Here is a 125,411-nt window from a genome sequence, read left to right on the forward strand (position 1 = left end):
ATGTTTTCCTCTAAGAGTTTTATAGTGTCCGGTCTTACATTTAGGTCTCTAATCCATTTTGAGTTTATTTTTGTGTATGGTGTTATGGAGTGTTCTAATTTCATTCTTTTACATGTAGCTGTCCAGTTTTCCCAACACCACTTATTGAAGAGACTGTCTTTTCTCCATTGTATATCCTTGCCTCCTTTGTCATAGATTACTTGACTATAGGTGCGTGGGTTTATCTCTGGGCTTTCTAACTTGTTCCATTGATCTATGTTTCTGTTTTTGTGCCAGTACCATATTTTCTTGATTACTGTAGCTTCGTAGTATAGTCTGAAGTCAGGGAGTCTGATTCCTCCAGCTCCGTTTTTTTCCCTCAAGACTGCTTTGGCTATTCGGGCTGTTTTGTGTCTCCATACAAATATTAAGATTTTTTGTTCTAGCTCCGTAAAAAATGCCATTGGTAATTTGATAGGGATTGCACTGAATCTGTAGATTGCTTTGGGTAGTATAGTCATTTTCACAATATTGATTCTTCCAATCCAAGAACATGGTATATCTCTCCATCTGTTGGTATCATCTTTAATTTCTTTCATCAGTGTCTTATAGTTTTCTGCATACAGGTCTTTTGTCTCCTTAGGTAGGTTTATTCCTAGGTATTTTATTCTTTTTGTTGCAGTGGTAAATGGGAGTGTTTCCTTAATTTCTCTTTCAGAATTTTCATCATTAGTGTATAGGAATGCAAGAGATTTCTGTGCATTAATTTTGTATCCTGCAACTTTACCAAATTAATTCATTAGCTCTACTAGTTTTCTGGTGGCATCTTTAGGATTCTCTATGTACAGTATCATGTCATCTGCAAACACTGACAGTTTTACTTCTTCTTTTCCACTGTGTATTCCTTTTATTTCTTTTTCTTCTCTGATTGCCATGGCTAGGACTTCCAAAACTATGTTGAATAATAGTGCTGAGAGTGGACATGCTTGTCTTGTTCCTGATCTTAGAGGAAATGCTTTCAGTTTTTCACCATTGAGAATGATGTTTGCTGTGGGTTTGTCATATATGGCCTTTATTATGTTGAGGTAGATACCCTCTATGCCCACTTTCTGGAGAGTTTTTATCATAAATGGGTGTTGAATTTTGTCAAAAGCTTTTTTCTGCATCTATTGAGATGATCATATGGTTTTTATTCTTCAATTTGTTAATATGGTGTATCACATTGATTGATTTGTGTATATTGAAGAATCCTTGCATCCCTGGGATAAATCCCACTTGATCATGGTGTATGATCCTTTTAATGTGTTGTTGGAACCTGTTTGCTATTATTTTGTTGAGGACTTTTGCATCTATATTCATCAGTGATATTGGTCCGTAGTTTTCTTTTTTTGTGATATCTTTGTCTGGTTTTGGTATCGGGGTGATGGTGGCCTCATAGAATAAGTTTGGGTGTGTTCCTTCCTCTGCAATGTTTTGGAGGAGTTTGAGAAGGATGGATGTTAGCTCTTCTCTAAATGTTTGATAGAATTCACCTGTGAAGCCATCTGGACCAGGACTTTTGTTTGTTGGAAGGTTTTTAATCACAGTTTCAATTTCATTACTTGTGACTTGTCTGTTCATATTTTCTATTTCTTCCTGGTTCAGTCTTGGAAGGTTATACCATTCTAAGAATTTATCCATTTCTTCCAGGTTGTCCATTTTATTGGCATAGAGTTGCTTATAGTAGTCTCTCAGGATGCTTTGTATTTCTGCAGTGTCTGTTGTAACTTCTCCTTTTTCATTTCTAATTTTATTGATTTGAGTCGTCTCCGTCTTTTTCTTGATGAGTCTGGCTAATGGTTTATCAATTTTGTTTATCTTCCCAAAGAAGCAGCTTTTAGTTTTTTTGATCTTTGCTATTGTTTTCTTTATTTCTATTTCATTTATTTCCGCTCTAATCTTGTTGATTCCTTTCCTTCTGCAAACTTTGGGTTTTGTTTGTTCTTCTTTCTCTAGTTCCTTTCGGTGTAAGGTCAGGTTGTTTATTTGAGATTTTTCTTGTTTCTTGAGGTAGGCTTGTATAGCTATAAACTTCCCTCTTAGAACTGCTTTTGCTGCATCCCATAGGTTTTGAATCATCGTGTTTTCATAGTCATTTGTCTCTAGGTATTTTTTGATTTCCTCTTTGATTTCTTCAGTGATCTCTTGGTAATCTAGTAACGTATTGTTTAGCCTCCATGTATTTGTGTTGTTTACGGTTTTTTCCCTGTAATTGATTTCTAATCTCATAGCGATGAGGTCAGAAAAGATGCTTGATATGATTTCAATCTTCTTAAATTTACTGAGGCTTGATTTGTGACCCAAGATGTGATCTGTCCTGGAGAATGTTTCGTGCGCACTTGAGAAGACAGTGTAATCTGCAGTTTTCAGATGGAATGTCCTATAAATATCAATTAATTCTATCTGGTCTATTGTGTCGTTTAAAGCTTCTGTTTCCTTATTTATTTCCATTTTGGATGATCTGTCCATTGGTGTAAGTGAGGTGTTAAAGTCCCCCACTATTATTGTGTTACTGTCGATTTCCTCTTTTGTAGCTGTTAGCAGTTGCCTTATGTATTGAGGTGCTCCTATGTTGGGTGCATATATATTTATAATTGTTATATCTTCTTCTTGGATTGATCCCTTGATCATTATGTATTATCCTTCCTTGTCTCTTGTATCATTCTTTATTTTAAAGTCTATTTTATCTGATATGGGTATTGCTATTCCAGCTTTCTTTGATTTCCATTTGCATGGAATATCTTTTTCCATGCCCTCACTTTCAGTCTGTATGTGTCCCTAGGTCTGAAGTGGGTCTCTTGTAGACAGCATATATATGGGTCTTGTTTCTGTATCCATTCAGCGAGCCTGTGTCTTTTGGTTGGAGCAATTAGTCCATTCACGTTTAAGGTAATTATTGATATGTATGTTCCTATTACCATTTTCTTAATTGTTTTGGGTTTGTTTTTGAAGGTCCTTTTCTTCTCTTGTGTTTCCCACTTAGAGAAGTTCCTTTAGCATTTGTTGTAGATCTGGTTTGGTGGTGCTGAATTCTCTTAGCTTTTGCTTGTCTGCAAAGCTTTTGATTTCTCCATCGAATCTGAATGAGATCCTTGCTGGATAGAGTAATCTTGGTTGTAGGGTTTTCCCTTTCATTACTTTAAATATGTCCTGCCACTCCCTTCTGGCTTGTAGAGTTTCTGCTGCGAAATCAGCTGTTAACCTTATGGGAGTTCCCTTGTATATTATTTGTCATTTTTCCCTTGCTGCTTTCAATAATTTGTCTTTAATTTTTGCCAATTTGATTACTATGTGTCTTGGCATGTTTCATGTTGGGTTTATCCTGTATGGGACTCTCTGTGCTTCCTGGACTTAGGTTGCTATATCCTTTCCCATGTTAGGGAAGTTTTTGACTATAATCTCTTAAAATATTTTCTCATGTCCTTTCTCTCTCTCTTCTCCTTCTGGGACCCCTATAATGCGAATGTTGTTGCGTTTCATGTTGTCCCAGAGGTCTATTATGCTGTCTCCTTTCTTTTCATTGTTTTTTCTTTATTCTGTTCTGCAGCAGTGAATTCCACTATTCTGTCTTCCAGGTCACTTATCCGTTGTTCTGCCTCAGTCATTCTGCTATTGATTCCTTCTAGTGTAGTTTTCATTTCAGTTATTGTATTGTTCATCTCTGTTTGTTCTTTAATTCTTCTAGGTCTTTGTTAAACATTTCTTGCATCTTCTCGATCTTTGCCTCCATTCTTTTTCCGAGGTCCTGGATCATCTTCACTATCATTACTCTGATTTATTTTTCTGGAAGGTTGCCTATCTCTACTTCATTTAGTTGTTTTTCTGGGGTTTTATCATGTTCCTTCATCTGGTACATAGCCCTCTGCCTTTTTATCTTGTCTATCTTGTTGTGAATGTGGTTTTTGTTCCATAGGCTGCAGTATTGTAGTTCTTGCTCCTGCTGTCTGCCCTCTGGTGAATGAGGCTATCAAATGGATGCATTTTTAAACAATTCCATATTCCTCAAAGTGAAGGGGTTCCCCAGGGCAGAGAACATGAAGAGGAATGCAAAGTAGGTGTTAAGCTTTTAGGAGCTTAAAACAATATTGCAGATCCTTCTCTCTGACCCCACCTTTTCCATCCCTGTAGAAACCATACCCACTTCTACTTATCACGGTGTTCAAAACTCACCTCTTCTTTGGCTCTTGAGAGTTTTCAGTGAAGTGTCTACTCCTAACATAATTAGAACAATAAAATGACTCCTTTTAATTTATTTGCTTCATAAACAGAACAAGTCATAATTATCTTAAGTCTTTTTCTCACACACAGTGTTATTGGTTCATCTCAGCATAGAGGGGCAGGTGCAAATAGTATAATAGTCCCTCTCACTTTGTATTAGTGTTATGTTCTTCAAAGTGATTTCACATCTGATCCTCAGAAAAGAGCCCAGAAAGGTAGTCAGGAAAGATAACATCATCCTTAGTTTATAAGTAAGAAAGTCTGACATAGAAATGTTTTATTTATTCATACTCCATGTTGTTCCAAACTTGCCATGTTTACAGAACAACAGTGAGTAAGGGCCAGATTTCAAAACCAAATCTGGGGGCTTCCCTGGTGGCACAGTGGTTAAGAATCTGCCTGCCAATGCAGGGGACATGGGTTTAAGCCCTGATCCGGGAAGATCCCACATGCCATGGAGCAACTAAGCCCGTGCGCCACAACTACTGAACCTGTGCTCTAGAGCCCACAAGCCACAACTACTGAGCCTGTGTGCCACAACTACTGAAGCCCACATGCCTATAGCCTGTACTCCACCAAGAGACGTCACTGCAATGAGAAGCTTGTGCACCGCAATGAAGAGTAGTCCCCACTCACTGCAACCAGAGGAAAGCCTGCGAGCAGCAACGAAGACCCAATGCAGCCAAAAATAAGATAAATAAAATAAAATAAATTTATTTTTAAAAATCTACTAAGTCTTTTAGATACAGAAAATTATTTCTGGTAATAGTTCTCTTCCTGATATATACCCCCTTTCTAAATTCTTTTAGGCAGTTAAGGAGGAGGTAGAACGCTTTTCCTGATTCTGCTTGGTTTTGAATGCCTTTAGCTCAAAATAATCCACAGGACAAAGTGGCACATTTTGGCACATTTCTGCTCCCTTTTAACTTCTAAAAAGTAAAACATTTAAACTAGATTCCTTACTTCCCTAACATCTTTTATCTTTAAACAGTGCTAAAATTCTATCATTAACATTCCTTCCCAATGTCACATATGAAGAATAAAATACCCATGAAAGACATAGTCCTTCTCTAGATGGTGTCTGAGATGTTAAGGGAGAGTGATGTTATTTATGGGGATAACCTTGACCAGACTGTAATTCATAAAAAGTGAATCATTCCCAAACTGTGGTATCTTAAATATTGTTTGTAACAAGTTACCTATAACACAGCCTTATGAGTGATTACAACACAACCAATTTGTCACTGCTCTGTAGCTGAAAATCACTGGATTACAAAATGTTGACCTTTTCAATGGATTTTCTAAACGGTTTGTGCAAATTTTACATTTTAAAGGAAGCTTCCTCTCTGTGTTATAAAACGTCATCATAATTTGTCTTCAAAAAAACAAAAAAATATCTGCATGATCTCAATCTGAGCTGTTTCCACCACACTATGAATATTAGCCAAAACGGTTCTTTCAAGACCAAAATCAAACCTCTGTCCTATAGAAGCCCATTTCCTATCAGCTGTTGCTCTTCACACCTCTGTTTAAAAGCCCCTGAAGAAAATAGATAAAAGCCCTTGAAATCAACTGGGTAGTCTTAATAGTGCCTTTTGGAGAGCAAAAGTCTTTAATTGTGATAAAATCCAATTTATCAATGCTTTTGCTCTGGTTTTTTTTTTTTTTTTTAAAGAGCACCAGATTCTTTTTTTTTTTTTTTTTTAATTTATTTATTTTTGGCTGTGTTGGGTCTTCGTTTCTGTGCGAGGGCTTTCTCTAGTTGTGGCAAGCGGGGGCCACTCTTCATCGCGGTTTGCGGGCCTCTCACTATCGCGGCCTCTCCTGTTGCGGAGCACAGGTTCCAGACGTGCAGGCTCAGTAGTTGTGGCTCACAGGCCCAGTTGCTCTGCGGCATGTGGGATCTTCCCAGACCAGGGCTCAAACCCGTGTCCCCTGCATTGGCAGGCAGATTCTCAACCATTGCGCCACCAGGGAAGCCCTTTGCTCTGGTTTTTATCAAAGTTTTTTTTTTATGATTTATAGGAGAGATTTATTTGAAGAAATATTACCACATATAAAAACTACATCGTCTTAATTTCCACTCATACAGCGGTAAATTTGATATAATGCATAATTAAGAGATTTTAAAATCCAGAATGGACAAAGTACTGCACAGTTTGACCACAAAGTCAAATTAGTTGATAAGCAAACCTCCCAGAACAGCTTCATGTCAGCCAAGGCCACAAACATCGTGTACAACACACCTGAATTGACAGATTGTATGTTAAAAAGGTAGCAACATCAGTGCACGTTGGGGATCCCTGGTGCCAGAAACAAAAGAAGAAAAATAAAATCGTACTAACATTGTAGACACTTTTTTTTGAGGGAGGGGGATAAATATTAACTAAATATATTAAATACAGCTAAATCTATTAGCTATATATGTTGAGGAAATAAATTCAAGTATGTTGTTACAATTTAAGAGTAGGGAAGTTCTGGCTTCCAATAATGGTGGATTTGTTTGGTTGAACTAACCTTCCTTCAGATAACAATGATAAACTCTGGATAAAAAATTAAAAAACTATTGGAAAGTTCCTCAAAAGGAACTGGAGAGAAGTCACCTCTAAAAAGACCAGAACAGGGTGAGATTGACGGTTCCGTGGCTTTATGCCTCAGGGGACTTCTCAATTCACATATCATAGGGTGGCAAAAATCCACAGTTTACTGGTTCGAGGGTTCAAAGAACATAGGTTGGGGCTAGCAGAGCAGCTGTAAAATTAGGGGGAAATCCTGGAAAGAAGGGAACCACAGGGGATAAACTCCAAACCTTGAGCATAAACTGTGACCAAATTCTTGGCTGACACTGACTCCAGAAGCTCAACAGCAATAGCACATGGAAGTAGAAAGAACTGAGCAGAGATTTTAGCTATTGTCTACTTTAAAGAAGACAGAGTTTGGAGTTCGAGTCAACCCAAGTTAACTACCTACTAGAACAAAAGTCAATATTCTTCAGAGGAACATACAGAGTCCAGAATCTCTGAATTGCATCATTCACTATATCCACTATATAATAAAAATTATTAGGCATAGAAAATAACAGGAAAATGTAACCCACAGCCAATAAAATTAAAAAAAAAAAAAGATATTGGCCCCAAGATGAACCAGACATTGAAATTAGTGAACAAAAGCAATAAACAACTATTTGAGATATGTTCAAGAACCTAAAGGAGAGAATTAAGAGGTACAAACTTCCACTGACAAAGAAGTCATGGGGATGTAATGTACAGCATAGGAAGTATAGTAAACAATACTGTAATAACTTTGTATGGTGATGGATGTTAACTAGACTTATTGTGGTGACCATTCTGTAATGTATAAAAATATCAAATCATTATGTTGTACACCTGAAACTAATAGAATACAGCAAGTCAATTATACTTAAAGATAAATTAATTAAAATTTTTTAAATAAATTAATTAATTAATTAAAGGGGGGAAAAGAACCTAAAGGAAAGTAGAGTCATATGAATAAACAGATAGGGAATCTCAACATAGAAACTGAAACTATTCAAAAGAACCAAATGGAAATTTTAGAACTGAAAAGTTCAATAACTGAAAAAAAAATCACTGCATGTTTTTAACAGCATATTGGAGACCACATAAAGCCAGCATATTTGAAGAGAGATCAATAGAAATTATCCAATTCCAAACAGAGAAAAAAATACTAAGAAAATTAACAAAACCTCAATGACATATGAGACAATATCAATCAATATAAGACATAAGTAACTGGAGTCCCAGAATGGGAGACAAATAATGAGACAGAAAAAGCATTTAAAGAAATAATGGCCAAAATTTTCCCAAACTGGGTGAAAAACATAAACTTACACATCTAAGAAGCTCAGTGAACTGAAGGTAGAATAAATATAAAGAAGAACAGGCATAACATAGTCAAATTACTAAAATTCAAAGATAAATAAGAAAAACTCAAAATTGGTCCAAACAAAAGAAACATTGTAATAGGTAAATAGGAGAACACTGATACAAATGTTGTCTGACTTCTCCTCAGAAATAATGGAGAGCAGAAAACAAGAGAATTATATGTTCAAAGCAATTTTTAAATTTTTTAATTAAAAAATACCTGTCATGGGACTTCCCTGGTGGTGCAGTGGTTAAGAATCCACCTGCCAATGCAGGGGACACAGGTTCAAGCACTGGTCCGGGAAAATCTCACAGGCCGCAGAGCAACTAAGCCCATATGTCACAACTACTGAGCCTGCACTCTAGAGCCCACGAGCCACAACTGCTGAAGCCCACACACCTAGAGCCCGTGCTCCGCAACAAGAGAAGCCACCTCAATGAGAAGGCTGTGCACTGCAATGAAGAGTAGCCCCTGCTCGTCACAACTGGAGAAAGCCCATGCACAGCAACGAAGACCAAACGCAGCCAAAAATAAATAATATATTAAAAAAAAAAAAATTTTCAGGCAGAATGTAATAAATAAGACAATTTTCCTTGAAAAATGAAGGTAAGAAAGAAACTTCCATATAACCAAAAACTAAGAGAATTTACAACAAACAGACCTGCACAAGAAAAGTTAAAGGAATTTCCTCAGTCTAAAGGATAATGATACCAGATGAAACTTTGATCTACAAGAAGAAATGTAAAGAACTAGACATAGTAAATATGTAGGAATATTTAAGACATACATACTATTTCTTTTCCCAATTTTAAAAGCCATGCCTGAATAAAGCTAAAATTATTTTTAATGTAAATAGATCTAATATATCTGACAGTAGCAGCACAAAGAACAGAGGAAGTAACTGGAACAATGCTTTTCAAAAGTTCTTATTTTTAAGTGAAGTAGTTCAATATTAATGTTAATTCAACTGTGATAAAATATAGTAATCCTTAGAGAAAAATCATTTTAAAAATATAGAAAGGTACAGCTAAAAAGCCGATAGAAAATTAAAATGGAATATTTAAGATATTTGATTAACTTAGATAAAGGCAGAAAAGGAAGAACAAAAGAACAACAACTGGTTGGGTCAAATTGAAAAATGGTAGACAAACAAAGAAGTATCAAATTGTAAATAAAAATCCAAACATCAATAATCGAGAAGGACACATCATCACTACAGTGGTCTTCCTATCAAAAGGAAATTAGGTATGTATAACTGGATCACTGTGCTGTACACCTAAAACGTACACAATATTGTAAAGCAACTATACTTCAATAAAAAATTTTAGACTCCCTCTTTCAAGAACACTGGAATCACAGCTAACTGCTGAACAATCATCGACAGAAAGACACTGAAACTCACCAAAAAAGATACCCCACATGCAAAGACAAACAAGAAGCTACAGTGAGATGGTAGGAGGGGCACTATCACAATAAAATCAAATCCTATAACTGCTGGGTGCGTGACTCACACACTGGAGAACACTTATACCACAGAGGTCCACCAACTGGAGTGAAGGTTCTGAGCCACATGCCAGGCTTCCCAACCTGGGGGTCTGGCAATGGGAGGAGGAATTCCTAGAGAATCAGACTTTGAAGGCTAGAGGGATTTGATTGCAGAACTTTGGCAGGACTGGGGGAAACAGAGACTCCACTCTTGGAGGACTCACACAAAGTAGTATGTACATTGGGACCCAGGGGAAGGAGCAGTGACCCCATAGGAGACTGAGCCAGACTTATCTGCTAGTGTTGGAGGGTCTCCTGCAGAGGCGGGGGGCAGCTGTGGCTCACCAACGGACAAGGACACTGGCAGCAGAAGTTCTGGGAAGTACTCCTTGGCGTGAGTCCTCCCAGAGTCCGCCATTAGCCTCAAGAAAGAGCCCAGGTAGGCTCCAGTGTTGGGTCACCCCAGGCCAAACAACCAACAAGGGGGGAACCCAGTCCCACCCATCAGCAGACAAGCGGATTAAAGTTTTACTGAGCTCTGCCCACCAGAGCAACAGTCAACTCTACCCACCACCAGTCCCTCCTATCAGGAAACTTACACAGTCCTCTTAGATAGCCTCATCCACCAGAGGGCAGACAGCAGAAGCAAGAAGAACTACAATCCTGCCGCCTGTGGTACAAGAACCACATTCACAGAAAAACAGACAAGATGAAAAGGCCGAGGGCTATGTACCAGATGAAGGAACAAGATAAAATCCCAGAAAAACAACTAAATGAAATGGAGATAGGCAAACTACCAGAAAAAGAATTCAGAATAATGATAGTGAAGATGATCCAGGACCTTGAAAAAAGAACAGAGGCAAAGATCGAGAAGATGCAAGAAATGTTTAACAAAGACCTAGAAGAATTAAAGAACAAACAAACAGAGATGAACAATACAATAACTGAAATGAAAACTACAGTAAAAGGAATCAATAGCAGAATAACTGAGGCAGAAGAACAGATAAGTGACCTGGAAGACAGAATAGTGGAATTCACTGCTGTGGAACAGAATAAAGAAAAAAGAATGAAAGAAATGAAGACAGCCTAAGAGACCTCTGGGACAACATTAAACGCAACAATGTTCACATTATAGGGGTCTCAGAAGGAGAAGAGAGAGAGCAAGGACACGAGAAAATATTTGAAGAGATTATAATTGAAAACTTCCCTAAAATGGGAAAGGAAATAGCCACCCAAGTCCAGGAAAGGAAGAGAGTCCCATAAAGGATAAACCCAACATGAAACATGCCAAGACACATAGTAATCAAATTGGTAAAAATTAGACAAAGAAAAATTATTGAAAGCAGCAAGGGAAAAACGACAAATAACATACAAAGGAACTCCCATAAGGTTAACAGCTGATTTCGCAGCAGAATCTCTACAAGCCAAAAGGGAGTGGCATGATATACTTAAAGTGATGAAAGGGAAGAACCTACAACCAAGATTACTCTACCCAGCAAGGACCTCATTCAGATTCGATGGAGAAATCAAAAGCTTTGCAGACAAGCAAAAGCTAAGAGAATTCAGCACCACCAAATCAGCTCTACAACAAATGCTAATCGAATTCTCTAAGTGGGAAACACAAGAGAAGAAAAGGACCTTCAAAAACAAACCCAAAACAATTAAGAAAATGGTAATAGGAACATACATATCAATAATTACCTTAAACGTGAATGGACTAATTGCTCCAACCAAAAGACACAGGCTCGCTGAATGGATACAAAAGCAAGACCCATATATATGCTGTCTACAAGAGACCCACTTCAGACCTAGGGACAAATACAGACTGAAAGTGAGGGGATGGAAAAAGATATTCCATGCAAATGGAAATCAAAAGAAAGCTGGAGTAGCTATACTCATATCAGATAAAATAGACTTTAAAATAAAGAATGTTACAAGAGACAAGGAAGGACAATACATAATGATCAAGGGATCAATCCAAGAAGAAGATATAACAATTATAAATATATATGCACCCAACATAGGAGCACCTCAATACATAAGGCAACTGCTAACAGCTCTAAAAGAGGAAATCGACAGTAACACAATAATAGTGGGGGACTTTAACACCTCAATTACACCAATGGACAGATCATCAAAACAGAAAATAAATAAGGAAACAGAAGCTTTAAATGACACAATAGACCAGATAGATTTCACTGATACTGATAAGACATTTCATCCAAAAACAGCAGATTGCACTTTCTTCTCAAGTGCGCACGAAACATTCTCCATGATAGATCACGTCTTGGGTCACAAATCAAGCCTCAGTAAATTTAAGAGGATTGAAATCATATCAAGCATCTTTTCTGACCACAACGCTATGAGATTAGAAATCAATTACAGGGAAAAAATTGTAAAAAACACAAACACATGGATGCTAAACAATACGTTACTAAATTACCAAGAGATCACTGAAGAAATCAAAGAGGAAATCAAAAAATACCTAGAGACAATGACAATGAAAACATGACGATTCAAAACCTATGGGATGCAGAAAAAGCAGCTCTAAGAGGGAAGTTTATAGCTATACAAGCCTACCTCAAGAAACAAGAAAAATCTCAAATAAACAATTTAACCTTACACCTAAAGGAACTAGAGAAACAAGAACAAAGAAAACCCAATGTTAGCAGAAGGAAAGAAATCATAAAGATCAGAGCAGAAATAAATGAAATAGAATCAAAGAAAACAATAGCAAAGATTAATAAAACTAAAAGCCAGTTCTTTGAAAAGATAAACAAAATTGATAAACCATTAGCCAGACTCATCAAGAAAAAGAGGGAGAGGACTCAAATCAATAAAATTAGAAATGAAAAAGGAGAAGGTACAACAGACACCGCAGAAATACAAAGCATCCTAAGAGAATACTACAAGCAAATCTATGCCAATAAAATGGACAACCTGGAAGAAATGGATAAGTTCTTAGAAAGGTATAACCTTCCAAGACTGAACCAGGAAGAAGTAGAAAATATGAACAGACCAATCACAAGTAATGACATTGAAACTGTGATTAAAAATCTTCCAACAAACAAAAGTCCAGAACCAGATGGCTTCACAGGTGAATTCTATCAAACATTTAGAGAGGAGCTAACACCCATCCTTCTTACTCTTCCAAACAATTGCAGAGGAAGGAACACTCCCACACTCATTCTATGAGGCCACCATCACCCTGATATAAAAACCAGACAAAGATACTACAAAAAAAGAAAATTACAGACAAATATCACTGATGAATATAAATGCAAATATCCTCAACAAAATACTAGCAAACAGAATCCAACAGCACATTGAGAGGATCATACACCATTATCAAGTGGGATTTATCCCAGGGATGCAAGGATTCTTCAATATACGCAAATCAATCAATGTGATACACCATATTAACAAATTGAAGAATAAAAACCATATGATCATCTCAGTAGGTGCAGAAAAAGCTTTTGACAAAATTCAACACCCATTTATGATAAAAACTCTCCAGAAAGTGGGCATAGAGGGAACCTATCTCAACATAATAAAGGCCATATATGACAAACCCACAGCAAACATCATTCTCAATGGTGAAAAACTGAAAGCATTTCGTCTAAGATCAGGAACAAGACAATGATATCCACTCTCACCACTATTATTCAACATAGTTTTGGAAGTCCCAGCCATGGCAATCAGGGAAGAAAAAGAAATAAAAGGAATACAAATTGGAAAAGAAGAAGTAAAACTCTCAGGGTTTGCAGATGACGTGATGCTATACATAGAGAATCCTAAAGATGCCACCAGAAAACTACTAGAGTTAATCAATGAATTTGGTAAAGTTGCAGGATACAAAATTAATGCACTGAAATCTCTTGCATTCCTATACCCTAATGATGAAAAATCTGAAAGAGAAATTAAGGAATAAAAAATTTTTTTAATAAAATAAAATGCCTAAAAAAGGAAATTAGGCAAATTATATGAGATAACTGGCCTATAATCTTTTAAAATCTCAAGGTCAAGAAACATAAAAACAGAGAATTGTTCCAAATTAAAGTAGAATAAGGAGATATAAAAACCATAGATGATCCTGACTTAAACATAACTTAAGGGGAAAAATTTTTATAAAGAATATTATTGGGACAATTGACAATATCTGAATATACTCCATAAAGTGTATACTAGTATTAGAACAATGTTAAATTTCCTGATTTATGTAAACTAAACTAGGTTTTCTATGAGAAAATCCTTATCTTTAGGAAATACATATTAAATTATTCAAAGGAAAAAATAACACTAACTGAGACTTAATGGTGGAAAAGATTATTTGGACTAATACTCACACTGAAAAAAATAACTAAAAAACTGGAAAATATTTTAAATATCCTAAAAGACCCAAAGGGCTAACAAGATAGTATGGAATTGACACACCAGAGTTTATTTGTTTTGTTTTGGTTTGGTTTGGTTGGGGTTTTATTGGGGGGTGGGCGTGGGGGGGCATGATGAATGGCCTGTAGGATCTTAGTTCCCTGAAGAGGGATTGAACCCAGGCCCTTGTGAGTGAGAGCACAGAGTCCTAACCACTGGACCACTAGGGAATTCCCAGCACAGCAGAGTTAAATAGAAAACAGAATCCAGAGAGTAAGTGAATAACTGAAGCCACTTTTTTCCTGTGAGCATTTGACAATTCTAGAACTAGAACTTTTATTTTGATGGTCAAAGGGAAGGAAATTTAAACCCACAGCACACATAGAAGGTAGAGACACTCTACTGCCTATACCCCAGTGTGGAGGTGAACCAGAAGTAAACCAGCCCTCTCAGAACTGAAGCTCAAATTCCCATTTCCTGGAGAGTACAATAAACCTCAAGTATTGAACTTTATTTAAAGTGGTTCCGAAGTGTTAGTGCCCAAAAGTGCCCAATAGAAGCAAATACACATCTTCTCTGGATGAAGTTTTCTTCATTTCATGCTCAATTTACTCCTAGGAATAATTATTTAAGGATAATGAGCAGCACATTTTAAAAGATAACCTAGCAGACAAAGAAATAATCACAAGTAACAGTAGAAACAACACACAGAAACAGATCCACAAAGACTTCATATTGGAATTTCAAACACACAAAACTGTGTGCAAGAACCAGAAAAGAAGAAGAAATTAACTAGAATGTAGCATAGAAACAAAAATAAGTGAGAGATCAAGAGACATGAAAGACAGAAGATCTAAACAAGTTTAACTGGATTTTAAGGAAAAGAAGAGACCAAAAATGGGCCAAAGGCAATATCTGATAAAATAATGACTGAGAGTTTTCCAGAATAAATTAAAGGCAAAAATTCACAGACTGAATATGCCCAATGAATCCAAGCAAGATAAATAAAAATAAATCTACATCTATATATAGCACAGTGAAATTGTAGTCACCTCAGACAAAAAGGAAATCTAACACATCAACAAGTGAGAAAAGACAGAGTCCCTAGAAAGGAACAATGGTTAAACTTACAGCTGACTTCTCAACAATGATGGAATGGTAGTATCACTGAAATAACTATCAGCATAGAACTCTCTATGAGACAAAGCATATTCTTTAAGAATTAAGGTCAGAACTTCCCTGGTGGTGCAGTGGTTAAGAATCCACCTACCAATGCAGGGGACATGGGTTCGATCCTTGGTCCAGGAAGATCCCACATGCCGCGGAGCAACTAAGCCCATGCACCACAACTACTGAGCCTGTGCTCTAAGAGCCCACGAGCCACAACTACTGAGCCCACGTGCCACAACTACCGAAGCCCCCGTGCCTAGAGCCCATGCTCCGCAACAAGAGAAGCCACCGCAATGAGAAGCCTGCACACTGCAACAAAGAGTAGTCCCCACTCGCTGCAACTAGAGAAAGCTGGCACACAGCAACAAAGACCCAACACAGCCAAAAATAAATAAATAAATAAAACTAATTTTTTAAAAAAGAATTAAGGTCAAATAGGGCATTTTCAGACAAGCAAAATCTAAGCACCTGCAGATCCTCACTAAAAGGAAATTTAAAAAGATAAAGGATAGGAAAATGATCCCAGGTAGAAGACCCTAAGAAGGAATGAACAGGAAAAAATAATTAAAAGAAAAATATATGGCTGAATCTACACTATATGGATAAAATAACAATAATGACTTAAAGGATTAAAAAAATCACACATTTACATTTAAAACTTATTTACACCTAAGGGCTTCCCTGGTGGCGCAGTTGTTAAGAATCCACCTGCCAGTGCAGGGAACACGGGTTTGATCCCTGGCCCGGGAAGACCCCACATGCCACGGAGCAGCTAAGCCCATGCAACACAACTACTGAGCCTGCACTCTAGAGCCCATGAGCCACAACTACTGAGCCTGCGTGCCACAACTACTGAAGCCCGCGTGCCTAGAGCCTGTGCTCCTCAACAAAAGAAGCCACCACAATGAGAAGCCCATGCACCGCTAGGAAGAGTAGCCCCCACTCACAACTAGAGAAAGCCCGTGTGCAGCAACGAAGACCCAACACAGCCAAAAATAAACAAACAAAAATTTTTTTTAAATGAATAAAATCTATCTTTCCAAAAACTTATGTACATCTAAACTGCTTCTGGGAGGTGGAGTAAGCATACTTTTCCCTATTCCTCCCTCTGAATACAACCCCTGGACGTTATATATAAAACATAAGAAGAATCCTTTGAAAAGGAAAGACAAAAATGTAGAGACCTCAGGACCGAAGGAACAACACAGGGTTGAGTTCTCTGGGATTTTTTTAACTTCTTATATACCAGATAGAGAGCTGAAGAATCCAGCAACCCAGAAATGCCAATGGGCAAAGACAAAAATGCCAAGGAAAGCCTATCTCTAAACAATGAATCAATTAAGAGGCAATTTGTCAGAACAGGAAACTTTTAGATGATAACCACTCCATTAGAGCTAAACGCCATAGAAAAAGCTATGGCCCCACCCCCACCTGTGCAAGCAAAGCCAAGTGAGGAGGCTGCACTTCCACCCTAATGAGGCTACAGTTAGGTGCCCAGCACCCCTCCTGGGGTTGTGTCAGAGAAGGTCAAGTAGGGAGCCAGCAATTTCATCCCACGGGTCAGTAACAGGGCCCTTGCCAAAGAGTGTCAGTGGAGGCCATGGAAGAAGCCAGGACTTGTGCCTCCAGTCAGCAATAAAGGGGAGTAGCTTCCCACACTCACTGGAGCCAGATCAGAGGAAGTCTAGTGGGAGTCAGGACATGCACCACCTCCCGGCACTAACAAGGCAATCCTCATTGCAGTACCAGTAAAGACCACATGTGGAGCTGAAACTCACACCCCTGCACAGCAGTAATGAAGAGCACCCCAACCTGGGTGTCAACAGAGGTCAAATGGTGAACCTGACATCTACCTCTACCTGATAATAACAAGTTAATATCCCTTCTCATTGCTGGAGCAGTATCACAAAAGGCCAACGAAAGCAAAAGTTCAAAATAAGATTCAGAGTACAGAACATAATTTTTGAAAATCCAAATTTCAGTTGAAAAATCATTCATCATATCAAGAACCAGGAAAATCCCAAACTAAATGAAAAAAGACAATCAAGCAATGTCAAAGCTTAGATGACAGAGATGTTATAATTAGCTGAAAAATATTTTAGCAGCCATGATAAACATGCTTCCATGAGGAATTACGAACATCCTTAAAACAAGTGAATAGAAAGCCTCAGTTGATGAAATACCAAATGGAAATTTTATAACTGAAAAATATAATAACCATCATAAAAAGTTCAGTGGATTGGACTCACGAGCAGGATGGATGGGTGAGAGGAAAGAACAAGAGAACCAGAAGATAGAACAATAGAAATTACTGAATCAGAAAAAAAGAATAGAGATAAACAAACAAACAACAACAAAAAAAATGCAAACACAAAGAACAGAGACTGAGGTATCCATTAAATTTTAACGAAAGATCTAACATTCATGTCATTGGTGTCCCAAAAGACAAGAAAGAAAGGAGGACTGAAAAAGCATTCAAAGAAATCATGGCTGAAAACTACCCAAATTTGGGAAGAGACCTAAACTACATTCAAGAAGCTGAGAAAACACCAAACAGTAAAAATCCAAGGAAATCTACACCAAGAACCATTATAATTAGACTTCTAAAAACTAAAGACAAAGAAAAAAAATCTTTAAAACAGCCAGAAAAAAAATGACACCTTATGTATAAGAAAACAATTAGAATTATAGTAGATTTCTCATCAGAAGCAAGTGGCACAACATTTTCCATGTGCTGGAAGAAAAGAAATGTCAAAAAAGAGACCTATACCCAGCAAAATATCCTTCAGGATAAGGAGAAATCAAGAGTCTCATATTAAGGAAAACTAAGGGAATTTGTCACCAGTGGAATTACCCTAAAAGAATGCCTGAAGGAGGTGTTCTAAACAGAAAGGAAATGATAAAAGAATGAATCTTGGAACTTTACTGTGGTAAGCAGGAAAAAGGTGCATATCCTACCCTCAAAACAAGCAAATATGTCACCTTACATGGAATAGGAAAATTAAGCTTGTGATGGAATTTAGGTTGCTAACTAGCTGACTTTAAGATGGGGAGATTATTCTGAATTATTCTGTATGGGCCCAGGGTAAACACCAGGGTCTGTACAAGTGGAAGAGGGAGACAGAAGAAAAGGTCAGAGTGATGCCATATAAGGACTAGATCCTCTGTTGGCTTTTTTTTAAAAATTCATTTATTTGTTTTTGGCTGCGTTGGGTCTTCAATGCTGTGTGCGGGCTTTCTCTAGTTGTGGCGAGCAGGGGCTACTCTTCGTTGTGGTGCGTGGGCTTCTCACTGTGGTGGCTTCTCTTGTTGTGAAGCATGGGCTCTAGGCGCTCAGGCTTCAGTAGTTGTGGCACGCAGGCTCAGTAGTTGTGGCTCGTGGGCTCTAGAGTGCAGGATCAGTAGTTGTGGTGCACTGGCTTCATTGCTCCATGGCATGTGGTATCTTCCCGAACCTGTGTCCCCTGCATTGGCAGGCAGATTCTTAACCACTGCACCACCAGGGAAGCCCAGTGTTGCTGGCTTTGAAGTTAGAGAAAGGGGATAATGAGCCAAGGAATGTGGGTGATGCATAGAAGCTGGAAAAGGCAAGGAAATGCCTCCAGAAAGGACCACAGGCTGGCCAACACTTGGATCTCAACCCACTGAGACATGTCAGACTTCTGACCTATGGAAGTGTAGCAAAATAATTTTGTGTTGTTTTAAGCCATTTGGTTTGTGGTAATTTGTTACACCAGCAACAAACAGCAAATACAAATAGCCAGACAGAAAATCAGTGATGATATAAAACTCAAAAGATTATAAACCAAAGGGATCTAATCAACATTTATACACACCCACACAGCAACAACAGTTAACATCCTTTGCAAGCTCCCATGAAAAATACAGCAAGATGGACCATATCATGGGCTACAAAACACACTTCAACTACAAAAGAATTGAAATCATGTAGACTGTGTTCACCAAACAAATGGAATCAAACTAGAAATCAGTAACAGAAAGATAAGAGCAGACAACTAGGGCACCTACCAGGCACCGGTGGGGGACCACGGACACCTAAGGGGATGGGAGGAACCCCCAGCAACTGGCTTGAAGGATCTTTGTTCCCAGGCCGGAGGTCAGGCCCAAGCTCCTTTGGTGGGAACTCCAAGTCCAAACTGCTGGACTAACAGAGAACCTCAGACCTCCGGGAGTATAAATTGGAGTGAGGCCTCCCAGAGGACCTCATCTCAGCACCAAGACCCAGCTCTATCCAACTGCCTGCAAACTCCAGTGCTGGACGCCTCAGGCCAAACAACCAGTAAGACAGGAATACAGCCCCACCCATCAAAAAAAAAAAAAAAAAAAAAGAAACAACAAAAAAATATGTTACAGACGAAGAAGCAAGGTAAAAAACCTACAAGAGGGCTTCCCTGGTGGCGCAGTGGTTAAGAATCCGCCTGCCAATGCAGGGAACACGGGTTCGAGCCCTGGTCTGGGAATATCCCACATGCTGCGGAGCAACTGGGCCCGTGAGCCACAATTACTGAGCCTGCGCGTCTAAAGCCTGTGCTCCGCAACAAGAGAGGCCGCGATAGTGAGAGGCCCGTGCACCGTGATGAAGAGTGGTCCCCGCTTGCCACAACTAGAGAAAGCCCTCGCACAGAAACAAAGACACAACACAACCATAAATAAATTAATTAATTAATTTAAAATATATATATATTAAAAAAAAAAAAACCTACAAGACCAAATAAATTAAGACGAAATAGGCAACCTACCTGAAAAAGAATTCAGAGTAAGGACAGTAAAGGTGATCCAAAATCTGGGAAACAGAATGGAGAAAATACAAGAAACATTTAACAAGGATCCAGAAGAACTAAAGAGCAAATAAACAGTGATGAACAACACAATAACTGAAATTAAAAATACTCTAGAAGGAATCAATAGCAGAATAACTGAGGCAGAAGAACAGATAAGTGAGCTGGAAGATAAAATGGTGGAAATAACTGCCAGGGAGAAGAATAAAGAAAAAATGAAAAGAATTGAGGACACTCTCAGAGACCTCTGGGAAAACATTAAATGCACTAACATTCGAATTATAGGGGTCCCAGAAGAAGAAGAGAAAAAGAAAGGGTTTGAGAAAATATTTGAAGAGATTATAGTTGAAAACTTCCCTAACCTGGGAAAGGAAATATTCCATCAAGTCCAGGAAGTGCAGAGAGTCCCATACAGGATAAACCCAAAGAGAAACAGGTCAGGACACATATTAATCAAACTATCAAAAATTAAATACAAAGAAAAAATATTAAAAGCAGCAAGGGAAAAGCAACAAATAACATACAAGGGAATCCCCATAAGGTTAACAGCTGATCTTTCAGCAGAAACTCTGCAAGCCAGAAGGGAGTGGCAGGACATATTTAAAGTAATGAAAGGGAAAACCCTACAACCAAGATTACTCTACCCAGCAAGGATCTCATTCAGATTCGATGGAGAAATTAAGACCTTTACAGACAAGCAAAAGCTAACAGAATTCAGCACCACCAAATCAGCTTTACAACAAATGCTAAAAGAACTTCTCTAGGCAGGAAACACAAGAGAAAGAAAAGACCTACAAAACCAAACCCAAAACAATTAAGAAAATGGTAATAGGAACATACATATTGATAATTACCTTAAATGTAAATGGATTAAGTGCTCCAACCAAAAGACATAGACTGGCTGAATGGATACAAAAACAAGACCCGTATATATGCTGCCTATAAGAGACCCACTTCAGACCTAGGGACACGTACAGACTGAAAGTGAGGGGTTGGAAAAAGATATTCCATGCAAATGGAAATTGAAAGAAAGCTGGAGTAGCAATACTCATATCACATAAAATAGACTTTAAAATAATGTTACAAGAGACAGAAAGGACACTACATAATGATCAAGGGATCAATCCAAGAAGAAAATATAACAATTATAAATATATATGCATCCAACATAGGAGCACCTCAATACATAAGGCAAATGCTAACAGCTCTAAAAGAGGAAATCGACAGTAACACAATAATAGTGGGGGACTTTAACACCTCACTTACACCAATGGACAGATCATCCAAACAGAAAATTAATAAGGAAACAGAAGCTTTAAATGACACAATAGACCAGATAGATTTAATTGATATTTATAGGACATTCCATCTGAAAACAGCAGATTACACTTTCTTCTCAAGTGCACATGGAACATTCTCCAGGATAGATCACATCTTGGGTCACAAATCAAGCCTCAGTAAATTTAAGAAAACTGAAATCATATCAAGCATCTTTTCCAACCACAACACCATGAGATTAGAAATCAATTACAGGGGAAAAAAACATAAAAAACACAAACACATGGAGGCTAAACAATACGTTACTAAATAACCAAGAGATCACTGAAGAAATCAAAATGGAAATCAAAAAATACCTAGAGAAAATGACAATGAAAACACAATGATCCAAAAACCATGGGATGCAGCAAAAGCAGTTCTAAGAGGGAAGATTATAGCAATACAAGCCTACCTCAAGAAACAAGAAAAATCTCAAGTAAACCATCTAACCTTATACCTAAAGGAACTAGAGAAAGAACAAACAAAACCCAAAGTTAGAAGAAGGAAAGAAATCAAAAAGATCAGAGCAGAAATAAGTGAAATAGAAACAAAGGGAACAGATGAACCGGTTTGCAAGGCAGAAATAGAGACACAGATGTAGAGAACAAACGTATGGACAGCAAGGGGGGAAAGCAGGGGTGGGGGGGGAGGGGGCTGGTGGGAGTGGGAAGAATTGGGAGATTGAGACTGACATATATACACTAATATGTATAAAATAGATAACTAATAAGAACCTGTTGTATAAAAAATTAAATAATATAAAATTTTTTAAAAAAAGAAAGAAAACAATAGCATAGATCAATAAAACTAAAAGCTGGTTCTTTGAGATGATAAACGAAATTGCTATACCTTTAGTCAGAGTCATCAAGAAAAAGAGGGAGATGACTCAAATCAATACAATTAGAAATGAAAAAGGAGAAGGTACAATGGACACCACAGAAATATAAAGCATCATAAGAGACTACTATAAGCGACTCTATGCCAATAAAATGGACAATCTGGAAAAAATGGACAAGTTCTTAGAAAGATATAACCTTCCAAGACTGAACCAGGAATAAATAGAAAATATGAACAGACCAATCACAAGTAATGACATTGAAACTGTGATTAAATATCTCTCAACAAACAAAAGTCCAGGACCAGATGGCTTCACAGATGGACTCTATCAAACATTTAGAGAAGAGCTAACACCCATTCTTCTCAAACTCTTCCAAAAAATTGTAGAGGAAGGAACACTCCCAAACTCATTCTACAAGGCCACCAACACCCTGATACCAAAACCAGACAAAGATACTATAAAAAAAGAAAATTACAGACCAATATCACTTATGAATATAGATGCAAAAATCCTCAATAAAATACTAGCAAACAGAATCCAACAACACATTAAAAGGATCATAAACCATGATCAAGTGGGATTTATTCCAGGGATGCAAGGATTCTTCAATATACACAAATCAATCAATGTGATACACCATATTAACAAATTGAAGAATAAAAACCATATGATCATCTCAATAGATGCAGAAAAAGCTTTTGACAAAATTCAATACCCATTTATGATAAAAACTCTCCAGAAAGTGGGCATAGAGGGAACCTATCTCAACATAATAAAGGCCATATATTACAAACCCACAGCAAACATCATTCTCAATGGTGAAAAACTGAAAGCATTTCCTCTAAGATCAGGAACAAAACAAGGATGTCCACTCTTGCCACTATTATTCAACATAGTTTTGGAAGTCCTAGCCACAGCAATCAGAGAAGAAAAAGAAATAAAAGGAATACAAATTGGAAAAGAAGAAGTAAAACTGTCACTGTTTGCAGATGACAAGATACTATACATAGAGAAATCTAAAGATGACACCAGAAAACTACGAGAGCTAATCAATGAATTTAGTAAAGTTGCAGGATACAAAATTAAAGCACAGAAATCTCTTGCATTCCTATACACTAACAATCAAAGATCAGAAAGAGAAATTAAGGAAATAATCCCATTCACCATTGCAACAAAAAGAATAAAATACCTAGGAATAAACCTACCTAAGGAGGTAAAAGACCTGAATTCAGAAAACTATAAGACTGATGAAAGGAATCAAAGATGACACAAACAGATGGAGAGATATACCATGTTCTTGGATTGGAAGAATCAATATTGTGAAAATGACTACCATACCATGTGAAAATGACTACTATACTACCCAAAGCATCTACAGATTCAATGCAATCCCTATCAAATTACCAATGGCATTTTTTACAGAATTAGAACAAAAAATCTTAAAATTTGTATGGAGATACAAAAGACCCTGAATAGCCAAAGCAATCTTGAGGGGAAAAAAAGGAGCTGGAGGAATCAGACTCCCTGACTTCAGACTATACTACAAAGCTACAGTAATCAAGACTATATGGTACTGGCACAAAAACAGAAATATAGAGCAATGAAACAGGATAGAAAGCCCAGAGATAAACCCACACACCTATGGTCAACTAATCTATGACAAAGGAGGCAAGGATAGACAATGGAGAAAAGACAGTCTCTTCAATAAGTGGTGCTGGGAAAACTGGACAGCTACATGTAAAAGAATGAAATTAGAACACTCCCTAACACCATAGAGAAAAATAAACTCAAAACGGATTAAAGACGTAAATGTAAGGCCAGACACTATAAAACTCTTAGAGGAACACATAGGCAGAATACACTATGACATAAATCACAGCAAGATCATATTTTACCCACCTCCTAGAGAAATGGAAATAAACAAAAATAAACAAATGGAACCTAATGAAACAAGAGCTTTTGCACAGCATGGGAAACCATAAACAAGACGAAAAGACAACCCTCAGGATGGTAGAAAATACTTGCAAATGAATCAACGGACAAAGGATTAATCTCCAAAATATATAAACAGCTCATGCAGCTCAATATTTTAAAAAACAAACAACCCAATCAAAAAATGGGCAGAAGACCTAAATAGACATTTCTCCAAAGGAGACATACAGATGGCCAAGAGGCACATGAAAAGCTGCTCAACATCACTAATTATTAGAGAAATGCAAATCAAAACTACAATGAGGTATCATCTCTCACCAATTCAAATGGGCATCATCAGAAAATCTACAAACAGCAAATACTGGAGAGGGTGTGGAGAAAAGGGAACCCTCTTACACTGTTGGTGGGAATGTAAATTGATACAGCCACTATGGAGAACAGTATGGAAGTTCCTTAAAAAACTAAAAATAGAATTACCATATGACCCAGCAATCCCACTACTGGGCATATACCCAGAGAAAACCGTAATTCAAAAAGACACATGCACCCCAATGTTCATTGCAGCACTATTTACAATAGCCAGGTCATGGAAGCAACCTAAATGCCCATCGACAGACAAATGGATAAAGAAAATGTGGTACATATATACAATGGAATATTACTCAGCCATAAAAAGGAATGAAATTGGGTCATTTGTAGAGACGTGGATGGACCTAGAGACTGTCATACAGAATGAAGTAAGTCAGAAAGAGAAAAACAAATATTGTATATTAACGCATATATGTGGAATCTAGAAAAATGGTACAGATGAACTGGTTTGCAAGGCAGAAATAGAGACACAGATATAGAGAACAAACGTATGAATACCAAGGGAGGAAAGCCGGGGGGAGGGTGGTGGTGGGATGAATTGGGAGATTGGGTTGACATATATACACTAATATGTATAAAATAGATAAGTAATAAAAAAATAAATAAAAACGGGGAGTGACTATTAATGCATATAAGGTTTCTTTCTGGAGTGATGAAAATGTTCTGGAATTAGATAGTGGTGATAGTTGCACAACTTTGTAAATACACTTAAAGCTACTTAAAGCTTTCAAAGGTGAATTTCATGGTATATAAATTGTATCTCAATAAATGTTTTTAAATAAAAACAATTCCCAAAGCTTTCGAAACTCAGAAACATAATTCTAAATAATCTATGAATCAAAAAGTAAATCATAAAGAAATTAGAAAAAAATTCGAGCCAGATGACAAAAATACAACACATGAAAATTTGTGGCATGAAATAAAGTGATACTTAGAAGGAAATTTATGAATTTAAATACTTATATGCAACACATATAATTGACACAGGACTAGTATCCTGAATGTCTGTATTTATAGAAAACACACAAGACAGATGAAAACATGTAGAAACTGAACCACAGTGATGCAATCAGCAAGTTCAGACTAAAGAAAATTATACAGTAAACCAGTTGGATTCTTCTACCAATAAACTGCAAGGGGAAAAAAAAATCAGAGAGAGGGAGGATGAAAGGGGGACTTACAGACCAAAAGCAACTTAGACACCAGTCAATTGCTAGTATGGACTTTATTTGGATCCTGTTACAAAACATACTGTAAAAACTAAGAATTGGAAATCTGAACACTAGATGTGTATCAATGAAGAGCAATGAGAAAAGGATAATCTTTTCAATAACCAGTGCTAAGTTAGATAGGCATACGGGGGAAAAAATGAAAATTGACCTCTATCTAATATTATACACAAAAATCATTTTCAGGTAGATTGTAGATCTAAAGGTGAAAGCCAAAACTATAAAGCTTTTGGAAGATAACATACAAGAAAATCTTCATGATCTTGAAGTAGGGAATGAGTGTTTAAATAGGAAACAAAAGCTGCTAGCCAGAGGAAAGTCTTAATTGGACTACATTAAGACTACAAATTAAATGAAGTGTGAAACAATAAGCCATAGAATGGGAGAGTATACATGCAACACAGAACAAAGAACTAGAATGCTAAACATACAAAGAACTGAAATCATTAAGAAAAAGAAAAAGCAGTAGAAAAACAAGCAAAAGACTGGAACAGGCACATAATAAGTTACTCAACCTCATTTAAACTTAAGAACAAGCAAATCAAAAACACACTGAGATATTATACACCAACTACTTTGTGAAAATTCCACTGACAACATCAAATGTAGGTGAAAATTTGGAATGCTAGAAACATGTTCTGCTGCTATGAAAATTCCTATGCCTTAGTACATCATTCCAAACTGTTTTTCTAGCAATGGCAAATTCTTTTCCTATGGCAATATAAGTTGGTACTATCACTTCAGAAAACAGTTTGCATTATTCTACTGAAGCGGAAAATATGCATATCCTAAAACCCAGCAATTCCACTCCTAGGTATGCACCCTAGTCTCCAGGGACTAGAGAAACTCATGGACATGTACAAGACTGCTCTTAGCAGAGCTGTTAATGATAGTATCAACCTGTAAATAATCCAAATATCTATTAGCAGTAGAACAAATAAACAATTAACGGTATGTTCATAAATGGCATCCTATACAATAATTAAAATCAATAAATTTGATACATACAATAGCATGAATATAAAGTAAAAGCAACAGACAAAAAATACATACAGCCCAATTTTACTTATATAAAGTTGAAAAGAGGGAAAACTAAACTGCATCATTTAAAAATGCATAAATAGCTGAGAAAACTAAAGTAAGTCAAAAGGATTACTATAAAAATAAATTTTGTGATTACTTTCAGGGGGAAGGAGTAGGTTATGACTGGGAAGAGGTACATGGGGAGGCTGCTGAGGGTCTCGAAATGATCTTTCTTCAACTGAATTGTGGTTAAGCAGACGCTGACTTTACAAATGCTTGTTAAACTGTACATATTTTATGTATTTATATTTATCTCCACAATCACACACACTGCACACACCAAACTACACACACACACACACACACAGCATAATGGATCTTTTCATCAAAGTTTTAGCTGCTATAAATTCTTCTCCCCACATTTCCACACTCTGCAAATTTTCATTCATAAGCAATTACTTTTCATAATGGGAGTAAATACCTTCTCCCAATAGCATAATGAACACTGCTGAAAAATTATGGCAGCTAATGTTTATTGATTACCTTTTTATGCAACACAGTATACTACACTCTTCATATAAATTAACACATTTAAGATAAAAAACAACTCTAAAAGGTAGCTATGATCAGCCTCTTTACAGAGGTAATTGCCAGTGTTCACATAATTATAAATGTCAGAGCTAGTCAGTCTGAACTGAACTTTTCCCACCATTCTACACAAAGTCCAATAGTTGATAAAGTTTATTTACTAACCTTTTATTCACCTTCCCCTTACAATATTCTGTGGCATTTTCCTCCTCTGATATTTAACTACTTCATTCATTTATTCAACATTCATTCATTTATTCAACACATTTATTTAGTACCTACTATATTCCAGGTACTACTCTATATACAGGATATACAGGGGTGAAAAGGAATGACAAAGTCCAAGCTTATATTTTAGTGGGGGAGGCAGACAATAAACAAATAATTTCAGATAGTGATCAGTTCTATGAAGAAAATAGAATAATGTGATAGTGATTGGGGGTAGCAGAAACACTTGGGCTGAGATTTGAGTGCTAAATCAGCTATGCAAACTACTGGAAGGGGTTCCAGGTTGGGGATGCTGTAAATATCAAACCCCTGAAAGGGAAATGAGCCTTGGCATATTCAGTGAACAGAAAGAAGGCTGTTCTGCCTGCAGTACAGTAAGCAAAGAACACAGAGGGTGAACCATGGAGGGCCAGGTCAGCCAGAGCAAGGAACTTAGATTCCATCTTGATGCAATGGGAAGACATTGGAAGCTTTTAAGGGAGTGTCACAGAACAAGTTACCTCTGAAAGAAAAACAAATAACTTAGGACCTATGTAAAGCAAAGACTGTTGGGGTAGGGGGTGAGGGAGTACAGGTAGGAAATGACAAGAGTGGAAGTGGGAAGACAGTTTTTATTAAGAAACCCAGGGAGGGAAGGAGCTTGAACTAGAGGGGTAGCAATAAAAATGGAAAGAAGTGTTCAGCTTCCAGATATATTTTGAGGGTAGAGCAAATAAACTGAATGTCTATTTTTTTGTTAACTATTTATTGCATGCTATAATGTACCAGGCACTGTTCTAGGTGCTGGGGATGCAGAACTGAATAAGACAAGTAGGGTCCCTGACCTCAAGGAGCTTATATAGTACATATTCCAATGGGAGAAACAGACATTTAATAGATAAACAAATAAAAATACCCCATAATGTCAGATAATAAATGTTATGATGAAAAATAAAGGAGAGAGCGTGGCAGAGGTGGGGTAATATATTAGGTAAGTCAGGAAAAAGACTTTGCATAGGAGGTGACACTTAAGCAAAGACTTAAAGTGAAGCACAGGCCACACAAATACTTTGGTAAGTACTCCTGGCAGAGGGAAGAGCAAACAAAACGATCACCTCAACGATCTTGAGGTGAGAATGTACCTATGTTGTGAGCAGAAGAGCAAAGCCAAGGTGGCTAGAGTGGGATGAGCCAGTAGAAGTGGCAGATGAGGCCAAAGAGAACAGATCCCATAAAGCCACGTAGGTCGTAGAGAATATTCTGAATTTTATTTGAAGTGTGACAAAAAGCTATGAGAGTTGAGAGCAGGAAGGGATACTTGATTCACATTTTAGAAGGACCATTCTGACTGCATTTCTGAACTACTGAAGGACAAGCAATATGAAAAGAGAGATAACGATGGCTTTGATTAGAGTGGTACTAGTAGAGGTATTACATTTGCTGAATTAAATAGGAGTTGCTGAATTGAATACAAAATATGAAAACCGTGTCAAGGATGATTTCTAGAGTTTTGGCTTAAGAAAACTAGGGAGTGAATGTAACATTTACTGAGATGGAGGAAGCTAGGGAGGAATAGGTTGGAGGATAGGGATCAAAAGTTGTTTTTGTTCATGAGATGACTATTAGTCAGGGGGAAATTTCAGGTAGGCTGTGGCTATAAAAGTCTGGAGCTCAGGGGATAGGTCAAAGCCAGAGACAACTTTGTTTTAGAGAGTTACTAATGGCTGGCTGACAATTCTCAGGAACAAAATTTCTTTCATATTTGAGAATGTACTGGCTCAATTCTTAGGAGCCGCCTATAAGTTCAATCTTATTCCTCCTATGGGTATGCGGCAGTAATACCATTTACCAGGATATACTATATATGATAAACTCTATAAAATTTCATGTCCTTGGCTTCCTTTTTTTTTTTTGCCACATCACACGGCATGTGGGATCCTAGTTCCCTGACCAGGGATCAAACCCATGCCCCCTGCAGTGGAAGTGTGCAGTCCTAACCACTGGACCACCAGGGAATTCCCTGTTCTTGGCTTCAGACTAAGATAATTGACTAATTTTTATAAATTACCAAGAAAAGAGAATACTGGGTCCCAATCTAACATATTCAAAAATTAATATAAATTTTATTGAAAGAACAAGGTCTTATTGAAACTAATAGGTAAAAAAAAGCCAGGAATCAGATCTATGTCCATTATAGCTTCCTTACATCTCCCCTCCTTCTTTCATGCCCTATCACCTAGAAGCTTAGTCACCAATAAGTTCACAGAGTTAGCTATTCATTTTCAAAATAGAATTTATTTCTGTAATAAAGAATTAAAATATAGCTGTGAAAGTAGAAAATAATATAGAAAAATATTTAAAATGTGCAACAGTAATTTTGAGTAAAGGTAGTTAAGCACTAGAGGTTATGCTCAACTTCTACTTGAAAGACCAATCATATATATTATTACCTACACCAGAAAAAACATACCTACTTGCAGTTTTAATTAATAATTATAATTCAAAAACAGGTTTATACACCTGGTCAGGCTTTAAAATATAAGTACAAATCTTGGGGATATATTTTTTGAAGCTGGCTTCACTTCACAGACTGATAAATCTACTGTCCCAAAATCACAAGGTTGTTTTTACTAATTTATCCATGTAATTAAGTCAAAGTGGAGGAAATATGTACTTTTTGGATGAAACCTAATGTTTTGGTAAAAATGGGACAAGAGTATCATTTTTCATTATGTTGGTATAAAAGCTGGTAAGCTCACGTATCCCCAGAGCTTGGTTTCCACCAGGTGGGTCTCAAATTCAGACACTAAATGCAGATGAAGAAATATCTAGTGAATTCTATCTATCCCTTCCCCAAAGTTTTACGTACAATTAAGATATAGGTATTATTTGTATGAAGAACATACAAAAAGAATTGGAAATTGTTTGGCTAGAGGGAAGACAACTCTTCAGGGGCTACTGTTTGCAGTTTGCAGAACATGATAATCTTCTCTAGGAAGAATAATGTCCACATAGCAGCACTATATTCATCAGGAATCCCAGAGACAGTGGATCTATCATGTAGCAGGAAGCCAAACCTTCTGGCTGCTCACAACATCACTCAGCTTCCCTTTAATCTTCAGGAAGTGTCTCTTGAATTCCAATCCATCACCCTATATTAGGAATAATATCCAAAACTAATGTCAAAAAAACAAGAAAAAGAGACTATGCCATAAAATCAAACTTTCTTTAGGGGTAAGTAGAGACAAACATCCATGGATATGTCCAGCTACAGTTATCTTCCGGTCCTCTTATGAATACAAAATATCTTGGTAGAAGAAATGACTACATAAATAATTCTGACTTGACTTTGGGCCCATCACTGCTCCCACCACCCTGGGCCCAGAGAGCAGAAACAATGGCATCCTGTCCATTTCAAGGGTTGGTATCTCTGGACCTATGTCATTGTTTTTCATAGGCACTAGGCGTTTATAAACTAAAAATAAGCTACACAACTACGCTTTAAGTCTTGCCACAACAGAGCCAGTGATTCAGTTATGAGAAGGGTTTCTCTACACTAGGATCTTAATTTAATTCCATACCAAGCATCTGGACAATAGCACTGCAGCAAATCTCCAACATAAAGAATGTGACCAACTCCTCCAACCTCATTTAGAGCCACACACAATCTTTCGGTAAACAGAGAAAATGCTATTTTGGTCTTATATGTCAAAGGCTTTAAAACTGTAACCTCAGAACCACTAATTTCTAAAGAAAGAATCAGAAATGTGAACAAAACTCCATGTATATGAGTATTAATCATAGAGTAGCTTGTAACAAACAGATAAAGTTTCATTAATTATAATGTGCAAACATTTGGACAAATCGTAATTATTATGAAAAAATATTAAATACAAATTCAATAAGAAAAAGCTTAGAATGCTACAAAATATTAAGGGTAATTATTTTAAGGACAAAATAATTTAGGACTATTTTAATTTTTTTATTTGTTATTTATTTACACATTCTACAAAAAACAAAAACTTTTATAATAAGGAAAATGTCATTTGAAAAAACTGTTTTAGAATAGCTAATGACAAGAACAAATGTTCATAATATTAAATTTAAAAAACCAGTTACCATATGTTTATAAATATAATGCCATTAAAAAAAAATCTACACATAAGAGTAATTCCATAGAGCATATATTATAAGTAATAGTAAGGTTATTGTAATACAATATCAAAAATAAATCTGTGTTCTCTTTGGATGATAAAATTAAAGTTGATTCTTATCTTCTTTATACTTTCTTGTGTTTCTAAAATTTCCAAAATGAACATGTAATACTTCTTTAAAAATAGCAAAACAAAATTTTTTCTTTTAAAAAGTGTTCTATTCTACATACCTTAGAAAGCCGGAAGTCGACCAAGATCTTCTCATCCATTTCTACCAAATTCACTTTGAAAATGAGTTTATTGTTTCTTCTATCAGTTGTTGATACAGTGACCTAAGACAATAAAAATAAGGTCAAACCAGATGTGTGGGCAGAAAATACTCTAAATAAAAACTATAATCTTAGTTCAGTGATACTACTGGGATAAAAATTTGAGAGGCGCTTCTATAACAGGAACTATGCCAGCTGAAAATCCCACTCCTTCTAGGACTTTCCTCTCCCAATGGGTATGTGTGTGTCCAACCAGACCAACCTGTAAACAGGACGCAGCCCTGTTATCGGGGATTGAGTCTATGTGAACTCTTAGCAACAAAATAAATTTAGTATTTTACCAAGATACAACTGAAAGAAGAAACAATTGAAGAGAATAAAAATGAGGGACTTCCCTGGTGGTCCAGCAGTTAAAACTCCACGCTTCCAATGCAGGGGGTGTGGGTTTGTTCCCTGGTTGGGGAACTAAGATCCCATGTGCCATGCAGCATGGCCAAAAAATGGAAAAAAAAAAAAAAAAAAAAAGAGAGAGAGAGAGAATAAAAATGGACTGAGAGGAAAAACAAGATTATTAAAACATAAGAAAGAAAAAGAGAGGCCAGATTTGTGGGTAAAAAGCTACAGCGGCAATCAGAAGACGGTGAAGGTCTTGAGAGGCCTTTCAACTTCCACTTTCAGTGTTTTAGAAGCTCAGGCTAGAAGAGTGACATGGAAAGAAAGGCGTAGCCAACAGCCAGCAACAAGACCCCAAACGTGGATGAGGCTGTCCTGGACCACAGAAAAGCCATCACCTCCAGCTGGATGAATGAGCCCAAGCAAGATCTGCAGATTTGCCTAGCTGAGCCCAGCCCAAATTACAACAACATTTTTAATAATTCTCGCTTCAAGAAATGACTATTAAAGAAACACAGGTGTACCACAACGGTGCAACACTGGAACAACATTATGTTCTGGGAAAACACAAGACGCTCAGCACATCTTAAGTAGGTTATTAAACTTCAAAGACAAAGAAAATTCTCCAAAGATTCAGGCAGAAAGAATTAATTGAGGAGTAATGTCGGTAAAAATGGCAGATTAGGAAACTTCAAAAGCCCATTAACTCCACAAAAGCAATGAAAAATCTGGCAAAAACTGTCAGAATCAACTTTTTCAGAACACTGAAAACTAACGAAAAGCTTGCAGCAACACAGGGGCACTCATACAAAACAGATGAGCTTTCTCACATTGTAACTACCTTATTCCCAACTCCCACTCCTTAGCTCAGTAGTAGGCTTGAAAATAACCATCCACATTCCAGGTCCAGGTACAAATGCAAGAATAAGCGTCATTCATAAACTGTCTTAAGCTGTTCTACCTTCCTGGAAGACCTGCTCAACACACTTGTCTTTATTTTGCCTGCCTAACTACACAGGACTTGTGTTAAAGTTGCCACCTGGGGAGCATCTGTCAAAAGTACCTACAGGCAAACGCTTTAACCCTTGCTTACTGGGGTAATGCAGAACAGTTGGGACAAACAGATTACCTAAAAAGGCTGGAAGGAAAGGTTTAGGAGTGAGATGTTTTTGAGGGATAAGAGTTCTGAAAATCTCTCACATATTCCTGGGACTGTAAAGGCTATACTTATGCCCAGGGCACTGTACATGCTCAAGAAATGTCTGAGAAGTCTCTAAGCTCTACCTCTGGCTGACCATGAGGCACCACACAAGCAGGAAGTGAAGGCTAACGCAGAGCTGTAAACTGCCTGGCTGCGTATCGACGGTATGCCCCAATACGCACACAGAACCCATCTGCAAAAACTAGCTTTTGGTTCCAGGAATTTAATGTTTAATCATTAGCTGACCATTGAGCTAACAGAACAAAGATTTCAGAGACCACACACAACAAAGAAGACAGACACTACAATATTTGATCAGAAACGTCACTAAACAATCAAAAACTACATCAATTGTCAATGATAACAAACCCTGGGAAGAGGGGAAAATCTACTTCCAGGGTTGTCACATTATAATATTCCAAATGTCCAGTTTTCAATAAAAAAGGATAAAGCATACAGAAAAATGAGAAAATATGGCCCCCACACAGGAAAAAAGAAGTCAGTAGAGACTGTTCCTAAAGAACAGAAAGAAGAATGAAGAAAAATGAACAGAGTCTAAGAGACCCGTGAGACATCATCAAGTGTATCAGAATATGCACAATGTGAGTCCCAGAGAGAGAGGAGAGAATGGGGCAGAATGAACATTTGAAAAAATAATGGCCAAAAACTTCCCAAATTTGATGAAAAACAATCCTATCCAGGAAGCTGAATGAACTTCATCTAGGATAAAATGAAAGAGATCCACACCAAGATACATCATATTCAAACTGTTGAAAGACAGTGACAACAAGAGAATCTTGAAAGCAGCAAGAGAAAGTGACACATCATGTACAAGAGATCCTCAATAATATTAACAGCTGATTTCTCATTAGAAACCACGGAAGCCAGAAGGCAGTGGAATGACACAAAGAGCTAAAAGGAAAAAACTGTCAAGTCCATATCTGGCAAAACTATCCATCATAAATGAAGAAATTAAGACATTCATAATTAAAATTTGATAGACTTTGAAACTACCAGACCTGCCCAAAAAAGAAATAGTAGGGCTTCCCTGGTGGCGCAGTGGTTGAGAATCTGCCTGCCAATGCAGGGGATACGGGTTCAAGCCCTGGTCTGGGAAGATCCCACATGCCGCAGAGCAACTAAGCCCGTGAGCCACAACTACTGAGCCTGCGCGTCTGGAGCCTGTGCTCCGCAACGGGAGAGGCCACGACAGTGAGAGGGCCGTGCACCGCGATGAAGAGTGGCCCCCGCTTGCTGCAACTGGAGAAAGCCCTCGCACAGAAACGAAGACCCAACACAGCCAAAAATAAATAAATAAATAAATAAATAAATTTATTTAAAAAAAAAAAAAGAAATAGTAAAGGAAGTCCTTCAGGCTGAAATGAAAGAACGCTAGATAGCAACTCAAATCCACATGGAGAAATAAAAAATATTGGTAAAGGTAATTTACATAGGTAAATACAAATGACAATAATAATCAATTTTGTTGTTTGTAACATCTATTTTTTCCCTACCTGATTTAAAAAGACAGCCACATAAAGTAATAATTATAAATCCATGTTGTTGGGTATACAATGCAAACTATAATCAAAACAGAACTAAAGTGACTATACTAATATCAAACAAAAGACTGTAACAAAAATTTTTGCAAGAGACAAATAAGGACATTATATAATGTTAAGATGATCAAGAAGATATAGCAATTATAATCATATATTTATCTAGAATCCAAACTCCAAAATTTATGAGGCAAAAACTAACAGGGTTAAAGTAAGAAATAGAATTCAGCAATAACAGCTGGAGAGTACAACATTCCACTCTCAATAATGGATATAAAAATTAGACAAAGATAAACAAAGAAATAGGGTTTTCCTGGTGGTGCAGTGGTTAAGAATCTGCCTGCCAAGGCACGGGACATGGGTTCAAGCCCTGGTCTGGGAAGATCCCACATGCCGCGGAACAACTAAGCCCATGCGCCACAACTCCTAAGCCTGCGCTCTAGAGCCTGTGAGCCACAACTACTGAACCTGCATGCCACAACTACTGAAGCCCACGTGCCTAGAGCCCGTGCTCCACAAAAGAGAAGCCACCACAACGAGAATCCTGCACACCTCAACAAAGAGTAGCCCCCACTCACCACAGCTGGGGAAAGCCTGCATGCAGCAACAAAGATCCAACACAGCCAAAAATAAATAAATTTAAAAAATAAATTAAAAAAAAGAAAAACAAAGAAATAAAAGACATGAACAACACTATAATGCAACTAGACCTAACAAATATGCCCAGAACACCTCACCCAACAACAACAGAATCTACATTCTTCTCAATCACACCTGGAACATTCTCCAGTATAGACCATATGTTAGGCAACAAAACAAGTCTCAATAAATTTTAGATAATTAAAATAATACTAAATATCTTCTCTGACCACAATGGAATGCAATTAGAAACCAACAACAGAAAGGATTTTGAAAAATTCACAAATATGTGGAAATGAAACAGTATACCTAAATAACCAAAAAGGAAATCACAAGGGAAATTAGAAAATACTTTGATATGAAAAAAACTGAAAACTCAAAATATCGAAACTTATGGGAAGCAGCAAAAGCAGTGACCAGACATACATTTATACCTATAAGCACTTACACTAAAAAAGAATGATATCCAATCAACAACTTAGCCTTCCACCTTAAAAAACTAGGAAAAATAGAGCAAGGTAAATCCAAAAGAAGGAAATGATAAACATAGTAAGGAGAAGAGATAAATTGGCAAACCTTTAGCAGACTGACCAAAAAAAAAAAAGAAAAAAAAGATTCCAATTACTAAAATCAGGAATAAAAGTAGGATGTTACTACCAACTTTACAGAATCTAAAAGGACTATAATACTACAAAAAATGGTATGCCAACAAATTGGATAACCAAGATGAAATGGACAAACTCCTAGAAACACACAAACTCCCACAAATGACTCAAGAGGAAATAGATCTATAACAAGTGAAGACATTGAGTCAGCAATCAAAAAATTTCCAACAAAGGAAAGCCCAGGACCAGATAGCTTCACTGGGAATTCTACCAAACCTTTGAAGAATTAATATCAATCCTTCTTAAACTCTTCAAAAAATAGAAGAGAAGGGAATACTTCCTAACTTGTGCTGCGAGGTCAGTATTACCCTGATACCAAAGCCAGACATCACAAGAAAACTACAGATCAAATCCCTTATGAACACAAAAAAATTTTCAACAAATACTAGTAAACTGAATCTATCGAACACACTACAAGAATTATGCACCATGATCAAGTGGGATTTATCCCAGGAATGCAAGATGGTTCAAAATACAAAAATCAATTAATGTAATATACCTTATTAACAAAGGAGAAAAGTTTAGCCAAAAAGTAGATACATCCCAGATGTCCATCAATGGATAAATGGATAAACAAAATGTAGTCTATCCACACGATGGACTATCATTCACCCACTGAAAGGAATAAAGTATTAATAAATTCTACAACATGAATTAACCTTGAAAATATTATGTTAAGTAAAAGAAGACAAACGCAAAGGGTCACATACTATACAATTCCATTTATATGAAATGTCCAGAATAGGTAGTTCACAGAAAGTATATTAGTGGTTGCCAGGGAGGAAAGTATGAGGAATGACTGCCAATTGGTATGGAGTTTATTTGGGGGGCAGTGGAAGGTTCTAGATTTAAATGGTGATAGTTGCATAATCTTGTGAATATACTTAAAACTACTAAATTGTACACTTTAAAATGGTTAAAGTGATAATTTTTATAGCATATGAGTTTTATCTCAATAAATCTACCTAAAAAAAAAAAAAGAGTGAATTATCTACACAAGTGAGAGGAAAATCAGGCTGGCCTCAGATTTCTGCACAATAATATTTTCCCCTAACTTTTAATATTGAAAGCTTACAAATCTACAGAAAAACTGGAAGAACTGTGCAATAAATAACCACAAACCCTTTATTGGCCTTATCAACCTAGATAGCATGTTTACTTTTCTTTTTTTATGTGATTGTCTTTTTTTTTTTTAGCTTTTAAACTAAGTTATCAACGGCACACACTTCACCATGTGCCTCCTGCAAAGACATTCTCCTACAAACCACAATATTATCATCACACCAAAAATCTGACACTGATTCAAAAACGTTATCTCATGTAAAACCCATATTCAAATTTCCCCAACTGTTCCAATAACATCCTTTATAGCTTTTTTTCTTTAAATCCACAATCTAGTGAAAGATCATGCATTGCATTATTTATCAGGCCTCTTTGGTCCCCTTTAATACAAAATATTCCTCTCTGTGATTTTCATGATATTAAGATTTGTGAAAAGCCTGAAGACAGATTAGAATGTCAATGTTAAAAAAATGCTATAATAACATAAACAACAAAAATTGGTAGATGGGAGCAGGGAGATGGAGGAAATGTGGAATTGTTCATGGATCCATCTTTCACAGAAGGGAGTTGATTGTTAACTGTTACAATTTAAGTATTGTACATAGTTCTAAAGAATGACTTGAGTCTCTTAGTGTCTTTAATAACCTTAGAGAAGTCTTTTAAGAAATATTATTTCTTATGATAAAGAACATTTTACTTAAATTTCTTCAGTTTCAACTGTTTCTTTTTCAAATTAAACTAATTACTTTATATTTTTAAAATATACTGACAATGATAGTTTTTTATTCAAATATTTAAATTTTTCTTCAGGAAACAAATATAACGAAAATCAATGAAACATACCTGATTCATACAACTTTTCTTCCACTGATAGCCCAATTTCTCACAAGTCTCTTTCAGGCATTGATAAGATTTGTCAGCATCCAATTTGGTAAAAAATCGTGTCATTCTTTTGACCAAGCGCTGCCAGGGGTTCTACATGTCAAATAGAGGAAAGCTGAATAAATCATCAGATTTATCACCAAAAGCAGTCATATCATAGCTATTTGGTCTGAAAATTTTTTTCTCTGACTTAAGATTCTTATACATCAGAGTCTCCCCTAGGAATTCCCTGTTGCTCCAGTGGTTAGGACCCTGTGCTTCCACTGCAGGGGGCATGGGTTCTATCCCTGGTTGGGGAATTAAGATCCCATGGGCCATGATGTGGTCAAAAAAACAAACAAAAAACAAAAAAAATCTGTTGCAAGTTTTAATATTATATTTCTTAGATTTATATATTAAAAGAAAAAAAAAAGACTTTAAGACAATAAAAAACAAAGGGCTGCCATTATTTATTTGAAAAACCTTACCTGTGAGGATCCCGGGGTGCCAAGCAACTGACTATTCAGAAGCATATGATCAGGACATGTGGGCTGGGAAAAACTGATCCCTTGTACCAGTTTATCAATGTATGAAGGGCTGGTGTCCCATAAGGAAAGACCTGTCCGTGGTTCTGGCTGAGAACTGGAGTACTTCACATTTTCTTCACTGCAGCATTAAGATATGGAGAAAAGTATATCTTTAAATAAAATTCATCAGGCCTTTCTTATATCATATTACCATTCTCACACTGAAAAACATTATATTCATCCTAAGAAAACAATATATACATGTATTATTTTTCATGAGGACTATTATATCCAATAACTACTTGATCTTTTATTAATCAGTCTTACCTAGAAGCACTGTTTACTGGAGAGAAGTCCAAATTCGATTGAATATGCTTAGAGAATCCGCCAGGAGACTCTGATACACCACCTGAAGTGACTCGGGGCCTCTTTGCCCCTAAAAAAGAAAACATAAATACAGACGCTTTCAAGTTTTCTATGTAGATATTTTTTAATTAACCCAGCTGACAACTTGAAGAAGTAAAACCATATCTAAATTCATTTACTTAACACAAAATACTTATACGACAAATAGTGGCTCTTCCTACATGATTTTATGAGAAACGTGGTCGTTAGGAACTTAGTAGGACTCACTTGCCAAATTGTACAAACTACACATTTCATAAATCCTGACCTGTAAGTATGTTCCAAGTGCAGGCCATAATTTTAATGGTACCATTTATAGTAACAGAACAATGTTCGATGAAGACTGAGAGACCCAGCTAAGGCATCAAAACTTTTTAAAATAAAAAATAATTTGTGATGATGACAATGAACGTTATGAGTCTGCTCTACCCAATCTTCTTTGCTCCTCTAGAAAAGCTCTACCTAAAATAACCGTTATATAGGATGTGATGCTACTATACATTCATGGCTACTACCCTCAGCTGGATCCTCGACCCGGACAGTTAGTCCTACGTTTCTCTAGTCAGTTTCCTCTCCCTTTCCACAATGATTCTTTCAAAACTTCTATACTCCTGTCAGATTAACCAAGACCACCCTCCAGGACCTCATTACTTAGCATATGATACCATCTCCCATTTCACAAAGAAAATAAAGTCACTGGAAACTCCCTCAACTTGCCACTACCAAATCTGCTAACTTACTTGCATTCCTACCCATCCTCTCCCCTTCCATCCTCCCATCAAATGTCCATCCCTCTACCTGTAGTTGAGCCCATACCCTCCTTTCTCCTCAGGGACCTTGATGCTCTTTTATTCCCTCTCTCTTAGACTTTGAGCCTCTTCCTCTCAACTGGATCTACCCCCAAACCATTTAAACATGCTTAAGTTTAACCAACCTTTTTATTTATTAATCCATTCATTCAAATATTTTATTAAGCCTACTACGTTATCAGGCAGTAAGATGGGAGAAACGGCATGTTGTTATGCTGATAAGAAAGATCCAGTAAAGAGGGAAGAGTTAATAATGAAGCAGAAACAGAGAAGAATTGCTAGACTGAGTAAGCAAAAGAGAACTGCGTCTAGTGCACAAGAGAAAGGGCTGGTTTATATCTGGAGCAATTTACCCAGAGCAACGGGAGAAAGCAGAGTATATGAGCACAGAGGCAGTTAATCAGGTGGGTGGAGATGGTGGTAGGAGTTTGTGGAAATTCCTTTGTTATTGCTTCTATTTCCCAGTGAAATAGGAAGTACTGCCACCAACTGAGAGTGAGGATGGAGAAGGAGGTATTAGAAGTTGAAGAGAAAATGAAAGGTATAAAAATGTGATTTAGGAGAGTAGGTCTGTGAAAGAAGTGGGGAAATGCATTATGATTGCCTGGAAGGAGTAAGGGCCCACTTGAGATCAGTGATCTTGACTTTAAAGCAGACAGTGCTGCATATTTTTCTCCAGCTGCAATCAGCTGTGGAGGTATAAGTGTAGAGTGGGTACAAAACAGGATTAAACAGGATTATAAGTGTAGAGTGGGTACAAAACAGGACAAGTGTAGAGTGGGTACAAAACAGGACTTGCTCAGTAAGTATGATGAAGAGAGAATGGGCAATGGACTTCCCTGGTGGCGCAGTGGTTAAGAATCGATCTGCCAATGCAGGGGACACGGGTTCAAGCCCTGGTCTGGGAAGATCCCACATGCCGCAAAGCAACTAAGCCCGTGTGCCACAACTACTGAGCCTGCACTCTAGAGCCTGCGAGCCACAACTGCTGAGCCCATGTGTCACAACTACTGAAGCCCACGTGCCTAGAGCCCATGCTCCGCAACAAGAGAAGACACTGCAATGAGAAGTCCGCGCACCTCAACAGAGAGCAGCCTCCACTCGCTGCAACTAGAGAAAGCCTGTGCGCAGCAACAAAGACCCAACACAGCCAAAAATAAATCAATAAAATAAATAAATTTTTTTAAAAAAGAGAGAATTGGCAAGGAAGTTGAAGATAAATGTGAAGAAGTCATTACAGTGACTAACCTTGGGATTAAAATAGTGAGGATGGAACTCGGGACCGAGAAGGGGGCAGATAAAAGATAGTGAAAAGGTAGTAGAATTGATGGACTGCAAGTCCAGGTGCGGTCAAAGGGTTGCTGGAGTCAGGGTACTGGAGGGAGGAAACCAGAAAAAAATATACTGGTGGTCCAAGCAGGATGCTTGAAGACAAGATCGCTAGAGGAGAGAAAGTCAAGGAAATGTGAGGTGACGACAGTGGAAGGACCATCTAAATGAATATTTAAATTACCAAGAACCATGACAAAAATTACGTCAAGAGCTGTGTTGGACAGAGTGACAATGTGGCAGGAATTTTAATTTGAGGTTCAGAAGGTGATTATTACGAGGGAATAGTGGGTGGTAGAGTCTGATAATAGGATTCAAAATGAAGGGTGGAGGAATGTGAAGAAAGAACAAGGAGGATGCCTGCTCCACTCCCAGATCAAGGGTATGAGGGTGCAGGAAAGAAAACACCTACCACCTGAGAAGAAGCAATGTCCTGAGAAGAAGCAATGTCCTCAGGGGAGAGCTGGATTTCAATTAGAATAAGGTGAAAGGTGAAAGAAACATTCAGGGAAGAGTTAAAAATTCCTCATTCATCTCTAGCTATCGTTCTCTCTCAGCCGAACTTCTTTACTGAGCTGTCTACACTCTGCTTAACTCTCTTTTACACTAGAATCCCTATACAATAGAGTTTATTCTTAACTCTCCACCAAAACTGTTCCTGCCAAGATCATGAATAACTGCCATATCATGGAATCCACAGGACAAATTTACTCCACATTCTTCTGATGTCCCACCTCTCTGGCTACTTTTCTGTTTCTCTGGCCTCCGCCCATCACTTAAACACTGGCATTCCTTAAGATTTCATATACTCAATTTAATCTACTACCACAGCTTAAATCACCATCTATTTACAGAAAACACCTAAATTGACATCTCCAGCTTAGCCCTGTTTCCTGAGTTACACACATGCATGCACACAAGCACACACACACACACACACACACACACACACACACACACACACTCTCCTATGAGACAGTTTTACTTAACTTCTCAAATTCAAATAAAATATCCAAAATCAAATAAAATTTCCCTGCAAATCTGTTTTTCCTTTTGAGTTACATCCAAGCAAATGGTTTCACCATTTACACAGTTGTTCAAACCAGAAAGGAGACATCCTTTGACTCCTCATTCTCCTTCATTTTCCACATATAAACAATCACCAATATTATCAACTCTAGTTCTTAAATTTCTCTGGAATCAACTTCTTCTTTCCAATCCCGCTATCACTAACCTAGTCCAGCCTGCCATCTTCTCATATCTAGGATCAAAAACAGTGAAAAAAAGTAGCTAGAAAGATCTTTCAAAACCAAACACATAAGCATGTCATTTCCTTGCTTAAAATCTCTCAAAAGGTTTTCCCAGCAGCCTTCGGTTAAAGCCCAAGATCCTTAACGTGGCTTACAAGGTCTTCCATGGTTTGGTTGCTATCTACCTCTCCAACCTCATCTCAAACCTCTCTCCCTCTCTCCCTTCTCCATTCACTTACTTTCTCAGCAAACATTTACTGAATGCCTATGATGGACCACTATGCTAAGCACAGGTGATGCAATGATGAACAAGCCAGACATGGTCCATGCCATACTGGCCTTCCCTCCAGTTCCTCAAATGCACCACTTTCTAACCTCCAAGACATCCCAGATGCCGCTTCCATGTTCAGAATCTGCCACTCATCTTGCTACTACTCTTCTGGCTAGCTCCCCTTTAATCTTCAAATCTTAGATTTAATGTGATTTCCTCAGCAAGATAAGTGTTCTTTGTCACTTAAGACTTGGTCAAATTCTTAGCTGTAGTACCCTGACTTTCCACTTTATAATTATTAATGAGCTTAAAATTATTTTTTCTATTTCTGGTTTTTGTACTAGACATTATAATCTTCATGAGGACAGAGACCACAGCTCTTTTGTGTTGTTGACTTATACTGACTTTACAAGTACCTTTTTTTCACAGAAAAAAAAAATACTTGTATTTTAAGGATATTACCTTTCTTGAGTGGTTTGTTGTACCATCTATCTTTTTTGATGTCTGGGATGGTAATCCTTACTGATGGATTCTCAACTAGGATTTTATGCAGCAGAGCTGAAAACAAAACATTAAGACATCATTTATAAAAGACTCAAGTAGATTAGAAAAGCCTACAGCTTGTGGTGTAGAACACACATCCTCTATTGCTTTCCTTATGTCCAAATATTATTTCTGGGGAAGAGAAAGAATAAAGCTACTGAATTTTTGCTTTAATTTCATGCAGTCATTCTTTGCTACTGTCTATATCTTTGAATATTCTTCCCAGAGCTGACTCTCAGTTGTTTGCAAATAAATAGAACAAGAGCTAGGTGGAAATGTTTCTCTTCACTTGATGATATTTATACGAAGATACCAAAAAAACCCCCTCTTATCCATTTTCAATACCAAACTTCACTGTTCCAATAAGTCATATTAAGTCTTCATTTTATAAGGGAAATTTACTTTCCAATAACTTTTTAAAAAAATATTTATTTATTTGGCTGCGCTGGGTCTTAGTTGCAGCACATGGGATCTTTGCTGCTGCACACGGGATCTTCACTGCCACATGCGGGATCTTTAGCTGTGGCATGTGAACTCTTAGTTGCAGCATGCATGTGGGATCTAGTTCCCTGACCAGGGATCGAACCCAAGCCCCCTACATTGGGAGCACAGAGTCTTAGCCACTGGGCCACCAGGGAAGTCCCTCCAATAACTTTTTAAGAGACAGTAATAAAAGCAACCATCATCCTAAGTTACCTTAATTATACTGATAAAGAATTCATTCATCTCCCAACACCAAAATAATTTCCTAATGGACCGAAGATTTAAATGAAAAAAATAAAGTCTTAAAAACATAAATGAAAACATCGGTAATTGTTTTCTAATGCTGAGGGTAGGAAAGACCTTTCCAAACATGATGATATAGTCAGAAACCACAAAGGACACGTACTAGATTTAAATAAATAAAAATATAAAACTTCTGGGGACTTCCCTCGTGGTCCAGTGGGTGAGACTCCATGCTCCCAATGCAGGGAACCCAGGTTTGATCCCCGGTCAGGGAACGAGATCCCGCATGCATGCCACAACTAAGAGTTCACATGCCACAACTAAGAAGCCCGCATGCTGCAACTAAGACCCAGTGCAGCCTAAATAAGTAAGTAAATAAATAAATACTTAAAAAAAAAGTTAAGTTTAAAAAATATATATAAAACTTCTGCATGTCAAAATAGCATAAACAAAATAAAAATACGTGACAAATTGTCAAAAATATTTGTAATGAATGCAAAGATCTAATGACATTAATATTTTTTCAAAAACCTCATATAAAGTAAAAAGAAAACTTCCTACCAAAAATGAGCAAAACAAACATGTTCACAAAAATAGACTAAAAGCTAGTAAATATACAATGAATATACAACTTCATTGGTACTAAATTTAAAATAAAAATAAAAAACATAATATATTTCTTATATGTAGGCCTATTAGATTAGTCAAAAAAAAAAGTTTAAGGGACTTCCTTGGCGGTCCAGTGGTTAAGACTCCGCACTTCCACTGCAGGGGGCACGGGTTCCATCCCTGGTCAGGGAACTAAGATCCTTCATCCCGCACAGCATGGCCAAAAAAAAAAAGTTTAAATGTAAACTAATTAGACTGTGATGTAATGGTACAAACTTTCTGGAAAACAATTTGGCAAAGTAAACAATAATAATTAAAAACTGCATACATCTTTGACCCTGCAATTCCACTTCCGGCGTTTTACTTTAATTAAATAATTTAAAGGTATGTGCAAAGATTAAGTTATATGGATGATAATCATATCTCTTTCACAGCAGTGAAAAATTAGAAAAAATCCTGAATCTCTAAAAAGGTGAACTGGATAAGTATAGTAAGCCATGTCCATATAGCAGAATACCATCACAGTCTTTAAAAACAGTGATGTAGACCTACAATTAGTCATGAAAAAATGTTCACAAAGCATTAACACACAAAAAAAAACTGGTTACAAAATAACATGTATAGTGGGATGCCATTTTTTGTGAAAACACACATACTTATAAATAATATACATATATAACAAACACATAGTTTTTACTACAAAATATAGAAGCACATATCAAAACATTAAAAGAAGCTATTCCGTGGGAGGGAGGGAGACACAAGAGGGAAGAGATATGGGAACATATGTACATGTATAACTGATTCACTTTATTATAAAGCAGAAACTAACACACCATTTGTAAAGCAATTATACTCCAATAAAGATGTTAAAAAAAAAAAAAAAAAAGAAGCTATTCCTGAGTGCTGGGATGATAAGGGTTGGATTTTACAATTTTTAAATTTATTCTTCTTCTACTTCATCTATAAAGATCATGGATTATTTACGTAACGATTTAAAAGTTAAAAAGAAAAAAAATGTAAGAAAAAAATTCAAACAGCACTAGGCTTCATTATCCAAGAAATCAGTACTTTACATCAAAATAACCCAGTTACCTAGAGGAGCAGAATCGATTTTTTTCCAAGGGTTGAGGTATGTTTTTTTTTCTTTCCAATCACAATATTCCTGACAACTATCACTAGGTTGGTCCCATGGCAATTCTGAAAAAGAAACAAGTCCCAGTTTTCTAAGTGTTCAAATCATTATACAATTTTAAGGGAAAATAATCAATGACACAAATCCAGTAAGTTTCCTCCAAATTAATTCAATATGGTTTCCAAACTAAGAATGCCAACTCTAAGAAATTTTAGAGGCACTTCTAAGATAGATAGTCCACTTCCTGCCTTACTCTTTTCCGAAAGTATTCACATGAATTTTAAAAGAGAGCTACTGTGGGGCTTCCCTGGTGGCGCAGTGGTTAGGAGTCTGCCTGCCAGTGCAGGGGACACGGGTTCGAGCCCTGGTCCGGGAGGGTCCCACATGCCGCGGAGCAGCTGGGCCCGTGCGCCACAACTGCTGAGCCTGCGCTCCAGAGTCCGTGCTCCGCAACAAGAGAAGCCACGGCAATGAAGAGTAGCCCCCGCTCTCTGCAACTAGAGAAGGCCCGCCTGCAGCAATAAAGACCCAACGCAGCCAAAAATAAATAAAAATAAAATAAATAAATTTAAAAAAAAGAGAGCTACTGTGATATTTCATTTAATAGCTATACATACTTCATTTTTAAAAACGTTAGGGATTAAAAGTTCCAACTTAGTTATAAATAAGTTAATATTAAAATACTATCACATAAATATGGATCCCCTTGATTCATTTCATTTATTTTGGTATAAGAAACCTGGCTTTCCTAAGGACAGGAATTTTATCATGATTAAAAAACTCAAAGCTGCTGCATAGCACAGGGAGATCAGCTTTGTGACGACCTAGAGCGGTGGGATAGGGAGGGTGGGAGGAAGGCTCAAGAGGGAGGGGATATGGGGATATATGTATACATATAGCTGATTCACTTTGTTGTACAGCAGAAACATACACAACATTGTAAAGCAATTATAATGCTCCAATAAAGATGAAAAAAAAATACGCAGAAAAATAAATAAATAAATAAAAAGCTCTTACCTCCAGCCAACATTGCAGTAAGTACTATTCCACAGGACCAAACATCAACTGGTTCTGCATGAAATTCTTTTCTCTTTAGAAGTTCTGGAGCAACATATGGTAAAGTACCACACATCTTGTTCAATAAACGCTCACGATTATTATGCCGAAACACTGTTGCCAAGCCAAAGTCAGAGATTTTGAGGTTATCTAAACCAAAGGAAAAGAGGATGGCACTGGATAAAAATGTTTTGTAAATAGATATACTTAAAGGAGTTGAGTTGTATTGGGAAACCACTGGTGTTATGACCAAAAAGAAATTTTAAAAAAGAAGAAATAAAAGACATCATCATATGGTTAAAACTAGAAAAAGGCCTCATGGCTTCCATTAACTTAAGACAAATATTGTCAATACACAAACAGTATGGACCAGATTAAAGAAAGATCCTGGAGTCAAAAGGGCCTTCTAGAAAAGAGCACTCCAGACTTGAACACTGAAAAGAGAGCCATACCCTCATCGGGTTGTGCAGAGGGCAGGAGGGAGACATCAATAACATACTAGGCACAACTTTTCCAGCAGCGGACAAACCCAGCTGGCTGGACCGAAACTAAAGACCCACAAACCACCAGAACTTCTTGTCAAGGTCGCTAAGTTTAGAAAAGGAGGATGAACTCTGTACAGAAAACAAACCAGAAGAGCAAATTTCCACTCTAACTTCCCATCTTCAGCACACACAAGCTATAGGTAGAACTTTCACCTTAACTACACTTAGTGAATATCTACCGTAACTGAGTGACACTGTGCTAGCCACGTAGGTAGATAAATTACTGAAGACTAACAATAACAACTGCTGTCGAGGTTATGAAAATACAGAACATTACAAGATCTTACAGAAAGGGAATCTAACCTAGTCTTCAGAGATAGGGGAGACTCCCCTATTATCAGGTATCAACTGGTACAACCTTTTTAGAAAGCAATCTGGCAAAAGATGCCAAAATTTGAAATACTCATGCTCTTTGAACTAGGAATTCCCACTTCTAGGACCATACCCACAAAAATACTTCCACAAATCCACAAACATAAGGATATCCACACCATAACCATACTGTTTGTAAATAACTTAAATGTCCATCAATAAAGAAATTATTAAATCTTATAGTACCCATGTACAATGAGATTATGTAGGTAACAAAAAACAAACAAAAAAACACAAGGTATATCTATATGTACTGACATGGCATCAGGTATAAATGGAAAAAACGGCAAGTGCCATAACAAATATTCATTATAACACGACCTAATTTTTATATTGGCCTGTGTTAATTTATAGAATAGTCATCACTACCTTATATTTTTTTAAAGCTAGAAACAACTTAAATGTCCCAAAACAGGGGACTGATTCTTTAAAAATCAATTACATCCACCCAATATAATATGTAAGCCACTGATGTTTACTTCTATGACTTGGGAGGTAGCTACTGTAATTATCCTTTTAACAGCTATATATGACACAATCTTGACAAATCACTGAGATTAAGAGTTCCAAGTTACCTATAAGCAGTAATCACTGAAAATACTAATGGATGACCACAGTATTCCTTAGAGTCTGTTGTTTCACTATGTCTGTGATGTAATACTTAGAGAACTGTATATAATAAATTTTAAATTGAGGAGTGTGGTTACTTCTGAGAAAAAGAAAGGGGCACACATTTGGAAGGAATACAGAGGAGGACTTCAACTATATTGATAATGTTCTATTTCTTTTTTAAAAAATATTATTATTGAATAGAAACAAAAGATTATTTATATAATATGCAAGAAATGAAAAATCATTATAATCAACATCCACTCACCTAACACCTAGTTTAAGTACACTCTATTTCATTTGAAACCTCCTATAAATCCTTCCCTTTCCTAACCGCAATCCTTCCTTTCTAGAAGATTTTACGTAGCTTGAAACCTATATTTAATAAAAAAAGGACTTAATTTGTATATGAGGAATGGGAAGAATTGATTATAATACCATCAAAGCTATTAGTATTCAAAAAGTAATGGACATAGAATGAAAAATAGAAGCAAAAGGAAGTCTCCCAGCTTGTGCTCTCGTTTCTTGGGATTCATCAACAGATCATTCTACAGTTCCTTTTCCCAATACACCAAATTTTTTGAATATCTAAAATTTTGCTACATACTTTATGGAACAACTTGCAGAAGGCTAAATAACCAAAGAAGGATCTTAAGTAGCTAGGTTAGTAGATGGTTTAATAAAAAGATACCTAAAAGATATTAACCAAAATATTAACACTGGTTATAACTGATTGGTGAATTTCTGGTGATTTTTTACTTTCTTTTTTATACTTTTGATCTTATTTCATGATTACTTTTATCTTTATAAAGAGAAAAAAAAACAGTATTTTTAGTTTGGGAACAAAGTTTTCACATTTCAGATATTACATACTCACATCTCCATTATTTATATAAGCTGGCTTAATTTATCCCCTTGTATGAAGGTCAATTATAGAGTTCAGAAAGAGGTAGAAGAAGGCTGATAAGAACATACACTGGTACTTATGATGGGGCACGATAATGCCAGAAACACTAAACCTCAGGGTTGGACAAGACGTGAAAAGTACTTTGGTCCAACCAGCCAAGCAATGTTTAAATTCCCTTTACAATATTCCTGATAATTAATAATCCAGTGTTTGAATCTCCCGTTAAAAACCTACTACAGGGACTTCCCTGGTGGCGCAGTGATCAAGAATCCGCCTGCCAATGCAGGGGATGTGGGTTTGATCCCTGGTCCAGGAAGATCCCACATGCTGCAGAGCAACTAAGCCCGTGTGCCACAATTACTGAACCTGAGCTCTAGAGCCCATGAGCCACAACTGCTGAGCCCACGTGCCACAACTACTGAAGCCCCCGTGCCTAGAGCCCATGCTCCGCAACAAGAGAAGCCACCGCAATGAGAAGCCCGTGCACCACAACGAAGAGTAGCCCCCGCTCGCCGCAACCAGAGAAAGCCCGTGCGCAGCAATGGAGACCCAACGCAGCCAAAAATAAATTAATTAAATTTTTTAAAAAAACCTACAACAGGGCTTCCCTGGTGGCGCAGTGGTTGAGAATCTGCCTGCCAATGCAGGGGACACGGGTTCGAGCCCTGGTCTGGGAAGATCCCACATGCCGCGGAGCAACTAGGCCCGTGAGCCACAACTACTGAGCCTGCGCGTCTGAAGCCTGTGCTCTGCAACAAGAGAGGCCGCGATAGTGAGAGGCCCGCGCACCGCGATGAAAAGTGGCCCCCGCTTGCCGCAACTAGAGAAAGCCCTCGCACAGAAACGAAGACCCAACACAGCCATAAATAAATTAAAAAAAAAAAAAAAAAAAAAAAAAAAAACCTACAACAAAGCAACCTATTAAGTTTTTGGGCAGATCCATTAATGAGGGTCATCCTTGTACTAATCCAAATTGCCTCCATATAGTTTTCACCCACATACTGTGAAGAACTGTATTTAACAATTAGCAAGTTTCCCTTGAGTTCCTCAATTATGCCTTATTGTACATAGTTTCTAGCCCTTTCATCATTCTGGTCACTCACCTATAAAAGTACTTCAGTAGTCTACATGCCTTTCACAGTACTGTCCCAAACACCTATTATTCCCGCCGTGGCCTTCCAGAGAAGTGATGGACTGCTGCCTTCCTCATTCTCACCTTATCACCTTAATTTTCCAATGATCAAATTACACGGGTGACTAATATGAAGTCTGCTGCCTAGTAAGTCTTTTTAAACCTTCTTTGCTGCCAAAGACATGACATTAAACTGTACTGATTTCGTTAGTTTTTTCAATCTAAATACTGAATTGAGTAACAATCCAGTATGTGTTAAATCTGACCCACCTCTCTGGTCTGCTAAATTCATTCATCTAATAAACATTTTTGAAAACCTACTATTTGCCAGGCACTATTCTAACACATTAAACAAAACAGACAAAAATCACTGCCTCATATGCAGTGGATATTTGTCACCTTTTTTGATCCTGATTCTATAAGCTAACACTAACACTATCCATCCCTCTCAGTTTTTATGACATCCATAAAATGTAAGTAAAAGCCCTGCATCTTTATCCAAGTCATAAATTAAAAAGAACAAATACGTCAAGGCTAAGGTCCAGGGTATTTCAATTTCATATTTTTTGCCCTGAAATTTCGGTAATGGAAGGCCTTGATCCTGCCTTTGTATGGCTGTACTAAAATGATTAGGTAGCAGCGACAAAATGCTAAACTTACCCCTTTCATCCAATAGTAGATTTTCTGGCTTAATATCCCTGTGAGTTATTCCAATACCATGCAGATAAACCTAAAAGAGAAGCAGAGGAAAGCATACCAGAATAGGGTAACTTACTTCACTAAGACTAATTTTAAGTAAAGTTAGAGACAACTGTACCTACCACCCCTGCCATGAGTTGATGGAAGAACCTCTGAGCATCTTGTTCAGGCATGCCTATGTCTGGCTCTATAAGAATTAATTATGAAAGTTAGTTCACCAGGTAAATATAATCAGTCATCGACCACACAGTCTCCTAATTCTAAAGTTAAACATTTGTGATCGTACTTTAGCAAAGAGAATCTAATGCTAACAATTAAAGATTCTGGAGTCCACTAGTACATATAGTACTTAATAACTCACATTTCCCCATGTGCTAAGTGGCAAAAATAAATTAACATCACAGGAAAAGTACAGAGAAATAACAAACTATCACCCAAATCAAGAATGCAAGCCATACCTTGAAAGCCCCTACTTATACTAACCATGATTTATTTGATATCTTTCAAATTCTCCCCTAATTTCTTCTAAATGCTATGCCAATATTTTTTCCACTCCTGAAATGTAATTGTCAAAGTGGAACCCTACACAAATCTAAGTTGATTTCACTAAATACTTAACAACAAATTTAAACTTCATATAATTTCTCGCACTACTACAAAACCATGAATTCCTGTGAAGTTCCTTCAGGAAATAGTTTTATTAAGAAAGGTTCTATTGTCAGTTATCTTTTTATATTTTTATCTCCCTCATTAACTTTTGATTTCTTTTATTCTCAACTCTTTTCTGAGATAGATATTGAAGATTCTAATAATCACTTTTTAACTGCTAATACAGTAGCTCTAAATAATAAATTTAGATCCACAGAATATATTTTATGTACTTCTTAATGTTCTTTAATATCAAGACTTTGAATCTACACAGAACATTTAAGTAGCAAGCACAGAATTTACTTAATATATATAAACCAATCGTAGAAAATTCTCAATTTCACTTATGTAACAACTTGCTATTATTTTGGATCTGTAAATGTATGCAATGATTTCATGAGACTAGAATGTCTACAAAGAAAAAAAACTTTTTCTGCATATGCATACATCACACTTATGATACTTCACCATGAGACCACAGTTTATCATTCTTAAACTCTACAAAATAGCAATCCCAACCGAAATCACTTATACAACTTGGGAAAAAAGTTTCTTTGATGACTCTACATGTGTATTCAGTGTTTACGTAAGTTGCAAAAACAAGAAAATTTACTCCAATTTCACTATTGCATAAGCAAGTCTGAATGGACAATGAACAAGCAGCAGTCCCAAGATTAAAAAACAAATTTAAAAACTTATTTAGCATAAGAATTATCTTCAATCTTTTCCATACCTATTCTATCAAAAAGTTCTCCCCCACTACAGTACTCCAGAAATAGATACTGGATATTGCCTTCTCTCCTGTGACCATAGAATTTCACTACATTCTCATGATTTAACATTTTATTGATACAAATCTCTTTCTTAATATTTTCTGGACAGTCTATGGCACGCTTCATGTCCACAATCTTCACTGCAACTGCTTCTTCAGTTCTTCTATTCACAGCAAGTTGAACTCTAAAAAGAAAAAGGAAGAGTTATAATATTCCAGACATTTGAATTATATTTCTTTTAAAACTTCAAAAGGTTAAACATAACTCATCCAAAACTATTTTACCTTTATTAGTTTCTCACCTGGGAGAAACCATGGGAATGGTTTCTGCCATGTTCTCAACACTACTACTCCTTTCTGAAATGTGAAGTATGATAGCTAGTGTTCCAAAGAAGTCATTATGCTATACATCCAAGTCATTTAATAAATTCTTAATAAACTAAAATAGGATAATAGCAATTCTAGGCCACATCACATATACACATGCTCTATTCATTTAATTTGTTTTCCTTCCACTTTTACTGAGCTATAGTTGACATAAAGCACTGAAACGATTATCACAAGTTTAGTGAACAACCATCATTTCATATAGATACAAAATTTTAAAAATCGAAAAGATACATATTTTCCCTTGTGATGAGAACTCTTAGTATTTACTCTTTTAACTTTCATATGTAACATACAGCAGTGATAATTATATTTATCATGTTGTACATTACAACCCTAGTACTTATTTATCTTATAACTGGAAGTTTGTACCTTTGGACCGCCTTCATCCAACTTCCCCTCTCCCACACCCTGCTTCTGGTAACCACAAATCTGATCTCTTTTTCTATGAGTTTGTTTGTTTGTTTGTTTTTGAAGCATAATTGACCTACAACACTATGTTAGTTCCTGTTACAAAACAGTGACTCGATATTTCTATACATTTCAAAATGACCACGGTAAGTCTAGTTAGGATATGTCGCCTTACAAAGATATTACATAGTTCTTGACTATTCTCCCCACACTGTACATTTCATACCGGAGACTCATTTATTTTGCAACTGGAAGTTTGTACCACAGGTATTTCTCTCCTCCCCAGCACCATCCTCCCCTCTGGCAACTACTTGTTTGTTCTCTGTATCTAACTCTGTTTCTCTTTGTTGTTTGTTCATCTGTTTAGTTTTTTAGATTCAACCTATTAAGTGAAATCATACAGTGTTTGTCTTTCTCTGTCTGACTTATTTAAACTTAGCATAATACCCTCTAGGTCCATCCATGATGGCCCAAACGGCAAGATTTCATTCTTGCTCTATTCATTTAATTGTAGTAACATTACCTAGCATTTATTAATCCGATACTATATGTGTCTACAGTAACTGTTCTAAGTACGTGTGGGATATGCCATTTTACAGAGGCACACAAGGACATTAAGAAGCCTGCCTAAGAACACAGAACAATGACCGGTAACGTGACTCCAGAGTCTGTTCATTTGCTCATTTAACCACTATGTTTGAACCCCAGGAAGGAGTATGTGGGAGGAGAAACTGACTTCAGAAGTCTCCTCTAGCTCTTTAGGAAGAGAATGTTTTTGTTTTGTTTTGTTTTTAAAAGGAAGACAAAAATTAACCCTTACAAAAGATTGTGTAGCTTCAGTTCCCCAAAGTTTTAGATTTCAAATGCAAAGATCTGTTTTCCAAAACAACCAACTTGTACTCAAAGGAGACAATAGAAAACTAAAGCAAGTGTGAAGTCAGGGTAAAAGGACTCAAACTCACTCTCCATAGGCACCTTCTCCCAGGGTTTGCACCAAGTCCCAGTCTTCCACAAAGGGCACTGCCATGACTCCACTAAGTCCCGCGGCTGTAAAAGCAGGAACCCAGAAAAGACGGTGGATGAGGACACGCTTCAATCATCTGTAAAGCCGCTGAGCTCCGCCTCTTGCCGTGATTCTTCAAGGTGAATCACAGCTCCTGGTTTCCCCTTACACCTCATCCGTATTTTACCCAAGTCTTTAAAGCACAAGCAAGTATTCTAAACTCTGGCATTTCGTTGGTAACTCACAAGCCTCATTCCCACGCAAACGGCAGGCTGAAACCCCGCCTTCCAGGCGGCCGAGGAAACGTACCAGTGGCGCGGAGGAGTTGGGGGACCAGTGCTTTACGGTGGGGGACCGGGGAGGGTGGTGAGAGGTGAAGCGTCGGGCTAGAGTAAGGGGATGCGGGCTAGTGGAGGAGGAAATAATCGCTACGAGGACCGCAGCCGCTCCTCCCGACCCGCTCACTCCCAGTTCCCACCCCCGCCCCGTCCCCAAGGCCAGGAGGAGCCCGGGGCGGAGCCAAACTGCCCCAAGAAGCGGAAGGGCTGGGTGACACGCGGACGGCTGGGGCCCAAATCTCGGGTGCTCTCGGCCAGCAGAGGAAGTCTCCTCTCCAGTCCCCGTACAACGGGGACCGCCTGGCACCCCACTCCTCCACCCTCCGAAACCGCCCCTCCGCAGGAGTCTCTCCGATCCTCTAGGCTCGGCGCTGAGAACTTTCTCTCGCTGTGCCCCTCCTAAATCATATAGCCCCCGAACTCCGGCTCCAGGCGCTTTTCCCCCCTCTACCGGCCGCCCTTCCTCACCAGGCCGTCCTTTGCCCGCCACCACAGGAATCCAAATGTAGGGCTATTCCCGCCAAAACTTGCTGGCGTCACATTGTCGCAAACGCGCGCTCCCTTGCCGTAAAGCAAGGAGGCGCGCGTTCCTGGGCCGGCTGCTCTGCAGATTGGGCCGGCCAGAGCCTGGTGCCTGCATTCCCCGCAGGCTCACGCTGGCCGGGGCTGGGTTACTTTCAAACCAGGAGGAGATCCTGGCTGAAGAGGTTTAAGAACTGCCGAGTGCATCGGTGTGAATGACCTCCAGGCCCAAACGCGAAGTGGGACCCGGCGTGTGACCTCGGCCGGCCGGCCGTCCGTCCTCGCGCTCCCGGGGCTCGCAGCACCGCTGGGCTCGCTGCCGCCGCCCCGGACCCCCGAGCACCTCGCCCCGCTGCCTGGCAGGGTAGCGAGGATCACACTCCGTAAATGCTGTAACTTTAAAGCGCGGCCCAGATAAAACTGGAGCTGAGAAGCCAGGGACAGCTGTTGAGCATTGATCCTGTTTAGAATGAAAGGAACTTTGTGATGGGAGCGAGAAGCATCAAATACCGGCCGCACTGTAATGGGGGGTGGGACGGCATCGGGATGAAGAAAGCTACTCTTTTGTAGCTGGAGGTAATGTCAGGATAACCAGTTTTACCATGTCTTGTCCGAACAGGCACCAAAACAATACCTCCACTCAACCTTTTTGAAGGAAGTGCAACTGCATAGCTTAGTTCTACCTGCTCTCTCTTTAATGTTTAAGAAACGGGCAGGTAGAAGCAAAAACGCTGCATTTTACAATGCAAATTTTAAAAGCAGACTAACCATTAGGTGCGAAAGTAAATTCTGAAAAAGGGACTGGCTAGAGAACAAAACAATGTGGAAAAACTGAAATAGATACTCCCTCTCAACAGTAAACTAGACTGGGAACTCAAGGCACAGGCAAGATCATCTATTCTCCAATTCTTAAAACTGGGCCACATACAATAAGCATAACTAGCTCTTGATTGTGATACTGGTAAAATAAGTGTAAAATATGTTACACAAAAATGCATACACTTGTTTAAAGGACAAAAAACAAGACCAGAACACTTCGAAATGCTTATGTGAGAAGTTTTTAACCGTGACATCACTGTTTAGGTTTCGTATAATAAAGTAAGTTTTCCAGATCGTTTACTCCATTTTCTCTAGTTTCTGCACTGCATGCTGCAAACAAAGAATATGAAGAAATGAAGAGGAGGACCGGACCGGCACAGTTCCTTTATGTCTGGTTAGAATTAAGGTATCTTAGCCTGAAAAAAATAAGGCATACACATCTCAGGCAGAGTATCAGTTAAAGAATAGATGCTCACAAAAACCTGTTCCCTTCTGAAACCTTACTAAAATAGTAAATTTTAAGAGTAAATTTTAAAATAAATTAATAATGAAATATTAAATTTACTATTTTAAAATAGTAAATGTTTAAAAGGCAATAACCCACAAACACAGAACATGAAAAAAGTTTTGCAAAGTGGAAAGTCTTTAGATGAATGGTAATTTAGAGGAAAGAAAGATGAATCCTAAAGCCAGCAATGGGAAAGCAGAAAAGCAATTTGGTTTACATCATAGAACTCCCCAAAGGCTCAAGTTGAATTAGTGACAACAGGTACTGAATGAGGTGAAGGTGGGGCTAAAAGAGGGTGAAAGACTATGTATGAAGCGAATAGACCCTTGGGTCCCCTCCCTCCTCTGTGTATACAAGGAACTGCCCCTCCCCGAAGCTGGTACTAGACTTGAGAGGGTAAATACATGGTTATCTGAACTGGAGAGCATCAGGCACAGTTAAGGCTTGGGTACCTAACTGAAACCAAAAGGATTAAGTTTATGCACTGAAGGTTGAACCTGTGAGCCTTCTTTCCTCACTTTACTCCCAGAAATCTGGCAGCCTGGCTTGTATCCTTCAGAGGACATAAAAGCCTTCTCGAGGGAATCTTACCTACACAGAAGAAAAGATCTAAAGATACCAATATCAGGGATTTCATAATGTAACAACTCAGCCAGATCACAGGAGAATGAAGCCCACATTCAGTAAGCCCCACCCCACCCCAAACAGAGCTTCCAGTCAGCTTTTTAGGGTCCCACTCTTTAATAAGAGCAAACAAGCAAGACTTTGAAAAGGCCTTTAATATGAAAGATGTCCAAACAAAGGAATATTCAAACAAAAAGCTCTTGGATATTAAAAAAAACACATGATAGTAGAAAAAAAGTAAACAAAATAGATAGGTTAGAAACAAAAAGTTTAGGAAATCTCCAGAAGGAATAATAAAGATGGGAAACAGAGGATTAAATATAAGAATATTGGGAGACTAATCTAGGAAGTCCAAAATCCAAGTAACTTATTTTTCACAACAAGAAAGGGAGTCGGGGGAATCCACAAATAACTCAAGAAAATTTCCCAGACAAAAGAACTTGACCTTCCATACTTTTTCCATACTTTCCATACTTTTCCAAACTTGACTTTTCCAAGTTTAAAGTACCCAGCTTCTGAACACATCATTGGGAAAATTTCAAAATAGTACATACAAAGAGAAGATACTAAGAGGTCTGGGGAGGGAGGGAGAGGGAATGGACACATACAAAAAAAATAAGAATCAGAATATCATTGCATTTCTCAGCATTTAGAAGACAGAAGACAATGGGCCAATGCCTTCAAAAATAATTCTAAGGAAAAGTTAATCCCAACCTGGAACTCTATACCTAGCCAACCTATGAATCGTGTGATGACAGACACTCAAGATCTCAAGAAATGTATCTCCCACACACTTTCTCAGGAAGGTAGTGGTGATAAATCAAGAAAGAAGTCAGGGGATTAACACACAATATGACGGTGAAAGGATACACCAACCCAAGAGGTGTGTAGCAAACCTAGAGAGTAAACCAATCCAAACTGGAATATACCAAAACAGAAGACATCTCTAAGAATGAATACCTAATGAGTTGAACATACTAAAAGGAAGCTGGCACAAATGAAGGTGAGTCTGGGGAGAAATCAGTGACAACTACAAAACACAAGTGAAAAAACTCCCTCCAAAAAAAAGTTATGCAGAAAAAAAAATTAGTAACTGTATATATACCACATGGCCTAGTTGTGAAAAACCTTAAGGTAAAAACTACAGAGTTGGGCTTCCCTGGTGGCGCAGTGGTTGGGAATCTGCCTGCTAATGCAGGGGACACGGGTTCGAGCCCTGGTCTGGGGAGATCCCACATGCCGCGGAGCGGCTGGGCCCGTGAGCCACAACTACTGAGCCTGCACGTCTGGAGCCTGTGCTCCGCAACGGGAGAGGCCGCGATAGTGAGAGGCCCACGCACCGCGATGAAGAGTGGCCCCCGCTCGCCGCAACTACAGAAAGCCCTCGCACAGAAACGAAGACCCAACACAGCCAAAAATAATTAATTAATTAATTAATTAATTAATTAAAAAAAAATGTATTTTCAAAACTACAGAGTTAACCTAAACCATAACTATAATAGAGCCTTGAGATGGTAAGAATATGTGTGTCCATGGGAATAGCAGGATGGTGAAAAAGAACCAAATCCTCAATTTCCACACCAGAAAGTCAACAGATTAGATACGTAAAATTGAAAAACCAACACATAGCAAAATAAAGCAAGTCATTTAATGATATGGAGGTAAGTAATATGAGAATCAGCTGAGTTGAAAGTGGGTACCTTGTGGGGGGTGGGGGGTGGAAAACAGTGTTGTTGCTTTTTAGAATTATTTGATTTTCTTTTACACTAAGTTCAGTGTAACAATGGAAATTAGAAGTAAATTTTTTAAAAAATATAGCTTCATGTAGCCTAGAAAGTAACAAAATTAAAATCATAAGAGTAACAACTACAGTGATAAAGGGTTATCCCATTCCTACAGAGGCAAATCACTAATGATCTCTAACTGGTATTACCCATATTTGTTAAAAAAACAAACAAACAAAAAACCCACCTCTGAATAACCTCTTCCACTAGGGAGGAATTCTGTATATAAATCAAGTCATGTATTTACATATAGTAAATCAAATCTTACATCAGATCTAAATCTCACCCACAGTTGAAGCACCTGGTACATAAACTGGTTTGGAAGGCTGCTTCCTGGGTACAGAGGTAGACCTGAGCATACCTTTAGGAGCACCATTTTGACTTATCTGAAAGTCATGTCATTGCTCCTGTTTCTTAAACAGGTAACAGTAAAGAGTTACCTTGTATTTTTTTTTTTAGTAACTAAGGGTTTATACACATCACTGACATATGTCTTAAAATACATAAAATCCCCTATTGTAACTGAACATAAGGCTGTTTGTCCTGACATTAAATATAGATGGAACTCCTGTGCTTTTTGTAGCTAATTTGGCAAGGGCTTCAGAACCAGATCATGGAGCTTGTTAGTGATATATAATAACAAAGAGACTGAGACTAAGGGAGAGAGAAGCTCACCTTTAAATAATCACAACAGTTTTAGTGCATGAGCCAAAGGAAATCGCTAAAGGATAAGTGAGAGTACTGAAAAGCTAGATTTCAGATAGATAAGTATGGTTACAAATCAGCTAATTCAGAAACACCTACTGACCATCAAGTTCTATACACAATGTTGGAGGAGTTTCTTCCTCTCCATTGAGAATAATTTCACTGTTTGCCTTAAGTCTTCAAAACTACTGATTTAGTTATCACTGGATTTACTCCTGCTCAAAAAAACACCTAGCTAGTCCCAAAGAATACTGGTGAGATCAGGTCTGGCTAGCCACCTTCTGTCCCTTGTAGTCAAAGAGCCTCTAAGGACAAGAGATGTTGAGAACAGCGACATGACGGCAATGCAGCTGCTTTTCCTGCCCAGAAATGGCACTCCTCTGGTCCCACAAACTTTTATTCATTCAGTAAAAGCCTACTGAGCACCCACTATGTGCAAGGCATTGTGCTAGGTACTGCAGTTTTTGAAATGACAAAATTGTTTGTATATGTAGGATCTGAGCTAGTCCTTGATAGTTCTCCTGATTTGAGAGAGAAAGACAGAATGCCCCTATGTGGCTCATTTAGGGAGCTAAGAGCACAGATGAGGTCTGTTTTCTGTCCTTCTATCAGCCCAGCGTAAACTTTAGGCTTCCTCAAATCAGTCATAAGTCAAAACAAATAAGGCACATTTTTAAAAAAATTCCCCCCTTTAATTGACCAAAGTAAAGCCATGACATTTCATTTGGTAACCTGCTCAGAATTATAAAGATCATTCCATGTGGCTCAGCCCATACTGCCCAGGACAAAACCTCCAAACAATTCCAATCTCATCACGCTCTGTTCTTATAAACTGCATATTTTTAAACCATCTTCTGCGCAGTAAATGTGACACACTCAGTGCGAGGCAGATCAGAGCCGAACGGACGTAACATTTATGTCCTTGACAAGCCTCGATTATCCAGGTCCTTCACCTGCAACAGAAAGGTATCAGTTTCATATTTACAATCATCAGGTTAACATGGGAGAGCTTCTCTACTGAGCTGGGTTCACCCAGATGGGGACAGATTATGTTGGATTATGCTGCCTGGTTTGGCTCTGGTGTGAGACTAGCTACTCTTCTAAATACAGCAAGAGTTCTCAACCTTTTCTTACGTAAGAGATATAACACACTTCTGTGTGACTCTCTATGCCGTAAGTTCTTCAGTGGGAGAGAAGAAAATGTAGTTCGAAAACACACACACACACTCTCCTTCTCTCCCTCTCTCCCTCTGTCCCTCTCTCCCTCTCTCTCCCCCCACCTCCCCAAGACTGACAGTCACTAAAACAGATCAAGTCTAGCACCAACTGGAAAAATATCACTGTAACCACTTCTAGAATGACAGAAGGCTGGAGCGTCTACTTTCTAAGAACAATCTAAAATAAAAATAGAAAGATTCTAAGTGAGTCACAAGCTACTTTTTAGACATTAGAAATATCCCTATTTTATAAACATGTGGCCCCGTTTTTAAGCACTAGAGCTGCTTTCTCAGCGTAACATCTGCTCACCTTGTATATCCTGACCAGCCAATGTTCTGTGGTATATGCTTCCTCCAGGACATCAAGCTCAAAGTCTTTATTCCCAATCTCAGCATTGCGAACACGGTCATAGCCTAGTGGACGCTCTAGAAAATGACAAAAAAGGAGACACACATCTTTCTACAGTGCTGATTTCCTACAGAAATACTAAGTCAACTTGATTAATCATCCCACTGGAATGTTATTCCCTAGCATGCAGTTTGTTTAGAGAGTAGGGCCTGCAGAAAAGGACATCAGTTAGTAAGGGCAAATCAAGTGTTACCCTAACTCACGTCCCCTCCGAGATGATGCTTGGCAGAGCGCATGGAGGTTATCTCTTCTAAGAGACAGAGGGCTGACTTCCAAGCACCTCTGTTCCTGAGAATTGCCACCCATGGCCTCTGTGATACACTAGCAACCCTTCTGAACCTATCAGATGTCACAGGCCTGCATCTAATTAAAAAATAGTCCCAACTGCAGAACTAAGAAAGGAAAGAAGTCAGAAAGAAAGACTTAATCAAATTACTTTCAATTTATCTGAAGAAATATAAAGTCCTTTATCTCACTCTATCCCCTTTCACATTCCTTTCTCCACTACAATACCTTTTACTGAGAGGCAATAAAAAGTAATGGGCAAAAGCACAAAAGCTAGAGCCAGACTGCCTGAGTTTAACCTGACTCTGCACTAGTTATGCGACTTTGGGCAGTTAAGGAACCTACTTGTACCTCAATTTCCTCATATATAAAATGGGAATAATATTAGTATCCACCTTTTGGATTGTTGTAAGGATTAAATGAATTAGTAGATATAGAGCACTTAAAGCAGTGCCTGGCATATAAAAAACACTGTATGTGTTAGCTATTACTGTTCTTACTGTTGTTATTAACATTATCAGGAATCACTCACTGGCTTCTGTGTAGACCTGTCCAAAGCGGTAGTAACACATCTTGTACATGAGGCAATTGAGCAGCACTGGAGAACCCTCACGGTCCACACGGAATTCCCCAGTTGGAGTATAATAATCGTGTTCCTTGATATGCCTGCCTGTATCTGTGCTCCCTCCAATCCGGACCATCCACAGAAATTTGTTGATGTCTAGACAAAAAAGAAAAAGAAAAAGAAAAAACTGCTGTTATCACAAAGGTTGCTGGACCTAAATCACCTAATGAAAGGTCACTATGTCTAAGGAAATTCCCCCAAATACTTTTCTAATGGGGTATAGTACCATTTAACTCTAAGTTATAAAAATAACAAAGCTAATGTATGGTCAAAACTTTTTTCCTCAAAATATACAGCTTTTCCTATAGATTTTCCTGTAGACTCCTAAAATCCTATGCTATTGGCCCAGACTTGAGTCATAACTGAAGTTAGTCCCAGGTATTAGCTAGGGCTAAGCTGTCCAATATTACTAGCTATTAGCCACATGTAGCTACTGACACTTGATATGTGGCTAGTCCAAATTAAGATGTGCCGTAAGTATAAAATACATGCTGGATTTCTAAGACTTAGTCCAAAATAAAACAAAAAAAAAAGTGGGTAAAATATTTTGGTTACACATTAATGTTTTAGATATATTCAGTTTAATAAAATTATTAAATTCACTTTCCCTGTTTCTCTTTACTTATTTTGATATGGCTAATAGAAAAAAAAATTTTTTTTAATAAATTTATTTATTTTATTTATTTATCTTTGGCTGTGTTGGGTCTTCGTTGCTGCGTGTGGGCTTTTCTCTAGTTGCGAAGACCGGGGGCTACTCTTCCTTGCGACGCGTGGGCTTCTCGTTGCGGTGGCTTCTCTTGTTGCGGAGCACGGGCTCTAGGCATGTGGGCTTCAGTAGTTGTGGCACACGGGCTCTGAAGTTGTGGCTTGCGGGCCCTAGAGCACAGGCTCAGTAGTTGTGGCACACGAGCTTAGTTGCTCCACGGGATGTGGGATCTTCCCGGACTACGGCTCGAACCCCTGTCCCCTGCATTGGCAGGTGGATTCTTACACTGCGCCACCACGGAAGCCCCATTAATAGAAAATTTTAAATGACGTATGTAGATCCCACATGTCACTGGATAGCACTGACCTAGGGAGTAGCAGCTTTACCAAAAAGGTAGAGAAGAGAGAATGTGCTCCCTCTTGACCTACACTTGCAAAGTTACAAACTTCTAAAGCACATGTGTGAGAAGTCAACATTTCTATGTCAAACACACTACCAGGCTCCATAAATACTGATAGCACCATCAACTCAGGTTATCTCTTAGAATATGTCACTCCCTGTATCTCCCCCAAAGGCTTTAGGGAAATAGACGATTAGTATATGATGAATCATTGATCCATAAGAAAAGATTCCTACTGCCCTACTAAAAAGGGTTCCAGGGAATATCACAGTGGTGAAGAACACAGACTCTGGATCTAAGCTGCCTGGGTGTGAATTCCCACACTGCCAATTCTAGGTGGTGACCCTGAACAAGTTACTGAACCTCTCTGTGCTTCAGTTTCCTCACATGTCGAATTAGAAAAACGAGCGTATCTGCAACGACAGGGCTGCTACAGTATTGTGAGTAAGAGCATGTTACCTTACATATTGTTTGTCACACAGTAAGTATTCAAGAAATAATATTATTATCCTCATGGAATGTCTGCAATCGTACCTCCATCTTTCAAATGGAAAACCTGAAGCACAGAGACTTGCCTAGACCACACAGCCAGAAATAGGACCAAAAATAAAACCCCAGAGCATCAACCCAACTATCTTAGAGTACTGATATTATAGCTCCCTGGCAGGTATGTCTGAAGCAAAAAGCTGACAAGCTTTGAGAATGGAAGAGTGCACAGCAAAAGAAATGATCAACAAAATGAAAAGGCAACCTATGGAATGGGAGAAAATATCCATAAACCATATATCAAATAAGGGGTTAATATCCAAAATATATAAGGAACTCATACAACTCAATAGCAAAAAAACCCCAAATAATCCAATTAAAAATGGGCAAAAGACCTGAAAAGACATTTTTCCAAAGAAGAGATTCAAATGGCCAAGAGGTACATGAATGAAAAGGTGCTCAGCATCACTAATCATTAAGGAAACACAAATCAAAACTACAATGAGGCATCACCTCACACCTGCTAGAATGGCTCTCGTCAAAAAGACAAAAGACATGATGGTAAGGATGCTAAGAAAAGGGAATCCTTGTGCACTGCTGGTGGGAATGTAAATTGGTACAGACACTACAGGAGTCAGTAGGGAGGTTCCTCAAAAAATTCAAACTAGAACTACCATGTGATCCTGCAATCCCACTTCTGGGGATATATCCAGAAGAAATGAAATCAATATCCCAAAGAGATATCAGCAGTCACTGCAGCATTATTCACAATAGCCAAGACATGGAAACAACCTTAGTCTATCGACAGATGAACAGATAAAGAAAATGTGACAGATATATATACGTATCATGGAATACTAAAGATTTCAGGGAACTATCCATTTCTACCATATACATGTGTACATTCGCATATATAAAAATACATATGCACACAAACATACATACATACACAAATACTTTCCTGTACTATTTGGATAAATTATTATTATTAGCAAGAAAAAAACCTACAATCACACACAACCAAATGGTGCTGAAACAACTGTTTGTGAAAGTTCAAGTCCTTGGGACCACATCCCTGCTATCATCATTCTTCCTCTGCTTGTACAAGACACACCACACATAGAAACTAGTCTTATTACTCTATACTGACACTTTACATATACTCTCCAGGTGGATTTGTTAAGTCTGTCTACATCAGAAGCCAGACATAATCTAAAATCTGAACATCTCTAAGAAGCAACCTCATATTCAAAGAAAATAAGACAGAAATATGAGGTAATTATTAACTGCAGGAAAACAAGTTATTCTAGATAAGAATGTAACCATGGTGTACAGGTTGACTCAGCAGTAAATAATATTTACTTAGTCATGATGAAAACACTTTACCTGGATTTAACCAAAAACTGATCATTAACTCTATTGAGAAGATGCAAGACAGAAAGGGGGAGGGGATCATACAAAGAACTAAATTCCTTATCTACCTTAATAAGAAGTTGACACAGGATATCTAAAATGATCGCTCAATGAATAGCAGGATATACATATTATTTAGAAATATGTACATAAGTACTAGAAGAAATAACTGAAGGAATAATTTTCCTGGGAACTGATGTTATAAGGTATTTTTAGGGGCAGAGGACTACCATTTTTTATTATAAACCTTCAGAAGTATTTAACATTTTAAAATATAAACAGGTATTGCTTTAATTTTTTTAAGTTTTTTTTAAGGCAGAGAACTATATTTGGATGATTATTCTAAACATACGATTTTGCTAATAATCATAGGGAACACGGTTAACATATGCCATATAAATATATATATATAAAACATTTTAAGTTGGCAGATGATTCTATGGCTTAAACCCACTAAAAAATGCTAATTCTTAAGCTCATTTTCAGAAGCCTTATATTCTCTATTGTTCACTGGTTGTGGAACTACTCCTAGGTCTTTAGACAATTATAGCATGCCATACCTACATGAGAAGAATTCTTTATATCTACTTCCTAACTGTTGCAAAAAAAAAAAAAAAAAAAAAATCAAAATAACCAAACCGCAAGTTGCAAATACTTAGAAACTTCCCCAACTAAGAAAATATGTTGATAAGATATTGGTAAAAGGATAGAAAAATAGGAGATTCATCTAGTTTTCTTAGAATCTATGCCTTGTGGCTAGAAATAGAATCAAGTACATTACCATCAGAGGAATACCCAGTAAGGCCTCCAAAAATGACCAGCACATAGCTAACATCAAGCTCCCGCATGATCTCATAGGCTTTTTCTTCTGTGGATGCCATTGCCTAGAAAAACACACGCACATTTCTCAGCGCAAAATTCCAGGCCACGTGATCCCTCGTGGAGAAGGACTTCCCACCAGACCCTGCGCATCAACACTCAGATGACCCCTTCACCTTACCTGCCCCACTCGGGAAATATGGGTGTTATTCCACGTGTTGTTATCCACTAAAATCGTCCGGTTCGCCATAGCTGTAATCTGGTAGCCATAATCCCACCATGACATGACCTTCGCATCCTGAAAGAAGAATGGGAGACGGAAATAACAAGCTTCTCACTGCCTCCAAAATCCAACACACGAGGGGTGGAAGGGCATCTGACAGGAAGTGAGATATTGCTAATTAATCAGTTTCTTCACAGAATAACATATGCCCAACAAGAAAATACATCTGGGTACCTGGTCCTACATTTACATACAATCATGAAATCTCAACGCAAATTATACAACCCAACATTGCCAGCACTTTCATCCCAGATCATCTTATACAAACAAGCATAATGGTGCGGGAGGTGTAGTGGGCTGTGCAATATTTCCAAATAAACAGCCTGGTGTCATCAGATAACCGTATTAAATAAATGACCAAAAACAAAGTCACAATAATCAGTTACTAAAAAGAAGGGGGGTGGGAGAGGGGGAACAAATCACAGGATAGGACGAACAAGGATTAAGAAATTCTTATAAGAATCTAACTCAGAAGTGCCATTCCCAGTAGCTATTGGAAAGAAAATCACTCCAGATTCTCAAAAGGTATAAACCAAAATGTTAAAAGTGGTTATCATTAGGTGATCCTTTCTGGAAAATTTATGTCTTTTTTTTCTTTTTTTTGCTTCTATTTTCTGATTTTTCTACAATAAACATGTATTATTTATTAACTATTTTTCTTCTTTTATAATTGGGATGGCCTACCTCATGATAAAATCACCATGCTGTCAATACAAGTGTCCAAGCAGAGTGCAGATAATTATCAGTAAAGGTCACTTATAGAAAAAATCCTGAATTGAATGGAGGTTGACCTTTAAGGCTCATTCAACACCAGGTTCGATAGTTCCAATTTCTCCAAGCTTTCCACCCATCTAAAAGCTATTTGATTCACTATAACATCAAATGTCTCTCCTTTCTTTCTACCGCACAATCCCACGCCTCCCAAATCTTCACCTCTGGAGTATTGTGACGAAGCCAATAGTACGCTTCTCGAAAGTCATCAAAAATGATCCTACTACCATCCCCACCACGAGCAGACAGCACAATGGATGGAGAGGAGTAGGCCTCGCTGGTCACCCAGGTTGAATGAAAGGTGTAGGTGATGAGAAAGAAAGCCATGACCAGTATCATGCCACTTGCCACCTAGACAAGGAAGAAGAACTGTGTTGTAAACCAAATTAAATTTACGTAACATAGAACAGCTTCTTACACACAGTCAGTAATACAGATGAGATGACTTGGAATAAATTAGAGGCTATATGAGTTCATTCCGACCTCTTGTGACAGTGCTCTACTTTACTCCCCCTCACTCAAACACACAAACAAACAAAATACAAATGCAAACACACACACACAGACACACAACAGTTCCCCAAGCTAGTTCTTTGCGTTGCTTAATTCTCACTTCATTCTTAATAGGGTAGGTAGAATCCTGTTGTTTCTTGTTCTTCTTGTCTGGTCGACTTATGTCCAAATTCTTCATGTAAGTGGACAGCACCTGAGAGACTCCAATGCCAGAAAGAATGCACATAACAGGCGCCAACACTAGCATCAGACGCACCTAAAAAAAACAGGAAGCAAGATCACGATCGGTGTTTTACAAATTACAGATTTCAACCCATTAGTAGATGACGACATCAATTTAGGGGTTTTCAACAAACGTGATTTGTCAGTGGAATGGAACAAAATAGAAGAGAAAATACTTGATACATCTATAGTAGAATATATATATTTTTTAAGTTTGTTTTTGAGTTCTACATGTATATATGTATACCCTGAGCAATGATATGATATAAAATGTATTTCTTTTTTTTTTTTTAATTATTTATTAATTTATTTATTTTTGGCTGTGCTGGGTCTTCGTTTCTGTGCGAGGGCTTTCTCTAGTTGCGGCGAGCAGGGGCCACTCTTCATCGCGGTGCGCGGGCCTCTCACTATCGCGGCCTCTCTTGTTGTGGAGCACAGGCTCCAGACGCGCAGGCTCAGTAATTGTGGCTCACGGGCCCAGTTGCTCTGCGGCATGTGGGATCTTCCCAGACCAGGGCTCGAACCCGTGTTCCCTGCATCAGCAGGCAGATTCTCAACCACTGCGCCACCAGGGAAGCCCTAAAATGTATTTCTTAACTGTGGTTTGGGATCAAAAAAGTGTGAGAAGCACTGACTTAACTGCAATATATAAACTCTCTTCTCTCTTTTAACAACCTAGCACTCAAAACCCAGGCCTTTAAGAAAAAAACATCATCTCCGTTTTTAAGACACCAGAAAGAGAGGGGAAGGAACCCGCCCAGGGTCACTTTCTCCGACAAGTGACACAGCGCGTCTCCCTAACACAAGTTATGAATCCAAGGACGGTGGGCCCCACACTCAGAATGTATGAGTGCCCCATACGTTCCTGGGAAGGATCAACAACAGTGAGCAGCCTTACCACGCAGCCCCTCGAGTGCTCAGAGGGAAGCCCCTGCACAGCATCCGCACTGAACCTGCCGTGCAGGGGGACGAAGAAAACCCTCAGAGCTGGGGTGGAAAGGTTTGCTAAGACTGCACGCATTCATTCCTCACCATCACAGCTGAAAAGTACATGCTGGTCACACCATACATGATGATGAAAATCCGGGCATCCGACAGGTTGCTAAAGCAGTAATAGAGACCAACTACAAAAGTAAAAGTAAAAAGAAGTGAAAACCTGAAAAAACAATCATAGATACATGCAAGGAAGTTACTACGGCACTCTTTAAAACAGCAAAAAATCTGAAACCACATAAATGTCCAACATTAAGGATGTAGTTAATTACAGAATATTTATAAAATAGAATAAAATACATCAATTAAAATACTGCTGTGGAAGTTTATGAACCATATGCCTTCTTCTTTACACACCTCTGTACTTAAAAAACAAATGATATATCTTAAATATTATTTCTCTAAAGTAATACTAAATAACATAAATTATCATGATTATGAAATTTTAAAAGTCTGAGGAAAAACTCTATCATCTGACTTCTAATCAATCAATAAATGGATGAATATACATCAAAGCGTTAACAGTAGCAACAGGTGTGTGGTGAGAACTCCTGCAATTTTACTTTTTTAAATATTTGTCTATATTTTTACAAATGACAACTTACTTTCATAATAAGAAAAAAAAAGTTATTTTAATAAAAAAAAAAAGTCCCTACCACTGGTAAATTCTAAGACATATCTGAATTGGCCAGAAGATAAGTTAGATGAAGAGGTTTTACAGTCAGCTATGCCTATTCTCAAAATTCAATACTGCCAAGATGAGAAACGGGGAGGAGTCAGGGATGAGGGGCGGGGTATACTAGAAGTACTCAAAAACCCTGAACTAGGGCTGAACTGTAACTTATGATACAAATGAACAGAAAACTGTGAGACTCTGAACTTGCCAGTATCTGCAATTGTTCAACTTCTGACTTCTACTCTGCTTCAAATATTAGAAAAATGTGCTTAGCCATCCTCTGTACTGCATAGATAAACAGGCAAAAAACAAAAACAACAACAAAAACACAAGGATGAGGGTATTTTACTTATTTTGAATCAAATGATGATTCTTAGAAAGAAGACCACTTCAGAACAAGGCAGACAGACCTGGAAACATGAAGACGAGAAGCTGCAGGTCGAAATAGTACGAGGACCAGGTCGTAGGCTGATGCTCAGACACAGAGGCGATGATGGGGATGTTGTTCTTAGCATAAGAAGGATCCAGCAGTGAGTAGAAACGCCCTGTCCAGGGAGATATTTTTCCTGGAAGCAAAGAGGCAACAAATACTTCACAATTACTTCTGAAACAAAATAACATGTGATCCTAACTAATCACAACTTTCCATTTTAATAAGCTTCCCTGAGACAGAGGAGGACGAGGTTTTTGTTTAAATGCCACCAATACTTTGAGAATTTCACTCCTTCCTTTCTTTCAAACTTGAGAGTGCTTTTGTCAGCACAGTCAGTAGAATAAAGTCAGGTTGTATACAAACTCAGAGAGAAGGGAGGCAGAGATACTTCCTAGAAGGGTTTTAGGACAAATCTGGTCAAACCAAGGCCAATGCTATAAACTAAGTCACTCAGTCCTCCAGTGCTGCTCTGAATACACAGAGTCTTGGGCAAAATCAAATCAGACTCTGAGAAGTGTATGTGAGGGAGATGAAGAGAGGAGGAAAATGTGGCATGCTACCCAAACTAAACAGCCACGGTTTTGTCATATGGGATTAGATGAGGCCACACTGTAGGGCAAGCAATGTTAGGATTTCTCCCACCCTACCAATAGGAAAGAAAAGGAAACACACACACACACACACACACACACACACGCACAAAGAGGAGAAAGATTAGCATGGTAAAATACAGTCCTGTCACCAAGTGTGGGTCTTCTGAAATTAAGAGCTGATCTAATATGATTTTCTTTGTATGCTGAATCCAAACACTGGATGACAAGAGGATTGAATGTGCAGAAGTTGGACTTTATATGCTTGAAATCAAGAGAAATAGGAGGAAAAGAATGAGTCTTTCTGTGGCCAGGAAATAACCCATATTTTTGGAGTTTATTCTATGTTCATACCCATTTACACTTAATACTAAAAGCCTTCCCTACCTGTCAGCATGAGGAGAGCTCCCACGGTGAGAAGGACAAAGCCTACCAGGGAGATGACACTTCGGAAAAGAACTTCAAATTGCTGTGGATTCAACTTGCTGCGTAGATAATCCACAAAGGCATGGATCTGGCAGAGACCAAAGACCCCAAAGGCTGCCATGTGCTCTGATGAAAGGACGGGCTGTAGGTGAAAGCATATGTATGAGACCGTTAGGAAAAGAACGGGTCCAGCCTTGACCTGAATTATCCTGACCAATTCAGACCAAAGGGTCCAATGAGTTCTAAGGCCACCAAGGAATTAAGACCAATCTAGAGGAGGGTCTAATTCACCTGCCTCATTTTCCAAAGAATATTTAGAGTCCCCCAAAGTGTACCACACTCTATCATTATCACATCTCTGGCCTTTGCTCAGGCTATTTCTTGAGCCTCGATTGCAATTCTCTTTCCCAAAATTTGCATTCACGGAAATTCTGATCATTCAAGGCCCAATGCAAATACCATTTCCTCCTAATCCACCAAACTGAAATCCATCACTCTCCTCTATACTCCACACCCTTTAGATCTCTTCCATAACTTAGACCAATGGTCTCAAACTCCTCCAGGCATCATAATCATGGCAGGACACAGGAAGAGGGGAGGTTTAGACACAGACTGCTGAGCCCCACCGCCAGAGCTTCTGATTCAGCAGATCTGTGGCGGGTCCCCAGAATCTGCATTTCTAATGAGTTCCCAGATGCTGCTCACCCTGCTGGTCCAGGAACCACATTTCTAGAATGACTAGACCGCAGACTAGTGGTTCTAGAAGCATGTGCTTCTCTCCCAACAAGACTGTGACTTCCTTAAGGACCAGAACCACACGTTTACTTTTAACATTTCCCAGGTATTAGCAAATTGCATACAGCAGGCGATCAGTAAAGAAATACTTGCTGACCTGAATAAGGGTTCCACTTTCGTAAGAATTTTACATGAGAAATCACAAATACCACGTTATTCTCTGACTTAATAGCTGTCTCTTAACCCTGTGGGGTAATGCGGTTAAAAGGTTCAGGCTTTGCTTGCTAAAGAACTTTCACTTAGGCCCGAATAAAAGTTCAGGGGTCATTACTATTAAATGGAGTCATTCACATTAAAAAGGACTGAAAAAGATAACTGTGATCACTCACATTAACTCAGCTCAACCAAAATATCCCTCCTCCTCCCATAAACCTAAGCCAAGTTAGGAGTCATTAAATTCAAACTTCATGAACAAATATTAACACACTCCAGGAGGCAGACTTTAATGACCAATGACTCTGTTGCTTCAGTTAACAGAAGCAGTGTTAGCAAGGTCAGACCTGTGAATAAGTTTTACTATCCTCACCAGAATCCAAGATAAATCAATTTAGTTGGAGCTGCTTAGAAAAAGTGGAAGAAGCTAAAAACCCCACTCAGTCTAGGGCTCACCTGGAAACCCACGAAGGAGATCTGCATGGAAAGAATGGTGCCCAGGCAGTAAACAGTACAGTAGGCCACATAGATCCGGTGGGAGAAACGTCCTGTGAGCATCAGCACCAGTACATGAAGCGGGATCAAGTTGATCAAGAACACATACCCTCCCCATGAAGAGACCTAGGACAGGATGAAAGAGAAAAGTTCGTCTGAGCACTCCTCCTTGGATCACCACCATTGTACCTTAGGATGTTACCTGTGACCTTTTTAAAGAACATCTCTTTACAGTAACCAAAAACTTTATTTACACCAAGTGGTTTAAAGAGTTTAAATAACTGACTTCTTTAAGTAGGAAAATCAAATTAACACCCATTACTGTAATCCAATCCTCTGTTCGCTATGGCTCCTGCCATCACGATCACAAAACAAGAGGCCCCCAACTCTCAGCATTAACCTGGATACACCCTACTGTAAGGTCACACAGAGGATTTAGGGAGTCAAGGGAAACGTGAGCAAGTGGAAGCAGTTAAGGAAAGAAGTCTTGGTGTTTACAAGATTGAAGAGAAAAAAATATACGTCAGGAAAGGAAAAATTTAAGGGGAACACACCAGAAAAGAGAGTTGGCCAACCAATATGTACCCATAGGAAATATAGTATCCGGAGACCTTTAAAAATTAAAAAAATTATCTCTATCTTGCTATTATACAATGGATATCCCTGCCTGCCTTGGATTAGGCTTTGTATGGACACAAGAGACAATAAAGACTTTTAGCCTCTAGTTCATGGTCTCAAAGCCCAAGAGCTACTTCCAATTTATATCAGTTGATCCCAATACGTATTCAGACAGAGACTCCTGAAAGTAGGGAGTGAAGAGTTACCATGTAGAAATAAGCAAGGGCACATTTGGCTGCCCAATAGATGGAACCAGTCTTTACTGCTTTGATCCACATGTAGTAGGTGAGTAGCATGCAGAAGATGGCAATCCCTGCAGAAAGAACACAAAAATTCAGTAAAAGGCCATGCTGGAATACTATTTAATACTGTTCTGGAACAAACTACCTGGATTCATATCTCAGACCTACTACCCATTAACAGTGTAATTACTGTACCTCCCTTTGTCTCAGTTTCCTGTAAAAGAGTCCATAATAGTATCTACTTCATAAAACTGTTGTGAAGACAAATTTAACTATTGCATGTAAAGCACTCAGAATAGTACCTAGCATGCAGCAAGCACTCAGTAAGTGTTAGTCATTATTACTACTATTCTTTCCAGGCACTGAATTCCCTGCTGTTTCAGTCCTAAAGATATCCCGTACTATCAAGCACCAGCCTGCCTCTACATCTTACCACAAGCTGGTCCGTATGCCCTGACTGCCTCTCTCCTTAATATTTGCCTAACGAAGTTCCAACTTCAGGGCCCAGTTCAAATACAACTACTTCCAAAAAGCCTTCCGTGATTCCCAAATCTGAATTAATCTCTCCTCTCACCACGTTCCCAAAGTACTCTGTTCACCCTTCTCTCATGGCACATAATACTATCTGCCCATTATTATTTATTTTTATAGTCTGCATTAATCTGTGTTAATAGATTATGGGCTAACATAATTTTATTCATTATCTATCCCTATAATTCCTTAATTATAAGCCAATACTCCTATTCATTAACTATCTTTATAATACCTAACACTGTTTTACCAATAACATTCAATAAATACAGGTTGAATTGGAAATAAGTCAATAAAAGTCACTATAGTTTTAAGAATATTCATTCCTCTCATCTAAGAAAATAAAGCAAATAATTACAATGTTAAAACAATAGTACCAACCAACATTAAAACTTAACTCTACTTTTAGGAGTACAGAGATGAGCCAAAGGTCTTATATAAGGAAAATTACCAGCTACCTTTCTAGAGGAAATGACAGAGAGAGAATATAAACTTGTCTGAGGTCCCTTCCTGCCCTTTTGTTTTTTTTTGATGTGGACTGTTTTTAAAGTCTCTATTGAATCTGTTACAGTATTGCTTCTGTTTTATGTTTTGGTCCCCTGGCCGAGAGGCATGTGGGATCCTAGCTCCCTGACCAGGGATCGAACCCACACCCCCTGCACTGGAAGGCAAAGTCTCAACCACTGGACCACCAGGGAAGTCCCTTCCTGCCCATTTCTAATCTTCTCACCCAGACACCATTTTTGCTATCACTAACCAACAGATTTGAACCCAGATTCTACTGCACTTCATGAAGCTCTACTGGATAATGAGGTGAACAGATCCTCTTCAGCACTTTAAGTCTTACCTTCATTATCATAGGAGCCAGCCACAGATCGGGAGATATAGCCAGGAACTACAGCAATCATGGCAGCAGCAAGAAGTCCAGCTCCTGCATCCTGTAAGACAAGAGGGGTAACAGAAAGTTAACACCAATACATCTAAGAAAGAGAAGAGAGGATCCGCTAGTCCATTCTGCTTACAATGGGCCCAGAGGACAGTCTGACACTTTCCACGGTAGATGTGGTGCTAGAAATGCTAGAAATGTTCGCAGCACAACAAAGCTACATACTTCACAACCAATTCCCCGCGATGATGTCAAGTCTGAAACTGAGTACACACATGCTAAGAACAGACAAATCATGTAAGCTGTCAGATGCTGCCCCAGAATGGGCTGTTTGGCTGGAGTATCCCCAGACTTATGAGTCCCTACCCCTAACAATATCTGCACACCACAGGAACACCAGTCACACTTCTACAAGCTATTCAAGGACAATCAAAGGAAGACCATAAGTATTTGAGCTAAAAAGCCAACAAAGAGAGGTGACAATCTCTCTGGACTAAAGATGCCGGGAGCTTAGATAATAAAGCTGGAATATTCCTAGGCAATCTGTGAACTCAGGAGAGAGGAACAACAAAGTATAACCCACACTCCAGAAAAGGAAGGACTTGTCTGTTCGAAAGAGTCAAATTTGGAACAAGGGCAGCAAGGAGAAGGATGAAAACGTTTCCAAATTAAATTCAAGTTTCCCAAGCCCTCCTACTAGTCTATCACCTCTCAGGTATCTCCCTGACACCATAGCCACAAACTAAGAATAGCATCCAGGGAGCCAGGGTCAGCAATGCAGAAACCTAGAAGAGAGTCAGTATTATGGAGCCTACTACAAAAGCCAAGTGGTTTAAGAATTTTTAAATAAACATTTGAAAAAAAATCAACAAATAATTGCTAACTGGCCATTTCCAGTAGGAAGAACTAACCACTTTGGAACGCTTCTTGTAGTTATTTTTCCTCGCCCTTAGATTGTGAGGAATTCAAAATCTAAACCTCATTTTAAATATTTTTTTTCCCGTATGTAGCAATTTATATTTGACCTTCATATGTTCTCTTATAAGGATAAACAGTTGCTAATGATAAGAAACCACATATTCTAGGGAGGGGTTGGGGTGAACTCAGTAATTCGGCTCAGCAAAAGCTGTCTTTAGCCCCTGGCTCCCTGCCCTTCTAAGGCTCTCAGTCCCCCACCCTTTAGCATCAATTTGAGAGGTTCAGCAACATTCATTCCCAAGCCTCCTGTCACCCCAAATCCTTCACCTTGAGCTCTTTGGTAAGGTGGTACGTGACGATGGTGGTGAAGGAAGAGAAGAGAGGGGCCAGGAACACACAGACATTCCGAATGTCGATGGTGATGTGGAAAAAATGGAGGACATGGTAGATTGCAGCAGAGGTGATCATTAAGCCTGTAACAAGAAGAAGAAAGGCCAATAGGTTATCCTAGTAAGACAAAGACCTTAAGGGAAAGAGAAAGGGAAAATCCAAGTATCAATAAAGTGATAAGACAGGTTTTGACAAACCACCAGAAATACTAATACAGCAACTGCAGGAGGCCTATAAATTTCTCTCCTATGGATTCAAGCAGAAGTCCAGAATTTATGAAAAACTACCCATGCCCGCTCTCCCATACATGTTCTCCCTTCTATATAAGATCTACTTTTAGGAATCTGCAATCAGAATGAAATTACAAGTGTCACAAAACGAAGATATTAGAAATAAAAGACACTGTTCCATAATATACAAATATCTTACTGCTGTGAAGAAAAAAAATCCTGTTCCCCTCACCTGGGTAAATTGTTCCTCCAATGATTCGTCCCAAAGGGTACCAGGCCCGGTCATCAAACCAATTATGGAATTTATAAAATCCCTCCTCAGCCAGGAACCGGGTAGTCCGATAATTAAAGTACCTATAAGAAGAAAGAAATGAATTGTGTCTCCTCCTCACCATACCCAAACACTTGCCTCAATTTGCAGTGACTTTTGCTCCTCAGGTTACACCACTGAGGAACTTATCATTACTCCAATAAAAGTCAGTTTGGTACCAAAAAGTATTTCAAGCATGAAAAATCATTTTACATCACCATAAGCCTCCTCATTTCTAGCTCCATGCTTGTCTCAGTTAAAGCACTGCTTCTCTCATAAGGAAATGCGACTGTAGTCTAACCTTATAAGAAAACACTCAAGAAGAATGCTTCACCAGGCTGGCATGTAGTAGGCATTAGCCCCAGTCAGAAAATTCAAGCACTCAAAAGACAGGACAGCTGAGATGTGGACACCAATAGACTTGACTCTTTGCAAGTGACGGGAACACACAGAAGAATATTTCCATACCACAGGCAAGGAGACAAGGATAACTTTAGGTGATGAGCATCTCTAAAGATGTGGGTGTAACACCATACGCAGGATGAACATTTTTTAGTCCGCTCCATAACACAAACTTCTTAGTAAGTGTTTAAACTTGTAATCAGATCTACTCATGTTGTTATCTAAAATAGTTCCGAATGCCACCTCCATGGTAGAATAAAAATACAGACTACATAAAAAATACTTGACATAAAATGCTTACAGTTATACACGGACACAGTTCTTTAGGTCCAAGCTATGTAACCCCTTCTCTTAAGTTTCTCATTTAAAAAGAAATAAAAAAGAAAGACAAAAATATATATGGAAATAGTAAAAATATAAACAAATAAATAAAATAAAGGGAGTTGTTTAATCACTAAAGATAATCATGACTAACCATCTTTCCTGCCCACCCTTCTAACCCTATTTCCTCATTGGTCAGTCAAGTTTTAGCAGCTGAAGTAAGTAGAGTAGCAGATGGCAGAAATCTCTATCCTTCTGGTTGTTGCTGATGAATGTTATTTTGGTAACTGTCAGGGAGACAGAAGGGATGAGGGGAGCAGGCAGTCAACATGTGTCAGAATCATGTCCTTTACCTAACAGTAGGAGAGGCAGAGTGAGACAGAGGAAGTGCAAGTTAGTGGGAAAAGGTCTGGCCGGGGTTCACACCCTGGGCCTCAGTTTCCTGCTCTGCAAAAAGAAGTGTCAAATCACATGATCTGTACAGTCCCTTCCATCTCTACAACTACAGAGCAGATGCTCTTGCTTTCCCTGACCATCTCATCTCAGTGTTCGCTCATCTAGAGGGTCTGAGAAAAAGCCCTAACAGACTGGTGATCAAGAAACAAAAGGATATAAGTTTCCTCATTCATGAGAGAGAGAAAAAAAAAACAGAAAAAATTGATTTGGGAGGCCCCAAAGAAAAGATCTGTATGCCTCCAAAGTGCTTTCAAATATCTACACAAAACAATACGACAAATTTGCAAATACATGCAGGTATTAAACTCGAATCAATGCTCCATAAACTGAATATGCTATTTTTAAGATATCAATGATGTTTTAAGAACCTATGATTCTGGTTCTCCAAATTTTTAATCAAGCCTTAACGTTAGGTAATATAGTATTAGTTACTCCAGTGTCTAGAAACAGACAAACGTAGATTCAAATCCTGGCTCCTCCATTTACTCTGTGTGTAACCTTGAATGGTCTCTGCCAGCCTCAGCCGCATTTGTGGAAAGGAGACACCACTACCTCCTTCTCGTAGTGTTATTGTACGGATTTATAGATAATCTGTAAAACAGTTCTTGGAACAAAATGAAGCTCAGTAAATGTTTTTCACCTATGCCTCTTTTTATCTAATAAAATCTCCAATCCAACTCACAGCTTTAAATTTTCCTCAATGTCTTAGAACTTAACTGACAGGCCCAATTTCTATCATATTCGCTGTTAAACAGAAAAAAGCCACAGAGCTCAAGTTCATGACCTATAATTTTTCTTTTGAATCTCAAACACACACCAGGCCCAGGCCCCTTTCCCTCAATCTGCAGCATTAACTGTCTACCAAGCTGAGAAGCCAGGCTTCTCTTAGCTTAGCCAGATCTGAAGTGATAGGCACACCAGCAACGCCTCTCTCATCTTTTAAGAGTTTGAGAGACTCGCTTGGTTTCAAATTCCAACAGAAATGTTTCAAAAGGAGACAATTATCTCCTTTGGAAAACTTGAGAGTTTTCCCCCCAAAATGTATAGAAAGTCCATCCCCATCATGGAGAGCTCACTGGAACGTGAATCTGAAAACCATGAACCTAAATGCTTCCCAAAGGAAATACCAGACCAAGCAAAGGTACTCACGGATCAAATTCATGGATGACACTTTCAAATCTCAGGACAGCAAAGAGACGAGTGGAGAACGCTGCAAAAACCAGAGAACTATTATTTTAATGGTAATGTACCATGAAAAACAATAGTAGGTAGTAATATTATAGAGATAATAGTATTATCCAGCACACAAGTCACAGGAAATACAAAATGATGCTGAATAAAGTATTTATCCATTCCTCCCACACAGAAGAAACAAAGAAGTTCGCTTTCCCCTGACAATGACACCTACACTTCCACTTCAGTAGGACACATTTAACTACTTATTATCAAGGCCTATGACAACACATTCACCTACTAATATTGCACCCAATTTACATGGTCGTCTTGTATATATGTTGACCTCCCCTCCCCACAACCTTACCTCCCCAAACCTCAGTTTGAAGCAAACTAAGAGGTAAGGAAACCAAGACTACTTATGACTCATGAAGAGCTAGAAAAACCTAAGAAAACAGAGTAAGTTCTGGAGAGGTTTTCAGAAATACTAAGGCAGACAACCACAGAAGACAAGTATCTTTTACAAAATTCAGTATCTCAGAGTCCCCAGTATCTCTTTCAGTCCTAAGAGAAAACAGAATTAGTACAGCGTGCTTCTCATTCTTTCCCAGATGATCACTAGTCCCAGCTTTTATAATCCTTGTGTTTCTTTTATTTTGCTTTCACAAAATTCTACTGATTGAGAACAGTAAAAAGAACACATTACAATCTACTGGAAAAAAACAAGGCATTGAAGAAAGCCATTGTTGATTTTTTCAAGATTTTCTCCTTTCCACATCTGAAGAAAGAGAGGTCCACATGCACACTCACATAACACAGCAGCCATTGACAGAATTAGAAGCTTCAGAAGTGTGTCCTGCTTCTCATAGGACAACCGTAAAAATCCCAGCTTGGTCATCTTGACATCAATGGGTGGCAACAGATGACACTCAAATAGCTAAAATGGAAAAGTCAAGACCATAAGATATTAAACACCTTCAATTTACCTAATTCAGTTTCATATTTTATGGTGGTAGAGAAACACAGAGAGAGGAGTAATGCACACACCAGAGAGGTTCAGGGCTAATACTAATACCCAAGCCAAGCCTGAATTATGACCAACTGGCAAGTAAGTAGGCACGTCAGGTCTGTGAGTCAAGGACGAAAAGGAATGAGACTCTATCACCATAATTCTGTTTCCCAGTCCTCGCAGCTAACAAGCACATAAGCACAATTGGCAACAGTGTGGCACAACAGGAGTAAAGAAGAAACACAGAAAAAAGGGGGTTGGAGGAAGACATGCAAAGAAAACAGGAAAGACTGGAAATAGAGAAAAGAATAATTAAATGGAGAAACAGAGCATTCACGAAAAGGCAGGAATGTATGAAAGAAAGCAGGGAATGAGAACAGAAGTGAAAGCAGAAGGCTGAGAAACAGAAGTCATGACTGAATCAGCACAGTTTACAGCCCTAAATTTCAGCTTCAACTGACTGGCTGCAAACTTTCTGCTCCAAATCCCAGTGGGGTTGCAGGGTCGCCTAGAGAGCACGACTGCTCCCTCACTAATGCACGTACAGTCATGCACTCAGGAAGAGAGGGAGATACACATAGACAGATCACTGCACTTTCAATCGCTTACATCACACTATAACTACTGCTCAGATCTACACCCACTTCCCATCAGCTGTCTCAAAGCATCCTGGAATTGACACTGCTGATTTAAGCCACTGATCCCAGAGACAGCTCATGGAACCAGATGACAATCTGGAAGGAAAAGAGAATAAAATTTTCCTACTAAAGCAAAGAAAGGTTGGGCTGGGGGTGGTGGGGTGGGGGTACTATATTAAAATAAAATGTTGAGGGAAGCAGGCTGCAGACCATCCAGAATGGTGATCACTTGGCGGACAAGATTTACCAGCACTAATCAGGAGGTTAGCCATTTCTGTTTAAGACAGCACTGCCGTCTTAAACCATAAGCTGGTCAAAGGCTAAGTGACAAAGAGTATGATAATAAAGAATATGCAACACTGTACAAGACTGCAGGGGAAAAAAAGGAACCTGGATCCTTCCTGATCTTTCTCCCACTATTACTAGAGGAAAGGAGCGGAAAAAATAACACTGGACAGGGTGGAAGGCATGAAGAATCATGTATTTCTAGCTCCAACTGTGGGAAGTCAAGCATCTTTTCCATAATTAACTGTCCCAGAGGGGCGATTTTACATGTAATCCTAATCCCAAAGGAAAACCTTATCTTGCAATCAAAACTAAACACCTAACTCCATGTAGCCCCTAATCCAGCCACATCCCTCAGGTCTGTACTTGTTTTCTCCCACGCCTGAAACAGGAAAACTTACCACCGCTGAGCTGATATGAGCCACACGCCTAGAAGACTAAGCGGACGAAATGAGAGTACTAGAACCTCTACCTGAAAACTGAGTAAAGGAGCTGGTAATCTAGGCCAGGACCTTAAGGGAGTTTCCATACTGTGCTCTCTGGTCGTGCTCGCACACCTCTAAAGCAAATAAAGGCAAAGACACTTTCCTTAAAGCACCTGGCATCTGTCCTCCACCTCGTCTGTGCCGGCAAGCTGTGGCCCCCTGTCCCACCCTGGCTCTAGTTCCGAAGACGGCAACTTGCCCACCCGCTGGCCTACACGCTTTCTCACACTCGCCCCACCCTCCCCCACTTCTGCTCACTCCTGCGCGTCCCTCCTCCCTCCGTCTCCCACCTTCACGAAATGCAACACCCCGGACACCACCCAGCGCGGGACACCCCACCGCCTCAGCATCCTGAGCGCCATCCCCTCCAGGACTAGTCCCAGGGTCCGATCTTTTCCACGCCCTCCTAGCCTAAGCGCCCGCCCCATCCTAGATCCCCCCATCCTTCCATTCCAGGTCGTCCCCCACACGCCACACGCCCCCCTCCTCTGCAAGGCCCCAGACTCTGCCCGCGCCCGCGCCCACGCCCACGCCCGACGCCGTTAAAGCCCCACCAGCGCCTTGGACTGCACCTGCCCCTAACCCTCAAGTTATATCCTAAGGTCTTCTCACCTGACCCGGCTTCCTCAAGAATCCGCTCGCCTCCCCCTGCCATCCGTTCAGCGGCGCACCCAACCCTGGCAGCGTCGGGTCCGCCTCCCGGACCACTCCCCATTGGTTGGCTCAGGGCCAATAGGACACTTGAAGAGAGCGATAGGATGGTAGAACTGTCTGTCAGACTCGGAGGCGTGGACGAAGCCGCGCTCCCATTTTTTAACTGGACAATACAGATATCATTTAGCAGCCGGAAGGCAGGACTTCGTGCAACCGCCGAGCCCCGATAGGCCGGCTCTTGAGAGCGAGAGCGCGGAAAGAACACACTCGGAGCAGTTTGGTTGAGGGCCGAGCAGTGACGTGTCGGTCTGCGGGCCGCGAAGGAGTCGCGAGCGGAAGGTGTGGCGCGTTTAGCACAGTCACGTGACAAGAAGCGGAAACTACGCGAAGGAATGGGCAGAAACTACAAATCCCGAAAAGCTGGGCTGAGGTCGCTCGCCTCCGTTTCTGAGAGTTTCGTTTCTTTAAAGGTAGAAATTGATGTTGCCTAATATAAGGTTAAAGGAGAGGTGGGAAGAATTTTCTACCTATTCTCAATGAAACCTCAATCGCTTCCCGGTCCAGACCGCTACCTCTTGTGCAGGATCTTGTCTGACAGTTCGCTCAAGAGCTATATTTGACTTTGCTCCGGTAAACTGCGATGGACGAGAGCCCTGCAAATGTCACGAGGCATTTATTTCCCTTTCTTAAGCCCCTGACCTCGTGAATGAGCATGCCTAGGGCTAAAGGGGTCGTCGGGGTTCGGTGGGAAGAATCTACGCCGCAGGCTGAGTCCCCCACGGTCGCAGAGGCGGTCCTCCCAAAGCGTAGACAAGCTTCTTCCCGGAACCAGCTTGCAGCCTGGTGGTGCTTTGCTCACCCCTTTGTAAGTAACCTGCCAGTGAAAGCTGCCCTAACTGCCTCTCTTCCCCTTCTCTCCTCACACACAAAGAAACGTTGCTTGAAGGCACGGAAGGGGGTGAAGTTTCAGCAGCCAATTCCATCACCTCTCAGACACGCACTCCCACTCCCTACACATCTCAGTGAGCAAGAGCCACACCGACAAATATGGGAGCATCCGGCAAGTGTTCAAATTTAGTGCCAGTGGCACTTTCTCTTCACGGTTACTCTACTGTTGAATGCAACCGACCAAACTTACTGAAAGCATATTAAATCAGTACTTCAAAATCACGTGTAGTTTTCAAAATTTACACGACCAGATTCACCCCAGGATGTTATGAGTCAATAGATCTGCTTTTTCGTTTTGTATTTATGTGTTCAGTGTCATTTTATTAACAGAAGGAAACTGAAGCTGAACCTGAAGGCACTGCAGAACTTCAAGCAAATGCTTCTTCAAAACGAGTTTTGCTTTAAAAAAAAAAAAAGGAATTAAAATTAGAAAGATTCCTTTACATAAAAAAAAATACTGTTTCAAGAACATTTAAGATATCGAGGTTCTCGGTTTTTTTTTTTTTTTTAATTACTAAACCTGTTTCTTAAAGGGATATGTTTAACTTTCCAGGTGGTACAATTAAGTCAACTTTTTCAGAAGTCAAAATATACTACTAAAGAACAAAGTTCAAAATCTAAGCCAAGAATCAACTGTACTCCAATAACAATTTCTAAAAAATCTAATGCTATTTTTAGGATGATTCTTTAATATCAGTTGATAGGGAAAGGCTTATCTATAAGTAAAAGTCAGGGTGGCAAAATCATGGGGAAAATTAAAGTTATTATAAACCCAGAGATTATATACGAACATTCAGTATATCAGTTAATCTCTCTCCCTCCTGACTTACTGGACCAAAAGTTTTGATTTGGTTCCGAAAAACTTTTTACAGTCCTATCAGTTGTTTAAAATAACGCTATTTTTAGCTTGCTTTGTAGGAGTTGTCATTCCTGTGGAGCTTTTGGTCTTTCCTGAAGTGTCTACTTACCTCTTTTATATTATTGATCCAAAGAAACACGTCTTCGTCTCACCTGGAGCAGACCAGAGTAACAGTACGTTTTCTTCTTGAAGATGTTCTCCCCAGAACCCACCTTTCCAAGTATGCTGTATAGCTGTATTACCAAGATTTCTTCTCAGTGCACTCTGATTCCACTGTTTCATGACTCTGATTCCACTGTTTCATGTTGTTTGGTTGGGTGTTTGTTTCAATTAGTCATCTATTTCTTGGAATTTTCACTTCGATAGATTCTTCAAGTAACTTTTTCAGAAAAGCTGAATGGAAAGCAAACAATGCTTTTATTTTGTCCTTGATAGCATAGCTAGGTTTAGAGTTCTAAGAACGAAATTGGGACCCACCCATCCCATATACACACAAGCACACATAAAAGCATACTTTCAAGGCATTACAATTTTATCTTCTGTTACTCAGAGTTGTTCTTGAGAAGTCTAACAGCAATGTGAGTCAGCCTCTTGGAGGTAACCTATTTTCCTGGTGTTTCTCCATAGAGATCCCATCTGGTTTTAAAAGTTTTTGTTTTTCCTTTCATTGCTTTTCACTTGGCAGTGAAAAGCATCTATATGAAAAGTCCAATTTTCATCATAAGTCCCGAAAATTTCCTGATTTTATTGTCTCCATGCTTCTGTTGTTTTCTGAAACAAACGTCAGATCTGATTCTTGGATACCTCCACGATTCTTAACTTTTTCCGTGTCTTAATCTTTTTGCTCTTTGTTCCGAGAAATTTCCTCAATGTTACGTTGTAGTTCTCTAATTTAGCATCGTCGGCATCACTTCTATAAGCCGTCTCATTTTATTTCCACAACTGTTTTAATTTCCAAGAACCTTCCTATTCTGTCCCCTTTTCACAATCTGTTCTTACTTTATGGATGCAATAGTTTACCAAGTTTCTATGAAAGTAGTTATTAGAATTTGTTAACTTTTATTTCTAGAATTACTTAAATTTCCTCCAGGTCCAGGTGGGGTTACTGTGTATCTTAGAAAAGCTCCTGAAAGGATGCTGCTGTTAACCCTTGGTGAAGAACTACTTATCTAAATGACCAAATGGTTACTCTTTGTCCCACAGATCTGAAGGTACAACATTTAAACTTGAAATCAGAGAATGAGTCCAAGGATGGAAGCCTGAACACACGGCATAATCTCTTATCCTACTCGAAGATTCTCTGAATTCCAATGTTTTATCCAACTATGGACTGAGACCTATGGAAAATAATAGTTATTTGAACACATAATTCTTAAGAATTTGATCATTTCTCAGTCTCCTACACTGTATTGTTAGGCCCAAGAGGACAGCAATCATCTTTTTGGTTCACCCTTGAATCCCCAGTGCCTTGCAGAGCCTGACAGAGAAGGCGCTCAAATGACTGTTACATAATTAAGTCATCTGTTCCCCTCACTTGATCCTTTACTGGTTCTGTGGACTCGCTTTAGGTTCATCCAAAATATTTCACTGAATGTACGGCTCTCATTGTTAAAAAGACCGAACTTACACTGACCTGGAGTCAGCTTCCTTATAGCTTCTGTGGGTTGGATGATAGCACAGGAGGGATGTTAGGGTGGGGGCAAAGAAGAGGGGTGGTGAGATGACTGCTGAACAGCCTTCCATCACTACTGGAGAACCAGTAATGTCTACCAGAGCAACCTCCACAGAGGTAACCACGGAGCACAGAAGCTGGACAAATGGACTACTTCTATAATCAGAAAGTAAGTGGATGGAAAATGAACAGACAGTGAACAACTATAGTTGCCCTTTTATTCCCACAGAAGTTATCCTTTAAGGTGGTTCACGAACCCCTAACCATTAGTTGCCCTCTTCTGGGTTTATTCCAGTTTGTCACAATTTCTCTTAAATTTTCTCTTGGCCCCTTACCAAGTGCAGAGCAATGAACAAGTCAGTGCGTGAATTTGTCCATTTAAAAGTTTCCAACAGACTTAACATACTCAGGTCTAGGAAGCATTTACTTTTTAGAGTTACTATAACGGACAACTCAGCTCTAGATAGGATAAAAGGGTCGTGTTTTCAACCACACGTACCTGTCCAAGCTGTGATGTCTGTCCCTGAAGAGAGATTTGTGAACATGATTCCTTAGATCCTCCTGGCTGTACGATTGGAACTCAAGCTCTCACTTTCATCTGTAGTGATGTGCCCTCCCTTATTTTCAGTTACTATTAGTCTGCCTTAAACTGCCATTCTGAACTTGGCAAAAACAGAGCTTACTCTCCCTTTGATCCCAATTTCCTAATCGCTGCCCTCACTGCCCATATGCTAGTGAAAAGGCAAGAGAAGTTTACACTGCTTTTGTGTACATCTCATGAAATTAGGAATACCTACAATAGACATTTGGTAATCTAGCCTTTGTACAGGCCTGGCCTCTCAGTTACACTAATAAAACTTTACAGATTCCTCACGTCCAGTGACTTAAAGCATTTTCTATAGCCAGGCACAGTGCTGGATAATATCACTTGCCTTCCTCTACTCAACTTCCCTCACCCTTCTAAGACCAGCTTAGCTGACACAAATACAAATTTCAGGCAGCAAAGATGTGGCCATTTTAATCTCATTTTAAAAACTACAACAACTAATCTTAAGTAAGGCAGTCACTGATCAGTTGCAAGCTGATGAAATACTGAGGTCTTCTTCAACCACCACCTCGGCAACCTGAAAGTAGTTCTCTGCAATACTACTGTCAAATGACCAGAGATGTCTGTCACAGAGGGATATTGAAAATAAATCTTAAACTGTCTTTTACAATTTTTTGTTCATGAGCTGGAAACACCTACTTCCAAAATACCCACTATTTTAAAACCTTCTGTATTCAAACTTGGTTCACATCTGCTGGCAACGATTTTTAAATCCTTATTTTGTCCTGTACATAGTAAAGGTTTCTGTTAACCAAATGTCTAATCTTTTCCCTAATGAGAATGTTCAATTCTTGAAGTCTAGAAGGCCCTCTCTTCCTTCATGAGTACACAAGACAGATGTACATATAGACTTTAAAACAACTCAATCCCAAATTCTTTCACAAGATGTTAACATGATTATAATCACATAACCCAAACTTCTTCAGGGAACATTTTTCAGAACTAATCTTCCAAATTATCCAAGACAAAGTCCTGGGTTCCATGAATATGTTTCTTGAAGTGACGACTTGTAAATTTCAACCGTTGCACATTTGTGGGAAACAAGCTCACGTTTGTGATGTCTTAAAACTGTGCAAGTGCTTTGACACCTGCCCCTCCCTCCATATTTAGTCTCTTTAAAATGACAGGAAAACAGCAACCAATCACAGGTTTAATGGGTTTAATAAGTTTACTCCTTCAGTTCCTATTTGCAGCACCCAATATTCCTTTGAAATACCAGACAGACCCAGCAGTGGCCAACAGTAAAGTTCAGACCTCCAGAGTTTAAAAGTTCAGGTTCTCTGAGCATTCTGTGTTGCAGTGGCACTTGTCCAAAATTGGTACCTCCCTATAGCTGGGGGAGCTTTAAATGTACCAGTGAAAAAAGCTTTTTCCCCTTCAAGGGGAAGAAAGAAAACCACTCCTCAAAACCCAGCAGATCTGGCTGTGAGGTCTTTCCTCCTGTCCCATCTCTTCAGGCTTGTTTTTTTTGCAGTGGAGCAAGAGACCAAATCCAGCCTGAGTTACAAGAAACAAGACAGTGATGGCTATAACGGGAGTGACCAGGAGCAGCAGAGTCTCCTTTACTTCCCACGTCCAATATATGTGCTTCACAGAAAAACCAAAACAACAGGTCCACAAAATACAACAACTAGAATTACAAAAATCCATTCATCCAAGGATGGTGGAAGGCGGGAAGGGGAGGTGGGAGGATAAATGGCACAGGGAGAAAAAGTATTCAAATCAGTCCAGGCACGGGGGCTGGCAGATGCTAGAAAAGAGCTGCAGAAAAACCTGTGGTCCTTTCAGACTCACCGGTGTTTAAAATCCATACTGGTGTCAGGACGATTCTGCCTTACGTGCACCAGAGACAAAAATCCCCGATTCCTCAGAGAGAAGGGAATATGCACAGGGCCCTTGGCAGGGTGGGTCCTGCCTTCCCTGGTCGGGGAGGTGAACGAGAAAAAGAGCTGACGCGGCATCCTTCCAATCCCACCATCCCCTCTGGGTGGCAGGCGACTCAGTGGCCCTCAGCAGCCTTCAGTTTGGCAGGAGATGGGTGTGGTGAGGGGAACTTCTCCGCAGAAGTTGAACTACTCAGGGCAGACTGCAGGTAGACCGTCTTGTGGAAGAGTCTGTTGCTTAAGAAAACCACCAAGGAGAAGAGGCGCAACTGGAAAAGGCTAAAAGGCAAAAGAGACCCAACCTGTTAGACCCCCCAGGTGAGCAAAATTGTTTTAATTATTTGACAACTTACTTGACTACTTTCAATTTAAAATGATACAGGGGGGCTTCCCTGGTGGCGCAGTTGTTGAGAGACTGCCTGCCAATGCAGGGGACACGGGTTCGAGCCCTGGTCTGGGAAGATCCCACATGCCGCGGAGCAACTGGGCCCGTGAGCCACAATTACTGAGCCTGTGCGTCTGGAGCCTGTGCTCCGCAACAAGAGAGGCCGTGATAGTGAGAGGCCCGCGCACCGCGATGAGGAGTGGCCCCCACTTGCCACAACTAGAGAAAGCCCTTGCACAGAAACGAAGACCCAACACAGCCATAAAAAATAAATAAATACTTTAAAATAAAATAAAATAAAATAAAATGATACAGGGGAAAACAAGACACCAGACATTTGATCAAGCACATACAGAGGTTAGACACACAGATTAGACAGGCAGCAACTAAAGAATGCACTGGGTCCTGTCAGGAGTGCAGTAGTATCACCATTTGCAGTATCGGGGCTTAGAGGAAATAAAGTTCTGTTTTAGATTAATTCTGACTCAAGAAGTACCTTTCTAGGGTACAAACTTCAAGCTATGTCTGAAGATATCGTATGCTATGTGTATTTCATTTTCAGGAGAGCTTCAAGAGAAAGTTAGTTACGTTAAGATACACACTTAGGGGCTTCCCTGGTGGCGCAGTGGTTGAGAGTATGCCTGCCAATGCAGGGGACACGGGTTTGAGCCCTGGTCTGGGAGGATCCCACGTGCCGCGGAGCAACTGGGCCCGTGCGCCATAACTACTGAGCCTGCGCGTCTGGAGCCTGTGCTCCGCAACAAGAGAGGCCGCGATAGTGAGAGGCCCGCGCACCGCGATGAGGAGTGGCCCCCGCTTGCCGCAGCTAGAGAAAGCCCTCTCACAGAAACGAAGACCCAACACAGCCATAAATAAATAAATTAAAAAAAAAATGCAAACCTTTAAAAAAAAAAAAAAATAAGGTTTTCAAAGTCCTCTGCTAACTATAAAATTCTATAAAAAAAAAAAAAAAGATACACACTTAGCATTTACTGGATAGCAAGAACATGCAAGAACCCAAAGCAGATTGGAAATTTCTAATAAGTGTATCCTCACTGACTTAACCAAAATTGATCAAAAGATTGGGCTTTTCTCTGAAGTGATAAAACTTTCAGAGTGCTAGTGTTACTAAAGATTCATTTAAAAATACTTTGTTTTACTGTCATTATCAATAAACTCCTGTAGCCAGAACACATGGCCCACTATTTTTATAAAGTTGGCCATTCTTACAAAATGAGCTCAACTACAGGTAATAAGTGCCTTATTCGGTGAACTGTTACATTTTAAGAATATGTATAATAGCAGCAATTTCTGAAACACATATCTGCACATATGCATGGGGAAAATCTGGGGATACATCCCAGAAGTGTTTCTCTCGTTGAACTGTATATTAATAGTTTCCTGCAATGTAAGGTTATTTTTAAAAAACCTTAGCAAAAATGTCTCATTCACATAATTGCAGTGTTATGGCCCCAACACTTTAGACCAAAAAAACTTAACACGTTTTAGCTAATACTGGCTAATACTTACTATGCTTTGCCAGGGGTCTTTGCTTCATTGGCGCTGATAATGAATAAAGGAAAGAGGATAGAGAATAGGCAGCCACTGTTTAAAAAAAAAAAAAAAAGAAATAATTAGTCACCTTTAAAACAGCCATGACTTTGAAGATATTAGAAGCCCAAAGTTCTTTGCCTCCAGTGCTAAATATCATGGCTTGATGGACCCTTAATGTATCAAACACATCATTTAAAAAAAAAAAAAAAAAGGATTTTTCTAAGCGCTGGCTATGTTTAACATTGTTCCAGGAAGCAAAACAGAAGAAAGAATATGGCATATATGATCATGCAGACTATATTTTAATGCTGAGAATTCCCTGGCGGTCCAGTGGTTAGGACTCCGTGCTTCCACTGCTGGGGGCACGGGTTCGATCCCTGGTTGGGGAACCAAGCATGCCACAAAATGGGGCAAAAAAAAAAAAAAAAAAAAAAATGCTAACTGACAAATGTCTATGACTATCTGTCAGGGAGAAAAAATCCTACAGACCTCCTGATGGCCAAATAAGAATGCAGAATGCCTAGTACAGAACCAGGCATACAGAAGGGGCCCCCTACACTGAGTATTTTAACCAGTCCCCTTCAAGTCCCTACAGTCAAATTACCTGACTATGTAGGAGGACTGCATTGCTGTGAGGAAAGCCAGGGGCAGACCGAATCCAAAGTAGTAAGGCCAATTCCTTTCTATGTTTGACAATCGCTGGTGCATTTCAATTCCTAAAACAAGGAGCCAATACCATTAGGCTGCGCATTTCCTTTCAGTCAAATGACTAAATATGGTAGACAATTTATTTGAGGTTTGAGTTGTAGGTACCGATCTGCCATTTAGAATACAACTAAAGCATATAAATTAGAATTGTCCAAATCTCATAAAGCTTCTATGCGAAGCTTTTACAATTGAACAATCACAATTTCAAAGCTGGCAGGCTAAGTGAATTCTGAATTACAACACCAGAATCCTCTGTCAGTATTAGTCTTGAACAAAGCAAGAATCAAAAAAAGGCAGCTATCCTCTAGGAATCAATTAACCCCTTTCAACCAACCACACCCAAATATGCCAAGGACTTTCAAAATATCCCCCAAAATAATCTGTATGCACCAACATCAAATTAATTTCTCTAATTTAAAATAACTCGTGCTCATTTACGCCATCTTACGGCTCTGTCAGAGCGACGTGACACTAAGCTCCGTAAGGATGATGCCACACTGCTACGTTCCCCAGCAACGAAGTTAAGGGTTATCCCCCCAAGCCACATGCAAGTCCCCTCTTGCCAAAAAGGCTGCTCCATTCCAAAGATGGTTTGCCAAGGGCCTAAGTACTGAAGAATTTAAGAAGTCTACTTAGCAGCACCATTTCCAAATTGGGCCTCCAAGTTCTGAGTTTCTTTAGACAGGCTTACCTTTATTGAACCAACGATATTCGAAGCAGTATAGTGAGTAGAGAAGAGACATATGCAGGAGACTAACCAGCTGACCAACAAGATGGATGGGAAAGAGACTCACAAACATCCCCTGAAGAACAAGTACGGAGAATCTTAATTCCAACGCTTCAGAGACCTGACACTGTTCACCTGCCACTCTGAGTCATCACTCTCTACCTAGATAGCCTGATGGTTGCTTCTCAAGTTTCTAAATAGCAGGAGAGTGAAGAATGCTCAGGGTGGCAGGGAGGAGCAGGCAAATTCACGTTTCTTTACCATTTTATGATTTTAAGTCTCTAGTTGTTTCTGTGAAAAAATGATTTACAGATCATTGCCTCCCATCAACGTATCTGCTGAGCATAAATGCGATACCCTGTCTTTGTGAAGTTCCCTCTAATGAATTTTCTGTTCTTAATCTGCTCCATGCAGCCAGAAGGCCAGTCTCACCTGGAGGAGGAAAAGAGCCTGCAGCAAAAGGTTGAAGAGCATGTCAGCAATTATTTTGCTGACACTAGGGAATGGGTGAGGCTTCCTCCCTGATACCTCGAAGGCCAGGTCAGCTATATCCTGTAAGAGAGAAAGGAGCTCACCAAAACATGAATTAAATGGCCTCAATATCCATCCCCAAAGCTAAGGCCGCTGATCTGCCATGAGACCTGCCAGGGGAGAAAAGCCCCTGGACATGTGGCCATGAGATGCTCTGGGGACCTGAGAGGATAATTCCATTTTACAGGAGCACAGAGATCACCCACTGGCTGCCTGACCAAGAAAAGTTAAGGCTGTGACATCGCTCCCTACATGGCCACTAACTTCGCAGGCTGAAACCTGCCACCTGGCGATGCATTATGCCATAAACCCCCGACTCCATTCTGCCCTGGACCACCTACCTGAAACCAAATGGCATTCACGACTTTGCTCAGCACAAACAGGGGGAGCACCCAAAGAGCACTGAAAACCGACGTGAGGAAAAACTCGAGCCACGACCAAACGTCCCCATGTAGTGACGGGTCACCTAAGAAAGGCGGAAAGGCTTATTCGTTTAACTGGAGAAATGGAAAACCAGAAGACCAAATACGCAACCCCTACTCCACGCACATACACCTTTGTTTCCTGCCAGCACATCGCTGCACCTATTTCAGAGAGTCTTACTCTTCACAGACACACCGAATTCTGGCCACAACTCCAATTCGGAGTAGCCACGGAGGTGTGCTGCTTACCTTGAGACAAACCTGCTTACCGGGTGGTGACTGATATGTCAGTGACCAGCAGTACACTGTATGCAGGAAACCACCCTGGTTCAAACCCCAGCTATGCCACTTACTAATGGTTTAACCTTGGTAACCAATTTCCATTTCCTCATCTATAAGATGCTATCTGTCACAATACCCAAAGGGTTGTTGAGAGATTTGAGTTAAAAACATCTAAAGCTGCGGGTACAGAGGAAGCGTTCAATAGACTGAGGGAGACACAGGGAAACACCTCTCACCTCGGCAATGGGCATACTTACCAATAATTTGGGCCGTTACTGACTGAAGCACGGGAATAAACACTCGATAAAACAAAAGGAGACTGAACTAAAGGAGAGAAGAAATAAGGTAAACATTAAAAGCCCTTCTTTAAAACAGGGGTTCCAAGTTTCAGTGTAATTATTTTCCAGATGGAAGTGCCTTTTACAAATCAGGAGCCCTGAAGTGGTACCAAAATTGGACTTAGTTCTATTTCCCAGTTCTCCAGCTGAGGAGTACAAACCTGACACTGCCTATGAAAACAGTAAAACTTCTGGGGGACTAGAAGAACATTTCAATTAGTAGTCACGCCAAACTACAGGCATATACTAAGAGCACAGTCATATTTTATTAATTAAAGCTAACACCTAAAAACATCTGTGAAATGTTTAGATTAACAAGTTGAATTATACTGAATTTCAAGTCCAAGAAAATACTTAACTATTTGTTCTTCAAAGTACTCAAATTTCACTTAAGCCTGTGTTGGTTCTCAGTCAGCTGTAGGCAACCTTCTGGTATGAGTTTCAATAGTAATCAATTCGAGGACATTGCTATGACCAGACAAAGGGAGAACCTTGCCCATATCCATCTGTCTTTCCCCTCTGAGCCCCCATAGTTGCTCTTAACCAAAATGTCCAGACAATGTCACAAGAAATTGTTACCTATTCACATTAAAACTTGTGACTAAGTAATTTAAGAAAAAAGTGTATATTCAGGGCTACCTATTCCTGATATTTACATACAAGTTTTCTCTGAGTGGGAATAAAATGAGTGAAGGTGCACAGAATCCTGAGTGATGGCCTTAAGCACGTATTAGCAGGGGAAAGCTACCTGTCTCAATTTCAAGAAGACGGCTGAGAACCATGAACACCAGAATAATCTGAATAAAGATGCTTATAGGGCTTCCCTGGTGGCACAGTGGTTGAGAATCTGCCTGTTAATGCAGGGGACACGGGTTCGAGCCCTGGTCTGGGAAGATCCCACATGCCACGGAGCAACTAGGCCCGTGAGTCACAACTACTGAGCCTGCGCGTCTGGAGCCTGTGCTCCGCAACAAGAGAGGCCGCGACAGTGAGAGGCCCGCGCACCGCGATGAAGAGTGGCCCCTGCTTGCCGCAACTAGAGAAAGCCCTCGCACAGAAACGAAGACCCAACACAGCCAAAGATAAATAAATAAATTAAAAAAAAAAAAGAAAGATGCTTATAAGGCACCCGGAATTTGACAAAAAAGAACTTACCCAGAATACTCCACCATTCCAAGCGCAGCACTGAAAAATTCTACTAACAATACGTGGTTCACTGGAAAAGACCACATGTATTTAGCTTAAAAGGCATACAGGCTATTTCCATAGTGTCATTCAGTAGCTCTCCTTTTTATATCTTTTGTTGGCATATTATTTTTCCAGCACCTACTGTTCTCCCAATGTTCTCTCCTAATGTCAATAAGAAAAGGCTAAAAATATTTCAAGAGAAGCAGTTTTTCTTAAAAAAACAAACACACAAAAAACTATATTTTCTAAAATCTAAGACTGGAGACTAGAAGAGGATGTCTGAGGTTCTTCTATCAAAATCCACACAGGCACTACTAGAAGTATCCATCAATCCAAGTAATTTTTTTATGGTTCTCTATTCACCATCCTGATTTCTTTTAAACACCCCGACATTTTGAACAAGGATTACTGCTAGACACCAGTTTAATTCAATGTGAGGGGAGTGGGGGGAAATCACCTGTAACTTTTTTGGGAGAGAAAGTACAAAAGACAAATAATGGGGTATTGAAACTCCAAGTCACTATGTAGTGCCTGAATTCTATACTAAGTTTGATCACTTCCTAAAGTGCCCACAGAAGGGAATTCAGATGTTTTCTGACATCAGCCTCCACTCCTTACCTCTCTTGCTTCCTCTCTATACTCTGGGCTCTCCTCTGAGCCAGGACACTGCTTGCCCTTCTTCGACGCTGCTCCTCTCTCTTTTGTTGAATTCGAGCATCTAGCTTTGAGATGGTACAAATTCCCCAGATGGAGTCTTTGATTCCCTATACACAAGAGTATTATTTTTAAAGAGGGAAGATTTTGGGTCAGAAGACTTTCCAAAGTTACATAGAGTAAAGTGATGAAATAACAGTGGAAATCATGGTACTTAGTTTGCTACAAAGCTTAGGGGACCCTTGATATTTTTCTATTTTGAAATAATTCCCAATTTACAGAAGAGCTACAAGAACAGAGAACTCCCTAATACCCTTTCTCGGGATTCACCAGCTATTTTGCCACATTGTTATTTATTCTTGTTTATATATATATACACATTTTTTTAGATCATTTGAGTAGGTTGCTGTGTCATGTCTCTTTACTTTTAATTGTTCAGTGTATATTTCCTAAGAATATTCTTTAATATAACAAGATAGTTATCTATTAAAGAAATTAAATATTGAAATAGTTGAATCTACAGTCCATATTCCAATTTCCCCATTTGTCCCAGTAATGCCCTCTATAGCATTTTTACCCCTCAAGTATCAGACATCAGTTCAGAATCACATGTTGCATTTAGCTCTCATATCTCTTCAGTCTCCTTTAATCAGGAACAGCTCCTTAGCGTGTCTTCCTTTATGAAGTATACAGGTCAGTTATTTTACAGGATGCCCTCAATTTAGGTTTGTGTCCTCATGATTAGGTCCCAGGTTACATATTTTTTGGCAGGAATATCACATAAGTGATGGTGTGCCCTTCCAGGTATTACATCCAGAGGCATGTGATATCTGTCTCACCTTGCTGGTGATGTCAATTTTACATATTCAGTCAAGGTGTTATCCAGCTCCATTGTATGGTTGCAAATTTTTCTCCTTGCAACTAATAAGTAATCTGTGGGCAGACATTTCTGAGACCAGGCAAATATCCTGCTCATCAAGTCCTCTCCCCTAGATTTAGCATCAATTAACAATTCTTGCCCAAACCAATCTTGAATAACATGGTTGCAAAATAGTGGTTTTCTACTCCCTCTAACACTTACCGATACTATAAAGCCAAGTTATTGCCCTCCTCTATACTCTTCCAATATCAATCTAATGTCTACAAGTACGATCTACAGCCTGTACTAAACTAGCAATACTAGGGTAGACTAAACACTGGTCTCAAGAAAGGACCAGGGCTGGACCAAGGCTAATGGAAGACACAAAGAAATAATCACTGTAAAAGTGTGAAAAGCTGTAGGATAAGAGCACGCCACATAAGACAGAAACAATATTGTAGTGTAGCTGGAGGAGAATGTCTTTAAACAGTGTATGCTGAGGGAGAGGGTTGTTAAGTCTATAAGTCACTGATGGAGGCACTTGCCAATGACTGGAAGAGCCCCAGTGGCAGAAAGATTACTGTTATTACTACAAACATCAGAACTACCTATTACCCAGTTCAAAGGACTGCACTCATTCATCCACCCACTCCCATACTGAGCATCTTCAATGAGCTAGACAACATATGGAAATGCTCAGGAAACTTATAACTCAGCAGGAAAAGTGCACAAGTAAACCAAAAGAAAAAAATAAATAAATAAAAATTTATAGTTTAGTAAGTACCACAACAGATTTATGTCCAAAGTAGAGTGGGAAGGACTAGGGTATTCAACTTCATCAAGAAGCAGAAAAAAGGGGACTTCCCTGGTGATCCAGTGGTTAAGACTCCGCACTTCCAATGCAGGGGGCGCGGGTTCGATCCCTGGTCAGGGAACTAAGGTCCCACATGCCACGCAGCCCAAAAAAAAAAAAAAGCAGCAGTAGAAAAAGGCATTCTGGAAGCAATGGCCAACCTGGATTTAAGAATGGCATTTTCACCTACTGTTATGAGCGAAAACAAATTTTAGAGAAAACTGTCAGGATACAGAGAAATGGACAAGTTTATGAAGTACCTGCTGATAGGAGCATAAATTGGCAGCATGGCACCTGATCTTTTATCTATAAGAAATGTTTAATCTTATTTTGCTTTTTAACCTCTAAATCTTCCACAAACAGTTTAAAATTTTAAGATAGTTAAGTTCAAATGGCTTAGGGCCTAGTATGTGCTAGGACGATGACAGCATCCCCACTTCTGAGATAATTACAGTCTAGTGGGGCAGACAGACACACAAAGTTCACATCGTATAACAGATCCAGGGTTGAAATTTTTATCGCACAAAAGGACGTAAGGTATTAAAAGAAGATCACATTGCATGAATTCTCTTTGGTCCTTCTAAGATATTCCTTCAATTCCCCCCTCTTTGATTCAAAGGTGATAAACTTTTAAACACTCCCACTCCCTGTCAGAACTGGCCTCTCTCCTGCTCCCGGGAATAGAGCTACAGGGGCTGCAACTAGGGCATTAGACCTCAGACAGCCACTGTAATGGAATGTTATGCTACTGATCACGTGGGTGACTGCATCCTAAACAGATCCCTATGGGACATTTTTCTAGAGCATCATCACCTCCTCCTTGTAGAATGGGAGAATAAGACGGGTCCTATAGTGTAGATCCGGACAAAGGAGTTTAGGTAATAGCACTGTACCAATGTTCATTGCTTGGTCTTCAACAATATACCATGGTTACATATGATGTTAACATTAGGAGAACCTGGTGAAGGATATAGGGGAGTTCTCTGTACAGCCCTGCAACTCTAAAATTATTCCAAAATAAATTTTAGGGAATTCCCCGGCGGTGCAGTGGTTAGGACTCCATGCTCTCACTGCCAAGGGCCGGGGTTCAATCCCTGGTCGGGGAACTAAGATCCCACAAGCCATGTGGCATGGCCAAAAAAAAAAAATATTGATAAATAAAGTTTAAAAAAAAAAAAAGGGTCTGGGGCCAAGCTGAACAGGGTTTCAATAGTACAGACACTCACTAGACAGTTCTCCCAAGCTTCTGCGAGATGCAGGATAATACCCCTCCCTCGAGTAGTGTGGATTAGAATGAAAACTTGTAGGTGAAGAACACAACAAATATAATAAAAATTTCAAAAATACCTAAAGGATTTTCTAGTCAGTTCCTGCAGCAAAAGGGTCAAAAGATGACTTGACATACTCACCCTGGCAAGGTCCTGCAGAAAGGTTTTGACACTGTCAGCCATCTCTTCACCGCCCAAACTATCAACTACACAAAGAAGAGAGAAGTGTCCCCAGATGTCTCATCATGAAGCACCTGGAAACAGACGGAGCATAATCGGGGAAAAATATTTATCTTCAAGTTACTTCATGTACATTTGATGACGTTTTCCACAAACTTCTCTAATAGGAGTGCAGTAGATTCTAGCACTTAGGTAGATACTAGCACAGTTAACTAAGTGAGGGTATACCTGTAACTACTGCAAAACCTGAAATCAATAAATTTTTAAATCACTTACCGCCCTTTCACTTTTACATGGATTAGTAAACTCTTCTCTGGGCCTTGATGTCCCTAACTACCCCTCCTACACGTCCCAAGTACTTTTGAGATTTGAGATCATGAGATGGGTGATAATTACACTTCAGTATCCTCCTAAGCAATAGCTGTGCTTGCTGTTACTTGAACACAAATACAGGAGCAAAATGAAAGTTCTAACAAAAATTACTAAATCTGCACTTCATACACAGGGCCCTCCAGCACACAGATAAGTTCAAAGTATGATGTGAAATTTCCCACCAAGACCCCCAAATATGCCTTCCCTGTTTTCCAACTTTAAATGTATACATATATGTACAATTTTAACAAGCATACAGGAAACAATGAATTTTAAACTAGGCCAGAAAAAGGTTAAGTCCACGTGTATAAATATTCTTTAACACTCTATAGCTTTCCCATTTTATTTATTTCTTAGGTGAATGAGAAACCTAGCTTCATAAAATAATAACTTGAAAGTTCACGTGTGTAAGTATTTTTAAAATACTATGCTCCCATGTAATGTCTAAGGTGAATGGAAAACCCATTTTCAAAAGTTTAATTAAGAACTTGGGATTCTAAAGTTCTCAAACCTGACTAAACCAATCTAGGGTATTCTTAGTTTAAGCGATAGACCATAATGACAATTTCACAGGCAGCTTCTATACACCTCGAATTTCAAAACATAAGCACACTTTCCCTAATGACCACTTCACCAAACTGTACCTTATTGACCCAACTGGACTACTGCCACCCAGAACAGGAAGAGCAGGGAATACAGCAGAGGGAAGGCAACTTGCACAACACTGCATGTACCATCTTCTCCTTGGGTCAAATCCTACACAGATGCACTCACTTCAGGTAGAGAAGTTTCTAGGGTAAGAAACTTTTGTTAATGCTCCCACTTAAAAACAAACAAAAAACACCTGAGTGATGGGATACTCAGTGACAGGTGAATAGTTAAAGCTCAATGATGATACATAAGACACTAGTTTCTAATTATCACGGATTCACTTTTAACCATCTACTTCCTCATCTATGAATTAAGGGTATTAAAATTTTTCATAGGTTTTGAGTACAAAGTGCAGTAACATGAAAATAAAAACTTAACTTCTGCATAAACATAATCCCACTACAGAATGAGCTAGTCTGGGAGTTTAAGGAAGCCGATTACTTAGTCTGGGTTTCTCACAAGGTGCTGACACAGCTGGAAGCGTGTGGGTCCTAATCCAAGGAGAGGAGCTGTGTTACCTGAACCATGGCCATTAACAACTGGCTTCTGCAAGTACCAAGTGGCAGGTTATCTACTGACCAATAGTGGCCCGTGAAGGACAAGTCACTTCAATTTTATACGCAGATCCTATTTGAATTATCCGGAATATCCAGAAATATTATCCGGTTTGACAAAAAGTTCAGGCATGGAGAAAAGCAACCTGCCACGATTTGAGACCAGAGACTGTATAACACGGAGGGAACCGTCCAACTGTAGTGGACGTAAGTGAGATGCATCTGGTTCACAGCATTTCACAGACGGAGGAACTGAATCTCCGAAGTTAAATGGCTTGCCCAAGATTACAGCACGTGAAAGGCTACAGCGAACTTCAAAACCCCGGTGTCTGAACCCTCAGTCGGGGCTTTTTACTCAAGCTTTGCGATGAGGATTTTTGTTTAACCCGAGCATCCCATGGACAAAATGTCTCGTAAGCCTGTAAATACAGCTGGCTATTAAATTCCTAAACAGTCATGAGAACTTATTAAGCATCTACTGAGGCACAGTCCTGTACTTTCATTTCTAAGTCACTAAATCCAGAAACGCAAGTCCGGAAAGCAGGAGGCTGTCACATCCCACTCCAGTTTCACTAAAGGTAAGCATCCTCACATCCCACCGGGCTCCCCGGATGCTCAGAGCCCACAGGTCCCTTCGGACCCGTTTTCCTCCAGCTCCTTGGCAAACCCGACTGGAAGCTGGTCTCCCTCCGCAACCACAGCCGTGCACGAAGCGCGGGGCACGCTCACCTCCCATCAAGCGGGGAGCTAAAGACAGCCGCGCCGCACCTGGGCAGAGGCTCGCCCGCGACTGCGGGCTGCGTCCCGCGCCCCGGCCCTGCCCCGCCGCCGCAGCACCTTCCCGCCAGGCGTCCCCGCGCGCAGCCCCCGCCCGCACCTCCCAACCCCGCGCTCGGGCCCTGCTGACCTCACACGCCCTCGCCGCCCCAGCCACCGGGGCCCCTGCCGCGCGCGCAGGCTGCGCGGCGCCAGGGCCAGGCTCGGCAGAACTGCACCTACCCGGCAGCTTCGCCCCCGCGGCTCCGGCTCCGGCCCGGCCCCTGGTCCACCGCTGACCCGCTCGGCTCCTCCACGCCCCTCCGCACCTCTCCGCGCCCGGCCACCCGCTCCCGCCCTGGCGCTCCCAGGGCCGGGGCCGCTGCGCCCACACTGGGCATGCCCGGGCCGCACGGGGCCGCTGGGAAGTCAGGCGGGCGCCGAGTCCAGCCGCCCGGGCGGAGGGGGCGGGGCCGCGGCGGCGGAGGGGGCGGGGCCGCGTGGCGACCGAGCCTGGGAAATGCAGTCCGTCCTCCGGGCCCACCCGCGCCGCTTCCGGGGATGCCGTACTTCCTGATCCCGTATCGTGTTCTTTGCTCTCTCCCATTTACTTCTGCAGGGTTGCTTGTCTTTCTATTATGAAGCCTAACAACAGAACAATAAAATGCAGAAGTCATCTTGGTCTCTTTGGTTGGAGACTTCAGTAACCAAAGGGTACTAAGCAATGATGGGTTTAAATCAAGGTCACTTAACGATTAAGAATAAAATGACTAAGAATAGGTCAAGCTGCCATGCAATTCGGCTGCATTAGGCGTGTTCTCTGACAGCTAAGTGTTGGCTGAGATTAAAACGATCAAGTAAATAGAAATGAAACTGTTTTCATCTCTGTCCCCACCAGTCCGTCTCTACCCCAGGGACGGCAATTTCTTGGCATCGAACCATCAAGCCTGGCCTATACCCCTTTTCTCCCCTATTCCCAGCCTCTTACATCTCTCACTCCCCATTTTTCCCTCTTTTTTCCACTTCCTATTTTCCTTCACCTCTAGGTGTGCTTAGAGCTGCTCCACTCAGGCCACCTACAAAATCAGATTTTTACTACTGGAAGCTCTTTAGTATAACCTTACATAGTGTGAGCCCAGGTATCAACTGACTTACTCAAGGTCAGTGGCAGAACAACTACCCAGACCTCCTGACTCTCCTCCAGTTAGTTCAGTGGGCTGGGGGGTGGGGTCGTTGACCTGTTCTACCCTGCCCAACCTCCAGCCCCATTCCAGAACAGACGAGTCCCCTACTCTGAGCCTGTGGAAACTACCTTCTCTTTCAGGAAGAGGGTCACGAAGTCGAAACTAACACGATGGGAGAAGAGAACTAAGCAGTCAGAGTAGCAGAAGCCCTGAAATAAAAGGTCCAACCTGGGATTTATATATGTAAACTCCTTTGGAGAGGGGACTTCTTTCTTATTTTAGCCTTGACAATAATCTCATTTTCACTGAGACCAGATCTATGAATACCCACTCGTTTCCTTTTCTTATAAATCTATTGCTTGATTTATTCCACGATTAAAATCATCACAAAGAGGAGACATTCCTAAACTTCCTTTTTGCCCCATATGAGTAGATATCTTCAACTATTTATTATAAGGAACTACATAGAAAAGATTTTTATTTCTTTTGGAATTTTGATTAAAATAAGCAGTTTGCTGAGGCTTAGATATCTTATTATAAAGAGACTAAGTGGTTTAATGATAAACTGATTATTGTAATTATTAATTACAATAGCAGCAATTCCTCCAAACTCTATCGTTTCTCAAAAGTGTGAATTTAGGGGACTTCCCTAGTGGTCCAGTGGTTAAGAATCTGCCTTCCAGTGCAGGGTACATAGGCTCGGTCCCTGGTCAGGGAACTAAGATCTCACATGCCACAGGGCAACGAACCCTGCCACAACTAGAGAGCCTGCACGTGGCAACCCAATGCAGCCAAAAATAAATAAATAAATAAATAAATTTTTTTCAAGTGTGGTTTTAGGAAGAATTTAGTAGATGTGAGTCTACTCTAACTTGCTTGATGGAAGGACATCTTACAAATCCCAACACGTATAATAAAATCCAGATTTTTAAAACAATAATAATTATACCTTGCATTATTAAAGAGCTCTTGCATACTTATTGAAGATTAGATGCCATCTGTGAAACAACTAGGAGGGGCATTATTTTCCTAATTTTACAAGTGAGGAAGCTGTGTGGCAGAGCATGAAACTCAGAAAACTTGATCTCCAGTCTAGCTATGAGCCTTAGTTTCTATAGCACAAGGCTGCTAAATGGGACCTATATGAAGGTCCCTTCTAACTCTATGGTTCCTTGATTTAGTGAATTGGTGACAATACCAGATCCAGAGGCCAGATATCCTAGTTTCTAGCCTTGGAATCTCCAGGGGAGAGAGATGCTGTGGTTTATTAAGTATCTACCATGTACCAGGGCTTTCCTATTTATTATTTCACAACAACCATCTAAGTGTTGTAACTGATCAAAAAAAAATCCAACCAGGTTTGGCACATTCCCAGAACCATGCCTTTTTCTTTACCATACCTGCCTTCCGTTATGAATCACAAGGCCACCCAGTTAAATTTAGGCTTCGTATTATCACCACTAAAGTAGCACTCTTCAAATTTTAATGTGAAAACCAATCACCTGGAGATCTTGCTAGGTACAGATTCTCATTCAGTCCATCTGGGGTGAGGACCAAGACTCTGCATTTCTAACAAGCTCCCCGGCGATCTACATAAGCATTCACCTAGTGCCTGTGCTCTATCTACCTACCTTGGCTAGACGTTTGGAATACTTAATGCCCTCAACTTGCTTCTCTCCAGTGGGAAAACAGACAAGGTAGTGCAATGTGATAAAAACGAAGTCTTGAGGAACAATGAGGAATTAGCAAAGAGAAGAAAGTGTGGGAAGGGAATTCTACTCAGAGGAAAAAGCACAAGCAAAGCTACCCGGCATATTTAGAGCACTGTAATTTGTTCATTATGGCCAGAATAGAATAGGAGGAGAAATGGCAAGAGATAAACTTCCAATTTCCTGAGTGCCCTCTATTTGCCAGACCTTTTTCAAATAATAGGATTTAGTGGTAAGCAAGACAGACAAGATGTCTGCTTTAATGGAGTTTACATTCAAGTAAATAGAATAGAATAAAATAAGGTAATAGTGATAAGTGATTTTTAAAAACAAGCATGAAAATGTCATAGAGAACAGCTGGCAGGGTGGCTGCCATTGGCTATTTGAAGGGAAGGAGCTGACTTGAATGTGTTGAGATTTGAATACAGAGAAGAAGCCAGCCATGTAAAGGTCTGGGGTTAGCAGAGGAAACCAAGTACATAGCCCTAAGGCAAAAACGTGCTGGTATGTGGCAGGAACAGAAATAAGAACAGTATGGCTGCACATATGATGAAGTCATAGTTGACTGCCTCTCCTTTACCTCCCACATCCAATCAATTACCAAGTAGTTTTGATTCTACCCCCTAAAAAAAGTGTTCAAATCCACCCCCTCGATTCCATTTCGACTGCCACCATCACCTTTCACCTAAATTATTGGAAAAGTCTTCCTGCTTCCAATCAGCTACCTCTAATCCATTCCCTACACAGCAGCCAGATAGAGCTTTAGGAAATGGAAATCTGATTATTCTTCTTTCTGCCTAAGAGCCTTCAGTGGCTCCCATTCCCAACAGAATAAAGTCTAAACTCTTTATCATCATTTATAAGGGCTGTGGGTGTCTGGGTCTGCATACCTCTTTCACCACATGCCTCTCTGTACCCTTTCAGTCATCATTCCTAAAATACACCAACTTCCTCTTTCTTCTGGGTCTTCATATTCCCTCTGCCTTCCTCCATCCTCTCCACGCATACACCTTTCTCCTGGCGAGTCCTCCTCATCCATCACATCGTCTGTGAAACCTTCCCCAACTACCTCCCTGCTCCTCCTTTGAGCTCCTGGAACACCCTGAACTTCTCTTATCAAAGTATTCACCCTGCTAAATTGTAATCACTTATTTAATTATCTGTCTCCCCCATTAGACTAGGGGAAGACCATCACTGCTTTCTTCTGTTTTATATCCCCATGCCTAGCACAGGGTCTAGCATTGGAATAGGGACTCAAAAATTTGTGAAAGAATAAGTGAATAAATTAATGGAAGTTGAGATAGGCAGTTAAATGATAGCTTTAGGTCATCACATAAAGTTTGGACACTATCTTGGTGACAGCAAGGAGCTACTGAGGGACTTTAAGGAAAATGATACGATTATATTCATATTTACAAAAGACCGCTCTCGTAGCAAGGAGACACATGGATTTCAGGTGAATGAGATTGGTAGTAGTGAATGTAGAGGCTAGAGGCTGGTTGTTTCCATTATTCAAGGGAGAAATGATGAAAACATGAATCTGCAGAAAACAGTTTAGAGAGATAGCAAGAAGGAAGAAACTTAAGGACCTGGTGACTGGGTGAGGAGGTAGAGAGAAAAAGGGCTCAAGACTAGGACTTGCGTTCCTAGGTTGGCTAATTTGATGGATAGAAATGTCATTCCCTGAAACTGGAACTATATGAGAAGTAGAAATTATGGAGGAAGATAAATTATGTTTTAGATATGTTGAGTTCCAGGTACTTGCCATATGTACAACTGGAGATATTTTAGTAGGCAATTGGATCTGGACTCAGGAAAGAGACCAGTGCATGCATATGAGGAAACTACTTAAGTTTGAGGAAGAGTCACCTGAAAGGCTTAGAGGAAATAATCCCTGAACCTCACAAAGAACTAGGAATACTTCGTGTTGCCACCAGCCACAGTGGAAAAACCCATGATAATTAAAGGGCGTAGGGTATAATAATGCCTGGAAAGATATTGCCTCAGTAGTGGGAAAAACTAGTTCCTACTAAAGGCTGTTCTGACAAAGCAGCCTACCTTTTTTGTCCTCCACGACAATGTTTAAATGCTATCCTCATCCTTGAAAGTACTAAAGTGTTTCATGGAAGGTAACTATATCCCAGGAAAAAAAAGCTCAAGAATATGTATATTAATCCAAAAATAGTCAACTCCCAGCAAGGAAACATTCATAGTGTTTGACATTCAAATAAAAAATGACCAGGCATGCAAAGATGCAGGAAAATATGCATAATGAGAATAACTGCTCAATAGAAACATCCATGAATGACACAAGTGATGGAGTGAGTCAATAAAGGCATAAAAACCTATTGTAACTGTTACCTGTTCAACAAGGTAAAGAAAAAAATTGAGTAAGTTGACACAAGAAGATACCAAAAAGGTCCAAATCAAACTTCTAGAGGTTTAAAGTACAATGTCTGAGATGAAAATTTTTTGAAGAAATAATGGCTGAAATGTGTCCAAATTTGATGAAAACTATAAACCCACAGATAAGACCTAAATCAGAAGAAACATGAAAAAAAAACTATAGCAAGACACATCATAATCAAATCGCTTAGGGGGAATTCCCTAGCAGTGCAGTGGATAGGATTCCGAACTTCCACTGCAGGGGGCACAGGTTCGATCCCTGTTCAGGGAACTAATATCCCGCAAGCTGCGTGATGCGGTCTAAAAAAAATTTTTTTGATAAAAATTTTAAAAGTTGCTTAAAACCAGTCAGAGATGAAAAAGAAACATTATGTTTGGAGAATCAAAAATAAGAAAGACAGTAAACTTCTCATCAGAAATAAAGCCATATGAGAATGTAGCAGCAACTTTAATTTTTTGTTTTTTGTTTTTTGCCCTCCGGGCATGTGGGATCTTAGTTCCCCGACCAGGGATGGACCCCAGGCCTATGGCAATGAAAGCTCAGAGTCCTAACCACTGGACCCCACAAGAAATATTAATGGAAGTTTTTCAGGAAAAAGGAATATCACAGCAGATGGAAACCCATGTTCACGCAAAGGAATGAAGAGATCTAAGAAAGGTAAATATGTGTGTATAAAAGAGTTTTTTCTTATTTCCTAGATCTCTGGAAAACAGTGGGATGTTAAGAGCAAAAATAATAATATATTGGAGGTTTATAACGTATGTAGAAGTAAAACGAATGACAACAATAGTATTAAGTCCAGGAAAAGAGTAATGAAAGAATACTGTTTTAAGGTTCTTATCATATACACAAATATAATATTACTTGTAGGTTGAACTGTAATAAGTTAATGATGTAAGCTATAAACCCTAAAACAACCAGTAAAATAACAAATCGAAGAGCTATAGTTAATAAGCCAAAAAGGGAAATAAGATAGAATCATAAAATATAGTTAATCCAAAAAAAAAGAGAGAAAGAGAAAAAGGGGAGAGAGACAGATGGGACAAATAGAAAACAACAAGATATTAGATTTAAGTCCAGTCATATCACTAATCACATTAAATGTAAAAGGCCTAAACACCTCAATTAAATGCATGCATTTAATGAGAAAATGCATTGTAAATTGTACATCAGTAAGATTTTGCTAGCTGCCTCTTTTGCCATCGCTGGAAGCAGGTTTTCTAGGAGTCTTGGCCACATGGTCTGTAGATAGATAGTTAGAAGGAGCCCAAATTCAGTTGGCAAAGATTCCCTGCACAAATAAACCAGTGAAAATATATTTTAGCCACTGAAAGGCATTAAGAATAATACATTATAATGTCCTATCAGGCAGTGATTTGCAAATAAAATAGTAGAAGCCTTACTTTATTCACTTGAACTAAAATATTCAAATAAATTATTGATCATCATAACTGCTATTCATTGAGGGCTTCCTATGTGGCAGAAACTGGGCTTGTATATACGTACATTACTTAACGTAAACCTCAGCCAACTCTATATAAGTGTTATGTTATCAATCATTTCTCTCTCAGCTAACAGATAAGGAACTGAGATTTACAGAGGTTAAGTAATTGCCCAAGGACAGGCAGATAATAAGTGGCAGAACCAGTCCAAACACAGATCCATGTTACTCCAAAGTTTATACACTTAACCACTGTTCTATACTGTCTCCTGAAATTGAAGAGGAGACTTCTGGTTCAAGATGGTCACTGATACCAAATAATTTATCAAATATCTGCCTTAGACCCAGTCCTGACAGAGATGCTAAGATACATAGGTGTATGTGTATATATATATATATATATATATATATATATATATATATATATATATACACACACACTTTTTTTTGATATCAGTTATAACTGAATGAGTTCATTGAACTTAGTTTATGTGTCATCATTGGTCTGGGCATGGCCTTGCTTGTTTTGTTTGTTTGTTTTGTAATTGAAGTATAGTCGATTTATAATGTTGTGTTAGTTTCAGGTGTACAGCAAAATGATTCAGTTATATGTATACATACTTTTTCAGATTCTTTCCTTTATAGGTTATTACAAAATATTGAGTATAGCTTCCTGTGCTATATAGTAGGTTCTTGTTGTTTACCTATTTCATACATAGTAGTGTGTATATGTTAATCCCAAACTCCTGATTTATCTCTCCTCCACCTTTCCCCTTTAGTAACCATAAGTTTGTTTTCTATGTCTGTGGGTCTATTTCTGTTTTGTACATAAGTTCATTTGTATCATTTTTTTTAGATTCCACGTTTAAACGATATCATATATTTGTTTTCATTTATATGTTCCCCTTTATCACAAATAAAAGTGATAAGGGTGATTCTCCTCTTCCTTTCTCTATCCTTCCCTACATAAATGTTCCAAAATGTTTGATATGTATCATTTTATTTGTATTTGTTCTTATAAGATGTGAATTGTTTTATTATGGGTACATAATTTTAATTTCCCTAAATGATGTGCTATGGCTCTCAGCCTGTTTCTTTTTTCTGCCCAGGTCTGTTTTGAAGATGGCACCATGTTGATACTAATTGACAACTAATCCTTTACCTCTCCTTGCTGCCTGAGGAGGCAGTTTAATTTTGTCTTTTTCCTGCAGACCCAGAGGGACCGTTCAGACATGGCTTTGAAAGTCAGATGTTTGCAGGCCCTGCGACAGGCTGAGCAGGAGAGACTGGGTGGAGGAGGCTTTTACTCAGGTTCAAGTGGTTGTTTCCATTTGGCAATGCAACAAATGTTGCAAGATGATCAGATTCAGTAAGCCAGGCCAGAAATCAAGGTTTTCACGTGAAATCTCCTGATTTTTTAAATGTTGGAAAAACTGAAGGCCAAATCGAATACTTCTGCAGTCTGGCTTCAGCTAAGAATTGCCATAGCCTGACTCGTACATTAAGACATTTGAATCAGAGAAGGAATGAGATCGGATTTGTGTTTCAGAAATTAAGGGGAGGATGAAATAGAGTGGAAGGCAGGACACTGAAGATTATGACTTGAGGTTTGCATGTGAATGAACTGAGGGACTTATGGAATGAAATTCTGACACGTGCTACATGGATGAACCTTGAAAACGTTATGCTAAGTGAAAGAAGCCAACACAAGAGGGTAAATATTGTATAATTCTACTTATATGAGGTCCCTAGAATAGAGACAGAAAGCACAATAGTCGTTACCAGGGGCTGGGGACAGGGGGAGGCTGGGGAGTTATCGTTTAATGGTTATGAAGTTTCAGTTTGGGGTGATGAAAATGGTGTTGAGGTGGACGGTGGTGATGACTGCAACAGTAGCATGAGTGTACTTAGTGCCATTGAACTGTACACTCAAAAAGGGTTAAAATGGCAAATTTTATGTGGTGTATATTTTACACACACACACACACACACACACACACACACACACACACACACACACAAGCTTACTCCCAAACCAAACTCTTCTGTCAACAGGACAAAGATGAGTGTATTGCTTAGGACAGTGAGGGAGAATACCACCTGGACAGAACTTCCACAGTATCTTAGAGGGCAAGGTTAAGTCAAAATTTACTGAGAATTCGAAGTTTGGTTCAAGGCAATTCTTTCCATACTTGGGGACTTGATTGGGTAAGACTGCGTAAGAATCATGATAGACTAGGAATGGTAGAAAAAGCAGGGTGAAGATTGAGAGCAGAGATTTAAAGGTTCTTTTTTAAAAAAGAGCTTTATTGAGATATAATTCCCATACCATACAATTCACCCATTTAAAGGGTACAATACGATGGTTTTTAGTAACTTCACAGAGTTGTGCAACCGTCATCACAATCAATTTTAGGACATTTTCACTAACCCCCCAAATAAACCCCCTACCTGTTAGCAGTCACTCCCCATTTTCCTCCAACTCTCCCCATCCCCTCTGTTGGGAGAAAAACCTTTCTCTCTACTAATTAGGTTCAATAATGGGGGCCTTTGAATTAACAATAGATGAACAGGAGAAAGGAAAACAAGTCTTATTCATAGGCATGCAGGACCGTTCAGATGAAGAGGCTCTCTGAACTGCTGTGGGTAGAGGTTTATATATCAATTTAATAGAGGAAGGAGAAAGGAGAGAAAGAGAGCTTCTATGGGAAGTACAAAAGGTTTGGTGTTTTGGGGTTTGTTTTGTTTTAAGAAAGACAAAAGGGCTTTTAGGGAAACAAATGCAAGACAGTTCTTGATAAAATTTGTTTATGCAATTTCTCTTCCAGGTGTGAAAGGTCAGTCTTCCTGGCAGTGAAGCTCCCCAAGGAGATTAAGGTCAGTTTTGCTCTTGCAAGGCGTTGTCTTTTGGTCACATAGGGATGCTATTGAAAGGCTTCTTTCTGCATTTGGTATATCTCAAACATCTTCGGTTTAAAATAATCTTTATGTTCACAACATTATAAATCAACTATACTTCAATTTAAAAAATCATCAGAAAAAATAATAATCTTTATGTGAACTCGTTGAGGGTGGGTGGTGGTCCGAGTGGGTCTCCACGCCTATTTTGTTTCATATAAATGGAACCAGACCATATGTGATCCTTTGTGACCGGCTTCCTTCACTTAGTATAACGTTTCCAAGGTCCATTCGTGTTGAAGCATGCGTTTTTCCTTTCTTTTTATTGCCCAATAATATGATTCAAAGAGTTGCAATGCACATACTGTCTATTAATGCTTTCCACTGAAGAGCTGATGGGAATTCCTGTAATGTACAATCAAAGCATTTGCTTGGGCAGAAGAGTCCAGGAAAGTGAAAAGTGAAGTAATGCTAACGAAGACAGTGAAATAGCAGTCTTGTGATTGTAGACAGAAAGGGAAGGTTGCGTTCTCAGCACTTGTCTCACAGGGATAACACAAGTAAAGTACCTAAATTGGTGCCTGGAATATATTAAGTACTCAGTAAATATAAGCTCTTATTACTATCCCTCCCTACCTAACATTTGAAAGCCAGATTTCTTTTGATGTGATTACTAGAGGTATAGTTAAAAAATAAAATAAGCTTGGGACTTCCCTGGCAGTCCAGTGGTTAAGACTCCACACTTCCACTGCGAAGGGTACAGATTTGATCCCTGGTCTGGGAACTAACATCACGCATGCCACCTTGTGCGGCCAAAATAAAATAAAATAAAATAAGCTTATGATGAAACCTTTAGTAAAGTAAATGTCTACGGTTTCAATTTAACTAAGTTTTGTGTTGCACTGGAAAGAACCCACAACTAGAAGTGTTCCTTCTCATTTTACCGGAAACAGAAAGGTTAAAAAGTGTTTTTTTTAAAAAAGTGTCAAAAAAGGTAAAACAAGACTCTCATACAGATTTTCTTTAAAAAGAACAGGTTAAAAATTTAATTATTAATGAGGGAACCAGTAAGATGCAACCAGTTTAAAGGAGCAGTGGAGACACAAATTTATATGGAGTAAAGGAATTTCAAAATGAATTTACAAATGGATGGTAACCTGACTTTTTCCAGGATTCAGGGAAGAGGGAAGCCAATTGAACTTCCACTTGACAGAATTAATTTGTGTCTATAGGCAAGAATTGTTTTGCATTTCTATTAGTTATCTACAACTTACAGAATTGCAAGGTAGCTCAAGGGCAATGAAGGGGTTCAGAGCACCCCACCCCAAAATATGATACTTTGGCATGTTGATTATTTTGAGCTGAAGGCGCTTGAGAAACAGTAGCTTCAGGAAGGGCCCTCTGGCCTCCCTGTTACCTATAAGCAGGTCATAAAATTTCCCATGAAAAAAGTGCCCTCCCTGAACCAAGAAGAGGAGAATATTCTCGTCACTGGAGACAGGGAGTCGATGCCAAAATGGACCTGTACTAACAGACCCACTAAAATAACCCCTATCTTCTCCTGGTTTCCCCCACGTATTTGCTAGTCACTTTCCCACAATTTGCTGCCCCAACTTCAATCCCCTTTGTCTTATCACTTCTCCTTAAATGTATCACTTCTTTGTTTAAAAGTATATAAGCTCTTGGTTCTGACTGCTTCTTTGGGTCTTGACTTTCCTGTAAAGACTCCCATCGGCACCTAAAAATATTGAATAAAATTCATATGCTTTTCTCCTGTTAATTTGTCTTATGTCAGTTTATTGTCAGGCCCACGCATAGAACTTAAGAGAGTAGAAAAAAGTTTTTTCTCCCCTACAGCAATGAAAGTCTAGAAACACACAATCCATAAGGGTGTGCTCTAAATATTGGCTGGTTTTCCATTGGAGACACCCAGTAAATCTCTTTTTCTTACGCACACTTACAGGAATGATATTTATTATTGTTACCATTTTAGATATGATGAAATTGAAGTGAAACAGAAATAAATTGCCTGGGACAACACAGTATGATATTAGGGATTGCCCTTCAATGAATGCTTAGGAAAGTTAGTCTCCTTTATTCCCTTCACCTTGACAGCATCCAGGAATTAAAGAAACAATACATTTATGGCAGAGTTAAAAACAGAGGACTGAATTTGCTGAGCCCAGGAATTAGAACAAACTTTAAAAAATCCATCCCTAGTTAATTAGAGATTCAGTCCAAGGGATCTGCTTTGTTTAACTTTTCACATTAAGCTACTAGAGCTATTCAAACTCAACAATTTACTAAGGCCTAAATACCTCTTTTTTTTTTTCTTTTTGGCCACACCAAGCGGCATGCAGAACTTCCCCGACCAGGGATCAAACCGTGCCCCCTGCAGTGGAAGCAGAGAGTATTAACCGCTGGACCACCAGGGAAGTCCCTAAATACCTCTATTTTATATTTATTTTTCAGTTTTTAGAAAAAAGTTTTATTGAGATATAATTCACATACCATACATTTCACCCATTTAAAGCATGTAATTCTATGTTTTATATTATTGCATGTAGTAGATATGCAACCATCACCACAATCCTCAAAAATGAACTGTTCCCATTAGCTGTCACTTTCATTCCCACCTCTCTCTCCCAACCCAAGGCAAACACTAATCTTTCTGTCTCTGTAGATGCCTATTCTGGACATTTCACATAAATGGAATCATACAATATGTATCTTTTGTGTCTGGCTTCTTAGCACAATGTTTTCAGGTTCATTCATGTTATAACATGTACCAGCTCTTCCTTCCTTTTATAGCTGAATAATATTCCATTTTATGAATAGACCGTCCATCAGCTGATGGACTGTTGGCTTGTTTCCATTTTTTTGGGCTATAAGGAATAATGCTGCTATGAACATTCCTGTACAAGTTTTTATGTGGACATATGTATTTTTATTTTCTCCTGGGTATATACTGAGGAGTGGAATTGCTGGGTCATATAGTAAGTTTATATTTGTTTGTGTTTTTTATTTTATTTATTTTTTAAAAACAAAACTGAGTTTTATTTATTTTTATTTTTTAATTAATTTTTTTTATTGGAGTATAGTTGATTTACAATGTGTTAGTTTCTGCTGTACAGCAGAATCAGTTAAACATATACATAGATAGATACATATAGGTCATTACAGAGTATTGAATAGAGTTCTCTGTGCTATACAGTAGGTTCTTATTAGTTATCTATTTTATATATAATAGTGTGTATATGTCAATCCCAATCTCCCAATTTATCCCTCCCCCTGCTTTGTGTTTTTTAAATTGTGGTAAAACACACATAAAATTTCCATCTTAACCATTTTTAAGTGTGAAGTTCCGTTCTGTTAAGTATATTCACGTTGCTGTGCAACCCATCTTCAGAAATTTTTCATCTTGTAAACTGAAACTTTACACTCATTAAACAACAACTCCTCACTTCCCCCTCTCCCTAGCCCCTGGCAACCACCATCCTGCTTTCCTGCTTTCTGTTACTGTGAATTTAATCTAGATACCTCAGAATTTGTCTGTGACTCGTTTGTTTCGCATAACGCAATGTCTTCAAGGTTCATCTATGTTATAGCATGTGTCAGAATTTCCTTTTTTTTTTAAGGCTCAATAATATTCCTATTCCATTGTACGTATGCACTACATTTTGTTTATCTATTCATCCATTGTTGGACACTGGGTTGTTTACCCTTGTCTATTATGAATTATTATGCTATGATCATGGGTGTGTCAGGGAGGAAAAACTTTTCCTCTACTCTTTTAAGTTCAGCGCCTGGAGCCTGTGAATTAAACTGACAAAAGAATAAATAACAGGAGAAAAGGCACTTAATTTTTTTTTTTTCATTTTTATTCTTGGCTGTGTTTGGTCTTCGTTGGTACGCACGGGCTTTCTCTAGTTGTGGCAAATGGGGGCTACTCTTTGTTGCGGTGCGCGGGCTTCTCGTTGCGTTGGCTTCTCTTGTTGCGGAGCACAAACTCTAGGCATGCGGGCTTCAGTAGTTGTAGCACGCGGGCTCAGTAGTTGTGGCGCATGGGCTTAGTTGCTCCGCGGCATGTGGGATCTTCCCGGTCCAGGGATCGAACCCATGTCCCCTGCATTGGCAGGTGGGTTCTTAACCACTGCACCACCAGGGAAGTCCCAAGGCACTTTATTTTTATAAATGCTCATGTGCACAGGAGGTGACAAAAAAGAAGTAAAACTCAAAGAAATGTTTACACTTGGGGGGTAGTTTACCCTTTGACAAAGGAAAGAGAGTTTGTGCTTCAAGGGACAATAAATTCTGGGGAAGTGACTAGGAAATATAGGAGGAACTGATGGAGGATAAGGACTATTTTAGTAAGGTCTGTTTATGGAAACTCATCTTGGTGTCAACTCCCCATCTTCAAAGATAAAAGTCTCTTATCTCTCAAAGTGAAATTTACCCAGTTTTCAGGCACAGAAGGTAACTATGTTTTTCTGAGGAAGTGCCATTTTTTGTTTGACAACTGATAGAAGCAGAGAGAATATTCACCATAGCAAAATCTGAATAAACTAAATTGTATTTCAAAAATGATGTTCTACAACTATTGAAGACAAACCAGCAACAACAAACCTGTATATTTTTAAGAGAAGAAATAAATATTTTGACTTTGGAACTGTGAATGATTTTTTCTTATTTTCTTTATTTTTGAATTTTATATTAAAATCCACTTCTTTATATTTGAGAGAAAACAAACTTTGTTTTAAATAAAAACCGAACAAACAAACCTGGTGTGGCCTACGATAGTCACCCCAGGGAGGAATACCGTAAGGAGAAAAGGAGATTCTCAGACAAGATAGCCAATGGTCGAGACAGCAGAGCATGTTTTGCATTTTGCCATTTTCCTAGCTAGACAAAGAGCCCAGATGTATTATTGTATTTACATATTAACATGATCTTCACAATGTGGTGTCTATTTGGACCTCACACTAGGTAAAACAATGGACTTGAACTAGGGCCAGGCGCCTCTCTCCCTAGGTTTAGGGAAGAGAGAACTTGAGTGGAGGTAGCAGCATTTGGTCCAAGGTCCCGCCTGGAGACATCAAAGATAAACAAATCTGTCTTCCAACATCCGCTGGACTGAGACCCCTTCGGTCCCTTTTTTTTTTTTTCCCCTTGGGGCCATACTGGTCTCTTTTTCTCTTTTGTTAGGTAGGTGCTGCCTATGGGAATGCAGCAGCTCTTCTTAGTAACCATGGGAACCTTATTGGCATGGCAACCTGGCAGCCCCAGGGAAAGGCAGCAAGGGGAGGAGGGATGGGAATGGTGGGAGGTAGTTCTATGGAAGAAGGGAGTGGGTAAGCAGGCTTCCTTCCTGCTGAGGAGAGAAAAGGAGGAGGAAAGATGCCCAGCTCTGTAGATGGCCCCAAGGAGAAGCCTCTGATGAGTTTAAACCTCACTCCATAGTCCAGTTCAGGAGGGGCTTGGGGCAGGGTTATAAGCCAGACTGGACACCAGGCCCTAAATCTATTGACCTTTTCTGTCCTATGGCATGGCTCAGCAGCAACAGGAGAGTCATGGGGTTGGGGGCTGGGAGACACAGAGTGAAGCATCTCATAACATGAGAGCATATTCTGACATTAAGGTTTTTTTGTTTGTTCTTTGTTTTTAAAGTTTTTATTTAAACAGCTTTGATGCAGTATAATTTACATATGATAAAATGAATGTATTTAAAGTGTACATTTTCATAAGCTATGACCTATGTGTATACCAATGAAACTATCACAGAAATCAAGGAAACAAATGTATAGATTATCTCCAAAAGTTTATTAATGCCCTTTGTCATCCCTCCCTCTTTCACCTCTCCACCTTACACCCTCCCCCAGGCAACCACTGATCTTCTTTCTGCACTATACATTAGTATGCATTTTCCAGAGGTTTATATAAATGAAGTCAACTGTATGTACCCCATTTTGTCCTGACATTAAGTTTTGATTGCAGGCAACATACCATGCTGAGCTTTTGTTGGGCTCTGAGAGTCCAAGCACCTTTTGTTAAAGACGTCTAGGGGTGAGGAAATTTCCAAGCAGTATCTAAAGCAAGAAACAAATCTATGCAATAAGGTTGAGGAAGGCTGAGAATGTAGTAAAAACAAAAACAAAACAAGATCCACCAGGGAGAAAGTACTTCTACTGCAGAGGAAGGAGTGAGCAGCAAGGAAGCTAGCAGTGCCCTGACGGTCCTGTTTCTAGGCTGAGCTAGAATCCCTAGGTTTCTGGGTTTCTCTCATGGACAGGTGTGAACTGGGCTATCCTGGGTTGTGGAGTCAGATGCTGCCCTCCCCCTTACTTACCTGTAGAAGCCTCAAACAAATTAGTCTCTTAGAGTCCATTTCCTCTTTTCCTAAGACAGAGGATAATAATACTCTATAGGGCCGTTGTGAAAATGAAATGAGATTAAAAACTTTAATAAACAGTAATAGTAATCAAAGCTCCTTGCATGATAGGCACACAAATAATAGCTACTCATTACTTTGCTGGCTCTTTAGGAATGGCTCTGTTTGGCTGGTTCTGTAGCATCGACTGAGATTTGACCAATTTTTTTTTTTTTTTTAAATGCATTGACTTTAAAAAAAACAGCTTTGGGCTTCCCTGGTGGCGCAGTGGTTAAGAATCTGCCTGCCAATGCTGGGGACAGGGGTTTGAGTCCTGGCCCGGGAAGATCCCACATGCCGCGGAGCAACTAAGCCCGTGCGCCACAACTACTGAAGCCCACCTGCCACAACTACTGAAGCCTGCACACCTAGAGCCTGTGCTCCACAATGAAGAGTAGCCCCCGCTCCATGCAACTAGAGAAAGCCCGCACGCAGCAACGAAGACCCAAAACAGCAAGATAGATAGATAGATAGATAAATAAATAAATAAATAAATAAATATATTTATTTTAAAAAAGCTTTATTGAGATATAATCATATATCATAAAAGTCACCATTTTAAAGTGTCCAATTCCATGGATTTTCGTTTAATCACAGAGTTGTACAACCATCAGCATCATCTGATTTTAGTACATTTTGATCACCTCAAAAGAAACTAAAGAAACTACACACCCATTAGCAGACACTCTCCATCCCCCCCTCCTCACAACCCCTGGCAACCACTAATCTACTTTCTTTCTCTATGGGTTTACTATTCTGGACATTTAATATACATGGAAGCATGCAATTTGTGACTTTTTGTGTCTGACTTCTTTCACTGAACGAAATGTCTTCAGTGTTCATCCAAGTTGTAGCATGTATCAGTACTTTCTTCCTTTTTATGGCTGAATAATATTCCACTGTATGTTCTTTATGCCTTCATCTGTCAATGAGCATTTGGGTTGTTTCCACTTTTTTGGCTATTATGAATAAAGCTGCTATGAACATTCAGGTACAAGTTTTTGTGTGTATGCACTTATCAAGTTTTAGTTTATGGTTTATCAAGCCCCATGGCCTACATATGATCAGATAAAGAAATGGTCAATATGAAAAACAGGTTGACGTGATTATTTCTTTTAAAATTTCCCCCAGACTGTACTTTCCTTTACTCGTATTCCCCTCCTTACTCTTACTCTCATCTCTCCCCATAGAACAGTCTAGTCGATCTCATGCATATTTCCAGATATGGCATCTGAAATGCTCACAAAGGATGTTTCCCACCACAAAAGATATTCTTGAAGTGTGGAAAGGGGAGAAGCAGAGAGGGACAATGATATGTAAGCCAGACTCATTATTCAAGGCCAATTAAAATATCATTTAGAAACATTGTTTTAAACTTTATTGAGATAGGCTATCCATTCAAAAAATGTACAAGTCAATAAATTATCACACACACAGCATCATTTAGAAATTGCCTACCTTTACCAAAGTAAGGATAGATATAGGGCTGTCAGAAAAAATATGGAGATACAGAGTGCCCAGTTAAATTTGAATGTCAGATAAACAATGATTAATTTTTTAGTATAAGTCTATTCTATGCAATATTCATGACAGTTTTTTTTTTTTTAAATCCATTGTTCATCTGACATTCAAATTTAACTAGGTGTCCCATATCTTTCCTTGGAAAATCTGGCAATCTTAGAAGGGGAAATTAAAGACCATCCAACGAATGTAAATCAGTTTTATGACTGGGTAGCAACTGAGGTTTGGTTATAGGAAATCTCAGAATAAAGTGGAATTTGGAGTTAATTTGTAGATTTAATTTACTTTGCTCTCTCCCTGGTTTTTTTTTTGTTTTTGAGGATCCCTTTGGCTGCTTCCTAGTCCCTGGGGTTTTGTACAACTAAGTGTTGTAGATGCGTCATCTTTCTTTCTTACAATATCTCTATGAAATACTTAGGAGTCTACACGTGGAGAAACAAAGGCAAAGGTATTTAAAGACACTCCAAGATCCCTCAGTGAGTTTGGGGTCAATTTAAACAAGTGTTGCGATTGGTGTTTGAAAGAAAATATAGATTTTAAGATGGAAGTGTGGGAGGGATAAGTTGGGAGACTGGGGATGACACATGCACACTACTGTATATAAAACAGAGAAGTAATAAGAACTTATGGTAGAGCACGGGGAGCTCTACTCAATACTCTGTAATGGCCTATATGGGAAAAGGATCTAAAAAAGTGGATATATGTATATGTATAACTGATTCACTTTGCTGTACACCTGAAACTAACACAACATTGTAAATCAACTATACTACAATAAAAATTAATTTACAAAATAACTTAAGAAATATAGATTTTAGATTTACTAAATTTAAGGGCAGGAAAGGATTTTCTTGGAAGCCCTTTATATTATAAAAGAGGAAACTGAGGTTCAGAAAACCTAAATAATTTTCCCTAGGTCACAAAGCTCACTAACAGTAAAATTGACACTGAAATCCCAAACTCTGGACTCCTAGTTTATGGAGCTTTTCCCAATTTAAACTAAATTGGGTCCCTTCCCTTTAGTTTTCTGGATAATCAGAGAAAACTTTTAATGTGGTCTGGGTAATCAGATCAGCCATAATCACACAATTATGTGAAACACTAAACTGGGACTTCTTCTTAGATCTTCCAAGTAGTAGTAGAGCGCTAGATTACTTAACAGGGAGCAAATATTTTCCCAATATTTGGGAAATAAATAAATATTTATTTACAATAAATAATAAATAAACAATAAAAATAAATAAACAATAAAACAAATATTGTTCTAAACAAGGATTTCCTGAAGGATTTGAGAACAATTTCTATTCATTTTTTTTTTTAGCTACAAAGAGCTGCCATTATCAGATCTGGGGGTGATCTTTCTTTTCTAATAGGCAATGAGTGAGATTCCTCTGATTTATATATTTTGCATTTCATCCATGTCCAATCATTATACCCAACGAACAAATTCTTACCTCGTAAAGAAGCTGGATTTGTTTGCATATGCAAATCTAAAAAAAATCAGCAGATTTTTGAATGATCATAGATTGCCAAGCCTCTCAATGCTTCTGGTTTTACATTCATTCTATGCCCAATTGCTTTGTGCGTTTCTAAGACAACAGTTGGCCTCATCAGCCTCTTCTCACATGTTCCAGGAATCTGATCAATATCCAACAATGAATTTTTCCTTTCACAGCTCTACAAAACTCAGTCTCAGTGCCACGCCATGTCAAGGGTCTCGCAGGATATTTTTTAGTCCGTGTATTTCAAAGGGAGCAATCTTGCCCATCACCTACCCAGCATACCTCTTGGTGTTCAGTGTGGTTAATGTCTCATCTTGTAGGACATGATGACTAGTAGAGACTGGCTTATTTGAATCCTGGCTACAATGACTTTGTGAAAAAGACTAACTGTTGAAAAGAGACTTTGGGGAAGAGGTGAGATTTTTGCTCATCATTTTCACAGGGTTGAAAATGCTTTGTGACCCAGAATCATGCCTTAGAGAAGACAGCTGTGGCCTAGAGCAGGATTTGCAGAGCATGCTGGGCTCTGAGGGTTTGCTGGAGAAGTGATTTTTACATGGCTAGACTGGTGCAGTGAAATGGCAAATTTTTTTTGGCATTTTTATTCCCTCAAGTTTGTTTCTGAATCATCTCTGAATACCAAGGCATCCTGGAGATAGCAGAAAATAGAGAAGATTTCCTCAGATTAGGGGGGTGGGAGTCAGTCTTCTGGGGTTTACACAAATGATGTCCCCGCTTGGACTGGGTAGGGTCTCTCTTAAAGAACCAAAAGTTAATCTGAAAGTGAGCTGGTGGAGCCGAATCATGTCTTGAGTGGTCTCCCCTCATGACACTGCTTCTAGGCTCTGTTTCCTATTGTGAGTAGGTGACAACAATAGGCCTATTCTCTCCCCATTCACCCAGGACACATGCTGACCTGCGCTTATGAATCACTTGGCAGCCACTGAGAAGGGAAGATTAACGACCTTTCTTTTTTGACCACTGTAGATCTAAAAGCTTCCCCCACACTGGGGAACCTCATTTTCCTTTTCCTGTTAAAATCTGTGGTTCTCCTTTCTTGAAATCTTCAATTCTTTTCCTATACAGAAAAAAAATTGTCATCACATTTACACTTATGGAATTTCCACTGTCTTAAGAGATCTCATTCTTTATTTGCCAATAGCTCATGTATTTTGTCATTTTTCATCAGAAAACAGAGGTGACTATTCTGGAATTTATAATTGTTCTTGGGGGTGATTTATTGTCAATTTTTGTAATACTACTTATTGTTTTTGAAAGTAATATGGTCTTGTTCTCAATGCATGTGCTTTGTGGTAGGGAGTAGTTACCTGCTGACTAGATGGTTATGAATGGAATTTGAATCTTGGGGAATATCCCATTTCCCTTCTGGAAGCTAATCAGGGAGTTTAATCAACCCTGGAGCTTGAGGACTGAGATGAATATAGGCTTGAATTGAATGTTGGTGTTCAAGAACTACCAGTGATAGAAAAATCAAGTAGTCTTACAGTGTTAGGAGGTATGAGCTCATTATTTTCTGGGCTGTGATTGAAGTAGGTTTTCAGTAAAGATTCAGCAGTTCATTTCCAGAATTTCATGGAAAACTGGCTTCTTCGAGAAGGATCCTTTTAAGGAAGATAAAACAGGATGAGCACAATACAAAGCATGCTATCACTGAATTTCTAAACTTAAAAAGCCATTTCTAGCCTTGAAAGCCATTTTTAAAAAATGGAATGGGCAGCCCTGTGATGTCAAGTTTCTCATCATGAGAGGCGTCTAAGTAGAAGCTGTGTGTAACATAATCTAGGAAGGATATTGGTTTCTGCATCAGGTGGGTGTTTAGACTAGATGACCTTTAAATGCTCTATATACTCTAAGATACTTTGATTCTATCAAGTAGATAAGTTCAGTTCAGGAACTAAAATAAGCCATGTTATCAGTGTAATTCTAGGAGTGATTGTTTACCTGTACTGCCAACAACCAGTGGTTTGTACCTTATAACCCAGTCTTAATTTTTCTTACTTGAAAGGCATGTGTGTGACTTTTCACATATCCAAGCTTTAGTCCTGCTAATTCCCTCTGTAGGAAATGCAGCCCCATCCTAGCAGAATGTTCACTCACTCCTTAAAGATTTACGTATAAGGTAGTGGTTCTCAGCTGGGGCGATTTTGCGATTTTTTTCAGCCCTACAGGTCGTCTGGAGACATTTTTGGTTGTTACAACTCGGGGGTTGCTACTGGCATCTAGTGGCCAGGGACGCCTACAGCATACAGGACAGCCCCCAATGGCAATCCCCTAGCCGAAAATACAACAGTGCCAGGCTTGAGAACCCCTGGTCTAAGTTAGGTGACCTTTGGGCAAACCCCCTGCTCCCCACTATCACATAACAATCATAGAGCTTTTTTAAAAACACTTTATATCTTCTTTAAAACGCCTTTGTCCACTGGGAGTGTCATTTATTTAGAAACTTTTAAAGCTCTAGGAACTCTTAGCACGTATAAAATAAAATTGGACTTACTCCTATTGGAGAAGTGGGGAGGTGGGAACAGCTCTACCTCTCAGCTCTAAGGGAGATTCTTGAAACTCCTAACAACAACACACAAGCAGCCCTTATCAAGCACTTCCATACACTAGGTCCTATGCCAAAGCTTTACATGGATTGCACACAGGAAGTATTAATATATGTTGAATGTGGAATTATTTAATTCTTCTAGGGTTCTGGATTTGTTTAGCAATGACACCAAATCATTGGATTTCAGGCCCACCTTAATTCAGTATGATCTCCTCTTAACTAATTATTTCTGCAAAGACCCCATTTCCAAATAAGGTCACATTCTGAAGTTTGGGGTTGCTATGGTCTGAATGTTTGTGTCCTCCCCAAATTCACGTGTTGAAAACCTAATGCCCAATGTGATGGTATTAGGAGGTGTGACCTTTAGGCAACCTCATGAATGAGGTAGAACCCTTCGTGAATGGAATTCACCTTTATAAAAGTGGCCCTAGAGAGATCCCTAAGCTCCTTCCACTATGTGAGAACACAGTGAGAAGTGGGCAGTCTGCAACCTGGAAGACGGCCTTTACCAGAACCCTACCAGGCTGGCACCATGATCTGGGACTTCCAGCCTTTATAACTGAGAAACAAATGTTTGTTGTTTATAAGCCAACCAGTCTGTGGTATTGATTCTTTGTTATGGCAGCTCAAACTCACTAAGACATGGGTAGACATGAATTCTGGCGGGACACTATCTGACCCGCTAGAGTCTGCCCTTTGGTCCCCCAACATTCATGTCACCCCTGGTGCAAAATACATTCGTTCCATCCCAACATCCCCAAGTCTTAACCCATTCCAACATTAACTCTAAATCTTATCAAGAAGTTCCAAACTCATCATCTAAATCAGATATGGGTGAGACTCTGGGTATTATATACACTGGGGCAAAATTCCTCTCCCTTTGTGAACCTGTGAAACTGATCTTCTTCCAAAATACGATGGTAAGACAGACATAGGATAGATATCCCCACTCAGAAAGGGAGAAAATGGAAGACGAAAAGAGATTACTAGTCTAAAGCAAGCTCAAAACCCAGCAGGGCAAGTTCCATGAGGTTTCAAGGACTGAGCATAATACTTCATGGCTCAAAGCTCCATCCTCTTGGACTGGGGCAGTGGCCCTACCCTCAGAGTCATTCTTCCTTTTTCTTCAATGATAGCCTTTGCAGTGGAATACCTCTATCAGCCTGTTTCCTGCACGTGAAATTTCAGAAGTCTAACAGTCTTCCTTTACTGTGTCCCATCTCTGTAACTTTTAGTCCAGGCTGGCAGTGTTTCTGTTGGTATAAAATGCTCAGAAACCTTACATGCAATTTGCTGCTTAGGAGTGAAGGGGGTCCAGGTCAACATTCCTCACTGAATTTTACCATAAGCAGCAGGGAGAAACCAGGCCACATCCTCCACATTTAAAAAATCTCCTCAGCTAAATCTCTAAGTTCATTGCTTACAAATCTACTTGCCACCCAACAGCAAAAGACACTTCAGACAAGCTTTCTGCCACTTTTTAATCAGATTGCCTGTTGTCCAGTTCCTAACAACATGTTCCTCATTTCCATCTGAGACCATAATTACAAGAAGCACCTTTAAGAGCCATATTTCTAACAACATTCTGTTCATGACAATATGTATAAGCTCTATGGTGATAGAAGCTTTCTTGATAACTCTTCTTTTTTTCTGAGCCTTTGCCAGAATCACCTTTAACCCATATTTCTACCAACAATGTCTTCAAGACAACCTAGGCTTTTTCTGTCATGTGCCTCAAAATTCTTCCAGCCTCGATCTCTTTCCCAATTCCAAAGCCATTTCCACATTTTAAAGTATTAGTTATAGGGCTTCCCTGGTGGTGCAGTGGTTAAGAATCCGCCTGCCAATACAGGGGACACGTGTTCGAGCCCCGGTCTGGGAAGATCCCACATGCCGCAGAGCAACTAAGCCCGTGCACCACAACTACTGAGCCTGCGTGCCACAACTATTGAAGCCCACGCGCCTAGAGCCTGTGCTCCGCAACAAGAGACGACACTGCAATGAGAAGCCCGCGCACTGCAACAAAGAGTAGCCCCTGCTCGCCACAACTAGAGAAAGCCCGTGTGCAGCAACAAAGACCCAGTGCAGCCAAAAATAAATAAATAAAAATAAATAAATAATTTATAAAAATAAATAAATAGGGCTTCCCTGGTGGCGCAGTGGTTGAGAGTCTGCCTGCTAGTACAGGGCACACGGGTTCGAGCCCTGGTCTGGGAGGATCCCACATGCCATGGAGCAACTGGGCCCGTGAGCCACAACTACTGAGCCTGCGCATCTGGAGCCTGTGCTCCGCAACAAGAGAGGCCACGACAGTGAGAGGCCTGCGCACCACAATGAAGAGTGGCCCCCGCTTGCCGCAACTAGAGAAAGCCCTCTCACAGAGACGAAGACCCAACACAGCCAAAAATAAATGGGTGAATAAGTAAATAAATTAAAAAAAAAAAACCCAATGCAGCCCAAAAATAAAATTAATTAATTAATTATAAATAAATAAATAAATAAATAAACACTCCTTCCTTTTTAAAAGAAAAGAAAAATTTGTTACAGCAGCACCCCACTACTGTGCACCAGTGCTGAATCAAATCCCAGAGACAGAGTTTTGGGTGAAGAAGAAAAGAATAGCTTTATTGCTTTGCCAGACAAAGAGGGACACAGCGGGCTCCTGCCCTGAAAAACTGTGTGTCTCAACCCAGGAGGATTTGCTGAGGAGTTTTATAGCAGTGGTTCAAGGGTGGGGTTGCCGATAAGAGCGGGGTGTGTGCAGGGCCTGCACTCCTTTAATCTGGTCTCAGGTAATCTCTTGATGAGCTTCTTTGGTTCCTTTAATCTGGCCTCAGGTGGTCTTCTCTGGAATGAAGAATACTGACATCTTCCATTTCTTGGGGGTTTTAGTTCTATAAAGAGCTTAAAGGTATTGTTATGTGTATCCCTTGAGATGGAACCAGGACCCTGCCCCAAGGCTGCACTATTGTTTCTTGGCTGTTCCTCCCTTATCTCTGCATCCCCTCCCTTCCCTGATAAGCAACTGTTTGAATCTGCCCTTTGGAACTCAGGGAAGGTCATGGAGGCTGGAGTCTATTCCCTACAAACAAGAAATGGGGGACATGGAAAGGTTTCTGTGACCAGGAGCCCCACAGGGTCCTGCTCGGTTTCACTACCAAAATCTATATTAGTTTCCTATGGCTGCTGTAATAAATAACCACAAACTGGATGGCTTAAAACAGGAGAAATTTATAGTTTCATGGCTCTGGAGACTAGAAGTCCAAAATCAAGATGTCAGCAGGGCCACGCTCCCCCTGAAGGCTCTAGGGAAGAATGCTTCCTTTCCTCTTCTGGGTTCTGGTGGTTCCAGGCAATCTTTCGTGTCCCTTGGTTTGTAGTTGTGTCACTCCAATCTCTGCCTCCTTCACCATGCAGCTTCTTTCCTGCTGCTCTGTGTCCTCTACTTATGGGGACATCCGTTATTGGATTTAGGACCACCCTAATCCAGTATGGCCGCTTCTTAACTAACTACATCTGCAAAGATCCT

The 125,411-nt window shown here is 39.4% G+C and overlaps 3 protein-coding genes and 1 long non-coding RNA gene across 15 annotated transcripts; 1 reads left to right on the forward strand and 3 right to left on the reverse strand.

The window, feature by feature from the left end:
- Positions 1 to 29,742: 29,742 nt before the first annotated feature.
- On the reverse strand, positions 29,743 to 55,311 carry CHEK1 (checkpoint kinase 1). 3 transcript variants are annotated; one of them, XM_082475897.1, is made up of 13 exons: positions 55,222 to 55,311; positions 54,375 to 54,459; positions 52,576 to 52,799; positions 51,317 to 51,381; positions 51,156 to 51,225; positions 46,892 to 47,080; positions 45,835 to 45,939; positions 43,324 to 43,419; positions 39,125 to 39,233; positions 38,759 to 38,936; positions 38,253 to 38,384; positions 31,852 to 31,953; positions 29,743 to 30,619 (listed from the first exon to the last, which is right to left on the reverse strand). In XM_082475897.1, exons 2-13 carry the CDS (start codon positions 54,437 to 54,439, stop codon positions 30,524 to 30,526), a joined length of 1,431 nt encoding a protein of 476 aa, XP_082332023.1. In that variant the 5' UTR covers positions 54,440 to 54,459; positions 55,222 to 55,311; the 3' UTR covers positions 29,743 to 30,523. The 3 variants fall into 3 exon arrangements, with proteins under 3 accessions (XP_082332023.1, XP_082332024.1, XP_082332025.1); XM_082475898.1 differs by lacking the exon at positions 55,222 to 55,311 and adding an exon at positions 54,725 to 54,911; XM_082475899.1 differs by lacking the exon at positions 55,222 to 55,311 and adding an exon at positions 54,661 to 54,911.
- On the forward strand, positions 39,240 to 42,279 carry LOC309667472. The gene is made up of 2 exons (XR_014267789.1): positions 39,240 to 40,756; positions 40,804 to 42,279. It is a non-coding gene; the product is annotated as an uncharacterized lncRNA (long non-coding RNA).
- Positions 55,312 to 58,852: 3,541 nt separating the features above from the next.
- On the reverse strand, positions 58,853 to 82,041 carry STT3A (STT3 oligosaccharyltransferase complex catalytic subunit A). 7 transcript variants are annotated; one of them, XM_082475875.1, is made up of 19 exons: positions 81,874 to 81,938; positions 81,236 to 81,393; positions 79,713 to 79,839; positions 78,879 to 78,939; positions 76,473 to 76,594; positions 75,948 to 76,093; positions 74,664 to 74,754; positions 73,250 to 73,356; positions 72,387 to 72,551; positions 70,944 to 71,124; positions 69,944 to 70,099; positions 68,897 to 68,988; positions 67,743 to 67,898; positions 67,292 to 67,480; positions 66,257 to 66,373; positions 66,038 to 66,140; positions 62,159 to 62,347; positions 61,243 to 61,358; positions 58,853 to 60,668 (listed from the first exon to the last, which is right to left on the reverse strand). In XM_082475875.1, exons 3-19 carry the CDS (start codon positions 79,798 to 79,800, stop codon positions 60,630 to 60,632), a joined length of 2,118 nt encoding a protein of 705 aa, XP_082332001.1. In that variant the 5' UTR covers positions 79,801 to 79,839; positions 81,236 to 81,393; positions 81,874 to 81,938; the 3' UTR covers positions 58,853 to 60,629. The 7 variants fall into 7 exon arrangements, with proteins under 7 accessions (XP_082332001.1, XP_082332002.1, XP_082332000.1 ...); XM_082475876.1 differs by having other exon boundaries at positions 81,892 to 81,933; XM_082475874.1 differs by lacking the exon at positions 81,236 to 81,393 and having other exon boundaries at positions 81,932 to 82,039.
- Positions 82,042 to 87,201: 5,160 nt separating this feature from the next.
- Positions 87,202 to 100,659, reverse strand: EI24 (EI24 autophagy associated transmembrane protein). 4 transcript variants are annotated; one of them, XM_082475911.1, is made up of 12 exons: positions 100,468 to 100,607; positions 98,908 to 99,054; positions 97,853 to 97,917; positions 94,696 to 94,841; positions 94,045 to 94,105; positions 92,809 to 92,875; positions 92,189 to 92,313; positions 91,749 to 91,868; positions 91,281 to 91,392; positions 90,486 to 90,597; positions 89,858 to 89,932; positions 87,202 to 88,221 (listed from the first exon to the last, which is right to left on the reverse strand). In XM_082475911.1, exons 3-12 carry the CDS (start codon positions 97,892 to 97,894, stop codon positions 88,059 to 88,061), a joined length of 1,023 nt encoding a protein of 340 aa, XP_082332037.1. In that variant the 5' UTR covers positions 97,895 to 97,917; positions 98,908 to 99,054; positions 100,468 to 100,607; the 3' UTR covers positions 87,202 to 88,058. The 4 variants fall into 4 exon arrangements, with proteins under 4 accessions (XP_082332037.1, XP_082332036.1, XP_082332034.1 ...); XM_082475910.1 differs by having other exon boundaries at positions 97,853 to 97,965; XM_082475908.1 differs by lacking the exon at positions 98,908 to 99,054 and having other exon boundaries at positions 100,468 to 100,659.
- Positions 100,660 to 125,411: the final 24,752 nt, after the last annotated feature.

Source organism: Balaenoptera physalus (genome assembly GCF_965194825.1).
Source record: "Balaenoptera physalus genome assembly, chromosome: 10".
Lineage (NCBI taxonomy): Eukaryota > Metazoa > Chordata > Mammalia > Artiodactyla > Balaenopteridae > Balaenoptera > Balaenoptera physalus.

Excerpts from the sequence above, each read along its gene's own strand:
- STT3A (XM_082475871.1), bottom strand. The coding sequence starts at position 81,681 with ATGGCGCTCAGGATGCTGAGGCGGTGGGGTGTCCCGCGCTGGGTGGTG. Across the intron at positions 72,552-73,249 it reads CCCTTGCTTATTTCTACATG|GTCTCTTCATGGGGAGGGTA; the intron begins GTAACTCTTCAC and ends ATCCTGTCCTAG. Across the intron at positions 66,374-67,291 it reads TTCGTCACAATACTCCAGAG|GATGCGAAGGTCATGTCATG; the intron begins GTGAAGATTTGG and ends TTCTTCTTTCAG.
- EI24 (XM_082475908.1), bottom strand. The coding sequence starts at position 97,894 with ATGGCTGACAGTGTCAAAACCTTTCTGCAGGACCTTGCCAGG. Across the intron at positions 91,393-91,748 it reads AGGCTCTTTTCCTCCTCCAG|GGGATGTTTGTGAGTCTCTT; the intron begins GTGAGACTGGCC and ends CTTGTTCTTCAG. Across the intron at positions 89,933-90,485 it reads CAGTCCTCCTACATAGTCAG|TGGCTGCCTATTCTCTATCC; the intron begins GTAATTTGACTG and ends TTTTTTAAACAG.
- CHEK1 (XM_082475897.1), bottom strand. The coding sequence starts at position 54,439 with ATGGCAGTGCCCTTTGTGGAAGACTGGGACTTGGTGCAAACCCTGGGA. Across the intron at positions 52,800-54,374 it reads GGAGAAGGTGCCTATGGAGA|AGTTCAACTTGCTGTGAATA; the intron begins GTGAGTTTGAGT and ends TTTTCTTTTTAG. Across the intron at positions 31,954-38,252 it reads AGAAAAGTTGTATGAATCAG|GTCACTGTATCAACAACTGA; the intron begins GTATGTTTCATT and ends TTATTGTCTTAG.